Genomic DNA, 144,179 nt, shown 5'->3' on the forward strand with positions numbered 1-144,179 from the left:
TTTTTTTATTATTTTTATTTTTAAAAAGAAAGACAAACATTCCCGGGTTACGAATAACCTGAAGATACCACATTAAGCTGAAAATGTTGCTTGTGTTGTGATGGAGGACTTAGCCAGCCGAGGAACATCGCGTTATATTAAATTATTAAGTTATATTAAATTATTAACTTAACTTAACTCAAAATATTAAATTATTAACTCTGTCTTTGATGATTTAGAAAGGTAATAAAATACTTTCATAATTGTGTGCATTTTTACAAAAAGATTTCAATACAATTAATAATATTAATGTATTGAAAATATGAAGCAGATCCCCTTGCTTTCATATAAATGCCTATTTAGTTTTTAGTGCACCATACAAAAGTTTTTACTGTAATATGGAAATTTATTTTTATTTCGATCGCTGGATCACAGTGCAATATTATGGTGTCTATTATATCTAGTGGTCATGTCGTCAAACATGAGTGGCCTTATTTCTATACTCGCTTGTTCTGATGCAACTAGATACCGTTTTGCGTCAGTCATTATCTATTATTATGTAAAATTAATCCCACTTTCAACGAAATCTTGAAACGGGTCACATGAACAGAACATGCGTTTTAGAAGTAACGGGATCACTTGATCACAACTACTCCTTATGATTAAGGGTGACCGGATAAATCATCACAATGATAATTCATCACATCTTTTAAAAGTTATATAAAGTCATGGAAAGTGATGAAACAACAACTTTATTAACTGGGTTAAGTAGGTTAGGTTAAATTTGTCATCGTTTCTGATGACTTTATATCACTTTTTAATTGTGTGTTGAGTTATCATGGAACCATGATTAAGTACGTACATTGGTATTTGTGTTTTTTCTATCCGTTAGCTGGCTAATATAATATTTATATCGTCTTCGTAGACATATTATTTATTTACTAACGCCCTTTTTAGGGACTTTTACGCAGGAGTAGTAAAAATTATTCATTATTAGGTATATACTACCTCATTAACAATCTTTTGTATTTATTTATTGATATATTGAAGATATTCACTGACCTGGATTAATTATTTCCCTCCATTAGTATTCTGGGCAAAGAGGAATACATATAATAGTTAGTCCCAGAATTTCTGCACTGAAATATATTCCTACTTCTATTTTTACGTAGTGGAATCCGAAAACTTATCAATGCAAGCAATTCTGGACAACAAATTGTATCATTTAGAATGAATTTTAGTGCATCATTACGTCTATAGTTGCAAACCAGAAGATATCAAAGGTAATATTTCGATTCTTTTTCGGATTTTTAAAATTAATTCGAAATAGTATCTAGATCCTAATAAAGTGGCTAGTTGCCGTTCAAACAAAAAAGATGGAGTATAGTACCTACCTAGTAATAACAAAAATTGTTTCTTGTGTTCTTCCAGTATAATTCGCGTTTGTTTTTGAAGTACATAAAAAGCTATTGCATCGATAGGTTGGTTTTGGTTGTCTTTTTGCAGGGCAAAGTTTTCCCTGGTGAGTGATGACATCAAACCCCCGTTAGCCGAAGGCACCAGAAACAGACAAGAGGAATAAATTGTCCACCACAAATTTTTCAAAATCTAACTATGAAATTACCAGTATTTTTTTACAGTAGCTTTGCACAGGAGGCCCTGTGAAATAAAATTTCCCTCAGGGCCCATGTTATCTTTGGGGATGCTGTGTGGAAGGTTTTTTCAAGGAAAGGAAGGGAAGCAAGTTCAAGAAAAGAAAAAAGGGTATGAAAGGCGGGTAGGAATCTGGGTGTCAGTATGTCCAGGAGTGACGGGTAATGAATCCATCCCTCCCAGTGCGGTGCACGGCGATTGGGTCGAGAGAATCTTGCTGGAGAGGTTAAATGGTTTTCCTCAACCAGTCTCTCCCGATCCGTCCCGCCACGCAGAAAGTGGGCAGATGTATCCGCCGCTAGTATCAAGAAAAATCTCAACCCATGAACCCGGGCACCTAGCGATCCATTAGGGGTGACCTCTCGCAGAGCCGTTAGTTATCAAATGTTTACCGGGGCGGCGATTATCACACCTGCCTCCCAAATTAAGAAAAAAATTCAAAATTAAAGCAAACATCAAAATTTGGTAGATACCTACACAAAATTTTACGATTGACCATTCACACAAATGTCGATCGTCGGTACAATATAAATCTACGTTCCTACTCAATGGGTACAATCAAAATTAAGTCATTCTTTAAATAGTAGAACAATTAAAGTGATTGATTCATCGATCACTACTTTCATAGCCTAAAAGTTACCCTTGCTCTAAAACGAGTTTGTTTACTATTTATCAAACTCAGATCTTTGTTTATTCAATATATTTTATGATCACCTTGCACTACTTATTACTCTTTATATTTTTGATACAATCTACAAATTGGTGTTACTGTTGTTTTTTGCTTTTATTTACACTAGCGCCACCTCGCGGCTAACCTAAATCTAAGTTAGCACAAATATACATAAGTATCAACATGTGCCAGCAGATATGGATGAGGGTTTTCAAAAAGAGACATAAATACGTTTTTTTTCGAGAGGCTGTTTTTTATGACAATCTTTAAATGCAAATTCAATTAACTGTTAGACACTATGACAAATAAGAAAAGACAATTCAATCGTGAAAAGCCACCTTAATTTAAAACGAAGACAAAAAAATCTGAAATCCGTCAAAAATAAATATCTACGTACTAGACAAAAAAAAAGTTTTACAAAGTGAAATATCAATAAATTTTAATTTTAAATTAAAATTATTGTTTTTAATATAAATAATTTTTACATTTGCTTTATCTTAAATGGTACCTACTTACACCTAAAAATAAGTATTAAATATATAAATATTTAAAATAAAACGCCTACCTGATTTATGATAACGCATACCTGATTGATGCTTTACATAAAAAAATACGAAAGGCAAAAATTTAGAAATAAAGTGTATTTTTTATTTAACTGGGGACCTATTCAGAAACATTGAAATAAGATAATAATGGCTCATTTACATTACATAAATTCATAGTTATTTCTCTTATATATAAATGATGGTAAGTAGATGTTTCACTTTGTGAAAATGTATCATTTTCTATTTTAATAAATCTGGTAAATGTATTGATTTTTGAAAATATGAATAAAGTTATTCTTGCAGACATTTTTAGTGTGGGTATTTCTCTCTGTGAAAACGCTCCTCAATTGATAATTTCGCAGTATATCTAAAATATTGTATTCGATTGGTGTCGCAGTTCGAAGAAGAGGTCAATTGGATATGATACAGGAGAGAATATGATATTTTAAAAATATGAATACCGTGTACTCCTTTACATTATCAATACTCCTCTACATTCATAAATACAAAACACAAGAAATAACAACTAACACACATATTAGAAATACTAGATTTCAGGGTTAAAAACATATCGCACTAGCAACAAGGATTACAAAATTTGGGCAAAAAGCTTCCTATATTATGGTACTAAACTCTACATAAAATCCCACTCTCATTCAAAAACACAACAATATTTTAAAATTTTAATCTCAAATAAAAAGCTGGATTCAAAACACCAAATACAAACTGAAACCTCTGATGTAAATTTTTTATAATTATACCAGAAAAAAACACTATTTAATAAATTTATACTATCCATACTACTAAATTTTAATAATATGTAAATGAAATCCTCAGCACGGGAGATCCCAGTGAGGATATCATCATATCTATATTTTTAAAGATAATAAAAGACTTATTATTAATATTAATACACGTGTCATGTCACTAAACATAGCTAAAGCCATTTAAAGCTTAGGTAATGTATCAAGATTTAAAAAAAGATAAAATCCAGATATCTTCTTACATAGGTGAGAACTTACAACTGAAATGAGAAAAACTAAATTCCATAATTTTGATTATCTATGCCGGGAATCGAATCCTAGATAATATAATCGGTCTCAAACCTGATTTTTTCTTAATCTTCAATCATCCTTCGTGTTGTACCCGCACAATATTACGCGTTCCTTGCCATTAATAATTAAATAGGTATCCATGTAATTACCCCCATACGTATATTGTAATGGACCAGGGAAGGTGTTCCGATGATCTGCAAATTTGAAAGGTGAATGACCGTGGGATAAGCAAGATCAAAAACGTTTGTACTTCAAGGAAATTTGTGTTAATAATGTTTCCGTGCATTTAATCTTGAAACTATCAATTATTTTCATTTGCACGACGTTCCGATATGTTATAATTATCATAAATATATATTCTTCTAACATTTTGCAAAATTATAACCAGTCATACTTGACGTGGAAAAGAAATATTTTTCGAAACAAGCTGCCTCTTGTTGAAGTAGCTATGTCAAAATATAATTAAGAATTAAAAAAAATAGATTTGTTAAAAAAAACCGCTGACCATCACAATAATACATCGATTAATTAAATTTCTTTAAAATTAAAAGAAAAATTATTTGCTGCTACTTAGAGCTTTTGTACTTTTTTAGATTTAATATTTTTTGTCCTTTTTATACTTTTTTAGGTATTTAATAGTTAATTCTTTTTCATTTTTTACTTGTTACTTTTTAGTTATGACTCTTTATTCTTTACACTTTACTCACCCCTCTTCACTATTTACCGTTTACTTTAAAGTTTTAACTTTAAACTTTTTACTTTTAACCCTAACTTTTAAGTTTTAACTTTAACTTTAAACTTCATATTTTTAACTTTAACTATAAACTTTTAACCTTAACTCTTAACTTTTACTTTTTATCTTTTGTCTTTTAACTTTTATCTTTCATCTTTTATCTTTCATAATTCATCTTTTAACTTTTCATATATATATTTTTTAATTTACCTTTATACTTGTTACTTTCTTTATGTTGCTGTATTATTCATAGGTATTTATCTTGATAGTACAATTTGTGCCGTAAAAACATGAAATCAAATAAATAAATAAAATATACTGGGAATTAAAAATGTATTTCGATTATTTTTCTTGAATATTTACAGAAAATAATTTTACTATACTGATTATTTCAAAATAAATGTTATACCTACATATTAAAATTTTTGTAAAACTTGCCTTTGAGCAATATGCAATTCCAAGTCCGAAAACTCGAAGTTATAGAAGAAATAGATTTAAAATTTCTTTGAATTGAGCTAAAAACCACAAATTAATTTAAAATACAACGGCAATACCTGGAGATTTTTTGACGAGGTATTGATGTTGCAGTTCTATTCTAACAAGAAAATATGTAATGATTACCCGTATAATTTATTCATTCGTTATTAAGCTTCTTCATCGTTATACAAAAAACAATTAAAATAAGCACACAACAGCGATTTACGCGCGTCCAGTGATGCTTCGATCCTTATTATCCACAATTATTTTCTTCATTCCACATAAAGTTCAAGATCTTTGCAAAACAAGTTGAATCACCGACCACGCCAAGACTCACCTATACAGGACACGTACGAAAAAGGCAAGTTAGAAACCAAACTCTAAATTGGTCTCCACGTTCAATCCAGACACAACCGATAAGATTTTCGATATTGTTCGTGGGATTTTTGGAGAATGCTGTGTTGTGGTTTTCCTCAGACTGGTAATGTTTCATACAAGGCCATTATACCTTATATAATTGATCTGGTATTGAAATAGATCAAAGAGAATTTACACAATAAATAATAAATTGCATGGTCATTTTACCAAGGAAGTTTCCCAATAATTTTGATTTCTTTGATTAAGTTTTCGGTTAAAGATGAAAACTAAAATATGCAATAATAATCATTAAATAAGATAACAGAATTATAATTGACAATATATAATATAATAATAATAAAATTGACGTAAAACAAACTTTGTCAGTTCAATAAAAGTTACGATGTTGAATTGTGCGTCATCATTTGTGTTGATTTGATACACAGTGGCTTTGAACTTGATTCAAAGGCAAAACATACATTAAACGTTGTAAATTTTCAAGTTTAAGTGTTAAACCCGGCAATAAAACAGTTTTTTATCATTTGCTACAAAAACACAAAAACTAACATATAATAGATTGAATTTGATCTAACAATACATTTTATACCTACTTAGATAAGATAGGCAATAATATTATTTGTTGGTGTTCTGTGACAGCATTCCTCGGACAAAATTATAGAAGCTTTGCAATGTGGCAGCAAGGAGAGAAAACCTGTATTGATACAATGACTGCAAGAAATACGAGTATCTCGGACTGTTCCCGATGAAAGGATTATTTTCATTCCGTATCCTGTTTGGCATTTCAGCATTTCTTGTCGTACCACCGTGCGAAGGCTAATGCGAAATATGTCAGCAATTACTTGCAAATTGGTAAATTACACCGAATGTAACCAAATACAATTTTATCATAATCTGAAGGGCGTGGTTGAGTACAATAATCCAGTTGGAGGTAAATATTATGAAAACTGTGAGTTTTGTGAAGGTAAACATGTAATTTACGTAAAAAATGTTACCCCCTTAAAGATATTTGTCACCTTTGAAGTCGCTGAAAAATTCGATCAGAGTGAGAACAATTTTTATTTACTTATTTATTTTATATATATAAATTACAAACCATACATAACAAAATGAACCATTGTCTGTCCAACTGGGAAGGATTCCCGTTTCAGGACAGCCAAATTGTGTATTTAGTAATATTCTTACAATGGAATGGCGATGCTGGCAAAACAAATTTTGGGAACATTGTCGATTGCATTCGAAGTGACAGGATGGTTTCTTTATCCTTGAAAGAATCGCAAAGATGTAATTTATTACCAGGGTCAATTTGGATACATTAGTAATTGCATTCAGAATAGATGATTGTTTTCTTTCGGGACATCACAAGTCTGAGATTCTTTCCAGGGCATTTTGGAGAACATTTACCACTGTAAACTAATTAAAACATGTTATGTTCATTGCCATTTATTTGCTGTACAATTTGAAGATAATAAATAATATTTCAACAATAAAAGACATTAACAATAAGCAACGTAACCTTTAACAAGACCTTAATTATGTATTTAATTTGTTATGGTTTACTGGTTTATACAATATTTTTAAAAATGCTCCAGTAACGATTCACAGCTAGGAATCAAACGCAGGATCTCTCGTCTTATCGGGGGCATTACAGGATTAATAAATAGATTCCAATATTAGTTAAGACGCCTGTTCCGGTAAGACAAGAGATCCTGGGTTCTATTCCTAGTTGTGACCGTTATCTTTTTTTTTATTTGTTTTATGCACTGTTTAATGTTTCGTTTAGATTTATCATTTTCTTTAACAATTATATTAAATTGATGGGAATAACTCTAAAAATAAGTTAAATTAAAAAGTTCTCCTAAATAATGTAATATTAGGTACTGTTATATTTTTTATGCAAATAATCAAGAGATTTTCATTTAACTTCAAGAAGTCAATACCAAAGACATATACTGTTCTTCCTTCATGTCGATAGTGGATGATAGTGCATGGTTAAAAATACTGGTTTTCTGACTTAGCCCTTCCCCGCCCCTGTGGGGCTTATCTTCACGTTCCTTGGAGTCAATCTCCAGTAATAACAACTTGCAAGCTATTTCTACGGGGCAAGTGATCTTTCGAACATGGTGCTTTTATTTCTTTAAGAACAGGGTGCTGCACCACTTTGCCCTTTGAATACCAAACGGCTTATTAACTGCATGAAAATAACTTGCATTTTATTACTTGTCCATGGTATTACATGCAAAAATATTTAATATTTTTAATGGTGTTTATGAAGATAAAGCCTTGAAAATTACACCACCGTATTGATCGTGTGAAGTAGCTTCTGATATATGATTGTGATGAAGACGGTAAAAATATACAAAATAAAGCATTTTTGCTGGCCTAGAAAGGTAAGTGATCTGAGATAAGATCACTGCACCTTCAGCGTCTCAAAGAAAAATATAGAAGGAAAGAAATGAAGAGATTGTTAAAATAAGATGATGTAGACCAAAACGTAGAAGTATAAATCATTCCTTTAACACATGGGCTAATTCGAGCTTCGTTGCAGAGCGATCTGTTGTCAACCATGGTGCATTCAAATTCTGCTGACATGTCAATAACACTTTTGAGTATATTATACCCTGGAGCGTTCTGGCTGTCTCTAGGAACCGCTTTCACTCCTGCAAGTTTCCTGATGTCTCCCTCTAGTTCCTTAAGCCTAAGGATACGGTGTTCGTCTCCACGTCTCCCAGCCTCATTGTCCTACAAGCGAGCAGACCTATTTGGTGGTCAGATATCTACAATGATCAAAACATGTCCTGCCCAGCGGATGTATTTCAGATACACGATTAACATGATGTATTAAAAAAAAATTGATTTGGAACTTAATAAACCTTACATCAATCTTACGAGAAAACAGTGTCTACAGAGTAGACACTTACTTACAATGACTTTTGCTATGTTTAACAATAGACTATGAATGGCATTTTTTCCACAATTCAAACACCTTTTCTTCTTTCCATTTCTAATTGACTGGCTAAAACAAGACTTCAAGTAATAATCATGTAGGAATATCAGTAATATTTTCACTGTACCGAAAATGTTAATGTGTGAAGGAATTTTATTTTTTTAATTTTTTTATGTGACACCTCACAAGAGCGTCCCTGCCTGTGCAGTGTACAGACAGGGGAACTATGTCACCACCCGGTTGGGCGGCGTTGTGAGGCGGAATAAGGTAGGGGCTGTAGGAAGGGATTTGTTAGTGCGGGCCTTGAAGAGGCTCGGATTATAGCAGGGAGGAAAAACAGATGCCGGTAGCTCGTTCCACATACGAGCCGACTTACACAAAAACGAGTCGTAAAAACGGCCCGTTCTCATGAAGCCAACGTCAACCGTGAACGGGTGTTCAGTTCGTGTCCGTCGAGCTTCGCGCACGTGCACCGGTGCATCAGGAATAAATGCTGCTAGCTCCTTGGAGCATGCTCCATTGAAATACCTGTAGAACAGACACAGCATGTCTACATTGGTAGTTTAATTAGTAATTAGTTTAATTTATTTAATTAGCCTAATTAGTCTATGCATTAAAGAAGGCAATCGGTCTGTTAACAACGGATTGTCAATCAGACGGATCGCTCTCCTTTGCACAGATTCAAGCAGGTTTATTAAGTATTTTGGGGCACCAGCCCAAAGGTGGCTCCCAAATTCAATAGTTGGGTGGATTTGAGACTTGTACAGGGTCAGCAGCTGGTCACTGTTGAAGAATCTCCTAGCCCTGTACAAGACGCCCAACTTTTTGGAGGCCTGATTATCCTCCTATATATTATCATGGAGACTGATGAAGACTGTTCGGATTTCACCTTGCTACGAACATCCTCAGACCTTCAGTACAAAAAATTTAAAGCGATTTTAATATTTATTTAATTAACCCTTATGTAACTAAATATGTACTTTTACTATTTTCGAAATGCATTTTCTTAGTCATATATAGTAATTTCAATTTATTTCTTAGTGAAAGGTAATTTAACAGATAATAAATCTAACAACCATCACAAAAAACCTACTAGTTAGTGTCCGGATACCTTTAAAGGTCATGACAGCCATTATTGGAAATGATTACTGACTTAATTGACACTTGTATGTATAACATTTAATATTATACATTTATAAAAGAAATTACTGAATTACGCATTAAATGCAATGTGACTAGGGTTGCCTATTTTTATTATTCATTACAAAAAAAAACTGATTTCCACCTTTACTTAGTCGATATTTATTTTGTTTCATTGCCGAAACGACCACCATCTTTAAGCGGAACCGGAACGTATCAAACAAATTTACGGAAAGAAGAAATGCAAAACGCTTGATTACTCCGAAATACTAAATAAAATCTTATTATTAACGGTAGATAACTTTCTCTAAAATCCAGGACACCTTGACGATCGATGTCATCTTGGACATGGACTTGATTTGATTCTGTAACGGTACTCGCCAATCCGGGACCGGTGGAAACCCTAACATGTTAAAATAATAAAATAATCAATCCGGAGGGCAATAATAAATTTACATTCATATAAAAAATAGCTAATTGAATACTAATAAATGAACGCGTGGAACTTTTTATTATTTTAAATTCTTTGGATGACAAAAAAAAAACTTGCTAAACAAAAAAAAAAAAATACCAATCAGGCTTTAAAATATTCAAATCTCACACATTTTAAAATGATAATTATGCCTGTGAGATTTTGGGATACCATCGTATTTATTATGACTTGCTTGTAATAAAAATCGTCCATTCGATGGAAATGTTACATAGATATCTGAACCTTTTAAATTTTGTTTTATGTGAATGCTGCACAAGAATCCCAACTGCTTCAAACCGTCTGGAGCCAGTGAGACTATGGTATCCCCATTCGGAGAATGATGTAAGGCTAAAGATAGTGGAAAGGGGAAGGAGAAAGGGAAGAAGAAGGTTGGGGGATGCCTGCCTATTCAGATCTGATCACCAAACACGGCTAAAGCCATTTCAAGAAACATTTCAATTCTGAATGGTTGTCTTACACAAGGACGATACATAGAATTTCTTGAACTCTGAAACCTTTCGATTTCCATTTCATTTCATTTTCGTTATTTGTACTTTACACACTTACAAAAAGATGGAAAAGAAAATTTTACTTAGCTTTTAAAATTTCCTAAAACTTTAGACAATTATCGTCAATTGTTGCCAAGATATCATGATTGTTATAGTTTCATAAATATGAAAAAGGTAATTAATAACGTCTATTAATCACCAACAAGAGAACATCTTGTTTCTTCAGGAGATCTATTATAAACCCCTAACCAAACACACATCATATCGTCACCCAAACAGTTTGGAATTATCGATTATCTGGTACAAAGAACAGTACTTTTGTAAGAGTCAAATAGTAATAATGTGTTTATTAAATATTTAAAAATCGAACACATTATGATAACAAGTGCGGTAGACAGTGTAGACACTTAACTCTCAGTGTAACCACCATTTGAAATTAAATCGTTGATTGAAACGGCTTGATATGAATACATAACTTTTTCCCCACCTTCCTCTTTTCATCTCCTTCTATTTTTAATTTCCTTCAGCCTTAAAACAAACCCTACTGGCTCCGGAAAAAAGTTAGTAGTTAAGACTCTTGTACGATATTCAAACGAAAAAAAATAATATAATAATATAATGAGAATTGTACAGAAGAAAAATAGATACCCGAAAATCAAGAAAATGTTGAAGAAGTTAAATATGTGTCACGAATTATTTACTTCAATGCTATATTTTTAATTTGTAAACTAATTAATGGCCACACATCAATTTCAATTTTCAGAAAAAAAACCCAAGGTCAAAAGTCCATGATGTACGGAGAAAATATTTGACAAATTACCAAAGGAAATAAAATTAGGAGAAAATATAAACAAATTAAAACTGAATTGCGTAAATATGTGATGATTCATACTAAAAAATGTTTTTAAAATAAAATATCTATATGGATTGTAATTACGACATATATAACTATTTAAAAACCATTAATACCTAATGAATACTTATGTAACGTATCCAATATTGACGATGGGTTGTTACACAAAATTTGAACAATTCATCAAATTTCAAAGTTATTATTCAAGTTCTGTGAAATTTCTATTCAAGTTCTGTTATTATATCAGTACTGGTCAGTTGTTTCAAAAAACTGAAATAATAACAGAACTTGAATAAAACCTTCATTGAACTTAAAAATCAACAATGCAATTTGATGAATTGTTCAAATTCTGTGAAACAAACCGTCCTTATGTATTATTTATGAATGAATAGTCTTATTCTTATTACACGATTAAGATAAATATAATGATATTTATCATATCCTAATAATAATTATTATCATTATCCATGAGGTCAGTGATTGTAATAATCAGTAAACCGCAAGCGCCTTCACAAAGAACAGGAGATCACTTCAATGAAATGGATTTATGTGTGATTGTTGTGCTGTCATCAACTACTCCATTGCTCTATTTACATTACTATACAGAAGTTGAATATTGTAATCAAACTGTTATGATACTAAATCACTTAAATGTAAATTCATCTGCGTTTAACCCGATTGGAGCTTTGCTACCATTATAACAAATTGTGGGTTTATGTTTTTATGATGAAATTTTGAGCGATTTTAAAAGTTGCACTAATATTGTACTAGTCTTATCACGAATACCTAAAAAAATCGCAAATAGGCAAACAAGAATATAAAGATTTAAAGCGAAAAATAATGTTGGCGTTCTGCTTACTTTCCACCCCGATCAAAATAATATTAATCGTTTTAAAAACTAATTTATGTTTCCCGATTTTTGCACTTCGTCGAATACAATGCAAATTTCATATAATTGAAACTTGGAAAATTCCCATTTTCGGTTCGTAATCGAACAATACTTGCTTTTTAACTTTTTAATTCTTAAGTTTTTGATTTTTTTATCATTTTTAAACAATTTTAAGCCTGAAATACAAAATTTAAAAAAAATCTTCCGAGAAAAAATACATGCCGCCGACGGGAATTGAACCTACATCTTTCTGATTACCAATCCAGTGTGGGGAAAGAGAGTCGCTCTGTCGACATATTTAATTTTAATAACATTGCTTCCTTTGAAAAGTAAATACACATGCAGATATGCAATTATCCTTAACCGTGTCAGTCTGTAATTATGTTATTATTATTATGATAGTAAGAGCATGAACACTGTATTGTATTAAGTTGTCTATAATTTTTTTGTCTATGTATGAAAAATCCCAATGAGCGTTCAGATAAAAAAAAATACTAATAAACAAATATATAAATAAAATGTAAATTGTCAGAAGGGTGAAATCCAGATAGATTATGGAGTAAAATCCACTATGTTTGTATGTAAGAATGCACTAATAAGTGGAAAACAATATTTTTAAGCAAATGACTTCATTCAATGTATTCCTATGACCTGTTGTTGAAGCTTTAAAAGATAGTATTATGCTTAAGGCGATGCCATACGTAGTAATGCAAAATCATGTATTTTTGGTTTGAAAATTTGGTCGCCTAGAAATGTTTCAGATGCTTTAATTAAATACTGCGAGTAAAATACATCTTGGCCTTTAAAATAATCGAGTATTTTTTAAAGGTAAATATTAAATAAAGATAAAGTCTTTTTATAAGCCCAGAAAAAAATAATGTAAAGGCCTATGAAAACTGCTTTAAAGTTCAAAATCTCCTACTTACGAACCCATTTTCATTTATGATTTTATTGTATAATGTGGAAAATTAAGTTATTTATAAAATGATCGCAAAAAAATTAAATATTTATGCCTGAACCCACAAAATAAAGTAAAAGACACTTTTTGGCAATGTTTTCTTCTTGCATAAATCAAAACAGGCGGATAGTGGTGGGAATTTAAACCTTATCGCCATCTACATAAGGGTTGTTATTGATAGCGGCTCAATTTAAAATATTACACGACGTAGTGCATCGTCTTAATCGATAAGAACAGGGCACGGGAAGGAAAATTGATCTACAATGGAGCCGGTAAGTTTTTCGTGTAGACGATCCTATTTGTAAGATCACAGATAAGATGTCGGAAGATAGGGAATATAAACTATCAAGTATATGCTATTAAAAAAACATCCGGGGGCGTGCATCAGGCACAAAGGATCGATACAGGGAGATGTTGGCGGGTAGGTCCGAGAGTTTGATGCTTGCTTACAGTTTTTTTTCATTAATTTTCTACCATGATTGTGTGTGCTAATATTTAAAGAAAATAATACCTGCTGTTTTCAATTACAATGAGGGGGAAGATGCACGTTCATATTTTTTTAATAAAATTAAACATATTTTTAAAACCAATTATTTCTTTCAGAATTTTATTACAAAGACGGCCTGGTACATACACAGATATTTCTGTGTGCATGATTTTTTCCGCGCTGACAATCTAATATTTTTTTAATTTCTCGTCCCTTGTCTGTGTATCTTGTCACTGTCATTTATTTTTCTTTCGAGGTACCATCGTATTAATTTAAAATATTTATACAAATTCAAACATACTTCACCATCATAAAATTCCTCTTGAGTATTGCCATAAGCGTAATGAATATGATTAAGAAGGGAAAACTTGATGATTTGGAGAAGTTGGAGAGTTTGGGAGCAAGGAGAATACATTATGAAGTGAAAGTGAATAGTAGAAGAAGTCGGTGATGCCTGAAGAAGACATGCCAAGTGAATCAAATACTAAGTAGGCCATGTAAATTTTTGAGGATAACACAAGAGTAGGTATGAGAATAGTTATGAATGTGAATGAAGCAAAGAATGTGACCCAAGACAGAATTGTGTGGCAACCCATCCTCTTTGCCTGCCCCTGCACTAGTAAGATAGACAAGTATCAAAGTGCAACCTGCAAGTGATATTGAAGAATTATATTATGTTTAAAAAAGTTTTAAATAAAAAATAGATACATATTAATATCATGATTTAATAATTTGTTTTTTCTTCTTATCGAATTTTTCGCCATTGTCTTATTTCCGCGTTTATGTTTTGATCCTTGAAAAAATACCACATTCACTCTTTGTTTAAAACGAGTGTGCACTTTATTATGTAGGCGTTTCAGGCAAAACGAACTTGTTTCTGTTCATTTTTTCACGTCCTTTTTTTAAAAATTAACTATTAGCTATGTTGAAAGCTCTTATTTACCTTTTGATACCGACAAATTTAATGTTATAGTAATCTACCTCTTGGTGATTTTTTTATGATTATACAATATAATAGGATTTATAAGACCGCCATTTTTGGAAATGTTTTAGGAGAAAACAAAAGCGTGAGAGGAAGGAGAAGGGTTTGGAAAAAACTAGATTTTGCCGCGATTTTGGCCTATTTTTTCAAAATGGCGGCGCGAGCACAGGTGCGCCAAGGTCGGAAACTCAGATTTTACATCAGGGGATCAGTTTATAAAACATATAAAAAAATTGGGACTACCGGAATAATTACGATCGCGACCCACTTTTTGGCGCTACTTGCACTGGACTAATAGTTCAAAGCTCGATAGCAAATAGTATCTAAACTTTATCTAGATATTCTATGATGAAAAATGTGAGCAAACTTACAGAAGCTACTCGTAGAGCCCATAATTCATTACATAGTTTTTGTTTCTTGGAACACACAGATATTCACATGTAAAGTAAAAATTATACTTATATATTTGTGTCTAATCGAGAAGGTAGGTGATCGCGCGCTGTACTCACGGTTGGTAAAAAAATGTCCTTGATTTTAGAAAAATTACATCTTTCAAATAAAATGTTTATCGACGTGAAAATGGTCACATAGAATCGTGTTGATATTTAATCTCATAGAATTAGTATTAATTTACTTCCCTTCATATTTTTTTTCAATCTTTTTGCGCCTGATAATATTTTCATGTTTTATTATTTATTCCATATTTCGTATTAAATTCATTGTTCGTGTTTTAATTTTTGCCTAGCACCTAACATAAAAATAGCGTAGAACATTAATTTAAACTTGTTGTATCAAATATAAGAAAATTATGTCTGAAATTATTCAACCTAATAAATAACGTTGATGGTTTCTTGGTGACTTTTATTGAAAGTTACTAACGTGGTATAAACGAAACTTTGGACGGGATATTTATTTATTTTGCAGAAATCCGATGGCTGCAAACGGGTTCGGTATGATTATTATTCTTGTAGGGACCACAGCTAAATGCTGCTACAACGGAGGCCTACTTTATAATAAACACGCATACAACGAATGGTTGGTTAAAACGAAGAATTTTATTCGAGATTCTGATCTAAAATAGTTTTCCTCAAAAAACGTTTCATATATATTCTTTATTCCATCAGTGTAGATATAAGACAAGATTCACTTGATTTAAAGCAATGTTTTAAGTTTAGAGTCGTCTTCTTTTTCTTATGCCTTTTCTTATCGAAGGTTGGCTATTTTCACGGCAGTTTACACTGCAGATAAGTCATACGAAAGGGCATCTTTTTCTATTTCAGATTATCAGTTAAGTTATTTTGTATCTGTCGCTTCTTTTGTTGTGACCGAGACATAGATCATATTATAGATTTTTGAATCGATGAAGAGCCTCTATAATTTAAGTAGATATAAATAACAGCTTTGAACGGCGATCTTCTTGCAATTTTTGCCATTTCAAGAACAAAGAAGTAAAAAAATCTTTTTTGGTTTCTTCGTTATAACGAGGTTCTGTTGACTCCACCCAACAAGGATGTGCAATTTGCGCGCTGTGCCTTTACTGTCTGCTTTTCTATGAAAAAATGCACCTTGCTGGTGCATCGGTCGCATCTAGAACCTTCGATGCAGTTAGACCGGCTTACCAGCGAAGCCTTTGCCCAGAAGGGTGGACTATAAAAGCTAGAGGAAGTACTTCCTAGGCAGCAGTTGCAGAGGAGACTTTGTAGTGACTTATCAAGTTAGACAAGCAAAACACAGACCAAAATGTTCAAACTGGTGAGTAAATGTTCCATACATACTATTCAATTTCCATAAAATATAAATCAACCAAAAATCATAATAAGTACTTCAAATCCTATTCTCTTTTATATTCACCTTTATACATATAAGTCTTGTATATGTGTCACTAAATTATTTTATTTTTATCGAAGGAAGCAAACACTTTGTGGCTTGACATTATTACATAAATAAAAGAATATCTTTGTTTTAAACCACTTTATGACTTGACACCTATTAATAAAGTGGTTTAAAACAAAGATATTCTTTCATTTGTGTATTTTATTTTTCTACAAAGGTTTGTGTATCCAGATTTTGTCGTTGATTTTAGTTAAGACTATAATTCTTAGTACGATTCCAAAATTTCAGTCCGTTCGGCGCCATAGATACTGAGAAAACGACTTGTAAAATTCAAACCCAAGTCTTGTGTTTATGCCCGTAAAAAATTGTTTTTCTTCAAATGTTTTTTTGGGCAGATTTTGTCATAGATTCCAGTTAAGACTGTAGGCTATAAACTTCGAAAAGAAAATTAAAGATTCTAGAAATTATTTTCGTTTTAAAATAAAGATTCAAAATGCTCACTGATCGAACGACCGAACGGATAAATTAAAATTATTGTAGCTGACTTTCTTATGTTATCACCATGAAAACACATCTTAAAGTAGAAATAAACACACACAATTGGTGAGTAAATTTCTCTAAAAGGCGATCAGTTCCCTAATATTTCAAAAAGTAATCTTTTTTTTAAGAAGCATACCTCCTGATTATTTATATCCTTTGGTATTCGTTGGCTCCCTAGAGCTATTTTAGCTTTGTTAGCAATAAAATGACACAACAGCAAAATCTGAGTTTTAAAGCTTAGACATACCTTTCACATCCCACGTTAAACTATTCTTACATTGAACTTGAAATCGACGACAAGTTATTTATTAACCTGCCAATCCGCCATGTAAATTGTGTCTCTCTATAATCGGAAACCAGTTAGCGTCCATTTTACATCTGCGTAAATAGTACCGACCACATAATATTATCCATCTACGGTCCCAACGCAACTTCTTTACCTATAAATCTTATGGTCGACATTCATGTAAAATATCCAAACACGTTTAGATATTGAATCCGTTCTTTAGATATAAGCATGAATGGTTTGAGAAGTTATCAATTCACTGTCAAGTCTTTCGCATTGCTAATATATTATTTACATAGGCTCTCAGGCACCCGAGATACATAATAATAAAAGATATTATTGGCAGATTTTAAAGAACCTTCGAACGTGTTGTGGAAAAATACATTTTATGGCCTTGGTAGTCTTTCGCATGTGCAAAAATAATTGATGTTGCGTACGTTGTGTACTTGCACACGGACTTTATTTGTAGAATAGGTAACTAGATCGTATGGTGGATTCAATGGTGTACTTACAATGATTTAGAGGAGTTATTTACGAATAAATTCCTGGTTAGTGTTATCGATTCTCCATAATTTCTAAGAAATTCGATTTAATTTAAAAAGCAACTATTAAAATTTTCTTGATTAAGTTTGATGAATTAAATATTTTTCCGTAATCTTGATATTAGCTTCGTTTGATGAAAACCTGATAAATCATGTAGCTAATTTCATGCAAAATTAAATACGAGATACCCCAGGACCACAACTATACAGAGCAGTATTATAAACGTGGAGTGTAAATGGATTAAAAAGGGATGTTTAGATGGTTTGAACTTATAGAATGGATGGACGAAGGAAAGGCAAGTGAATGGAAGTTGACGCCTAAAAGCGCCAGCAGGACATGGTACAACCGATTAAAACAAATACTTGAGACGAGTCCGTGCTACGAGCCACTATAACAAATAGCTTAACTATTTTATAACCACATAATTTAAGCAAGAAGTGTAAATAATAATTTAATTACATTGAACGGGATATCGATCCTCGAGGAACACTGTCAATGTGTTTCAAGATATAGTTGTTTGAAGCGTTCGAATCTTTGGTTTATGGTTTATTTATCTTATTTTTATGGTTGGAGTTTGATGGTTGCTACAAACGTATCCTGACGTCCTTCAGTTCCATGGGATCCGGCGTTATATCTTGCAGCATGAGAGAACTTGGTGTTTTTGTAAATAGTAAATGCTTTTCTTGTTCCAGGTGGTATTATCAGCCCTCCTGGCCATTACTCTGGCCGCCCCCGCCCCCGAGCCCGTCCCGGCGCCCGCCCCCAAGCCCGACGCCATCCTGGCCTACGCCGCTGCCCCCTCGGTGGCCGTGTTCCACTCGGCCCCACTGATCCACGCCCCCCTCGTGGCCCACGCCCCCGCTGCCATCTCCTCCCAATACACCGCGGTTTACCACGGAGCTAAGGCCGTCCCCGTAGTTCATGAAGCCCATATCGCCGCTGTTCCCCTGGCTCATCCAGGACTTGTCATCTCCCCCTATGCCGTGCACGCCTGGTAGATATGAACTAATTCAGAGATGAAATCAACGATTCGGCAATCTCCAAGATTGTTAAAATTGTAATGGTTTTGTTTTTGAATCGTTTATACAATCCGTCTGCACTGGCTTGGAGGATAATTCAATGGAATGAAATGAATTTTAAAAATAAATATTTTAAAAAATTAATTGTTTTTTTTAACATCTTGTTATTTTTGATCGAAATGAATAAATTCATAATAGGTGCGTACTTGATTCTAAGATACTTTTCTTTGTTATGTAATGGTCAAATGAACATGAAGTAGCACTCAAGGAGACCCACCGCATTCCCGCCCTATGTTATAAATAAAAGATGGTTATTTCTTCAAAGCTCTCTATTTAAAAAAAAATAAGCGTATTTATATTTTAAAAATATAGATCCTCGAGGGTCCTGCATTTCACGAATTAGAAACACAATATGAAAGATGGATTAGTATTTGTACATATTTGAGTAATGATTAAAAATAAAGGTATGGCGTAATTGATGATAACTGAAAACATTAATTTAGCAAAGTACAGCACAAATCCGTAATTCATCTATTGTAAAGTACAGAGATAGATAAAACAGAATCAGATATTGTATTAAAGTAACTGCAAGTGGTGTAGGGTTGAGGAACTTGCCACCCCCGGATGGGGGAGGTTATGGCCCAAAATATGTAAGTTCATAATAAACCGCCGCATGTAAAACAAAAATGTAAAACCAACAATGTAAACACAAAACATAAATTAAAATGAAACGCTAATTACGGCGTAGTGTTACCCCATACGTTGGGATAATTATCCTTTGCCGATTGAATATTATAATTCACCAAGCGCAGTTGAATATTGAATATTGTATTTTATAATGTTCACCGCATTCGTGATGTTGCACAAGAATCCTGCTAAAAACTGCAGGAGCCAATGGAACTACGGCCTGTTGAAGTACATATGTAGATGAATGGGAGGGGAATAGTAAATAATGGGAACTAGCTAATCAGACCTGGTCACTAAACCCAGATAAAGCCATTATAGCCACGTATCGATTCTGAGTGTTGAATGAAGTGAGAGAGTATCTTCCAAATAGGAACGAAAGGATCATAAACACAGTAAAAAGATTGAATCTGAAATATTGTAACCTATATAAATATGTAACTTCTATAAATATGTAACCTCTATAAACAATAAAATGTTATTTTTCCACGTCAGATTTTGAACCCGTGATGGGTCCGGAGTCATGCCTAAAGGACGTAATTATTTTATTGAATGGAAAAAGCCAGCTAATATTTTATCAGAATTTAATTTTTACATGCGTACATTAGTATCTCAATACATTATTACCTACTACTTATTTTTAGTACATGACATATGAATACACGCCATTTGAATCCCCCGTGGGTATTTATCACAAGAAAATAAAAGTGATATGTAGGAAGTTAAATTGAACCTACATAAATATAAATATTTCAATATTAAAATATTTTATAAATGGTGTTCATTTCCCAATGGTGCCATTTCTTTAGTATAGAATAAAGGGAAATAAAAACACACAATATATTGTTACAAGATTTCCTCATTTTTTTGCATTATAATAAATTATTGTATTCGGTGTTTAGTTATAGTTAGTTTGTTAATAATACAAAAATATCAATAGAAAGCACAACAAATTATACCATACTGATTGTAGATAGAAATATCAATAGAAAGAACAAAAAAATTATACCATAATGATTGAGTGTAGAAATGCAAAATGATAATATTAAAACTGTTATTATTTTTTAAAATTTATGATAAATGGATAATATCTGCATTATAATTAACAATTATTTTCGGCATCTTGGTACAATATAAATATATACATATTTGTTATAACGGTTATTATTGTTACTAAGTTGAATTGTATTGTGTGATGAAAAATGAGGGCTATAAAATCATTTAATAAAATATATTTTGGCTTTGACCACTTTAAAATGATTATTTTGGTTCTACGGTAAATCATGACACAGAATTCAACACACTTTTGAAAAGAAGGTGATGAAAGGCCTATAAACCTAACCTAACGTAACCAAGTTTATTTTGATCTCTTTTCATGACTTTATATCACTTTTCACGAGTGTGTTGAATTGCCACCCCCCTGATTTGCCCGTTTACCGATTAGTTGATAGTAAATTAGAACTTTTGATATCTAAGTTGTAAGATTCCAAAGATGGCTATGTAGGAACTGTGAATGAAATTATTTAACATGTTCACACATAATTTATGAAATTGGTGTTTATTGCTGCCCATGAAACTATATTCATCATATTAAACTTTTTAAAATAAAATAAATGTTAAGATTTTGTGTACATTTTTGGTGCGCTTTCACCCACCATGCTAGAGATTTCCCTGTGTTATGGTGGACGTATCGATTCGATGGAAATCATCACATTAAATCAGGGCTTACCAATCTGTAAACGAAAAATCTATGGGAGCGGATATTACGTCACCATAATCGACTATTATGTCCTCAGATTCATACGTGTAGGTGATAGGAGCTCCTAGGGATGCATAAGCTGAGTTAGAAATAGGGGCCGAATACTGCAGCAGATCTGATCTCTCGATATTAGCCGCGTGGAGAATAGGAGATGGAGGAGCTCCATATGGTGCTAAGTGCCTTTGGATTGGGACGATTCTTGCGGTTTCTGGATCCAGAGCTCCAACATCGGGGTGAACTATTGGCGCGAGGACGATTTCTTCTGGTACGGGATCGAAGAGTCCTCCACGGTAGATGGAATCCTCGACTGTTGTGGGTCCTTCGATCGCCACAAGGGAGGGATCCATGTCCTCAAACACGGAATTGTAGGTGGAAAAGAGTGTAGGGATTTCCACGACACTTCCGATAGACATTATCAGTGTGGGTTTGCCTGCAACGAAGACCTGAAAGAAAACTAATAAAATCACTAACATTTTTTAGTGAAATAATATGCAAAGATATTATCTCAACAACATTCTAAGAAATATCGACATATTTTCTTATTATTCCCAAAAAATAAAACAGATTAACATTTTTTCATAATTATTTTACAATGTATAATTAAATTTTTCCCCTTGAAGCAGAAATCTGCTTATAAGATACAGTAAAAACTGTAACAGTGAACAACTGCATTATACACTTTGCTAAACTTTCCTGTTTGGAATTTCAAGATTCATCTAGGTGCTTTAATTGAACTATCAACAGCTAGCAATGTTATTGAAATGAGTAAATCTATAGCTGTTAAATATTAGACAGTCACTCTATTATTTATATTATATTATTTAAGTTCAATGCAATTCACTGATTATAATATTTTACTAGCTGAAAGAAATTGTTCGCATTAGATTTTTAAGAAATATAATAAATATTTATTTTATGTTTAAAGCTATTGTGTTATGAATCTCTTATTTCGTATAGATTAAAAGTAAAAATATTTTTTTATAGATTGTTATGAAATGTTTATGTTGTTTAGATTTTATATTATATTTATTTCTTATTTAATGAATATATATAAATAGTTAAACGTATGAAAACAAGGTATCCATCAAAATACAAATAATATCTTCAACGGAATTCGATGAATAAGATCTGGAAACAGTAGACTTTACATCGGATATTCGGTACAAGATTCTGCGGAATTTGTCCTCCCATCGAATATAAGATTTATCATTTTCTAACTTTAAAGTGGTTTATCAAGAAAAGTTATTAAATGGGATATTGAGATTCAATTAAATCTCAAATATTTTCATAAAAAATTCTGGGTATTTTGCTATCGAAACAAAATTGTCTAGAACTTGCGGAATTCGATATTATGTATACTAAAATTAATTTTTAAAACACCAAGTAAAGCTTAATATATTCATAAAAAATAGTACCGTTTTCGAAAAAGATCCAAAATAACAAATAAACATCACCAGAATCATTTCAAACATATTCATTGTTATTATTGTTGAGAAAACTTCGACTTCAATGTGCACCGGAACCGAAAAACATACTGAAGTGTTCTCGTTACCTTAGTGCTTAAATACTAGGAATATTTTACACGCTGATTAGACTCTTAAGTATGGTGATTACAAAAATAAATATTTACAATGACTTAACATGTGAACAGTTGAAGACAGATTTTCAAATATTGAGGTCTTTTGACGACATTTAATTTAAGCCAAGATTCAGGATCATGGTTATTCCAAAGCTTATACATTGTTTAAATACTTGAGTTAATTATTTAAAAAGAGTAAAAAAATATATTTTTGTCTACGAGTTGACTAACTTTCGATTCAAAATATACTAAAATGGATCTTTAATCATTAGACGCTGTGTGATCTGTACGAGACGCTGTATGTATGTGAATTCATACAGCGATGTGAATTGAAGTGAAGAAGTGTTCATGAATGTGCAAGACCGCGCTGTAAGTTTTGATGCACTCCATCTCGTCTCCCTACCACAAGTAAGTTCACAAAATGTACAAGGAAGTTCACAAATTGTACAAGTAAGTTCACAAAATGTACAAGTAAGTTCACAAAATGTACAAGTAAATTAAAAAAAATGTACAATTAAGTTCTCAACATGTGCAAGTAAATTCACAAAATGTAGAAGTAATCACTTCCCATATACTTTTTTTTATTCATGAGAATTAGGCATTAACTTAATGTGATTGGAAAGCTGGAGGTACCTACCTACTATTTATTTATAATTTTTGCAAATAATATTATCGAGTGCAGTAATTTTCATGTGAATAAATAAAAGTGGTAAACGCAGCCCAAACTAAACGCTGTTTGTATTCAAATACACAATATCTACAAGGACACCACGAAATTTCGCAGTAGGTGTCGTTCAGTAAACATTGTAAGGCAGGCAAGTACTAAATTCATTATAATATTCACTTTGACAAAATATTTGTTATTTCTTTTGGCCGATCGTATTAATCATGCACAACGCTTCCGTAAAAGCCAACCGGAACCCGTTAGGCGCGGATTCAATGTAACTCGATAACAGGGGCGTGCATTGCTCTGTGACCGAAGGTAGAAGGTTGACGGCCTCCGTGGTCGAGGAGTAAGGCGCATTTGAATTTTATTTGTGTTATTTTTCACAAATCTTAAACGTTGTACTTTAAACATTGCTTGAAATGGCCTTGGTCGTGTTTGGTGACCAGGTCTGAATAGCCAGGTACTTCCCCACTTTCCTCTTCCCCATCTCTTTCCCCTCCTCACTACCTTCAGCCTCGCAACATACCCCAATAAGGAATTTGAGTCCATTTAAAAAAAATATATATTATCAATGTCCACATTCAAACATACCTCTTTTTAAGTTCGTTTTTCATACTTAAATTAATACTCCAAATTAGAATTTTCTTTAGCCCCCCAAAACGATCAAAACCGTAACATAAGCGATAAGAGGTAGATGGGTGCGTGACGTCATTTGTGCTCTGTATGTCTACCGTGGGTCTAGGTAAGCATTTTGTCTGGAGATTTTCTTTATTCTTCATTAAGGAATTCCAGTAATTTTTTTTATCACTGTTAACTGTCTAAATAACTTCAGGGTGTGTTTTTATATCAAAATTTCATACTAAAATTAATTTTTAACATAATGCTTTGTGATCAAAACATCGCGGTACATTGGGGCTCACACGGTATTAAACTTATAACATAACTTATACGTTGCTTATAGGCTAAACCGTTGATAGGATAGATAGGAGGATAGATAGAGGAGAGAGGATAGAGGAGGAGAGAGTTTTTTGTGGTTTGTGACACAACCACAGAAGCGTTTTTGTCTGGCTTGTGCACTCAGCCAGGCCCCGCTACTTTTGCCGGCCGGAGGAATCCCGCCGGCCCACTGAACAGGCGCTCGCGCCCACCCAACTGCCTTTATCAAGGCAATCTTTCACGCAAAACACTCAACTTACGAAGATCCACGCTGGCCCCCACAAACCGCCCGCAAGCACCCGAGACGTGCTCCCTTTTTAAGAGGAGTCACCGTTCATCACAGATGACCATGTTCCCGACCCGGATGCTCCCCATTGACCACGAGGACTCCCCGGTCGTGGTACCGCCCGGCGCTCGCCAAATTGCGCATCGCACCAAGACCGGGACCGTGCGCTATACGGTCCCCGCACCACAGCCCCGCCCCGAGGACCCAAGGACCCGGAGACCATCCACCACCACGACTGCCACCACGCCCGATGAAACGGAGATGACGGAGCCCGCAGCAGGCCCCTCTTGGGCAGCAGGACCCAGTCCTGCCCCCACGCGCCCCCCGATAGGCCCAGCGTCGGCCTACGTGGCGCCCCCGAGACCGCAGCAGCCGATGGAGACGGCTGCCCCCCAGGATGGAGGCTGGACGAGGCCGTCCAACCCCGTGAAGAGGCCCATGTCCCCACGGAGACCACAACCGCTCCAGTGTGGCAACCGATTTGAAGAGTTGCCCGAGGTAAGCGAAGGCGCCGGCGCGCCGCGTATGAAGCGTGCCAACACTAATTTATCTTTCTCTCCCGCAGGTACCGGCAGGAGAGACCGCGTTCCCCCGGTTGTGATGACCCTGGGGAATATGACACACGCGCAGATCACAGCTGCGGTGCAAGGACATCTGGGGCCTGGTAAGCTGTTTACTTTCAGGTATAACAGGGGCGGCACGGCCAACATCTTCGTGCGCACGATGGAGGACCATCGCGCCCTCACCAATGGACTGCGGGCGGAGGCTCGCGGCTTCCACACATTCACGGCCGAAGCAGAAAAGATGAAAAAGGCCGTCATCAAGGGCCTGCCGCTCGTAGAAGTGGAAGATATCAAGGCAGACCTGGAATCGCAGGGATTCCCAGCAGTGAAGGTGGTCAAGATGACCGCCTCAATTGAGTATCCCTTATACTTAGCGCACTTCAATAAGGAAGTCAACATGGGACAGCTGCGCGCGGCCGTCAAATACCTGTGCCACTGTCGAATTCGCCTCCAGAAGCACAGGAGCAACCACTTACAGCACGGCACCCAGTGCTACAGGTGCCAAGACTTCGGGCATGGGTCCCGTAACTGCTCGCACACAGCAAGGTGCGTAAAATGCTTACTGGAGCATGCTTCGGCAGAATGCCCCAAGAAGACAAGAGATGAGCCCGCCGCATGCTGCAACTGCTCAGGCCCGCATCCCGCCAACTACAGAGGCTGCCCCAAGCGGGTAGCGTACGTCGCCTCCATACAGCAGAGACCTGCCAGAAGGGCCCAACGCCCGCCGGCAGAACAGAACCCGAGCAGGCCACCTCCTCAGCCGAGGACGGATGGACGCACATGGGCCAACGTAGCCGGAGGCACCGCCCCCGCCCAAGAGCAGCGCGAGACCGCGCCGCCCCCACAGCCACGCCCACAGCAGGAGCCCGTGCGCGCGTCCACCTCTTCAGAAGACAACCTGGACCTGATGGCCCTGCTCCAAGGCCTCCTGAGGATGCGATCACAGCTCGCCCGCTGCGCAACAAGAGCAGACAAGCTCGTCATCCTGATTGAGCTCCTAGACACCCTCGATGCCTAATACCGAGACGGTGAAAGTCCTCGTATGGAACGCATTTAGCGTGCGCAAAAAGACAGACGAACTGCTCGCTTTGGCAAACGAATTACACACCGACATTATTCTCCTATCAGAATCTCACTTGAATCCAAGCGTACCGCTGAGAGTGCAAGGTTTCGAGATTTATCGTGACGACCGACAAGGAAGATCAGGCGGAGGAACCGCAATATTCGTTCGGCAATCTATGACGTCCACAAGAATACCTACTCCAAAGTTGAAGCACGCTGAAGCCACGATTATCGAAGTCACCATAGAGGGTAGAGCGCATACCATCATCTCCGTATACTGCACCCAAAGTAACCTAGTGAGAGAAGATCTCAATAAATTGCTCAATCTGGGACCAATTATTGTGATGGGAGGCGATTTGAACGCCAAACACAACTACTGGAATAACTACAGAGGTAATGCGAACGGAAATACGCTCTTTACACACATGCAGACAAATACCTATTCGATAATGGCGCCCGACAGACCTACGTACTACTCGCGACTATCTAGATATCCGAGTACATTGGATATAGTACTCGAGAAAAATGTTAAGACAATATCTCCACTGCGCACATTAGACGAACTGTCTTCGGACCACCTGCCCGTGAGCTTTACTATAGGCGGCACAACTTCAAGGACCCCCAGAAAACAGCGCAATTACAAGGATGCGAACTGGGAAGGATTCAAAAAAGAAGTCAACGAACGAATTCATCTCACTTCGGGAACTCTGCGCTCGCCACAAGAAATCGACGCAGCTACAAGCGCTCTCACAGAGATTCTTCAAACAGCACAAGATACACACATTCCTCTCAAAGAAATACACGATCAAGCTTCCCGAGTACGTTCTATCGCTCATCAAGGAGAAAAATCGCCTGCGACGCATGTTTCACCGCACACGCGACGAATATTTCAAGACAGCGTACAACTGCATGCAGAGGGAAATCAAGACCGAAATCGCAGAACTCAAGCGCGAACTTTGGGACAAAAAAGTCGCATCACTCACGCCGAAGGATAATTCCCTATGGAAAATGGCAAGCGCGCTGCGACATAAAGACTTCACAATCCCCCCGCTACAGAAATTGAACGGCCCCGGGACGGCGCTTTCGCTACAAGAAAAAGCTGAAACACTCGCCGACGGGTTCGAGAGAGCCTACGCCGCTACAGACGGCCTTTCCGACCTGGCTACAGACCGGATCGTAGCTGACTCTCTACGAGACTTGAGGGAAGCGGAGCAGACAAACGCTGAAGATATTCACTTTGCTACGCCAAGCGAGATTGCTGTCACAATCAGGCGATTGAGAACAAACAAGGCGCCGGGAAGCGATCAAATTCATAACATTTTACTCAAACATCTCCCTCAAAAAGCCATCATCTACACAACAAAATTGTTCAATGCCTGCCTCATGACCGGGCATTTCCCCCAGATTTGGAAATCGGCGACCGTGCTGCCTTTCGCAAAGCCGAATAAAGATAGAACGCAGCCGACAAGTTACCGGCCGATTAGCCTATTATCTACGCTGAGCAAGGTATTTGAACAAATTATACTCAACAGGCTTGTACCACACCACGACGACAACAAAACGTTGCCAGACGAGCAGTTCGGCTTCAGAAAGAGGCACTCCACGACCCATCAACTCACCAGAGTAGCGGAATACATCGCAAGAAAATTTAACGAACATCGCTTCACAGCCGCTGCGCTCATCGACCTAGAGAAGGCATTCGACACCGTATGGATAGACGGGCTCGTGCATAAGCTGCACCGCACCAACACGCCCAGATACCTAACGAGACTGATACAGAATTACCTAAAGAATAGATCGTTCAGAGTGTTCATAAGGAACGTGCTATCTTCAATGCGTGAGATTCCAAAAGGCGTGCCGCAAGGAAGTTTACTTGGACCATTTCTCTTCATTCTGTTCACCTTCGACATCCCCCGAGACGAGAGATGCAATCTATCTATTTACGCAGATGACGTCAAACTATACGTTTCCTCGCTGAAAGCGAATATGGCCGCTATTTACCTACAGAGGGCGCTCGACGCGCTCGTAGAATACTACAAAAAATGGCGCCTGAAACTGAACGAGGCGAAAACTGAAGCCATCATGTTCACGAGAAAACGTGTAAACAGAACACCTGACTTTAACATTGAAATGGGAGGACACAGCATTGAATGGAAAGATGAAGTGACATATCTGGGCCTGACCATGGACTCCCGCCTCAACTGGAAATCTCACCAAGCGAAGATGCACACGCGCACGCGACAAGCGATCGGCATGATGAAGCCAATTTTCAATAGACGGAGTCCGCTACTTCCCAAAACCAAACTCCTCGTCTACTACTCGCTCATCCGTCCAGTACTCTCTTATGCGATTCCCGTATGGAGCAGCATCTCACACACAGACCACAAGAATCTACAGACACTTCAAAATCTCTGCATTAAAATCACATACAACACGAGACTCAGAACAAACTTGAAGATAGTTGCCAATAAAAATGTGCGGTGGAAAAAAATGAAGTGAATGTTGGTAGTTCTTATTCGAAGTATGATACAGTTAAAAGTGACCGAGTAGGATAGGGTCCCATTAGCGCAGTTGGTAGAGCATTGTCTCGGAAAGACAAGGGTCCTGGGTTCGAGTCCCAGATGTGACCGTTTCCTTTTCTGATTTTTCTGTTTCAGATTTTCGTTTAAAAATCACTAATATTGTCTTCAATATTTAAATATTACAATTTGAGGTTTAACTCAATAAAGTTATTCCGAAAAACTTAATATTCATTCTAGACTTGCAGAAAAGTCAACAGATGTCGCACATTAAAAATAAAAAATAAGATAGGTTTATCTAAAAGACGCTGTCTGGATTGCATTTAGTTCGGGTTGAATCTTGCGATCATACATAAAGATAGTTGCCAATAAAAATGTGCGGTGGAAAAAAATGAAGAGAATGTTGGTAGTTCTTATTCGAAGTATGATACAGTTAAAAGTGACCGAGTAGGATAGGGTCCCATTAGCGCAGTTGGTAGAGCATTGTCCCGGAAAGACAAGGGTCCTGGGTTCGAGTCCCAGATGTGACCGTTTCCTTTTCTGATTTTTCTGTTTCAGATTTTCGTTTAAAAATCACTAATATTGTCTTCAATATTTAAATAATATAAATTGTTATTTTTGTTCGTAATACTTGATTTTTATTGTTGTTATTATTTATATTTAAATTTACGAATCTTTTGCGCGGTTTTATTTCGATTACTGTATAATAATGACTAGCCATTTAATAAATAAAGATTCGAAATTTTAAAATTGGAAATTCATATGTCATACGGCATATATTCTGGTCTAGTAATGTGTAATTTCTATCACCTAAGAAATTCTAAAAAAAAGTACTATGGGATTCATATGCCTTATACTGATTTATAAATGTGGAAACTCTAACTATACAATTGTAAATGTTCTCCAAAATGCCCTGGAAAGAATCTCAGACTTGTGATGTCTTGAAAGAAACCATTCATCTGTACTGAATGCAATTACTAATGTTATCCAAATTGACCCTGGTAATAAATTACATCTTCGCGATTCTTTCAAGGATAAAGAAACCATCCTGTCACTTCGAATGCAATCAACAATGTTCTCAAAATTTGTTTTGCCAGCATCGCCATTCCATTGTAAGAATATTATGTAATAAATAGCGCCCCTGAGGTGATATCTCAAAAAGCGGCGATATAAAACTTGTCCAATAAATAAATAAATAAATACACAATTTGGCTGTCCTGAAACGGGAATCCTTCCCAGTTGGACCGACAAAGGTTCATTTTGTTTTGCATTGTTTGTAATTTATAAATATAAAATAAATAAGTAAGCAAGCAATTCTTTGGATAGACAATCACTTGAAAAAATTAAAGATAAAAGGAATAGAAAACGCATTCAATTCAAATTTTATTTTAAATTGAATGCGTTTTGATTGCAATGCAAAATAGCCTTTTAAATGATTTGAAACATAGCCGTAGTGTTAGAAACAAAAAAACGTACAATTTATAGAAAGTTTAAAACCCTTATTCGTTGGATAACATGCGACTTTATTATGCGTATAAACGTTTTCACTATGCAAAAATTAATAGCATTGCGGGCAGTAAGTTTAACAGCCTCGGTCACTCGCAGTATGCAGATGCCCGGCTTTACGTTATGTATCCCGCTAAGAACTAGAAAGGTAGGTTCCAACTTAAACAACAACAAAAAACACACAACTTCGTCAAATTAAGAAAATTTGTTGATGGAGAGCCTTCGGAAAACAATTGTAAAAAAGAAATGAATTTTTATTATCGTTTAAATAAAATAAAAATAACCTACTCGGTCTGGACCACTATTTTTGATAAAAAAATATCAACATATTTCAAAACCAAAAGTTTCTTCATCGAGATATAAAGTTTACAACACAATTTTATCTTAGATTTATATTTCTGATTCATTTTTCTTAGGACACAATTCTTTCCAGTCATTATGGACTGCACGTCCCTGGTCAATAGAAGCACAGCATCGTATGTGAACGTATAGAACTATCTACTATTCAATATCCGTACCGGCTATCCTTTGCCAGTGGGTGGAACCCGATCATCTGGTTATGGACTATTTAAGGCGGCCTCTTGCGGGAAGATCTATCAGTCCTCTCAGAGACACATTGTAGTGACTTACTCAGTCAGACAATAGCAATACAGACCAAAATGTTCAAACTGGTTAGTAAATCATCCGTATTCATAAGAGTGGACACAGCATTATCTATTTTTGGTAGCTCTCTCAGTGTCGCTAACTTCATTTGTACATTCAAACATAGTGTTACGTGAAAGAATATACAATTGTCATAGCTTAAAAATAGAACAATATCTTTCATAAATTTACTATTTTTGTTCGTGAAATTTAAATTTGTTTTAACAACCTTTTCTTGCTATTCTTTTTTTTGTGAGATTTCTAATAATATAATATATTTTTTATTTGATTTTAGGTGGTATTGTCTGCCTTGGTGGCTGTCTCGATGGCTGCTCCAAGCCACCTGCTTGCCCCCGTGGCTTACTCAGTAGGCTCCATCCCCACCTCTATCTCCAGCCAGTCCAGCAGCGTGGTGCATGATGCCAGGCCCGTGCTGGCCGCCTCCGCCTACCTGCAGTCCCCCATCGTAGAGGTCAAGTCCGTGCCCACCTACGTACAGTCCCCCGTCGTCGAGGTCAAGGCCGCTCCCGCTATTGTCGGATCAGTACCCACATCAGTCTCAAGCTACTCCAGCGCAATCGTGCACGACGCTAAGGCTGTCGTAGCTGCCCCCGCTCCTGTACAGATCATCGAGTCAGCCCCCGTTGTTGAAGTAAAGTCTGCCGCAGTGTACCAGTCTGCTCCCCTTGTGTCTCAGGCTTCCGTCATCTCCGTGCCTACCTCCATCTCTAGCCAGTCCAGCAGCGTTGTGCACGACGCTAGGGCCGTAATTGCCGCTCCTCAAGTTCAGTATGTTCAGCAATACGCAGCTGGTCCTATTGCCAAGTACGCGGCTGCTCCCATCGCACACTACTCTGCTCCTGTCGCCCACTACGCTGCTGGCCCCGTGCAGTACGCTGGTCCCGTTGCCACCCAGTATGCCGCTCACCCTATCGCCCAGTACGCCAATGGACCCATCGCTTACTCCAGCTACCCATCTCACGCTGGTCTGATCGCTGGACCCGTTGCCAACGTTTGGTAATCAATATCACAAAACTAGATACAATAATTAACACTGCCAAAATGAAAACGTAAAAAATAAACCGAAACGAAAATCAATTGTGTTTTTTTAATGTTTTTTTTCTTAAAAACCTATTGTGTACGCCTGTCCCCAATGAAGTACTGGTACCTATACTGATGTATGGCAGTGAGCATAGAACTGGCAGAGGAAGGATGGAAGTAGACTGAATGCTTTAGAAATTAGATCCCTGAGGCTTATGTGTGGTAAAACCATGTATGATCGTGTGAGAAATGCGGAGATCCGCAAAAGGCTGATCTAAGCGTATTCAGTAAGATGGGACGCTTAGATGGTTAGGGCATGTAGAGCGAATGAGCAAAGAAAGGAGTGTAGGGAGAATATATGACGCAAATGTGAATGGTAGCAGAATTCGGGGACGCCCGAGGAAGACATGGCACGATCAAGTGAATCGGATACTTAACTCTGCCCATGTGAGGAGTCAGAATAATAGAAGAGTATGTCTGAGACGATGTATGAATGTGAATGAGGCAATGAGTGTGTGTCAAGACCGAGTTGTTTGGCGGTCCGTCCTCTCTTCAAAATAAATATTTAAAACAAAATGCTGTCTGTTTTTCGAGCTGTTTAAGGCTCTGATTAATAAAAAACATCGATAAAAAATGTGGGAATTGAAATATAGCTGACCGCAGCGTTCTTCACAAAGCCCTTGAACTTGGGATTGTTTTGAATTGTGACTCATGCATAGTAAAACACGGAGCACTGTTGTACCGTTTTCGATAGACGTTTTTATTACTTACATTATTTAAACACCTACAAACTAATTTATGCTTTCGTTATTATTCCATGTTATGTTATCTTGATTCGATGAAAAACTCACGAACGATGCAGTCAAAGATATTTTTTTATAACTGAACGACCTGTTAAAAATTCCATCCTGAACTTTATAATAATCCTTCGAAGTTTCACCGAAAGAAGGTATTATTAATATTCAATTCATGAAAGCTTGTAAACTGTCACGTACGAAATATATATTTATGAACAAAGATAGTTTTTAATATATTTACGTTCCGAACAACAACAATTTTTTGTTGTACATTTTGAAGCGATTGCTCCAGTCAATGTTTTGATATTGTTTTGGTAATTACTGCATGTATGTGTGTTTTATCGTTAAAAACAACAACAACAACAAAAATGAAAACATAAAAAAATTGTCATTGTCATTAATTTGAATAAATAATAATTTATTTACCAGTATTTGAATTTTCTGACATTCGATCACAAGGATAGTAGAAGTCGGAGTCTGAGTTTTTTTAAATTAACTATACAGGAAGCCCTGAGGAAAGAAATCCCTTAGGGAATAAGTCATCTTTGGAAATGCTGTGTGGAGGGTCTTTTTATGGAAAGGAGGGAGATGAAGTTCTGGTAAGGAAAAATGTATGAGGGGTGGGTAAGAATCTGGGGTCAAAGTATCCAGAAATGGTGGAAGTATGAATCCATACCTCCAACTGCAGTGCAAGGCGATGGGTCGAGAGAGAGTCTGGCTGGAGAGGTCAAAAGGTCTCCCTCAAGTAGGCTCTCCCGATCCGGCCCGCCACGTAGTAGGTGGGCAAAGAAATCTGCCGACAAACCTTACCCCATGAACCCGGGCACCCCTGCTAAGTTACTTCTATTATTGTCGTAGTAATGTTCCAAAGGAATAGAACAAAAGATCTTAATTGCTGGAAGATGAAAATAAGTAACAAGGAAATAAGAAACAGTTTGTATTATGAAGCTGAATGGTGATCTTTCAGCAGGGTGATACCGAAAGTACATTCCACTATGCGACATACCGCAAATATACTTTATATTATTTTAAGTGAATTAATTATAAAAAAATAACCAAACTTCAATATTAGATAACAATACATAAATCTATAATAATTATATTTTAATAAAACATAACACTGCAAGGCTGCTGAAACGTTGAATAAATGAGAAAAAAACGCTACATGGCATAATACCCCAAAATTCAATGGCGATTATTAGATATTGTAGATCAAGAATCAAGAGTTATGAAACTAGATACGTTTTTTATGGTGAATTTATGAGATCCAACTAAACAATAACGCGGAGACATAACATCGTTATGGCAGACGAAACAACAACAAAAATTATCATTTTAGGATGCGAAAGACATTTTCCCTAACCGTATTTATAATCACTCTCGTAATAAGTTTTTTTTAAGCAGAAGGAAAATACCTACCTGTTTACGAAAATTTTAAAGGGAACATGAGATTGTTTACAATATTTCTTCCTTGTTATTTCTTTTGTGGAAATGTTTGTTTTGATTACATTTTACGTTTTAATATCGATTTTCCAAGAAGAACCAACCCATCCATAAAAATATTTCCAAAATAATTCCATTTCATCTTAAAAATATTTTTTTTGTACTTTCCGTCAAGTATCATATTTATTACTTTTCGCAAAAATTTGGTACACCCGTAAAGCAGCAAATATATATTATTCTATAGGAAGTTCACGGAATTTTAAAGGAAATCAATCTACCATAAAAATTTTAATCACAAAATCAGAGTAAAAAAGTTTGAAACGTTGTAAAATTTTCTAGAAATCAGCAAACAAAAAGAAGCTTTTCTTGCTCATTCTAAGTGATTCACTTAGAATGAGCAAATATTAACGAAATTTTTACTACTCGTGTATTATATCAGAACATGCAGGTTTAACTAGCAAAATGTTTTCACTTGTCGACAACAGATGGCAGTGATGAAACGTGTACGTATTTTATTGTAACTACTAAGTATCAAAGCTTCGGACGTTTTCCGCAATTGGTAACAAAATTAATGTATTTTTTTATAAATTACAGAAAACTTTGTTTTATTCACTTTATTGAAATAAATAAATGGGCGAATGAACTAACGAACGAACGAACGGACTTGACTTTAGTTAATTTTGTTTTATTCACACAATCTACATTAGCGGATCCACCGTCTGCAAAACTAACCGTTTCGAGAGTCGGTTGTTGTGTTTTGGTGTTAGAACGTAACATTATATATTAACCACTCTGGTTGATAATCGTTTAACAAGTGCTCGACAGGAAAAGGTTGTAAAGTAAAGACAATCATGTAGAAGCAGCCATAGACAATATTATAGAGTTATTACAATAGATAACCGGACAACTCAGGACGGTGAGAAATCAACACATTTTTGAAAAGTGTTACGTTCAAGTTCTGCGAAAGATTTTTTCATGTTCTGTTTTATTGCAGTTCTGTCAAGCTACTAGCCTATAATGATAAAATCACAGAACTTGAATAGAACTTTCACAGAACCCGAAAATGAACGTTGAAATTTGATTAATTGTTCAAATTCTCCGGAACAATCCGTTCTAAATCTATCGATTTATAATGACAGGTCAATGTTTGAGTTCATTTTCAACATTTTCCACTTACTGTGATGATAGTAGGAGATTTTCAAATGTTGTCAGGTTATTCTTAACCCGTGAATGTTTGACTTTCTTAAAAAAAAGGTTTTATAAACAGGATGAGATGGATGTCACTGTCAAAATGCCATCCTTAGTTCAATGTCCGATTTCCTTTATAAGAGGACTATTCCTACGGTCCCTTGAACCATCAAGAGTTTCAATTCAAACTTACGACCTTGGACATCCTTTAACAACTTCTACTTTAATTTGACACATGTTTTTCAGACAACTTCCAAACCCCTTTGTCAAAATATCAGCTTTTCATTTTATTTTTCGTATTCTTTAACTCCTCAGGCCTCTGCCATATTTTAACCAAAGGTCGGAAGATTATTCGGTTCGGTATTGTGAGTTGAGTATTAGCAATAAAATCCAAATAAATATGATATTTGTCAACAATCCGAAAACCAAAAACTGTTTTTGAAAGGTAATTAGTTTAGGTTAATAAACACTTCGTTTATGATATTTTAAATTTTTTTATACGAGCGTAAAAAAAAGAAAATGGCTAAAACGAAACTAAAACGAAAAAATATATGAAAACCCACGCATTTTATTAGACAAATGTATTACAAATGTTACTTTTATCTATTTTTGTTTTTGTTTCATAGTAAAAAAATAATACAAAATAAAATAAATTGCTAAAATAAAGTTCACTTTTTAATTCTTCTGTGGTTAACTTCTAGATTTAATCATAAAACGTGGCGTTTTGTGTTTCTAACAGCGTTTATTACACACCATGACAGTAAGGGAGATACAATGATTTCCATGAGACCAAATGAAAAGCGAACAGATTATCCTGAAGGGTTAAATCGTATTACTTTTTGTCGAAGTTGACTGATTGTTACCAGTAAATTTACATCTAAGTAAATGTCACATTAAAAGACTTGCAGGGGATGTTTAATATTTGTTGAACTATTTCTATAATGCAACACAACAAATAAGAATTTAATATATATAAATATAAATACATTACAAGCACCCGCTAACTGTCAAAGCAGCATGTCACCGGGTCAATATCAAAATATTAATTATATAAATAAAGCATAAAAATAGAAGCTATAATAAGGAAAATAGATAAACCATCATAAAATTTCAAGTGACTACAATAAAATTTATTAGTTTTGGATTTAAGACATTTTCGGTACTTGTTAAGATTTTAAAACTCGATCCCTTTGATTGCTAGACGAGCATTCTACACGCCGGACTACACAATATTTATGTGAACATTGATATAGAACTTATTGTTGTTTTATGTGATGTTATTGAGGTAGGTTAAACCTTGTCAAACAATTTTGATCTTTGAAGATTATTATTATTCCATAAAATGGAGTTTAAAACAAATTTGACTTTAAAATCACTACTACTTATTGTTCCAAAAGATTTTGGTTGTTTTTAATATATTCTATTATTGTAATTTTTTTATTAATTATAAATAATTCTTCGGAACTTTTTTTAAAAACTATTTCACTTCATATGCCGCGAAGTATATGTTTTCAACGAAGATATTTATCAATTAAAAAACATTAATCATATACTAAAGAAAATGTTTCCTAGATGTTAAAGTTAATTGTTTTTTTTTATTTATTTATTGTTGGAAGATGAAAATATATTTCTGAATATTTCTAAAAATTGGGCTTCCTAATCCACTACGGTTAACCAAGTGTCGAATGCCGAGTTGATTTTAAGAAAAACGACTGCATAGCCCCGTAATGAAAAACGGGGGCTCTTCACACAAAAAACCTTTTCTACAAAAAAAAGTATTGGAAATCACTTAGAGGTTCTTTACCTTTTGCAGTTATGTAATATTGAGTGCTTGTGGGTGCTGTATTGAATAACTCCTTACTGACAACTAACAACAAACCTGTAACAGGTGAATATCCTTCAACTATATAATATATAACATTTTAATAGTCACACCGAATAATAGGCAGTTCGAAAAACATATTACCTGCTTTTATAATTTATTACAGATTCTCAAGATAGTTCTGGAACAACAAATGTGGATGCCTACCTTTCTTAGCCTTTTTCTGTGCTCCACCGTGAATCAAATTGTTAATTACGTACCCTCTCCCCCTGCTGTGTTTAAGATATCAAAGATAACTCAGCTATTTTCATAAAGGTGTGTAAGATATCGAAAATATCTCAGTCATTTTTATTACGGCGTTTTCCTGTTTATTTATGTTTTTAACATGAATTTTGCGTAGAAACTTCACTGGTTAATGCAACATGTAAAATGTAATTATTTACATAAAAATCTAAAACTGTTTGTTTCCCCAATAAACAAAAACAAAAAATAAAAGTAAATAAAGATATGCTAGTACGAACTTAGTTCAGTCCTTTCGTATTTTCGTTTCCACCAATAACGTGTATGAAGTTATGAAGAAGACTCGAATAAACTATGCTGAGAAATGACTTTAAGCAAAAATTATTAGCCTGGAACATGCCGCCCACGGCATTTTATTATATTTTTTCCCGGAAGATTTTTCAATTTATATTTGTGTTTCAGGCTAATAATTATTGCTTAAAATAATTTGTTATCCTTTGTGCTTTGCATAAAACCTTGTTTACCTTTAATAAATAATAGTTATACTAAGTTTTGAGAAGTAATTCCGTAATCAATTCTACAATTTTTGGATGATCAGATCTACTTTATTAATTAAAATGCAACATCTTAAGAAAAATATTTAAATGTATACTGGACGTGATAATGAAATAATTTCATCCTTAATTATAATTCAAGTAGGTACCTACGGAGCACGCATTTAATGGAATTAGACTGTGACACTGTTTATTCTATACTTTCATGAATTCTCACGCTGTAAACTGGTTTGAAAGTATTTCTGACATTCTCTCGAATGCAATGGTATCGAGTATCAAGAGCTTTTATATTTTCAGCTCGTTAATTTTTCCAATAATAGGAAAGCCATAAAAATATACGACTTTTCGCTTTTGGTTTCCTGGTTTGGTGTAAGAAACAGCTTTTTTAACAAATTAATATTTTTTCTTATAAAAATTGTAAAACAAAGAAACAAATTAATAATAGGTTACAAAACATTCTAAATTATCTAAATGCTTCGTTAATGCCAGGCATTGCGTGGATTTTACCCATCTTTGTTTACGGTTAATATTAATAAGAATTTAATGTTTTGATGGATTTTCGATATGTACCTAACAACAAATATCGTAAGTAATACATGGTTTTAAGAGACATACTGACTTGTTTTAACCAGTTATTAACTATACAATATCTCCACCATTTTTATATATTAGTTGAAAAAAAAAATTAAAAAGTCAATTGAAACCAAAATGACATCTACATTTTTACTCAAAATTATTTCAGGAATCAATTAAGCAAGTTTCTAAACACACCGTACAATCACAAAGATAACCATACTGTGGCCGTAGGTAATAATAAAATTTACCGTCAAAATAGTTGTGATTCATAATATTATTACGATTCGCCTATTTACATAGGGAAAACGTAAACAAAGGATTGGAATAATACAGTGAAAGGTTTCATTTAGTTGTATGAGTATTTATTCTTTGTATAAACTTATAATATTTTCGTATGTAGGTTTGTCAATATTTACAAATTAAGGTACACGCCAGTAAAGTTCACGCTACATTGTAATATATGTCATGTAAGTCCAAAATCGTAGATCGTTTCAAATTTGGAAACGTCTCCATCCGCTCTTAGATGGTCTTGAAAAATTGTTTACCAATGGTGGAGGGGGGCGGAGTGTGGGGCCCACAAGGGAAGGGCAGGGCCATAATGAAGGGGCGCAGAGGCGTAATGCAGGGGTGCAGCGCTGTAATGCAGGGGGTACTGGTACGATACCACAGGGGTGGAGTGTATGTCCACACGGGACTGGTGGGACACTGCTGAGGGAGCTAGAGCGTAGGCCAGATGGTAGGCAGCAGACCGCTTGTGGATGTAGTGATGAGGCAGTCCATGTGGCGTCAGCACTGAAGCAGGGGTGTAAGGACCCAGCGCCAAAGCAGAAGACCATGCAGAGTGCAGCGGGCTGGAGTACAGAGCATGAGCAGGGGAATATGCTTTCAGAAGTGGAGCGGAGTAGGTCAAGACGGGAGAAGAGTGAACATCAATCCTAGACTGGTGAGACACAGCTGTTGGAAGTGAATACACTGCGGGGGCGGCGTACACTGCAGGAGCCACCAGCGCGGAGTAGTGGGAAGGTTTGGCACAGGCTACTGCAAAGAGAGCGGACAACACCACCAGCTTGAACATTGTGGTCTGTGTTGATTTAGCTACTTGTTACACGACTAAAGACACTGAATTAACTGATACAATTCCTTCATTGTAATTTCTATTTATACAAAATCCTTGCACTACAAACGGTGGTACATGGCGGATGCAGGCTAACCGACCGACACATTTACTTTACGTGGTTGCCCTTACTCCTTTTGTCGTAATAATTATTTAGTAGAGTAGATATTCCGCTTCGATTGTTGACAGTCGTGGAAAACTATTGAAAACTATTTCTGGAAAATTCACCAAGTGAAATATATTGCATACAATGTTACTATCCACTCTATGATACTCTTGCTTTAAAAAGATGCGCTTTTCAAAAACATCGATATTTTTCTGTCCATTTTTGTCCATGTTTGTGAAGGCTAATGCTTTTGAAAGCAAATATGAACATTAATTACGAGTTATTAATTTCTGGATTATCTGCTGGTGAAGGGTCTTCCCAAGAATATTATACCTATTAATAAATAGGGGTAAGTACACTACGTCGCTGTGACAATTAAAACGTCCATACGAAAAGCCCATACCAATTTATGATACATAGAGTGGTTGCCTCATTGGTTTTGCACCCAGCAATCCGGGACCAAATCCCGATGAGGACAAATATAGTTTATTTGGATGGAGGTAAAAATATGAATAAATAATACAGTACGTTTCCACGTTTAGTGACTAGACCTGAATGATCAGGTAGATTCTAAAGTTTATCTTGCCCGTATACTCTCACTATTTCCACTTTTTTTCACAGGTATTTAAATAATAAACGTTTGTTTGTCCGATGCCCTATTATTTATCAATAAAAACACAAGATTTCAATTAATATAATAACAGATTAGTTAATTTGTAATTCCATTTAACGGCTGCTACCGTACCTCTGATCCGAAGGCGATTGGTTCAACAACGGTAATAATTAACTAGCAAGTACTTTATACCCACGAGTCAAAGTTGTTACTGTTCATAAACTCAACCTATGTCCGGCAACAAGAACCACCAGACCCGCGGGCTGATCTGTTTTTGCTGAATAAATAACTATTATATCTTATAATATGGACAAAATGTAGATTTCTTTTCTTTAATTTTTAATTAAATAGTATAAAACAAAGACGCTATCCGCGTCTGTCTGTTTGTACGTTTAGTTCTTCTAAAATACGGAAACGGATATTGATGAGCTTTTCATTTTCATTTAGAAAATTTCTTCTGAAATGTTTGTATATAAAATTTATGCATATTATATTTATAAAAAGTAAAGAAAAGTCTATATTTTATAATCAAGTCGTAAAAAAATAAATTCGTGCGCTTGAATTGCTAACGCTGGCTAAACCTTATTAGATCCATCAAAATAATGTACTACGTAATTCTATATGTTAAAAAGGCCCACATAAAAGTCCGCGATTGTATTTGCCTATATCCTAAGGATAACTCACAGTAACGCCGGGTACACGTCAGCTAGTAGATGAATAATATATAAATAAAACAGGTATTTGTATGAACTTCGACTAGCATAATTTAGGTATGTGCATGTCCTTAGATTAGTGATGAGGGAAGTCCGTTTGATAACCTACCTACTTAATATAAGTGTGTATAAGCATTGAATTAAAAAAAAAATATTCACAAATTACACAAAACTAGCCGAATTCCTGAAGAGATTACACACTGTCTGTTTGCGATGTTATGAAATTTTAACTAGCACATTTTTTATTGTTATAGCTATGAAGATTATTGTTTGTTGCACATTTTTCAATTTATTGAAACAAAAACGATAAGAGAACGTTAAAAACACAAGGTCCCTATACATATATAGGTAAATTTATTAATTTTTCGTTTGTTATGAGAATAAATAATGTAGGTGTTTTGTGGGTTTAAAAAAATATATGAGAATAAATTGTAGCAATCGCATAAACAATTCAATTCTCTGGGGAATATGTTCCATAAAAACGATGAAGGAATGCATCAATAGCATTAGTCATCGATATACTATGGAGGTGTAATTCATTCTTCGAATTTCATACTCTAGTGAATACCTTGGGGTACCCGGATCTGCCAACGTTTGTTTTCAGTATTATCGCATCCTTCAATACTTCATCGGCAGTGTATTTGCTGATTTTTTCATCCGAATAGGGAAATATATTTTAGATATTTAAAATTGACAATAAATTCCTGTGACATCGCAATTATCGATGGTTCTATTTGGTAACCGGACGTTTATCAATTCTTGATATGACGTGTCTTACAAATTGAGTCGAATAATTCGACCCATAGATGGGTAAATGAAGGTAGATGAGCAAAACTCCCCATTTGATTCTGTCGCTTCGCTTTGAAAGCATAATATCTTGAGAGTTAAATTTGATTCTTGCAGACCAAAAAAAGTAAAACGCAATGCTTCTTTAGATTTTTTGACTGCAAAATAATGCACTTTATGTATGATAAATACTATCGTTAATCAATTTTTGGAACAATTTTGGACCATGTTTTGTTACCGCCATTGTTCAAAATTGTCCAAAGAAGCGAAGCTAGTAGTCCACAATGGAATGCCGGTATTTACCCCGATGTATGGAAGTGAGGCATGGAACTGGCAGAGAAAGGATGAAAGAACACTGAATGCTGTAGAAATGAGATCCCTGAGGCATATGTGTGATAAAACCATGTATGATCATGTTAGAAATGTGGAGCACCGCAAAGAGTGCAAGGCTGATGTAAGCGTAATAAGTAAGATCAAGAAAGGGACGCTTAGATGGTTTGGGCATGTAGAGCGAATGAGCGAAGAAAGGAGTGTAAGGAGAATATATTATGCAAATGTGAATGGTAGCAAAAGTCGGGGATGCCCGAGGAAGAAATGGCACGACCAAAGTGAATCAGAGACTTTAGTCGAGCCATGTCAAGAGTCAGAATAATAGATGAGTATGTATGAATGTGAATGAGGCAAGGAGTGTGTGTCAAGGCCGAGTTGTTTGGCGGTCCGTCCTCAAGACCAAGACCGAGATGTTTGGTTTCGCTGTCATTTTTAACATTCACACGCCCTACCTAGACTTTGTTGGTCGATGTTTTTTTTTCATCATTTACTTTTCAAAAGTGTTTTGAATTGCCACTCTTTTGAGTTCTGAAGGTTAATTTTTCAAGGCAAACTACAGCAAATCGTTACTCGAGATGGAAATGAGAATGTTAGCGGAAAATAGTTGCGTTCACCTAAAAACATGAAGTAGAGCGATTTGAAAAAATCCTCTTTCATTTCTAGCTCGGCTTTTAAGCGATGAAATAAAAATTTCAAAAATTTAGAATTACATTATGGATTTATTTCAAATTTAATACGCGTGTTATAATTTACTTTGTCAACGGTCAAGGCGTTGAAGCTCATTGTAGATTCAGCTGTTGTGTCATGAAATGTTACAAAATATAACTTATTTAACTTCATCTTTTACTACTTTTTAAAAAAGAATTTTAAAAATGCAAATAAAAACCCCACCATAAACATTTCACCATTAAAAGTATAATATAGATGGTGTTAAGGGATGTGCTTGACTTACTTTAAAAAGTGATTCCTAGTAGTGTTTGGAGTAAAAACTTAAATTTGGATATCGTGTAGCTTTTTATCCGTAGCTTTTTTCACTTAAGGCTATATAGTAAGCATTCAGAAAGAAGATGAAGATGGTTACGAATGTTAGGTGGAGCACTAATATAAAAAAGAATTATAATCAATAGGCGTAAACGAAAATATTTAATAAAGCATCACTAATTTAAGTAGTGGAAAAATCTTTCAACAAATGTCTTAAGTAGCATTTAAAGAAACACTGTGAAATTTTTTTATGCATATAACATGTTAAATAACAGAATTAGATATGTTTTTTGTAATTTTCGGAGCATACTTTGCGATTTTTTCCATCTATGAAATTTCATATATCACTTTTTCGGCTCGGCAAATGTTTAGAAATTACTCGTATTATCAAAAACGCTTTTTTCAGAGCTTGAAAACTCTTTGTTCTAAGAAAATATAATATTATAAAACGGTAGAAATTTGGAAAGCGGGGACTCAAAACATTAAACAAAATCAGTAGGTATTGGACAGTTAGGTTAGGTTAGGTTAGGTTATGTTGTATGGATTTGTAGTATCTGCCGTGGGTACCTTGCTTGTTACACACAAGGTTTCTCCTAATTCTTTTTTATAAATATTCCTTATCCTTCACAGGATTTTCTTTAATTTCCATCTATTTCATTTATTTCTTTAATTCTTTTGTTGATTTTTTCTAAGTACGCTATGTATATTTCACTTGTTTTTTTCCGTTTCCATATGTCGGTCCTATTCTCTTCAGTGATTCCAAGGTTTTCTAATTTGTAATTTAATTTTAATCTGTCTACATCAAAAATTGTACATTTTTCTAAAAGATGGGTACTGTCCTGAATAGAAGTTTTATCACACGGGCATTTGTCATCGTCTATTATCTTGAAGGTTAGGTTAGGTTAGGTTAGGTTAGGTTAGGTTAGGTTAGGTTAGGTTAGGTTAGGTTAGGTTAGGTTAGGTTAGGTTAGGTTAGGTTAGGTTAGGTTAGGTTAGATTAGGTTCGGTTAGGTTAGGTTAGGTGAAGCGTGAGGGGGTGACAGTTACTCGACTGAGTGACCAGGTAAGACATGTGGAAGAATTTTTGTTGTTGTTTGGATTAAAAAATATTAAAAACTAGGTGGATTCAATTTTACTCCACATAATGTCAGGAATCATTTGTTGAAAAAAAAATCAAGTTCAAGCACGTCCCTTAACACCGTGTATATATATAATAGTTTACACGTGAAATAACACGGATTTTGTGTGTCTTGACTTGCCAAAAGATTTATAAAATTATACATCAGAGTCAAATATTAAATAAAAATTAATAATTTCGGGTAAAATATATAATTAGTAGACACCTACTTCATCGCTTGTCTAGAATTGAAAATATTCTTTTAATAAATTGATAATTTTCACAACAAATACATCAGTTTCAATTTTGAAAACGTCACGCACGTAGATACAAATGTATTAAATTGTTTAATTTAGCAAACGTTCGGCACAATAAGAATTCCCTTAGCTTTAAAAGCCGATTAGCATTTTGTTCAATGGAAATGGCTAATAATAGATTCTCTTTGTCCAATGTGAGAGTAAAATAATCTTTCATAATGAACTAAATTCTACCTTTCATTTCCAACCCTTTAGCTAATTGCGTTGACCTTTGTACTGAATTGCCGTGAATAAGATATATAATAGAACAGTTAACTACCTATCTCAGGTCAGATGATAATGGAAGAATTCAAAGAGATTAAATAAATTCGCCATTGAATAGATACACAATAAATGAAGGTTAGTACCAGTTACAAAGATTCATTTAGTCGGCTTGAATTGTTGATAAAATCAAACAATGTAATTAAACACCCACCTAAGGGCGTTCTCGGATAGAAGGCCATAAAAAAATAAACCTGTAAAAAATATTTTTTTTACATTAAAAAAAAAATACCATAAACGCTCCCGAAATTTTTTAAATAATTCTATGAAATATCAAAAAGAATTCGCAACTTATTTGTCAAAGTTTGTAATTTTTGAAATAATTTTTTTAATTCAATTTTTATAAGAATAACTTTTCATTTAATAACTTTTGAAGATTATGCCCATCAATGTAATATAAGATAGAGGCGTTGTACTGATACTTGGATACTATTTACTTGGGTATTTTTTTGAAAGCAATTTAAAGTGAAATCAACATATAACCACTACAGCAAACAAACTTAGAAAATTCATTTACTTTAGACAAACTCGCAACTTTCTCAAACTAAACCAGCTCAAAACAATCTACTATGCACTTTGTCAATCTTTAATAGAGTTTGGTATCATAGCATGGGGAGGAGCAAACGATGCCGCCATTGATCCAATCTCCTAAGCTCAGAAACATATAATAAAGATTATCCTCAAACTACCGATCACAAGCAGCTCGGATGAAATCTTAAGGAAAATCTGTGTTATGGACATTAGGCAACTTTATGCCAAAAACATACTAGCATACCTCTTCAAACACAAAACTGCTGTTGACAATGTCCAAACTGCTCGTTATACTAGAACCAAAGGACATAATCTCTTACGCTAAAACAATTTTTACCAGAGAAATTTTAGATATTTTGCAACAAAGCTATATAATAATAATAATAATAATAATAATAAAAACGTTTATTTGACAATAATTTTTTACATGTTTGCATATAGTTTGTACACATACATTTAGATGATTATATTGTCAAAAGGGCAACTGCTCAGCTGTACATTAAATAATATAATGTAATATAATGCTCTCCCACTAGCCATTAGACTGAACACAATTTTTTTGAAATATAAAACGGACACCAAGTCTTGGATCATCAGCCAAGACAGATCCAAGATCAAAAATTTTGTAAAAACCCTTTTATAAATATATACTCCAACGAAATGCTGATTAACCAATTTATCATTTACTATTATTATTTATTATTTTTATCATTTTCACATGTCATTTAATGTAATGAAATATTATATGTAGCAATTAAGATGTAAACACTAATCTAAGTATCCAATACGTCTGTCTCGACACAGGTATATCCTAGTGAGACAGACATCGAAAAAAACACCTGTAAAAAAACTTTATATTGATAATAAAAAAATAAAAATAAAATACCAAGAACCGGGGTTCGATTCCCAGTTGAGACCGTTACATTTTATTTTTCTGCGTCTTAAATTAAAAGTTCCATTTCATGTTTTGTTTAGATTAATTGGTATTACTTTTATTCAATATATTTATTATATCTTCAATTATAAATTATATTGATAGGCATAACCTGCAAAGTTATTTAAAAAGTTATTCCAATAAAAAAATGAGTATTCATTTAGACGTTTAGAAAAAGTAAATAGGTGTCCCATTTAAATTCAAATCGGTTATTTTTATCCGAAACACTATCTAGATTACAAACCAAATCCTTAGAACTTTGCAATTATTCAAAAAGATAACTGCCAAGAACGTGGTAAAAATTAGTTGCAATATAACTAACTAATAACTAACCATCACGCCATTTTATCCGCAGGGATAGGCAGAGAGGACGGACCGCCAAACAACTCGGTCTTGGCACACACTCCTTGCCTCATTCACATTCATACATCGTCTCATATATACTCTTCTATTATTCTGACTCTTGACATGGCCCGACTCAAGTATCTGATTCACTTGATCGTGCCATGTCTTTCTCGGGCGTCCCCGACTTCAGCTACCATTCGCATTCGCATCATATTTTCTGAATATATAATAAATATATTGCATGTAGCAAGATAATATTGTTAATTCTGAATTTGAAATATGAGATCGAAAAATATGACGTATAATAATTCAGTCAGATGACTGAGTGGTTAGAGGCGTTGTCCCGGTAATACAGATAGATATCTTGAGTTCAATTCTCTTTATTTTTCTATGTCTGGTTCTGTTTTATATTTTGTTTAGCTTTATTAGTATTATTTTCTTCTCCAATAATAATATATAATAAAGCACGTCGAAAAGTGAGAATAACTTTGATAGTACCATTGTCTCATTAACTATGGTTTTTAGTTACGTCTAAAATTGTAATTACAGTTTACACGCTAAAAAGCACCATTAAAAGACTTACGGGTCTTTCATCTGCTATCAAGAACAGTATTTTATTTTGAAATACGTTCAAAAACAATGAATTTATCTGTTGTCGATAATGTAAAGCGAAAATATTTTCCGCGTAATCTGTATTGGGCGTAAAACAAACAATGTAAAACTGGATTTCCTTGAGTGCTTATCGTGAATTGTATTATGTTTATTCTTGATTATAAGAAAACAATAGAAACATTTAATTGCCTTATTCTAATAAGAAGCGTTTGTAATAATATATTGAGCAATAACACATTTTTATTATTGCTCATTTATTTTGATAGCGCCGTACTTATGAAATATTATTACAAGGTCATTCTAAAATACAAAAAAAATACCTTAAAATTATTAGCTTGTCCAAATCTCTTTTCTGGTGCCACGTGGCCCTCTTCTTCTTTCCTGCGATAAAGACAGAAGATGCAAAGATGTTGTAGCGATATGAATTAAACGCAATTAATTTTTGATTGAAAATTTAAAGAACACCCGTTGCATCAAATTGGAGTAACCATTTTTAAAAGAATCTTCTCAATTTTATTGTATGAACTGTCGCAAGTCACAACAATACTTAGTCAAGATTATAACTTTTTAAAATTAGTAATTTTTTGTCAATATGTAATATATTATACAAAATCATGATGGGGAGAATTCTTGCATTTGAAAAATAATTTTACGCAGAGCGATGACAGTGAGTAACTAATACCAAATTGTAATGGATGCTATTAGACTAACGAGTCTCATGGTTGTTGTGTCCCGTTGTGTTTGTTTTGCAACGACTGCAATGATATATTTTATGATATTTATTTATTCAAACCTTGAAGGCTTTTACATGCATACACTGTTAAAGGTAAGTTGTTCAGGAGTACAATAATAAGTGTACATTACATAACATAATAAGCCAACTATGAACAATATAAGCAGCTACAATATTAGTTATCATAGATTGTTTCTGCTATCGTGGTACGAGAACACGCCGTCAGATGGAATGCAGGAAAACACTTCTTCTTCTTGACATATAAATTTATTAATTCACAATATAATTGCAGAGGATCTTATTTTCCTCTGCTAAAACTTAAACTGAAAGAAATAAAGGTCTAGTTTCCTCTATTCTTCAGTTTTACCTAGGTTTACATAAACCTAGTGATTATCTCACGACTGACAGCGTAGGTACGTCTGTACCTACCCGTTATAGCAACACTGCAATACTGTCCTTTTTCTGGGAGGTATCTGTATTTAAACTAAATTCTGAAGGACATTTTACCAAAATAAAGATGTTCCACCCGCTCGTTGGCAAACAACATTCTTAACATAAAATAAAATGCATTTAACTATTCTTAATGATACAAACGTGACTTAAACAATAGAAATATTTTAAAGGAATTATTTTGAGGGAGATGAAACTTTATTTGGGGTTTTTATTACTATGGGACAGGGGTGGGAAAGGTATTGGCAAATATTTTTAGGCATAATGGTTTAACTAGGGTCATCATAAAATAGAAAGCGAACAGCTCTAGTTGAAAACTGCCGCTGCTTGCAGTAAAATGTCACTAATTCTTAAATCATAAATGATACAAACAAGGCAATATGTTTATAAAAATACCAGGCCAAAGAATTGTTTTATTGTAGGGTCGAATCTGCAAATGTGGGAAGCTACATTAACTTTGAAAATACGAACTATGGGAACGGGCCTCCTGAAGGCTAAATTTTATTGAGCAATATGTAATTGTCGCATTCTGGAAGATCCATAGATAGTTTTGCTGCACAAAGGAGTTCAACAATTATATATAATAACAAGAGTGCAAGATAAGTACTTAAGGTACTATGAAAGTAGTTACAGAGCAATATGTAGTAACTTGTTGATATTGGTAAAAATAAACATGAAATATTTGTTGTAGAGCATGTTTGTATTTAGCAAACCTTTATTACGCCAAAACTTTAATTATTTATTTTATTTTACGCCCAGGGGCTTTTACATATATACATAATGGCAGTACAATTTAACGTGAGAAAGAAATATACATACATACATAAATGAATTAAAAATAAATTCAATAAAAATTTAAATTTAAAGTGCAGTGAAAAATAAAAACCAAAATTTAAAGTAACGTGATCAGAGAATCACAACATTATTGTTACGGTATTGGTTCGGCATTGGTTTCGCATAGTACGAAACCGCTGTACCGGGGAACATAGCTATAGTTTAATAGCTGTGTTATAGGTTTTTTTACTTTAACCCTACACAGGAAACCTTGAAAAAACTAATTTCCCTCAGAGCCTACGTCATCTTTGGGGATGCTGTGAGGGGGTCTTTTTTAAGGAAACTAAGGAGAAGTTCTGGAAAGGAATAAGGTATGAGGGGTAGGTAGGAATCTAGGGGTCAATGGGTCCAGGAGTATGCAGATATCTCTCCCGCTGCGGCGCAAGGCGATGGGTCGAGATACCAGTGGGAGAGGTCAAAGGGTCGTCCCAAACTAGCCTCTCCCGATCTGGCGTGCCACGTAGCTAGTGGTTATGCCCATCCTGAACACACCTCACTCAGTGAACCCGGGCACCCATACTAAATCACCGAACGTAGCGAACCACTTGCGGTGACCTATGGTAGAGATTGTTACCGGGGCGGCGGTACCCAAAACCGCCTCCCAAATTGTAGTATAAACACATAGTTAAAGTACATTTGCAACATAATTGTAAAAATAAACCTGATAAGTTGGTTGTGAAGCACATTTGTAATTAACAAACATTTATTATGCCCGATTGTTTGTTTAAAAAATAGAAAAATTAATGTAAAGATAAAGTGTAAATGAAAAAAAAATTAGGTCTGTTAAAAAATTCTAATAGGATTACCTAGTCTGTGTGGCTTCTGAATATTCGAACTACTACTTTTACCATAGAAACCTATGTTGCAAATTTGGAGGAGAAGAGATAATTCACAGTCTTCAAGATAAAGCACCACAGCTAAATAAAATTGTGTTTTAATGTTAAATAATATTTGTTTTGCATGTACGGTATTCAAGGAATCTGATAATTATGAATCTGATATATCAGTAGGAATATATCCGATATCAGACTGCATTAAAACAATGGCCTCTTGCCCGTTGTCTGGGAAAATACATCTTGCTGCTTTCGATTAATATTACATCAATTTTTTTATGACCTTGAAATGATATTTTCAAGTTCGATTATGTTAATTTATTTATTAACATACCATGTCCGATTACAACATACTACATATTATTTTAGTTAATACAAGGAGAAGTTTTACAATATACGGTAATACAAAAAATTACAGCTATGACAAAATAGGGCACAAAAATAATACAGATAATGTCAAGTCAAGACACGAACAAGGTTTTGATAGAATTCACGACTTTTGCCACATTAAAACAATATAATAATGTTAAGGTTGACAATCGTTTTAATTTGTAATGTTATTCTGATGTGGTGGTTGTGTTTTATTAAATTCTGATGAGAATGAATGACCCTGCTTATTGTTGATAGGATTTTCACATCATTTAGCTATCGAAGATTTAATTTTAACAGTTATACTGCAAAATACACGCGATTAGGAAATAGTATCACCATGAGATTGTAATCTTTGATTATTTCAATTTAAGAACACCACTCTATATTTACGAATGATTGTAACAATTCAAAGGCAAACTAAGATATATTTTGGTTTAAACAATTAGTTATTGTAAAAGCATTAATTTTATGTAAACTTTAACCCTTTTAAAGCTTTGTTGTCCATATTATTGCAACATTGTTTAATTTTGCTTACTTCTTCTTGTAACACGTTTCAGTCATCTGTAGAGTCAATAAGTTTATATAATTTCATGTCATCTGCATAAAATAGAAAAGAAGAATGACTAATAACAAGTTTTATGGCGTTTATATATAATGTAAACAAGAGAGGCCCTACATTGGAACTTTGCGGTAGGTACCCCTGAGGGAATAGTGTAGTGTTTGGTGTTTGCGCTCGTTTAGCTTCGGGTTCTACCGAAGATAACCGAACGCTACTACAGGCCTTGTATGACATCGTCGGCTGGCGCGAAGTCATTCTCTCGCTAGACGGCCGTTAGGCTACTTGTTACTTGTATTGTCAGTATATTATATTACGATTAAAACAACCTCCGTATATCAGAATCTACGACTTTTAATAGAGATAATACCAGATCCCTATCCTCGATAGAATACTGGAGATTGAGGGCCCAGTATTCTATAACCTGTTAACATCAATACGTTACAGTGGCGCAGCTTAAAAAGGAGTATACGGAAACAGTTTTTCGGATTGCCGGCAAGTCGGATTATTTCACACCAGTGACTTGCGAAAAAAAATCTCCGGGATTTTATTGTCAAGGTGACAATAAATGGAGATAAACTGGGCATAATAAGGACAATTGGAAGTAAATAACGTGCCTCTGGGTAACAAAGACCAGACGAAGAATCCAGCGAAGAATCAATAATTTCGTGGTTCTGGGTAACAAAGACCAGACGAAGAATCCAGCGAAGAATAAATAACCACGTGGTCCTGGGTAACAAAGACCAGATCGGTGGTCCTGGGTAACAAAGACCAGATCGGTGGCCCTGGGTAACAAAGACCAGACAAGTTTTACAGAAGAAGAAGATTTCGAATTCCGGGAAGCGGCTGGGCGCTGGACTGCATCGGCGCCGGTTCCTGGAGTCAGGTTGTCTTGTTTCTTGTTTGTTTCTGGAAGGTGTTATTGTTGCCGGGTGGGTTTTTTTTTTTTTTGGTTGTTGTCGTTGCAATCATGGAATCGGGCGGAATTTCCAGGTTCTCCCACGTTAATGGAGATTGGAGTCTATTCCGCTTGAGGTTAGAACAGTTCCTTCTAATTCGTGATGACATTAAAACGACCAAGTTAGATGCTTCACAGAAACGCGCTTATTTGCTGAATCTTCTGGAAGCGGAGACATTAACTCTTTTGATCAACTTATGTTTCCCTGCTAAAGTTACAGACGTGGCATTCGATCAGTTAATAGAATTAATTGAGAAACATTGTTCCAGACCGCGATCGGTATTCAAGGAACGAGAAAAATTTTATCAAGCCAAGCAATCGCATGGGGAATCGGTTAGAGATTTCGCGGTCCGTCTAAGGGGTTTATCTTCTTTTTGCGAATTTGGAACGCGCTTGCCAGAAAGCTTAGCGGATGCCTTTGCAATCGGTATTTTACCAGGCCGGGCTAAGGAGAAAATTTTTCTAGAGGGAACTAAATTAACATTTAACGAGATGGAAGAGTTAGCAATAACGGTTTCAGCGTTAGACAATCTGGTTCCGGAAATTAAATCTGAATTTTCCGCAGAGAATTCGGATGTGAACGCCATTTCGAATCGTTCAAATTCGCCCGGGAGACATTCGTCGCGTTTGGGAGAAACTCAAGGTTTTTCAAGGTTATCTCGTTCAAAGAGCCCCGAACCGAGGAATAAAAAATGTACGATTTGCGGTGAATATCATGTAGAAAAATATTGTAAATTCAAGAACGCAAAATGTTTTAATTGTCACAAGGTAGGGCATTTGAAGAAATTTTGTAGGAATAACAAGGTTAATCCGATTTTTGAACAATCCCAGAATAATAGTATTTCATACATTAATCCGTTTAGGGCTAATGTGGTAATTAACGAAGTGAAATGTGCTGCTATGATTGATTCAGGGGCAAGCATGTCGGTCATGCCGGATTTTATTTTCAATCGTTATTTTAGAAATGTAACATTGTCACCAGATAAGCGTACTTTATCAGGATACGATGGCAAACCACTTAATATTGTAGGTAGTGCCTGTTTTACCGTAGAATAAAATAATCTTAAAAATAATTTATTATTTACTGTTGTGGTTAATGGCACGGAATTGATAGTGGGTAGGGATTTTATGGAGATTTTTAATCTGAAGATAGTTCCTGTGATGAATAATTCGGTTTCATCAATCAAGGACAAAATCTGTTTTATTGAAAATTGTGAGCATGTAAATTTTCAAGCAGTTGTGGTAGCCACCGCAGCGGACAGCGAATTACAGCTGGTATTTAGGTATTTGCGGCAGGGCTGGCCCAAACGAGTAAATCGTGATAGCAGTATATGGAAATATTGGCTAAAAAGGAACGAACTTTCTATCGTAGGAGATTGTTTGTTTTTGCAACACAGAATAGTTATACCTTTTTCTCTCCAAAAGCAAGTGTTAGATTCATTACACAGGTCACATTTTGGTATTGTTAAAATGAAGGGAATAGCTAGAGCATATTTTTGGTGGACAGCTCTGAACAAAGACTTGGAGGAAGTCGTTCAATCATGTTCAGATTGTGCGTTGTCAAAACAGTCAGCACCAAAAAGTCAATGGGCGGTTTGGCCAAATCCAGGTAAAGCTTGGAGTAGGGTACACGTAGATTTCTGTGGGCCTTTAGCGGGGAAGATGTTCCTCGTGGTTTGTGACTCATTCTCCAAATGGTTGGACTGTATTGAAGTACAGAAGGCAGATTCAACTCATACGATTTTAGAATTGAGGAAATTTTTTTCTAATTTTGGCAACCCTGACTTAATTGTGTCTGACAATGGCTCAGTTTTTACAAGTGAGGAATTTAGAGGGTTCTTAAAGGAGAACAATATTAAACTTATGACTTCTCCTGTGAAACACCCCCAGTCAAACGGATTGGCGGAAAACGCTGTTAAAACTTCGAAAACGTTCCTCAAGAAACTGTTAGTAAACGGTAAATTCCCACTAAATTTTAATGTCAAGTTATTAAATTTTTTAATGGACTATAGAAATTCTTTGCATTGCTCGACAGGTATTGAACCAGCGGTATTGTTATTAGGAAGGAGGCTGCGTTCTAGTTTCGACAATTTAATTCCAGTGAAAAATGGTGATGAGTTTTCGGAAAAAGTCAAGCAAGCAAACGTTAACATTTCTAAAGCTCAATCTGATCAGGTTAAGTTTTACAAAGGGGTTAAAACCAGGGTTTTTAAAGTTGGACAAAAGTGTTTAACAAAAGATTATCGTCAGGATAATAAAGTAGTTTGGGCTAAGGGAGTAGTCTCTAGGAAGCTAGGTAAAAAAGTTTATATTATTAAGATAGGGAACACAGATGTGACATGGAAGAGACATGTTGATCAAATGAGGGAAGTGTCAGAGAGCCGGAAGGAAGATGGCAATAGTGCACAGCATCCCGCGTCTGAAATTTCGAGGAATGAGCCTCATGAGTTAGAGACTTCAACCTTATTGCGTGGATTCACTGGTTTTCCTCCTGATTTCAGGTTGGCGGCAGAGGAGGTGGTGTCGGAGCAGACACAGGCCCGGCAACAGAGACCATGGTCGGGGAGATTGCGGCCAAGACGCGAGACACCCACATCTTCCAGAGGAAACGGGGCAACTTGACCCAGGCACCGCGGTTATTAGTCTTAGGATTATTTGTTAGCAAATGTAATAACTTCAATTGATGATTTAATCGTGTTTGGTGCTTAATATTTTAAATTTCTAAGTTGTCTATCTTTAAGAATCATTGTTAAAACCAAATGTAATATAAAATGAATATCTATGTTGTGATTTATATATATGTGAAATATTTATGTTGGTTTGTAAGTAGCTTCAGAATTGAAGGAGGGAAGGTGTAGTGTTTGGTGTTTGCGCTCGTTTAGCTTCGGGTTCTACCGAAGATAACCGAACGCTACTACAGGCCTTGTATGACATCGTCGGCTGGCGCGAAGTCATTCTCTCGCTAGACGGCCGTTAGGCTACTTGTTACTTGTATTGTCAGTATATTATATTACGATTAAAACAACCTCCGTATATCAGAATCTACGACTTTTAATAGAGATAATACCAGATCCCTATCCTCGATAGAATACTGGAGATTGAGGGCCCAGTATTCTATAACCTGTTAACATCAATACGTTACAAATAGTTATAATTTGTGACATGTAACCTTTTAAGGCAACAGCTTGACTTCTATTTTTAACAGAAATTTCCACATACACCGATTTTCAAGAGCTTATTTAATAGTATGTCGTGATTTACTTTGTCAAATGCCCTTGAAAAATCTGTGTAAATGGAATCAACCTGTTTTACACTATCCATTGAGTTGAGAAAAAATCAGTAAACTGTCTTAGGTTGGATTCAACAGATCTGCCTTGAAAAAAAACATGTTGGTGGGGGATAGCAATAGTATTTTGCATAAGTTAAAAACTTGGTCATATTCGATTTTCTCCATGATTTTACTTTAGATACCTACATAGTTTAGAGATAGGTCTATAACATTCAATATTAGGTTCATTCCCTTTTTAAAAATAGGTGTTACAAATACTTTTTTCTAAATTGTTGAATCATCATATCTGTTTTAAACGAAGTGAATTTGTTTTAAACGAAGTGTTCATTGATAAAAAGAGTTCCAACTGATTTGATTCAACTAACCGTAAATAACTGGGGTTTTGTCTCAAAGAAATTGATAGCTGACCTGCAGGTGGTTCAAAACCGAGCTCTCAGAAATGTGTTTGAACCCTCCATGGAATACTCATGTTAGGGACATCTATTCAGTTTCTGGTATCCTTCTAATTTCAATCCTTCCTAAATATGAAATCACAAGCACCATCCTACAAATTACCCAAAAATCAACTCACACCAACATCAAGCCACTTTACAATCAAGACATTCACAGCCACAATACTCGAAATAACAATAAAATCCGCATTCCTCAAACAAACACTACAAAATATGGGTTAAAATCACTGAACTTTATTGCCTATACACTATATAATTCGCTTCCAGATATGTACAAACACATCCACCATAATAAAAAATTGCAAAGCAATGCTTATTAAGAATATTTTTTAACTACATTTAAAAATGAAAATATGTAACTGTGTTGTCATTTCTTGTTGTATCTTATCCATGTTTTTTTTCTTCTTTCTGTAATTGTTTTCTATTGTTGTTTGTTCTACTTAACGTGTCATTATTTTAATTTTTAATTTTTATGCTGTATTGAATGTGAAACTTATTATTTGATATCAAAATACCGTTGTAAAATTGTACCTACTACCTCCTACCTATGAATTGTAAGTTCCTTCTGTCCTAAAATGAGTTTTGTAACTCATCGGGATTGCTCTAGCAAGAAATAAACACAATAAAAAACTCTCCATTAAATGTTTAAGTGGCATCACACAAGATCTACAGGAAATGCATGCCCACTGATAGCTTCTTCCACTAAGAGTGAATGAGGAAAACCGAAATAATGATTTGTATTGAACAATACACCAAAAGGAATGAATAATAGTTGGGTTGACCACTTAGGACGAGTTGTTTCGGAGAATTTGAACAATTCATCAAATTTCAACGTTCATTTTCGGGTTCTGTGAAAGTCCTATTCAAGTTCTGTTACTATATCATTGTAGGCTAGTTGCTTGACAAAACTGAAATAAAAACAGAACTTGAAAAAATCTTTCACAGAGCTTGAAAATGAACGTTGAAATTTGATGAATTGTTCAAATTCTCCGAAACAACCCGTCCTTAGTGTAGATGAAGAGATAACGGTGAAAATAATGTGACACACAAGTGGAAGGAGTATCAATTAGAACTAGCAGTTAAAAACCCGCTCCGCGGGTTTGTTTCTGATAGGCCCTGCGAGCGGCACTTGATTTGGCTTCGCCCAGTTTAAGTGATACTAACAACAGTTACATTTAATAGGTAGATACTAGGTCATTCACAGAGAGAGGGTGAGTAGGTATATATTGTTAAACACGGAACAGGAAGGAGTTTAGGTATATAATAAGAATGACAGTTGTTCGCGTAAAACTTTAATGATTGGATTATTTATATAGCGCCGTTTTCGTGAGAAAATCACCTCAAGGGCGCTTTCCCGAATAATTGCCTAAATGGATAAAGGTAAATTAATATAGGTAAATATTCGGAATTGCTGGATACGGAAAAAACGAAATATTTTTAAATAAAACCTTCTGATTTACCTTAAATAATATAAAAAGAATCGAACAGCATTTGGGAAATTTTTAAATTTAGCATTTAAATTTTTGATTACGTAAAATGAAAATTCGTTTTCGTTGTATGGGATGATAGCCGGAATAATTTCTGTTGTTGACATTTTATTTTGTCGGTATTCCTGATATGAGCGGCTAGAGACAATTGAACAATGTAAATTAAAAAAAATAATGCAATACAATATTCCGGCAAAATTGTGCCTACTTAAAAAGCATAAATTATTTATTTGGCTATTATTATCGTTATTATTTTATTTAACCTAACCTATAATAACCCAACCTTACCTAACCTATAATAATCCAACCTAACCTAACCTAACCTAACCTAACCTATATCCTAACCTAACCTATAATAATCCAACCTAACCTAACCTAACCTATATCCTATCCTAACCTATAATAATCCAACCTGACCTAACCTAACCTCACATATAATAATCCAACCTAACCTAACCTAACCTATAATAACCCAACCTATCCTAACCTAACCTATCCTAACCTAACCTATCCTAACCTAACCTAAACTATAATAATCCAACATAACCTAACCTATAATGACCCAACCTGACCTAACCTATAATAACCCAAACCTAACCTATATACTAACCTAACATATATATTAAACCAACCTAAACTAACCTAGCATAACCCAACCTAACCTATCCTAACCTATAATAACCCAACCTAACCTATAATAACATTTTTTAAATATTTATTTATTTATAAAACAAACCTTAAGGGCCATCTCAAAACATTTTTCGAAACTTTACGCCGATAGATGGTGTTATTTTCAATATCGTCTAATAAAACACTTTTAACACGTTATGCTTTATAATATTGAGATGAATTATTGGTTTGCGAACGTATATAAGTAATATTAATCTGTATAAATTTTTATGGTACCTATAATTACATAATCGTAGAAAACGGCTGAAAAATACACAATTTCATTGCAAAAAATACGTCCAAAAGACATTTCACGCAGCTCCGCGCGCGTTGGTACAGGAAATTTTTATTTACCCAACCAAAACCATTTGCGAAAAAGACTCCATTTCAAAAAATTTACGATGTTTCGCATGAGTATGAAAGAGACACGAGATAGAGGTTTGTTCAATTCACTAAACTAAATCAATGCCTGGGAAGATTAAATAATTTATAAAAGGAGCCGGCTAGGAACAACGGTATGTGTGCCGGGAGCTGGCGTTAACTGGACCTTTTTTTTAAAGGCCGCTTTTGCTAAATGGACATAATCATACCAAGCGATGTAGGTATATACCTACATAGTAACCATGTATTCGCGCGGATGCTTGCTCACAAATATTTCGCGAATAAGTCAAAAGGTTACACATTTTCTTACATTTCTATGGGGCGCATTCATCAAACCAACGAAGTGGTTAGAATTGCCAGACGGAGAAACAAATTTGTCATATGCATAAGTCAGAAAGGGCTCTCGACGTAACATCAAGCATCTAAATAATATAGGCATTGTTTTGAAATCAGCTCGCCACGTGCGTCGTAATATATGAGTGTCCACAAAGACGATGCCTACAGTGTGCATATGAAGTCGCCTTTTCACATTAAAAAACTTTTTGTATTTTGTAAATGGGTATATTTTATTTTCACAAATGACAAACATGTCATGTTAATAATAGTAAATCCTCTATAGGGCAGAAAGGTGATTGAAAAAAAAAACTTTTTGTACAAATATCTTATACACGGTGTCCATAAACTAGTTGTAAAACTGCCATCACAGTAAGCGGAAAGCGTTGCCTGGGTCGTGATGGAGGAATTAGCCAGCTGTGGAATTGAACTCACGATGCCTGGCGGGAACGACGATAGTAAAAGATTTTTTATTTACTTATTTATTTATTTTTTATTCTTTTCACATATTCTGTCCATATTTCTTTTTTTTGTAAGATCCTTTTTCTTTCAATGTTTGTTTTAATATTTTGTCCGATAGCTTGAATTGGTCTACTTTGTCCAATTAATTCATCATCTTTCTCACAGAGAAGCAGTCCTGGATTTCTCCACAAAAATTAATTTTAGGGGTCTCGTCATTCGAACACTTGTTTTCTTTATTTCCGCGCCAGTGTTTGTGGGAACTAAAAGATATAATATAAAGGCATTAAAGGAGTATAATTTTTGAGCAACATTAAATATGAATCACCCTATACCAAACGAGCGACATGGGTCATAAAATAACAAGCGTGATGGTTAGTTAGTTAGGTAGGTACCGAGAAAATATTTAAAAAATAATAAAATATTTTGAAATAATTTCATAATACTTACCTGTATTCCGATTCGCCGTGCTGACGTTTCATCCCTCACTCTTTTCCCGGAATACTGATGATTCTTATAAAGGGCACGCCTCATTTTTATGGAATAACAATGCTGTACAAAATCGAAAAAAGTCACTTCAAACCGCGGCAGACAATGACTGTTGTAGCCCAGCTACACTACTCGCGAAGTTGATCGAAGTTGACCGAATACGATAGTGTGGGCACGAACTTCGCTTCGCTTCGGTCATCTTCGCTTCGCTTCGCCCGACTTCCGATTGTTGTCGGTAAATGCGCCCGAGTCAAAGGACTCGAAGTTCGAACACGAAGTGTCTGCCCACACTACTCGGTTCACTTCAGTTCGCTTCGAGACGTCGTGTTTGGTGGTTGTGCGTGCGCAGAGTCATAGTGACTATACGTAATAAAATATGGCTTCTACACTGTGGTCACAGGACCTAATTTTTTTGTTCCTAGAAACACTCCAATCCGAGGCGGTTATTTGGGACCCAATTGAAAGGGACCATAAAGATAACTAACTAACTAACTAACCTTGAATAAACTTGACGGCCGGCATAGTCCAGTGGTAACGCATTGGACTGCCATTCCGAAGGTCGCGGGTTCGAACCCGGCGTGCGCAAATAAATTTTATTTGATTGATTTGTGTTATTTCACAATTAATTAATTAAAATAATATATAGTATATTTGCGGCACGTTCCAGAGTGGAAGATACTACCAGTATCGCCCTGGTGTAAGACCACCATTCAGAATTGAAACGTTGCTCCAAATGGCTTAAGCCGTGTTTAGTGACTAGATCTGAATAGCCAGGTACTTCCCCACCTTCCTCTTTCCCTTCCCCACTTACCTTCAGCCTCACAACATCCCCCAATTGGGGATGCCATAGTCTCACTGGCTCCAGACGGGAGCAGTTGGGACTCTTGTGAGGTATTCACTATAAAAAAATAAAAATAAAAAAAATAACCATCACGCCGTTTCCCCGCAGGGGTAGGCAGAGAGGACGGACCGCCAAACAGCTCGGTCTTGGCACACACTCCTTGCCTCATTCACATTCATACATCGTCTCATACATACTCTTCTATTATTCTGACTCTTGACATGGCCCGACTCGAGTATCTGATTCACTTGATCGTGCCATGTCTTCCTCGGGCGTCCCCGACTTCTGCTACCATTCACATTTGCATCATATATCCTCCTTACACTCCTATCTTCGCTCATTCGCTCTACATGCCCAAACCATCTAAGCGTCCCTTTCTTAATCTTACTCATTACGCTTACATCAGCCTTGCCCTCTTTGCGGATCTCCACATTCCTCACACGATCAAACATGGTTTTACCACACATACGCCCTTGAGGTGATTTTTCACAAAAACGGCGCTTTACAAATTATCCAATTATTATTATTATTATTATTATACGCCTCAGGGATCTCATTTCAACAGCATTTAATCTACTTTCATCCTTTATTTGCCATTTATTTTGTGTAGCGGCCGCTTTGAATGAATGAATGAGAGAATGTGAATTGGCGGGCGTCTAGCTAGTGATAGTTACAGATTTAAGAAAGTTCTAAATAATTACAACCGCTCTCACTATAATTATTATACAGTTAATTTTGCCTTTTTTACTGCGTGCCAAAACCGCAAATGTTCCTTGCGACGAGTAATACTGGAACATTCGTAGAAAAGCAAAACGAACATTCTATCAGAATAACAAATCAAGCCGCGCAAATTGACATTTTTACTACAAATTTACTGACCACTTTAACACCGTAGGAATGGGCTAATAGCGTGCACGTGAAACATATGGCTCGCACATATGTTTGTCTCCTTCTAACACGGATTCGGACATTTCGGCTGGCGGTGCCCGCATAAAATAATTACTTTTGTTAATTTAATTACTTGGTTATTATAAGTGATAGAACAGTGAAATTTTCGTTCGCGATAAACTCATTACGAGTATTATTTTTCGGTACTAAAATAAATAAAATATTATCTGTAGTTTTCAAATGTGGCTGAAAAATAGATTGTATGGGAATTGTCACATCTGTTTCACCTTAATACCTTTATTTTATTTTTCGAGCTCGGCTTAAATAGTAAAAATTCTAGCCACTCATAACAGAAATACCAACAAAAGAAAATGTCATCAATATAAATTATTCCGGCTGTCATCCCATACAACGAAAGCGAATTTTCATTTTACGAAAAAATTAAAATGCTAAAATTAAAAATTTTCCAAATGCATTCAGATTCCTTATATATTAAAAATATTTCATATTAACCTTGTTCAGCGATTCCAAATAATTACCTTAATATATATTATATAAATATATATACCTGGCAAAATGATTGTTTTACTTTACATATAAGTACATGTCAGATTAGAGATTTGTTGGCTAATTTTACAATCAACGAAGCGTTTCTATCTTCCGATTGTCTTTCAAGTTATTTTATTGGGTTGGCAGTGCCTATAATTCCTACAAATATACGCGTATTATGCGTTAACTTCATATTTGTGTTCTGTCAAAATAGTGCAAGATTATTATTTACGTTAATAATATTAAATATCAATATTTTTCAACATTGTACATGCAAAGAGTTGTTGTTTATTGACATTAAGTTGAATCAAATGTTTGTTTTATTTGTAAATGCGCATTAAAACAGTAGTTGTACGTAAATAATTACCGTTGTTTGAATAAATGAAATTGTACGTATTTGTATATCGCTCTTATCTGCTCTGTCGGCCAATAGGGAAACTACTCCAGCGGCCGGTAAAGGAGGGATTTACATTTTTAAGGCAACTTAGAATGTTTGACAGACGTCAAATATATAAAACGTAAATGTGGATATTTTTTACTATAATGTAATTAATCCAATGGATTTAACTTCCCAAAACATATTTTCTTCGATATTATCCAAAAATTATATGAGCAGAAACGATGCTTTTGAAGAAATCTCGTATTAATTTTCAAGTTAGCGGAATTTACCCGAAACACACAATTTGAATTTAACCAATCAGAGGGCCTACATCGTCCAGACGCTAGGGTAATAATACTATCAGATTAATATTACTGGAAATTGAAAATTCACTGGATTATAGTTAGATAGTTATATTGAGCACGTAGACACGTCTTAGAGGAGGAACAAGAAGTGGAATTTTGTATTGAATTACGAAATTATGAAGGGAAATTGCTGGATTATTATGTAATCACTTGTATAACAACTTGTTTACTAAGCGGAACTGTCAATAACCCATTCAAGGTCAAGACATTGAACTTCATAATGTCGGCTTCTATTGATTTCAATACCAGTTTAATCTATGATGAGCTCATAAGTATGTTGTTTACCTACCCTCAAATTATAATACTTTGAATGTCTCAGATTTTGCACTATGTAGGAACATTGACTCAGTGCCTTTGTTTGATATCTTCCCACCTTCCTATTCCTCATCGTCTCCATTTCCCCACTACCCTCAGCCTCAAAACATACCCCAATTGGGGATGCCAGTCTCACTGGCTCCAGACGGTTGGTAGCAGTTGGGACTCTTGTGCGGCATTCACATAAAAAGTAGAAATAATATAAATATATCGTCTATAAGCGGCCTAACTACTGATTGATAATGCCTTACACAACATAACTTGTTAAATTTATTAAAAAGTATTGAAAACAAAAAAGACCTAAATTTAAAATGGAGTTCTACAAACTAAACTTGATATTGATAAATAAATGTAAAGTGATTCGCTAAAGTAAAACCTCAGGCCGTTATTATTTTTACTGTTATTCTGAAGCTCTTATAGTTCATGTTGGAAATGTCTTTCAAGGCTGAAGATTTTTGCGTTCAATTACAATAATCCCATGCAGGAAAAAGCAGGCAGAACCGCATGAGGCGGATTGCGACAATAACATTTGGCTGTCATTAGTTGTTTTGTTTTGCTCTATCTAAAATTAATTTTTTACCATTCTTTTTTGTTTTCTGGCAAAAAAAAAGTGTAGTGTGTTGTGCCTTGAGGTTTCTTCTCCCTCCTGATCTTCCAGGAGTCACTTTTCGCTGCTGATTTCCAGATATTTATAACCTTTTTTTACTTCTGTCATTTTCCATACTATTATTGTAGTTGTTTACTGTTGTGAATAATGGAGGAAGATTTCCCTCCTGGACCCCCTACAAAGCCCCCAGATCCCTCTCCAGACCCCCCAGACGGGGAAAATGGAGAAATTTCTGACAGTGATTCTGTCATTTTGACTTCTACCAAAAAAGGGAAATTTACTCCTTCCCCAATAAAACTTGACTCTCCTTCGACTTCACAATCCCCACCAGCACTTTCTCAACTTCCTCCAACAAACTTTTATTCTCCTCATTCCCGTGGCCCATTCATAGTATACGCCCAAAAAACTGAGCAAGGAAAAACCATCCACCCTCTTGAATTTGGCAAATTCCTATCAAATAGCAAGAACCTTTCAATCAAGCCTGGAGGTGTAAAAGCCGAGGGTCGCTTCCGAATCTCCGTCGAATTCCTCTCAGGGTCAGCTGCCAACAGTTTCATCAAAAATATCTTTATTTCATCTAATTCAAAGTTCAAGGCATATATCCCTACTTTCAATGTCACTCGCATGGGCCTGGTCAGAGGTATCTCGACCGATCTGTCCATCGAAGAAATTCTGTCTTCACTTTCAACCCCCCAACACATTGGCAATCCCATTAAAGCCAGGAGGCTAAATTACAAGGACTCCTCTGAAGGTATAATTTCCTGGAAGCCCTCCCAATCTGTAGTTATCACCTTTGAAGGTCAATCTCTTCCCTCCCATATATATTTATTCTTCAACTCATTACCAGTTGAAATGTATACTTATCCCACCACTCAATGTTTCAATTGCTGCCGTTTTGGTCATACCAAAGCTGCATGCAGATCTCAACCCAGATGTTTTAAATGTGGAGAAAACCACGCAGCTGACCAATGTCCTTCTTCCTCCTCACCCAAATGTTTTAACTGCTCAGGCTCACATACAGCTATCAACACTTCTTGCCCAGAACAATCTCGCCAAAAAAATATAAAAATTTCTATGGCCTCTCAGAACTTGTCTTTTCTGCAGGCTTCTAAATTATTCCCGCCTGTCAAAAAATCATTTGCTGAGGCTTTATCCAGCAACTCCTCATCCAACCCTCTTCCCTCTTCTACAACAACTTCTTCTCGTTCAACTAAATTCACATACAAAAACGATATCTCTAAACCGGCTCCTGGATACGATCAGCAACAACACAACTCACTGCTCTTAAATCCCAATGGTTCACCTCTTTCAAATGCCACAAATGGGTGTGCAAATAATTATAATCCGTCCTCAATGAACTCTCTAAAACTTTCTGAAAAACTCTCCCAAGACAATTCTTCATTTATCCAAACTCTCATTATGCTTCTAATTGACCTTATTTCTTCTCAAACTAATCTACCGTCCAACGCTGCTACTATTATTTCCACATTAAAATCATTTATTCAAAATGACTCTTCAAGATTTCAAAATACTTCAGTGGAATAGCCGAAGTGCTATTTCTAACAAATCTGATCTCCTTAACCTATTAAATTCCAACTTTATTTCTTTGGCTGCTATCTCGGAGACTTGGTTTACTCCATCCACCCACTTTAATGTGGGAGGGTATTCCTGTCTCCGCGACGACCGCCCGGAAGGTTCGGGCGGCGGTGCTGCCCTTTTTATTAAGAAATCCATATCATTTTCCCCAATAAATAATATCAAACCCCCCAATGCTGACTTCCAAATGGTTGCAGCTAAAATAAAGGACACATACTTTATTTCAGTCTATCTTCCCCCAACAGCCCACTTCAATAAACAAATTTGGTTGCAAATTGTAAGTCAACTGTATCAGACGCAAGTCCTCTACATTGACTGTAAATAAGGGGTGCTGAATCTTCTAGTCGGTGAGCTGCTTTATGTTCAGGGCCTTTTCCGGTTGCTGTGATGTCGTGTATCCAAGGAAAGAGCAGTAGGTAGTCCAAGGAAGCGAGAGGTCAGAAGTCAAAGGCGGTTGTAGTAGTTCCAGCGGGAGAAGCAGTCCAGAGTGAAGCGGTCAGAGTAGATGTCGGAAGAGAGAGACTTGAGATCGCTTTACGCGCAGTATATATAGGACTAGCGGGGGCGTGCACACATCGGTGTGCGCGCGTCTAAAATGCCCCGCGTAAACGAGGTGCATTTTTGTGCAGCTTCGTGTGTTTTCATATGACTTTAATAGTCAATATTAAAATTATTTATTCAATAGTACTCTTTACGCCGCTTCATCTCATGAAAACTGTTTTTCCCTAGCATTTTTAATGTTTTTGTAATAAATTGTACAATATGAATCAGTGGGTCCTCAGACCGATATTGGTGTGAGGAAATCCTTATAACTACTTAATATTAATGTTTACATATTTCAATATTACTTTACAACATAGACGTGAGTCCAGCCTTTCAACCTGTATACTTTTATTTAGCATTGTTGCGGCGAGACTCACGCAAATCTAACATTAATTTGCGCAATTATATATGAAAAGAGAAATATTTCTAGGTTTTTCGTGGCTTTACGCTGATTGGCTGACCGTTGCCGCTCACTGTTTGGCCTAGCTTCGCCTGGGAAAAGGAGAGGGGATGCTACGTAAATACTGGGTCCATGGCTTGCGATGTGCCCAGTGCTCTCGAGCCGGGGAGGGGATACTACGTAAATACTGTGTCCTGGCGCGCGTTGTGCTCAGTACTCGCCGGCCGGGTAAATACAGCTTTCTTATCCTCACATGGTCAGACATCTGCTTTGCGGCCTTTGGGTAGCATTGCGTAATGCGTTCGATACATCCTCCCCCCGGTGCAGTATCGGCTGCGCCTAGCAAATTCGAACGTGACGGGATGCTTTTGTCCGGCGGCGATCCATTCGGCCGGTTCCTTTTTGGCGGCGTGGGGGGGCCTCTTGTGATTTAGGGCCCGTGTTTGGTGTCGTCATGAGTACGGCAATTTTGACCGCTGGGCGCACGTACACTCCGGTGTTGGTTTGGACCCGAACGGTCCTTACATGCCCATCAGCGGCGGGCATTGTTTCAATGATTCGCCCGCGGGGCCAACTATTGCGGGGCAAAGCGGGATCCACGATTAGCACAAGATCACCCGTTTTGATAGGGGTACCTGGCTGGTGCCATTTTTGACGTGCGGCTATAGTGGGCAAGTATTCCTTCATCCATCGCCGCCAAAACATATCTGCTAATTGCTGGCTGATTCGCCATTGTTTTCTTAGGCAGACCTCTTCTTCTTTTGCCGCATACAGTGACAGGTGTGGCCGCTTTCCTGCTGATCCCAGCAAAAAATGGTTAGGGGTTAGCGGCTCCTCATCTCTCGGGTCGACAGAGACATGAGTCAGCGGGCGATTGTTCACTATGTACTCTGCTTCTGCCAGGGCCGTGAGGAGAGTTTCTTCTTTCGGTGAGCGCTCTTTCATAGTTGACTTGAGGGCTCTCTTTATAGAGCGCACGAGGCGCTCCCAAGCTCCCCCCATGTGGGGAGACAGTGGGGGGATAAATTTCCACGATGTTTTTTGTGTTGCAATGTAGTTTTGTACTCTGGGGTCTCGACTGATTGATTCCAGCGCGTCTCGGATTTCTTTATCAGCGCCATGGAAATTAGTCCCGTTATCGGAGTATATACATTCGGGCTGGCCGCGTCTAGCTGACATTCGCTGCATTGCCATTATAGCTGAATCGGCACTTAGTGAGGCCGCTAGCTCGAGATGTACAGCCCTGGTTGACAGGCAGGTGAATAATGCCCCGTACCGTTTCTCTCGACGCCTACCGATTGTCACTTCCATAGGGCCAAAATAGTCTAGGCCGCAATGCGTGAAGGGGCTCACGTGATGTGTAAGCCTGGCAGCCGGTAATGGTCCCATCAGTGGTGGCAGTGGTTGAGCTCTCCTAATGCGGCATACTAGGCATTCATGCGCTATTCGGCGAAGGTTGGTGCGCAATTTCAATATAAAAAAGCTGCCTCTGATTTCCGCCATGGTTTTTTCGGTGCTTGAATGGTCCGCCATTTGATGATAGTGGCGGATCAGGAGCCGAGTGTATACCTCGTCACCATCCAGGATGACTGGTGTCCGTACTCCGCTGGCAACTCCTTTCAGGGCTTGTAACCGTGAGCCCATTCGTATAATGCCATCTGGGCCAAGGAAAGGCGTTAACGTTCGCAAGCGACTGTCGGCGGGTAGTGTATCGCCTTTTCGGGTAGCGCAAATTTCGGCCGCGAAATAGTCTGCTTGAGATTTCTTTACCCATAATGTTTCTGCTCCTCGAGTCTCTTCGGCACTCAGAGGACCTTCTGATGATTTGTTGGGGTTCGGCCGACATCTCCTTATGAAGCGGAGAACCCATCCAGTGGTGCGTATTAGCCGATGCCACGATGAAAATCGCTCAATAAGAGGTAATCCGCCTCCTTTTATTATTGTGAGCCCGACATATTGAGGCCTCACCTCCAAAACTTGGTTATCAGGTCGGATGACTGGCTCCTTTTCACGGGGCCATGTAGCTTCTGGGTGGGTAATAAAGGCAGGACCGCAAAACCACCTGCTAGTGGGCGAGAGGTCAGGCGGCTCGATGTCTCTTGTACCGATATCGGCCGGGTTTAATTTAGTAGGTACCCATCTCCAATTAATTATTTCACTTAAATCATCAATCTCTCCTAGCCGGTTGGCCACGAATGCGGAGTAAGTCCTCGGGTCTGTCCTTAACCAACACAAGACGGTCGTTGAGTCCGTCCAATATGTTATTTTTCTTATGTGAATTTGGCTTTCCCTTTTGATTGTAGCCGCCAATCGTGCGGCCATTAGGGCTGCTTGTAGCTCAAGGCGCGGTATAGAAAGGGTTTTCAATGGTGCCACTTTACATTTACTGGCCAGGAAAGTTGAGTGTGTGCCTTCCTGGGAGTTTTCGGTTAAATAAGCAATAGCGCAACACGCCGACTCCGATGCATCGCAGAACAGGTGGAGTGCAAAATCGCCGTTTTTATTAATGAGGCATCTTCGTGGTATAGAAACGCTACTCTGGCTGAGAAGTAGTAGCCATTCCGACCATTTATTCGCGTGCTCGGGTTTTATTGGTTCATCCCAACCTATATTCGATCTCCACACTGCTTGTAGAAGTATTTTTGAGCGTATTGTTAAGCATGATACGAAACCAATAGGGTCAAAAATCTTCATGACAATACTTAGTAATTGTCTCTTCGTTGGGTGTGGGATCATCTCGGCTGAGGCTGCCTCCCTGAAGCTGTAGAGAAAGTGATCACCTATGGGGTCCCATACGAGGCCTAGTATGCGCTCGTTTTCGTGGTCCCCGCCGCTAATGGGTATTGCCGATTTCGCCCGTTTTTCAAAGGGTACTTCTGCAATGGCGGCAGGGTCATTTGAAGCCCAATTAGTGAGCAGGAAACCCCCACTTGCAAGGATTGCGCTCACCTCCCGTACCAACTTGGCGGCTTCGTCCGATGTGTCCACGGCGTCGAGATAATCATCCATATAAAATTTTTCCTGTATGGCTGTTGCCGCGGCGGTATATTGCATTTTGTGTTGCTCAGCTACCTTGTTTCGCACGAATTGCGCGCTGCTTGGGGAACAAGTTGCCCCGAACATCATCGAGGTGAGCATGTAAGTGCTCGGCTCTTCATTTGGCGTTGCTCTCCACATAAATAGTTGAGATGGTTGGTCCTCACTTTTTATTTTTATCTGTAAGAACATTTCTGCAATATCTGCCGCGAGCGCAATTTTTCCTTCGCGGAAGCGCAAAATGTTACCCAATAGCGAGGAGAGCAGATCGGGCCCTGTTAACAGCTGATCATTTAATGATACACCTCGACAGCGGCTTGCTGCGTCGAAAACCACTCTTAGCTTTCCCGGTTTATTGGGATTAACTACCGCGAAATGCGGTAGGTACCATTTTCGAGGGCTTGGAATGGCCGCCTCCTGAATATTTAATTTGCGCGCGTATCCACGTTCGATCAGAGAATTAATTTTCATTTTATATGCTGCTTCTAATGTATTATTTTTCGCTAGCTTTCTCTCTAATGCGTATAATCGTTTTAGCGCGCACTGTTTGTTGTCAGGCAGGTGCGTATTATCTTCTTTCCACAGTAGGCCCGTTTCCCACCGGTCGGTGTCATATGGCCGAGTGGTGTTTTCCATGAGGGCCTCTGCTCGCTGAATAGTCGCATTTACGCGTGTCGCTGACGTCACTCCAAGTGAATCGATCGCAAAGTTTTGTTTTATTAGCTCTGAGAGCTGTTGGTCTCCACTCTCGGCTTCACCGATAATGCTCAGCGTTATATTTTCTACGGGATGAATGCCTCCATGCGCGATCCAACCGAGTGCAGTACGGGACAGCATTCTTTTCTCGGTATCTTCGCGCACCTCTCTTGACACGATGAGATGCACGTTGTCCTGTCCCAATAATATTTTTGGTTTCACTTGGCATCGACCGGCTATGTTTTGTTGCGGTAGGTCCAGGTTTCGCACTGTATTCGCCGTAATAACATATTCGTCACCGTCTCCGCGCACTGATAGTTTAACTCGCCGGGATGTACTATCTGACGAACACATACCACTCGCCCCGTGAATACGGAGCCCGCGGGTCGGCCCGTTCGCTCCCACTTTGTCCGCTGTTTCATTGTCTAGAAGGGTCACAGTTGACCCCTCGTCTAGTAGGGCATAAATTGACACTTGCCCGTTTGGGCCACATATGGTTACCGGTATCACTTTCAACAGCACTGATTCATGTCCATACGACGTGGTACTGGTTACAGTTTGGTTTTCACTATCGCGCGAGGTACCGGCAGATGATTTCACACGCGACGGGTCGTGAAGTAGTTTATGATGAGGAAGCCGACAAGAACCCACTCCACACCACACACGGTATTTGCACGCTCTCGTATGGTGTCTTGCGTCTAGACATTTATGGCAAAGTCGGGAATTTTTTACTTTTTCCCATCGTCCGGGGATATTTTTCCCCAAAAACACGGGGCACTCGTGAATTTTGTGCGAATTTAAACACTGTGAACACTTTTCGCTCTCCGTATCAGTTTGAGAATTTTGCGCATATACTTGTTCCCGTCGTGGTCGTATTGGAACCCGAGCATTGTCAACTAAGCCCGAGCGCGGGATCGCGTTTGTGAGCCGCTTTAGAAATGCGGCTAATTGTTGAATTGTCGCACTTATCACTTGATCGGCTATTTTATCCAACCACGCCACTCTTAGGACGAGAGGCATTTTCGACGCAATTTCACTTAGTAGCGCGGGGTTAGATAAATAATCACACTTAAGACTGCCGAGTGAGGCCACCACATTTTGAACTGTACCCGAAAACTCAATAAGTGCGTCGTTTGATGCATCTTCGGGAAGCCGCGGCAACTTTTTTATTTTTTCAAACATCAGTGATGCAATTGTGTGAGCACCACCAAACCTATGTTCTAACACGTCCATTATTTCCGGTACTTGCGTGGGGTCCAATAGGAGTGGACTTACCGCTTCACGAGCCTTGCCTTTCAATGCTCTCTGAAGGCGCATTAGGTTTTCTGATTGCGTCATCCCACACGTAGACGTTGATTGATAAAATTGAGCGCGCCATGCTGGCCACTCTACGGCGTCTCCGTAGTATGGTGGGAGGTCCTTAGCGCTTGATTGGCGTGCGATAAGGGACGCCATGCGGTTTTCTTCTTCGGGCTGCTGCCGCGGAGTACCGCCATTTTGCGAGGCGCGGAAAGCCTCCGTCATAAAGGCCGCAAACTGTTGGAACGGATTTGCTGGCGCCGTTTGTTCCGTTCTATTATTGACCCAGTCTTGGGTTTGTCGCGCCGTGTCATCCTGCGTGGGATGGCCCGGGAATGTCGCGTATGTGTTGTTTGCAGGCGGTGTCTGGCCAAACTGCGTGTGTGGTGAGCCCGGCTGTTATTCCGGATTGTAGGATGCTGCGGGGATCTGTGAGGCCCCTTGAGCTGTAGTTTGTGTCGGCTGTTGTCCGGATATTGCGGCCGGATACTCCGTGTTGATGATAGCAGGCTGCAGAGGGGTTGTTTGGCTTCGCATCGTGGTGTTGGATGCTGAAGACCGGTACTCTGCGCTGTTTTGTTGTGCGGCACCTTGCATGGAGCCTTGTAAGGCACCCTGCATGGCACCTTGTTGATGTGTGGTTGCCTGCTCTGTATGTGTGTCAGGTTCCACTAAAGGCGCTTGTTTTTTCGTAGGAGCCGCTATTGAAGCGATGAGGGCCTCCTGTAATTTCCGATTTCGTCGCCTTTCTGCTCTCAATTCTCGCTGCAGTTGTTTGAATGAATCTGCATTTGACGCCTCGCTGTCTGATGATGAGTCATGGATGGGTATCTGTACCGGAGAATGGTCCGATATCGCCATTCCAGTGGCTTGTGAGGGACCGGCGGGGTGCGGGGTACTGCCAGCGGCTTGTGACTCATCTTTTCCGGTTCCCTCCAATGTATTCTTCCCGGAGCGTAGAGATGGTGTCATCTTGGCAGCTGGAGACTAGAAAATGCGGCTGCGAAGGACCACACAATGTATCAGACGCAAGTCCTCTACATTGACTGTAAATAAGGGGTGCTGAATCTTCTAGTCGGTGAGCTGCTTTATGTTCAGGGCCTTTTCCGGTTGCTGTGATGTCGTGTATCCAAGGAAAGAGCAGTAGGTAGTCCAAGGAAGCGAGAGGTCAGAAGTCAAAGGCGGTTGTAGTAGTTCCAGCGGGAGAAGCAGTCCAGAGTGAAGCGGTCAGAGTAGATGTCGGAAGAGAGAGACTTGAGATCGTTTTACGCGCAGTATATATAGGACTAGCGGGGGCGTGCACACATCGGTGTGCGCGCGTCTAAAATGCCCCGCGTAAACGAGGTGCATTTTTGTGCAGCTTCGTGTGTTTTCATATGACTTTAATAGTCAATATTAAAATTATTTATTCAATAGTACTCTTTACGCCGCTTCATCTCATGAAAACTGTTTTTCCCTAGCATTTTTAATGTTTTTGTAATAAATTGTACAATATGAATCAGTGGGTCCTCAGACCGATATTGGTGTGAGGAAATCCTTATAACTACTTAATATTAATGTTTACATATTTCAATATTACTTTACAACATAGACGTGAGTCCAGCCTTTCAACCTGTATACTTTTATTTAGCATTGTTGCGGCGAGACTCACGCAAATCTAACATTAATTTGCGCAATTATATATGAAAAGAGAAATATTTCTAGGTTTATCGTGGCTTTACGCTGATTGGCTGACCGTTGCCGCTCACTGTTTGGCCTAGCTTCGCCTGGGAAAAGGAGAGGGGATGCTACGTAAATACTGGGTCCATGGCTTGCGATGTGCCCAGTGCTCTCGAGCCGGGGAGGGGATACTACGTAAATACTGTGTCCTGGCGCGCGTTGTGCTCAGTACTCGCCGGCCGGGTAAATACAGCTTTCTTATCCTCACATGGTCAGACATCTGCTTTGCGGCCTTTGGGTAGCATTGCGTAATGCGTTCGATACATCAACTAAGCCCTCTTTTCTTTATATTAGGCGATTTTAATGCCCATTCCCCCGTCTGGGGTTCTGCTTTCTCCGACCGAGATGGTCGAAGTGTGATGGATTTCCTAGATCAATCCAACCTTTTCCTTTTGAATGACGGATCTCCTACTAGGATCTCTCGCCCCAGCACAAACCCCAGTGCAGTGGATCTCTCGATATGTTCTTCTAGTCTGGGTTCTCTCTCCTCTTGGGTGGTGTCCCCCGACCCTTGCTCCAGTGATCATTTCCCGATCACCATTACTTATCAAACTTCTTTCCAATCGGACAAGTCTCATATTTCGACAAAGATTAAAACGAAACACACCAAATGGGATGAATTTAACTCTCATATGGACAAGTTCCTACTAAATTTACCCGACACCAATATATTTTCCGTCAAAGATGACTATAATAACTTCAAATCAATGCTCATAACTGCAATAAATAAATCAAATCCTCCCCCTAAAACTAAATCTCTTTTAAAAAAACTCCCTCCAACTCCCTGGTGGGATGAGGAATGTTCCAAAGTAGTAAGAATTCGGAAAGCTAAATCTCTTTCCTATCGTTACAATATGACTATGGAGAACTATCTTATATACAAAAACGCTGAATCCAATGCCAAAAGGGTATTGAGGTCAAAAAAAAGATCTGGGTGGTACAACTTCTGCAGTTCAGTATCTCCGAACACTCCAATTTCGGAAGTTTGGTCTATGATCCGAAAATTTCGATCCTCCTTCAGTTCACCATCTCCTCGAGCGTCTCATTCTAAATGGATAGATGAATTCTTGGACAAAATTGCCCCCCCTTCTGTACCTAACTTAGATGAAATAACGCCTATCTATAATACTCCTATGTCTAATCATTGGCTAGACTCTCCATTCACCTTAATTGAGCTAAAAAATTGTTTATCAATAGTCAAGGACTCATCTCCAGGCAGAGATGGTATACCTTACAGCATAATCAAAAATAGTAATGATAATGTTCTAAACCACTTCTTAAGCATCTAAAACAAAATCTTCCAGACTGGTATAATGCCTGATGACTGGAGTTGTCAAATAATCATCCCTATTTTAAAAACAAACAAATCACCAAATTCTGGATCCAACTACAGGCCGATCGCTCTTTCATCCACCCTCAGTAAACTTTATGAAAAATTAATTAAAAACCGATTAGAATTTTTTGTCGAGAGTAAACAGCTTCTCTCTCCATCTCAATTTGGATTTAGGAAAAAAAAATCCACTCAAGATAACCTTGCCATCATCAGCACTGATATTAATTTATCAATTTCTAAACAGGAAGTTTGTCTTGCCGTCTTTATAGATATAGAAGGCGCTTTTGACAATGTTTCCATCCCAATCCTGAAAAAAAAACTTCTAGGCCTTGGCCTTCCCCCCATGTTTGTCCAATCTATTATTAATCTATTTCTAGATAGAAAAAATTTCATTGAACTTCCAGATATTTCTCCTCAAAGTAGGTCTGTATGGAAGGGTTTACCACAAGGCGATGTATTGTCCCCCTTACTGTATAATATATACACATATGATATGCATGTCACTATTCCCCCACAAGTAAAAGTTATTGAGTTCGCAGATGACATAGCTTTCTTCTTATCATCCAAAATCATCCCTCTCGCCGTCAAATATCTTAACGAAGCCATGAATGCCCTTTGCACATGGCTCACCTTAAATGGTTTTGAACTTTCAATCCAAAAGACTCAGTGTGTCACCTTCTCAAACCGCCATAAAAATCCCCCCGTTCAAATTTTATTTAAAAATCCCCAACGCTTCTGAAGTAAAATTTTTGGGAGTAACATTTGATAGGAAACTTAAATGGTCTTCCCATATTAATAATTTAGTTACTAAATGCGAAAAAAATTTAAATATCATCATATCCTTATCTGGCGTTTGGTGGGGAGCTCACCCTACTTGCATTAAGTTGCTTTACAACGCACTTATTCGAAGCCATCTTGACTATGCCTGCCCACTTTTTAGTACTGCCTCAAAAAATGTACTTGATAAATTAGACAAAATTCAATCTAAATCTTTGCGAATTATAACTGGAGCGATGCAATCGTCACCCATCAATTCCCTTCAAGTAGAATGTTCTGATCCTCCTCTTTATTTAAGGCGTCAACTATTTGCTGACAAATTTGTTCTTAAATGTTTAAATTCTAAATGTTATCAGGTTATCCCCAGCGTCTCGTTGTTCATTGACTCAACCCATTCATCTACAATCAGAGCTTCAACTAAACCTCTTCCTGACATCTGTAAAAATTTTAAGTCTCTCTCAGAGCTTCACATCATCCAAAATGATCTACTTCCCTTATACAAATTAAAATATAGTCACGTCACCCTATCCCCAACAATATTTGAAGGGATCGGAATCCTTAAAAGTCATTCCAATCTCCCGGCCCGAACTGTCAATAATATTTTCAATGACATTATTTCATCTAAATGGCCCAACTTTTCTCTTTTATTTACTGATGGATCCAAATCTCCCGACTCTCCTAACTGTGGTATAGGTATTAACGTTTACCACAATAATTCTAATGACAGAATATTTCATTCAATTTCAAATCAATTTTCAATATTTTCAGCCGAGTGCATTGCAATAATAGAATCTCTCAAATATATAATCAAAAATAATTTCGAACATTCCCTCGTTCTCTCTGACTCTCTCAGTTCCCTCCAAAAACTTAAATCCAGTCCTCTTCTTCATCCTGATGATCACTTTGTATGCCTTATTCGAGAGATGATAGCCTCCATTCAAAGCTCTGGTAAAACTGTAACTCTGATTTGGATTCCTGGACATGTTGGTATCATGAGTAATGATATTGCGGATGCCTTGGCAAAACAAGGAGCGTCCAACCCTGTTGTTACCCTCGTAAACCACATTCCCCTATCTGACATTTTTTCCATCATCAAAGATAGATCCCGCAATGTTTGGGCAGAGTATTGGCACATTGCTAGTCAATCCAAGAGAGCCTGCTATGCCTCAATACAAAGAACTATTCCATCAAAACCGTGGTTTCAGCAATTCCCTCATTTTTCCAAAAAAGAAATTTCTTCACTCATTCGAATGAGGATCGGACATTGTTCCGTTCCTTCCCATCTTTTTAAAATTCACGTTGTTGATTCCCCAGATTGTACATTCTGTGGTCTAGAAGTGGGAACTTTAGATCACATATTTTTTGGTTGTCCCTCTCTAAACAAATATCCTCTCTTCTATCAAGCCTTATCTAAAATTGCCTCCCCTCCATTCAACATCTCATCTCTTCTAAGTCTGAACTCGACTCCAATTTTCATTATAATTTTGAAATTTGCCCATTTAAATAAAATTAATATTTAAATTCACCTTTCATTTCTCAATAATTTTAAATGATGGCTAAGAACACCCTTGAAGGGTGAAAGCCAGAAATAATGTTAAAAAAAAAAAACCGCATGAGGCATCACGGAATGCTATGGTAGGAACCAAAGATATTAGAAGAACGAGATGTGCTATGAGCCGTTCATACTGTGCGGAATTGTTTTGGCCAGTGTCGCCGGTTTTGTTCACCAATACTACTGCACACCTTCGCTTACGCTAAGGTATCCGCACTAATACATAGAACAGATTTCTGTGCGTACACGTCCCGATAGTATTCAAAGTACCCTAATTAGGTAGTACTCCGCCTACGGTCCGGCGGCCAACATAGCATATCTCGTTCTTCTAATATCTTTGGTAGGAACCCACCGTTTAGTTTTCACTCAGTTTTTAAACCACAGGTTTCCGGCTTTACATTATGGTTAAGTATATAAGTAGATTTTTATGATAAACTTCTGCATTTGTAAGTAAGAATCTTTAATGATAGAACGTCCAAACCCTTGTCCTGCCGGAAGGAGCTTCCGGAAGGACAATTCGACGAGTGTGCGTCCTGCCAGCAGTACGCAATTTTTTGCGGTTTTTGTATGAATATAAGAGGCTGTCCTTCTAGCAGTACTCGACTTTTATGCATGTTAAAAATAGGCAGAGGTGACAAACTTTCTGTATTTTATTTAATAAAATTAGATATGGGCGCTTATTAACATAACAGGGTAGAAAATAAACAAGAAAATGAAAAAAAAAACGAAAGTGAAAATTGTATTTATTTTGAGAAAATTAAAAAAAGGTATAATAAAATAAGACATGGGCGCTTATTAATATAACAGGGTAGAAAATAAACAAGAAAATGAAGAAAAAAAAACGTAAGTGAAAATTGTATTTACTTTGAGAAAATTAAAAAAAGGATTATGCTGGAATTCCATTCGCGATATGGTAGGTGAAGCAGTTTCTTCCTGTCTGTGGAGAGCATAAAACACATCGCGGACCACATGTCTTGCAAAAAAAGCTCGCCTTCTGCTGTTTTTTGTTGACTCTGGAGCAAACTATACATTTGCGTTGAACTCTCTTTCTGTCATCTGATTTTGACAGGGCCTCAAGAATGTGTTCTCCGCTGTGAGCGATGTTCTCGTGTGGTGGCGGCTCATTCTCTTGTAGGTTATCATCGTCATTAATAGTTAGAGCTAATACCAGGTTGGTAGTAAACCACCTGTGAGACACCTGATCATGTTCGGAGCGAAAGAAATTATTAAAAACCAAATACGCATTCGTTTCTATAATGCCCAGAACTGAGGCATATATTCTATGTTCCCATTTTTGTGTGCCCCAAGCTTTCTCCAATGCCAATCCATCCTGCCTAATGTGATTGTGAATATCGATAGCCGCAGCCCCGTCAAAATATTGCTGGACTAATTTAGGCCGATCGACTTCTCGGTAAAATAAATTTCCTTCATCGTCCCACCTTCTTTTGCGTGATGGCAGGCCAGGCAGTGTCGTTTCGCAAGTGGCTACAAATGTATGAATCTTTTTGTCTCTCCAGGCACAGGCAGTGAGCTGCACAGAGTCTTTTTCTGCTGTACTCACAACAGATGCCCCCTTATGCGTAGGACACTGAGCTGCCATCTCAGACACAGGATAGAAACTATGTGCTGTCTTTACCAGTCCAATAAAATACAATCCAACTTTGAATAACTCCACAGCTGTTTTGACTGAAGCAAACCAAGAGTCACCAACTATAACTCTGCCAGAACCATACCATGGCTCTGTCAATCTCAAAGTAGTTGCAGTTCCTGCGCCAAATTCTCTTTGCCATTTCTTCGTACTCATTGCTTCTTTGCCCTCATTAATTTCCATTCTGATCATAATGTTTGTGTCACTATCACACGCTGTTTTTACTTCACAACCGACTCCTTTTGGTTTTCTTTTAATCTTCATAACTGCTGGCATTCCGTTTTTGAAGTACGCACCCCTTCCATACCAGGCGAACATGGATTCATCTACAGTTATTTTTGACCCAGGATGGATGGTATCTTTTAGTTTATCATTCACCATCGTTACTAATGTTCTAGTGTTACGCCATTTATCAGAAAAATCAAGGTCTGAGGATTGTGTGAAGCGCAATGCCATGAGAATGATCTCAAATCTTTGGCGGCTCATACCAAATCTTTGTCCAAAATTTGCAGGGGGATATATTCCATCAGAGGTGGTATTCCAATAGGATCGTCGATCTGGAAGTTCTTGAAGAGTCATAGCATATAATATGCCAAAAACAGTTAATAATTCCTTCTCGTTCAACAGTTTTTGTCTTGCTGGAAACGAATAGTTGGTGCAATGGACTATGTAACTAAGCTTCTCTCTCGGAAATATCATGAAAAATGCATCCTTGATACTTCGTGCGGGCCCCAATGGTACTAGCAAGGTAGCTTTGAAATAGCCTTGTTGTCGTTGATCGACACGTATTGCTTCATGAAAAGTCCAGGTAACACCCTTTGCAACTGTTGTATTTCGAGCAGAATTTACGTTGCTTGTACTTGAATTCGGATGTACTGAAATACTTGTCTCGTCATCTTCGCTCGAAGAAGAAGAACCCGATTCAGACGATGCTGAAAAAAAATCCATTATTAGTGATCAACAGACGCAAAGGGGTGTAGGTACTCAATATATTTAAACTTAAAATTATTTTCCAAATAAATATAAGCAATAATTATTAGCCAGAAACACCCATACAAATTGAAAAAATCTTCCGAGAAGAAATAATAACCGCCGACGCGTCGCGACGGTACTCACACCCTCCTGATTTCCGGTCAGGTGATCGATCCATTGAGCTACGCCGGCCTATCTCCTGTCCCGTCAAATTATTCAATATGTATTAGAAATATTTCGTTCAACAACTATTGCTTATTTTATTATTTCACCTAAGAACAACATACTTTATTATAGTAGGGAAGGCAATTTTACTTGCTAAATTCCCCACTAGATAGCGTCGCGACAAATTATGTCTACATTTTATTGGTGAATACTTAGAATTGTCAAATATTATTATTTTTCGTCGTCGGCAGTTATTATATCTTCTCGGAAGATTTTTTCAATTTGTATGGGTGTTTCTGGCTAATAATTATTGCTTATAATAATTTGTAATCCTTTGTGATATGCATAAAAACCTTGTCTTATAAACATTAATAAAGTTTATCAGTTAAAAAATAATAAAAATATTTTTAATACACACACACCCAGGCACAGACACACAGGCAAGCACGCGCCCACACACACAGACACGCAAATACATACGCATACATACCCATACAAGTCAAACTTAGCAAAGTTAATTTATGTTGTGCCTGTCAAAAAAAAATTGTCAATCACGTAAATAATGGAAACGAACAAGCAACCTCCAAGTACTATTTTTTCTATGGGAATATACTAGGCTTACTATAAACGTAAGCCTATGAATAAAATAAGAAAGTTTGTACTTACAATGTTCTTCATTTGTATTTGCTTCCACTAAATTGTCATTTTCGGTTTCAGCAATTAGAACTCCAACGGGCACGGTTGATATTTTTTTGTCAATTTCCCAATATACCCTTGCATAATTGTTTTCTAACTTTTTTACAGTGCCCCAACAATAACTAATGTCGTAATTATCACCAAAATGTTTGCGACTCCATGTGTTTAGGCCATCATTTTCGTCGAAATACGTGGCTTTGACGCGAACGCGGACCCCACGTCTTATACTCGCCGCCATTTTGGCCAGACTGATCGCAGAAATACGATTCAAAAACTCGCTGAATCAGAAAGAGACGCACTATGCAATGCAGTTAACGGCATCCTGCTAGCAGGCCTACAAAGCCGCATATAAACAAAAAACTTACGTCCTACCGGTAGTACGTAAAGTCCTGCTGGCAGGACGCTGGACGTTCTATCATTAAATTTTTGAATATTATGAAACGACGTCATTCTAATAATTGGACTATTACTTGGGGCTGCAAGTCAGTTCTAATTCAAACACACATTAAAATGATTATTTTCTCTAGTATAATTGTGTCATACTTAAATCGTCAAATAGTTCCCCATATGATAATTTTTATTTTTGCGAGTGCGTTGAACCTAAGGGAATATTTCTCCAAATCAAAATTGCCTCTTTTATTTTTCACTATGCTGATGTCGTTAGAGGAATGAACTTGTTAACGAAATAGATATCATTGAACTCTATTTTATGTTCATAATAGAGTAATCTAAATGAGGATAAAAAAGTCTTTCAAAGTTAATTTTAATCACTGTTGGTAAGAGGAGTAGATAAAAAGATTGCGTACCTATCAAAAGATTTAGTTACCTACATTTTCCTGTACATAGATTTGGTGACTACGTTGTATTTGTATATATTTTTAATAAAAAAACAGGAACTCACATGTGAAATGTAGATGATTAAAAACACCAATGTGACAATTAATGACTTCATTTCGAGGAACTTTTCACTACAGTATAAATGAGTTAAATTAATTTGTAAGGTACCGCTGCAATAGAGATCTCAATATGTACTGGAATTTCTTGTATATTTTGACACGTATTTTATCCGGAATCTTTTAGCTGTATTATTTAATTAACATCTGGTCATTATACACAGTGTTTTGTTTGTGAGCATTTTGCACATTGGGTAATGTTTATCCACTTGTATGATTTTGTTTACACAACTGGCATGATTTCTTATTCTAGTAAATTGAACAAATTTATGAAGAACACAGAATATCCGTGCTCTGAACAAATAATTAAAATTATATTTTTGATGAAACAGCTATGCTAATTATTCAACAAAATTTGATATCTTTTATTCGGTGACGAATTTTAAGAATTTTATAAAATAATAATTATTTTAGTTGAAAGTAACTAAATAAATGTTCGGACGTTACGTTTTTTCGTAGCAACATTTATTCAAGCGAGGACAAAAATAAGTAAGGGATTCAGGAAAAATATTATTTAAAATATATTAATATTTTGCTGATAATATTATTTATTACATAAATACGATTACAGTTTAATACACTCTTCGTAATAATAATAATAAATAAAATACATGATAGAATACAAATAAATAGGAACAAATTAATGTATTATATGCTTTAAATATTTTGTCAAGGAAGTTGAAACAATTGGAATCGATTCAGCTCATAAAATATCGAAATTTTGGAAATAAATTATAATTTGATTTGTAACGGATAATTCTGAAAACATCGTGATTTTGGTGTAACGGTGATTTTGGTTCTTTCTTTGTTAAGTGCTGGTAGTGATGTTGTAGCTTAGTGAAGGTAAGCTCCGGCCAGTCCAGCTGAGTAGGCCAGGGGGGCGTGATAAGCGGGGGCGGCCAGGACGGGCGCGTGGTAGGCGGGGGCTGCGTAGGCTACAGGGGCGGAAGCGACCTGCAACAAAACAATTCGTTAGCGTGTGCAGATACTGATAAAACGTAAATAACCATCACATCGACTTGCGAATGCAAGTTGCGTCCGAATAACGTATATTTATTAACGACTCCAGAGCTAAATAGCGAAGATTAAGATTTTTATGAGTCGGATCGTTCTTTTACTGACCTAGAAGTGTGCACTATATACGTAACAAAACCCAAATAGCCTGGAAAATGAAAGCGTAAAGTGGGTATGTCAAATCACATTGGCTGATCTAGTATATATTATAGGTTTATTCAAAAATAAAATTAAAAACATCATTAAAGCACCTGGGGTTACAAGCGTTTTTGAGGTTATAAGGAGTAAATTTGTCACATTTATTGTTTTTGAGAAAAAAATTGTTATATTTAAAAATAACAATCTATGCGATATCTGGTACAAAACCAATGATTGATCGAAAAAGAACTCTTGGAAATTACCTACCTACACGAAGAGAGCCGTCGTTTTCTGTATGCTTTATTTCAAAAATATTAAACTAAAGAAAGCATAGTTGCATTATATTTTTGAAGCTTGTTATTTATTTGCGACTGAATAATGCCGAAGCTAAAAAAAACATCTGGTAGCCTACCGAATTTTACTATTTAATGCTGGTTTTCTTACACCGAGCGACACGAAAGATACACTAGACTATATATAACTTGATATAGTATATATGACATGATCATCGCCGTTTTGATTGATTGATTGATTTTGTCGCCGCCAAAGAAGTATGTGATTTTCTTTTCTCATTCAACGCTTTTTCCGCTAAATCCTTTCTTACATTTTCCAATAAATTTATAGTTATACAAACATGGATATTTTCCCACCTCCAGAACAAATCTTTACATTCAAATCATGTTCGGACGTCATTTCTGTCAAACGAGTAGGTAGTTGATACTAAAGTAGATGCGTAGCGTCTTGTACAAACACTAGCAAAATAGTATGACGGGTACTCCGAGAGACGCGTACGTTTCGCGCACGAATCGAAGTCGAATCAATTGCAAGTATCTCCATGTACGAATGGCCTTAACCTCTCGACAGGGAGTCGAATGAGTAGACCTATAGGGGAAAAAAGGGTGGACCACTGTGTAAAAGAAGTTTTAATTAAACTTTTTATTTACAGCAGACTGAAATAGACGGAAAATATAAAGAAAAAAATTAAACATTGTACAATTGATCTATAATTTTTAGAATCCAGTATAACTTTTTACATGCCGTGCGTTAAGAACTAATCTTGTCTTTTTATTTTATATATTTTAAATGATTACAATTTTGGTGTTTTTCTCAACTACCGTACTAGGGACTACCATACTACTACTTAGTCTTACTAGTACACGATTTACGTAAGAATAACAAAATAATATTTCAAAGAGCAATAATTAAACATAAGGGTAAAAGAAATTGTTATGGTAAAACAAAAATTTAAAAAAATGCATGTTGATATAGAAAAAAACCTATTTAAAATATAGATGACCAGTAATTAGGTCTGTGAACAGTAGACCTCGTGTCCAAAAACACGTGTTTCTAATTTTTCAATGTTCGAAAATCAAATGTTTTCAGCGTAAATTTTGGTTTGATTATTTATTTATTTATTTATTTATTATTTTATTTACGCCCTAATGGGCTTTTACATGAAAATATACATTTACATTGATTACAATAATTGAACATAAGAAGATAAATGGAGTTAATTGTAAGAAAGCAACACATATAATAAAATTTTGTGCAAATTAGCAAAACACTAATAAGATGGATTCAATATAAAATATACCCAAGCATGAAATAGTAAGTAAAAGAAAGTTCAACATAAAAAGTAAGTAAGTGGGTGTGTTTAAACCCAGTATTAATTGTGTGTTTAACAAATCGATAAACCAATATAAATTAGAGTGTAACTTACTCGTGAGGTAAAGAACATTATAACAGAGATTTAAAAAAAAATAACAAAATAAGAGTTGCACCTGTAAAAAGCAAAAACTAATAGAATTTAGCAATATCGACATGAATAAGAAATAATAAGATCTGAGATGGAACATAGTGTTATGTATAAAAAGTAGTTAGTAGGTATATGCATACAATTATAAGTGTATAGTAGAGCAAATAAAAAACAAACAAATATGGATATAATTTACTTGAAAGGTTTCGAATGGGAGAAGATGTAATAAAATTATTAAAGCTATAAAAGTATTAAAGCTATAAAAGTTAATTATTAGCCGATAGAATCGAAATAAGTTGCCTTTTAAAGCTCACAAAATTGTCAAAACCAAATATATCTATAAGTTCACAGTATTTATTCGCAAGGTTGTGAATTCTAGGAATTGGTGAAAAAATAGAATAATTAGTGTTGAGGTTCTTGTAAAATTTAAAAGTATCTTTACTGCGAGTTTGCCTAGCAGGAACATTAATGCAAATAAGTTCCAACAAATTAGGGCTGTCAATTAAAGATTTAATAATTTTGAATAAAAATAGCAAATCAATTAACACTCTTCTATCAGATAATTTAAGAAGTTTAGTTTCAGCAAGCAAGTTATTGTAATTTATAAATTCGATTGGAATTTTCATTTTAAAATTAATGTACCGAAGGAATTTATTTTGTACCTTTTCTAATGATTGAGAATGGACCTTGTAGTACGGTGACCATACGGTGGAATTGTATTCTAATTTGCTTCGTACTAACGAGCAATACAGATGTTTTAATGTTGACATACTTTTAAAATTTGCTCCCATTCTCAAAATAAAACCTAGTATTCTCATCGCATCGCTTGTTATTTCATCGATGTGTTCGTTAAACTGTAGACTCTCGTGGAATATAACACCAAGATCACGAATCTGTGATACACGAAGAAGATTAGCACCATTCATAAAATAGGAAAAATTAAGTGGATTTTTGCCTTTGTAAAAACTGATAATCTGGCATTTACCTAAATTTAGTTGCAAATCATTGACAGAACACCACGCACATAGTTTATTAAGGTTCAACTGCAAAATTGCGCGATCGTCATCGTCTTTGATTATTCTGTATATCTTCAGATCGTCGGCAAATAACAGGACTTTAACATTAGTAAAAATATTAACAATATCATTGATAAACAAACAAAATAATATTGGGCCCAAGTGAGATCCCTGTGGTACTCCGCTCGAGGCAGCAAATGTATAAGAAGTAAACGAATCTATCTTGACTGCTAAGTACCTTCCTAATAGATAACTCTTAAACCATTCCAACATACTCCCTCTTATTCCCAACAATTTTAGTTTACGTAATAATATTTTGTGGTTTACTTTATCAAATGCCTTACTGAAGTCAGTATATATGGAATCAGTTTGATGTGATGCATTAAGGGCATTAACAATATCATTCGTGTACAATATCAAATTGGTAAGAGTAGATCTACCTTTAATGAATCCATGTTGAAGGGGAGAGATGGTTCGATTGATTCGGGATAACAACTTATCTAGTACTAGGCTTTCAAAAAGTTTGGGTAAAGTAGACATTATACATATTGGCCTATAATTTGTTACTTCGCTCTTATTACCTTTTTTGAAAATGGGCGTTAAAAGACTAAACTTCCAAAGGTCCGGGAATACACCTGATGAGAGTGACTTTGTAAATAACTTATGAATAGGATATGACAATGTATGCATACAATTTACTAAAAACCTGGGCGGAACATTATCAGGTCCTGCGGATTTTCGGGAATCAAGACTCTTCAGCTTAGATATAATATCGTCTATGGTTACATTACAGACAGATATATCAAGAGTTTCAACCAAATCAAAGCACGAAATATTGCTGTCTTCACTTGCATTAATGTAAACGCCGCTAAAAAAATCAGCAAAAAGATTAACAGTTTCCTGAAGATTTTGGGATAATTTAGAATCGAATGACACACTACTAGGTATGTAAGTACCATTTTCTTTTTGGGATTTAACATATTTCCAAAAGAAATTTGAGTCGTCCATGATAGAGCCTTCGACATCACTAATGTGATTTTTGTAACATTTTGCGGAGAGCTTATTGCACTCTGCCCTCAATTTTTGAAACGCAGTATAATCGATGGCCAGGCGACTTTGTTTGAATCTCTTATGAGATAATTTTTTAAGGTAAATTAAGTCTATCAGGTCTTTTGAGAACCATTTTGGGTATAGAGTTTCTCTGTAAGTCGTTAAAGGAACAAATTGTTCAATTGCAGAATTAACGATGAAGTAAAATTTTTTAAGGTGTACATTAATATCATCGTCGCTATCAAAGAATGACCAGTCAATCTGTTTAAGGAAATTTGAAATTTTAACATAGTCAGCTTTTTTGAAATTTCGAGTTTCTACTACCTTTTTTACGATAGGAATTGGTTTAAGATTAGACATGCATATTTCTAGTGGTGGATGGTAAACATCGACAGGTAATAGAATTTCGGTACTTCTCACAACACAGATGTCAGACACATTTGACAGTGCCAAATCCAACGTACGACCTCCTATATTATGAACATTATTACACTGTGTTAGACCTAAGAACAGTGCCATATCTCTAATAACACGAATATTAACATTAGAACAAGAATTGACAGAATTCATATTACACCAATCATAATGTGGCAGATTGTAATCACCAACTAGAAGTAGTTTAGTATTAGGATATTTAGCACAAATTGATTCAACCTCGTCGCAGTGATTGCTGTAGCTTTGGACATCAGAATTCGGAGGTAAGTATGCACATCCCACTATTATTTTACCTCTAGAAGTGTTCACATTGACAAATAGTTGCTCGACGGATGTGTTTTTTGTGGATATTTTTGAAGAACTGAGATTTTTTGAGATAGCAATGGCTACACCACCTCCTCTCGTTTTGGCACTTGTTTTAGAATTCCTATCCATACGGTAGATGTTGAAATTAGGGAAGCCTAATTCGGCAGAATTGATTCCTGAGTCGAGCCATGTTTCGGTTAAAATGAAGATATCACTGCTGATAGTTGCCGCCGAAGTCAGCAACATGGGAAGTTTAGTGCGGATCCCTCTCACATTTTGGTAGTAGCATTTTATTTTTTGTTGTTTCAGTTTTTTGGCGCACATTCAATAATTTTAGGTACAGAGTTCACATATTTGATAGTTATATTGGTTTCACCGTTGTTCTTCCTCGTCTCGAGTTGTTGGCGTAAATCTAGAAGTTGAGTCCTCTGCAATGGTGTTTGGTCGTTACTGGCCTTTATACCGTTTTTCAGTTTTGCGTTCCTGGTCAAAACCTCACGAGCCGAGACAGAGTCATTGAATTCGACCTTAATCGGTCTAATTTTGTTGGACTTTTTTACACCAAGTCTGTACGACTTAACCACACTCGGTATTAATTCATTATTTATATCACTAATCGCTGAAACTACTTTATCGCTGTCCATTTTAATAATTGTTGTTGTTGATTCTGAAATACTTTCGGGAACATTAAATAAAATAATGTTCTTTGACCGGGTTTTTCTTTCCTCGGCCTCTGCGAGCAAATCATTTATTGAAGATGAAGTATTTGTCGGGTTAGTAACAATAGACTGAGTATCCGTTACACTTTTTAATGTTGACAATTCTCCTTCCAACATTCCCATACGAACAGCCATCAATCCTGTGGTTCCTAACAGATCCGTTGTTATCGGGGTAATTTTACCCATTTGCTCCTTCGTAAATTTGTTGCCGGGGTCATTAATAATTTTTATCAGCGAACAGAGTAGATCCTTGGCCTTGGTCATATAGTTAAGAGAGTTCTCGTTTAAATCCATATTAAAATTTATTTAAAAAGAGTTAAAAATATGTTAACTTTATTCGTAATTAGTTTATACACAAACGCCTGTTTCCCGCAAACTGTTTAGCACTATTCAAAAGTGACGACACTTTCGACCAATGGCGATAGTAATGACGGACTGATAATGCGCCTGCGCGTTTGGTATGTTTACCAGTTGAAAATTGTTATTTTAATATTTTTAAAACACAGCACTGCACAGCACACAGGATAATTTAAAAATCTAACTGATTGAATATTTCGAAGATGAAGTGATTTAACTACTACGACACTTTATGTTGTGTTTACTTGCAATTTTCTAATGTTTTGGAAGTTTTAATGTGGAGCGTATTCACTATCTGTGTAATCAATGACGGTAGGTTACGATGAATTATAAAAAATTCCCCTAAAAACCTATGATCTGTAACTAGGTACTTTAATACCTACGTACTTAATTATGATCAATATATATTATGTAACATTTTTTTAATTTCAAATAAAGAATTATGCGATTTGTCTGAAGAATTATTATTATTTCAATAACAATTCTTTTTTCAAATTCACTTCAAGTAGATAGGTACCATAATATTTAAAAAAATTAAGGAAAGTCCTTCATATTAAAAGTAATTTATATTTGAAAAATTAATCTTTAAAAAAACATTAAAATGGACATCATCTTGAAACGGAACACATATTTACACAGACGGACGAAATGTCAATCGGTTGAGTTCAAACAGGACTTCGCTACTAAAATATAAAGATTTATCAAAACTATCACTTGCGAACACTAACTTTAAAAAATGATGTTTCGAATTTAAAATTAACGATTTTACGAACTGTCAACGCACCCTTGAAACCCGACAAGTTTAGTCGTTAAAAATTTGAAGTTCATCGTGTGCGATTATTTGGCGTCAAAGCCTAGATTGATGGAGGGTACGAGGGTACGAAAACGTGATCTCTTGAACCCGTGAAACCTTAACCGAACCTGAGAAAGTGATACTCTTTAGATTAATCGTTTAATAAATTGACATTACAAACGAAAAAACTTTTAAAATTTTGTGGAATAATTTCGGTTGTGTGTCTCTGTAAAACTCCGGTTCAATAACCTCTAGAACTGATATTTGCGTTGATTTTCATTATTGGAACTGATATTACTGAAACCAGCGGTAAAGTAGGTGGCACAATCATTTAGTATTTCTAAATTTGAAATCATCATTAAATTTTTGACCAATTATTGTCGCAATTTTTCAAGTTTACTTACGATGTTCATTCGATCGATGAATTTCTGTTGAAAGGCAATGATCCCAAGGCAAATACTTTAAAAATCCTACAAAATTACAATATTCTGTGATTTTTCACGGGTTAATATAATCATTGTGAAAAAGAAAGAAAAAACCGTTTTTCACTTTTTTTAAAACTTCGAGTAGTATTATATTTTATATTGAATTTGAGTTGAACAAACTGAATATTTTAGGAGGATATTATTTAGCAGTATTCAGATTTGAATTTAAAGTAGGGAAGTTAAAATTTAGTACATTGGCTGTAACTATGTAAATTTTTTATTATAATATGTGTTTAACATAAGTTTTGAATTATTGGAACTTTGAATGTTGACTAGTGAGTTCGTGTGAGTATTTATTATGTATAACGTAAATCGTATTTACGCAAATTATTTTATGAAAATATATTTGAAAAAGCCAAGTCAATACACACTGTGACAAGCATAGCAACAATACAACTTAAAATTTTGTATGTATCAAGATACAATGGCCAATTTCAAACGGGACCATGGAAAAAGTAGGACGAATAAATGGATAACCACAGGATTATAAATATTCTCTCACATGGAAGGGAAAAACAATTAAATTAGATGGGCTAAAGAATTTTTTGTGAGTACCGCACAAAAGTCCCAACAGCCAATGGTTTAAAATCCCAAATGGGGTATGTTGTGAGGGGAATCTGAGGAACGGAAGACGACGGGAATCCCAGAACCCCTGCTAATTCACCAAACGTAGCGAACCACTTGGGGTGACCTACTCGTACGTCGGAGGTGTTTTGCCAAACGCGTACACGCCTCCCAAATCTATCGATCTTAAGAGGGTAAGTAAGATCCACCATCAATCAGCAAATCTAAAGATATTTTTGAGTGAGGCATACTTCCATGACTGATCACCAAAAGGCTTTATCAAGAATAAATCATTTTTTATTGGTTCTTCGTTTCTAGTGGGTACTTAGTTTAGACCCTAAGCGAATGGACATGTTGACCTCTACCAAAAAATCTCTGAAGAACAAGGACTTACTTTGTATGTGTTAGCGTAAGAGGTGGCTACTGGCACGGCAGCCTTGACGATGGGTGCGCTGTAGGCCACGGGGGCATGGTAAGCCAGAGGAGCAGCATAGGCGGCAGGAGCATGGTAAGCCAGCGGGGAGGCATAGGCGGCAGGGGCAAAGGCGGCGGCACCATAGGGAGATGCGAGGAGTCCAGGCTTGGCGGCAGCTACGGCCAGCAGGGCGGAGACGACGATCTGCTCATAATGTATCGAGTTAAATATGATCGGGTAAAAAAACCCACGTCCTTTCAGAACAGGATACTGATTCAAGTCGACCATTTATTTCTATAAGATCCGACATAATGAGGCTCATAAATAACATAACGAGGTAAGAATAATTGAATACAAAGATTACAAAATACATTATTTCGAAATGGAAGAAGAAACTCACAAAACGTGCTTAGAAATCGTAAGAAAGTATTGTATAACCGTGCCAAATGGGATTTTAGTACCAAAAGAAGTAAGCATATCTGCAAAGAGATTAAAAGCGTAGCTAAAGCTGTAGACAAAACTGATTAACTCTTATTTACTTACAATTTTAAAAAAAACTATGTTATAAGTAAGTACAGAATTATCTTGGATCGGTCTTTTGAAGTGAAACCCGAGTGGCATAAAAAATGATGTAAATAAAAAAAAACTGTTATTTTTTTTATAATGTCACATAAAATGGTAACGTAATACATGTATGGCTATGTAAGAAAATATATAATTAAATATTACTTATACATACACACATTATAAAATAAATAAAAAAAAACTACAGTATAAAACAAATAAAAGATTTGAAAATTTAAGCATAAAATACAATATACTTGTTAAGTTATTATCACACTTTAAAAAACCCTTGATATTTTTCGTGACATCATAATGACAATTAAACACACCTTTGAAAAGGAATAAAAAAACTTGGTTAAATACCTTACGTAGGAAAGTTAACATGTTAGTTTTTTTCATTGCTTTTAATGACTTTATATAATTTTATAAATGTGTTTTGAATTTTTATTTTGATGAGTTATCATGGAACTGAAATATATTTACTGAAAAACCGAAATAAGAGTAATAAAAAAATATATAAATTGTGAATACTTGTTATTTACATTAACTAGAAATTGCTGAACTAATTTGGTTTTGAATGTGTCAAACGGTAAATCGAAAATATCAGCAACATTTATTAGTTACAATGCCCAGTCTACGTATGAATAAATTATCATGATTTTAATATCGATAGAAACATTTTTGTGGAAAATTAGTAGAATAATTTTTTTTAACCTTAAACCTTTGTTTACCGATGAGAAAATATTGAAAGTGATTGGTAGTCGCAAAACATAATTAATGAGCACAATACAAAAAAAATATGTTTTGTAAAAAACTTTAAAATGTATTAATAACTGTAGTAGGTATTTGACTATTAGTCACTCACCAGCTTGAACATTTTGGATTGGTTGATACTGCTCTGACTTGTCACAAGTGAGAATGTTGACTTGCTTACTCTGCCCTGAGTTTATATACTGTTGGATCTGATAGCCCTTAGACTTAGCCCCTTCTCTTCCTCAACCATCGGGTAAAAGCGACCAATCAATTCCCGAGGTTTTCCGAGACAGCCCGCAGCTGTTGCCAGGCGGTCTAGTGGCGGTGACTGTACTCGGTCAAACGCTTGCGGGTGTAAACTGTATCAAATTCGTAATATATTATTTGTGTGTAAAACGCTGTTTTCGTATTTGTCGTTTTAATTTTTTATGTCTGAATTCACTTTTTGCACGATGAATTGACAATAATTATTATTATAGTATCTGAAGTTGAATGCGTCAATGTTAATGTAAAAAAAAACGTCAAGGCTTATCTCCAGCAACAACATTACCAAAAACACTGAAAGAAATGTTTGTGCAAACATTAAATATTGGGGCATGGCCACAATTTTTTTGTTTTCTGTAGAGGATGGAAAGCAAAAAAAGTTGTGGTCCCAATCTGACGATTAAAAACAATATTCGGCGCGGAGCCCGGCGTAATGGACTGGCTGATTAATTATTTCTGATGAACGTATTACTAAAATCACAAATGTTTCTAGAGAGATCAATCGGTAAGTTACTAATTCATCGTCTAAAAAATAAAATCTGGTTTTTACCGCTAATTTTATGGTTGAAAAATGTCTCATAATTAAACATGTCACATATGGTTGTAAAATGTCTCATAATAAAATTTTCAACATAAAATATTTGAATAGTAAGGTCCTGTTTTTCTTAATCTTAAATATAAATAACGTACATCCGTAGAGATCCCTCTAGAAACTTTTGAGGTTTTAGCAATACTTTACTTTAGAAATAGTTAAAATATGAGCGCTGAGTAAACCCCCGTTATTAAAGTCTTACGTCCCCTTAAGTGATTTTTCGAATTGACTTGGAAATTGGTAATCTCCTATATTCGGCCCCTTAATGATAGGATTTGAAACCTACTGTGGGCAAATTAATAATTAAAAGATATTAGCTTAACACCATTTTAAACGTATGCACCCCTATCTATAATATTATACTAGTTTACGTTGCTCCCATCTTTCATCGGGAAAGTATAACTGCCTACTCGACTATTCACCATACTAAATATGTAAATAATATTATGTGCTATTTCAATTAAAATTACAATTACGAATAAAAGATTCTTTTTGCCATTCGTTCTTGAGATGAAAATACTTTCTTAAGGTATCTCCAGTGCTCGGTATGACCATCAGATTCTAGAAATTAGGATGGCTCGAAGTGGCACATACTATACGTGTATGAATAACAAGGTACCTACTCGCTAACCATCCACAACATTCGCTAATGTTTGGTCTTCCATATTACCACTGGCAGATGATAATATGTTGTCGGGTAAAACAGTAAAAAAAATACATCATTGCATTTTAGCACTAAATGCCAATACTTTCGAGCACAATTATGTGTTCTTCAGGGATAGCTAAGGTCAGTAAATCTAGATGTTACTAAGAGTGTAATCGAATTTTCTAGGTCAAATCGTGCTCTTTTCCATGATCGCTCTTTTGTGAAATTGACTCGCTCATTTAAATGAGCTTTAAAAACAACAAACTAATTTTCACTGTTATTGGTGATTATTTTTTCTCTTATTGCTTTTAATATACTGTATTTTTTTTTAAATGTCATGTTATTTGAGCTATATTATGTAAGGAGCACTGTAAGAGTAATTTTGAGAATATTTCCACTGAATACGAAAATATATATTTTTAAGTTTATTTATAGTGAAGAGCACTTGAAGTGAAATAGCACAAAACTGTTACAAATTATTGCAAATGGAATAACACATTTCATAATGTTGGAATAATATCATTGGCGTATAGTAAGTATATAATAACTAATTCAATTAAAAGCTAATAAAACCAAGTGTAAGCATATAAAACCTCAAGGAAATAAATCAAAGAAAGTCTAATAGAATTTTAGTTTTCAAGAAGTCGCAATAAATAAAATGGTTTTAATGAAAGACATCTCGTACTAACTTTCTTGGTAATTTACTCCTAAAAAGCATTTTATTGTACGATAGTCAGTCACGAACTTTATGTAGTTTGTCCTTTCTCTGTTAGGGTCGGACACAAAACTATTGTTGAAGCAAAATTCTGAGTTTATTTATTTTTTGCTATTTGTACCTACCAGGTGGGGCGTAAGTTATTACATTACAGTCTAAAGATGTTCTCATTTTTGCAATAGGCGTCTTATGTCATCACGATTTTGATGTAGATGTAAGATGAAGTAAACAGATGCAAAATACACGGATCGCTAAAATATTCTTCAAGGAATTGAATAATTGTGTTTTTAAGAAATAATCGGTCGATGATTTTGATTCATTGTGAATTACGTCGCGTCGTCGATTCCCTGGTCGCTTAGCACCAACTGGCAAACACTGCTGCATTTTGCTGCTGGCCTCTAGGAGATGGGCTCAATATGGAACAGTAGCAGACTTGGCCAGCCCCGGAGCAGCCGATCTTTTGAGAGTATCGCTGCTGTGGCTGCAGATGTCCAAGAGGACCCTCAAACGTCGACCAGACGATGGGCAACGCAATTGAACATGAATAGGCGGCCTTTGTATCGATTTTTTTGTGAAAAACTTGAAGATTTTCCCGTAGGAAGTGCAAAGAGTGTATCAGCTATTTGCCTGCAGACCACCAACTGCCTGTAAATTACAGCCACGCCTAAACCTCGACCGTGATAATTCTGATTTTACATTAATTTATTTGATTTAGATGATTTTTCGAGGACGGTGTTGGTAACACTGCTACTGTGACAAATGAGCACTACAGAACCAAAATCAACAACTTCTTGCTTCCACAAATTGGGTTTGGAGAACATGTGATTCCATCAGAACGGCGCAACCTTACACACAGCTCGAGCGGACATTATTTTTTTTATAGGAAAAAAGGCTCGTAATTCTTTTTTAAGTTGAGTAAATTGTCAATAGCTGGCGGTGTGAACAAATCTATTGACATATGTATTACGCAAATAGCGAAAATACCGCACTCATTGCTGATTAAACATTTCCCTGAAAATGCAAGGATGTTTTAGTGTGGTATTTTCACTATACATATGCGCAATACAAATGTCAATACATTGAAGGCTTTCTGTGGCAGGATAACATCTGCCCACTAACATATTATATACTTAAAATTTACTGAATTTCAAATTGTCCATTTCATAAAATTGTTTTAAAAATGACCAAATTCCTCCACAGTACAGGTGAACTCACCACAAAATTCCTTGCACGAAGGACAATATAAACACAATATTTGTAAATAAATAATATGGACAGATGAAAAATTATTATAAAAAAAATATTTTAGGTATACATTGTTATGAAGATCCGTAGTTCGCGAATTAAAAACAGTTGCGTTGTTATAGGATTTTTATTAAAAAATTCTGTCCAAATTTCATGACGCCAGAGCTCACCACCCGATAAAATAATGTTTAAATGTTTAAAAAACTGTAGGAATATGTTGTTTCGATTTAACAAGAAAGTTATGAAGAAGATAAACTTGTATTTCTGCACTTTACAGTCGTTATTTCATATTTGATGTAGGTACCTACTAAACTTGTATTAAATACAAAATTATTTCAATAATGCCTTAGACACCTAGATATCAATAAAAATAATTCACTTAGGACGGGTTGTTTCACAGAATATGAACAATTCATCAAATTTCGAAGTTAATTTTCAACAACTATGAAAGTTCCATTCAAGTTCTGTTGTTATTTCAGTTCTGTGAAGCAACTTGACCACATTTATATAAATAACATAACTTGAATAGAACTTTCACAGAACTTGAAATTAATTTCTATATTTTATGAATTGTTAAAATTCTGTAAAACAACTGGCCCTAAGTCTTGCCTATAGTCGTGTTCTAAATATGAGTAATTTCGTATGGTCTTATTTCTATATTATTATCACTATAGGTACTGCAGGTGCTTTATATGCAAATGAGTTTTGAGAACTGCAACACTGCAATTGGTTATGTTATAAGTTATTATACTTATTACAGTTAAACACACTTGCATGATAACCATTATCCTTTATTTAAAAAAATAAATAACACTCGTATTATGTTAATAGTGTCATGCAATGACACATAATGGCCAAGTTGTTACCTGATGGTGGTCGTACTGGGAAGTGCATTAGGTTAAATATCTTACTCTGGGGATATTTCATCTGCTTGATAGCTCTTCCGTAGGTAAAGTGCATTAATAAATAAACAAAATAAAAACTCGCAAATGGTTGAAAACTCGGCTAATTTATACGATATAGTATAGCCAGGTAACCTACACACGACCTTACTGCTGGTTTTGCTCAAACAAAATTAAAGCAATTAACTCTGTCTTTTAAGGTTTAGAAACGTAATAAAATAATTATTTTTTCGACTTTATGTCCTGGTTAAATCTTCTCCACAGGAAAAACTAAACCCTTCCACACACTTTTCAACAAATGGTCATCTAGTCAATGCACATTATGCTAGTGCATTATACTCGTATAAGCATAATAAATACAAAACAATACAAGAACAACACGTCAACTTACCAGAGATCAAATGGGAAAATAATTCACCGACTCCTAACTGGAACGATAAATCCTACTGATCCCTCAATATAAATATTTAAAAAATCTTTCGTAATCCTACATGTATTTAAAATGATTGATTTTTGCATTTTTATATATAAATTCTTTTAAAGATGTAATACACCTAAATTTTGAATGAGAGAGCTAGGTATAATGCCAGTAGCCGATATAACAAATGGTAATATTTTTATAGTCTGGGAATGCCAAATCTTTTAATTTCATTTCCTAAATATATGTTTTTTCTTATTTTTTCAGAAACAGATTTTTGAATATTACAGGAATTTGGAATAGCGACATCAATGATGTAAGTTTTTTTTTAAATTTATATTTTGTCATGTAAAACTATATCGGGTCTATTGTGATAATCTTTCGGACTGTTAGTATAGTTTAATCGTAATATATTTTACAAAATTCATTTTCTAAAAATGAATTTGGTTCGTATTCATAATATGGTACTATATTACGGCAGTCAATCAAGTTACGTTCTATAGTTTCCGGAAAGCCAAACATTTTCTACATAAATCATCAATTTGATTTGTATCTTTGATAATATGCTTCCTATCTAATGGCAAGCATAAATCCTTCTATTTCTGCGCTAAATTTTCTAATATTCAACCATTTGTTTGACGAAAGTTTGTCAACATACGTTTGGTTGAGATAATTGAAGTGTTTTGCGTGAATAATTTTATTTGACCAGGAATCTGATAATTCCTGGCTGGGATTTATAAAAATGTTGGCATTCTCGTCTTATAAATTTAAAAGTCTAATGTTTCTATCTGCCTTGCAAATTATTTTGTGCATTTCTGAACTATTAGCTTTCCTATGGAAAAAAGTTCTTAGCATTTCTACCTGATGTATCATGTTTCAAAAAAGTTATTTTGTCTATACCTCTACCTTAATTTATAGGTAAATTATTTCGTTCTATAGCTGAATTTGGATGATGGCAATTAAAATTAGTAAGTGTAGTTGTAATTAATCGTTCTATGTTATCGAAATCTGTATTGGACCATTTAACTATGCCAAATGAGTACGTTAGTAGAGGTATTGCCCAAGTATTTATTATTTTACTAAATTTTTAGCAGATAGGTTGCATTTTAAAATTTTTCTAATAATAGTTTGAAATGTAATCCTAATATCAATTTTAATACTAGTATGGTTTAATCTATGTGATTGTGGGTATCCTAAATATTTATGAACCTCATACCTTTTCATGCTAGTAATTTATAAATATGCTCTCGTCCCCATCTACAATTTCGCCTTTCTTATTATTTCTATTTGTGTAAGCTATAATTAGGATTAATTAATATTGTAGGGTATTTATTATAACTAATTAATTGTTCAATTCATATAATTACCCCGTTTTTTCGCCATCTGAAAAACGACTTGGAGTGTTTTAGTCGTTTGTAATTTTTTGATCGAAATATAAATTAGGAAGTTTAAAACATCGCCAAAAAGAGAGTTTAACATAAATTCAATTTGCCGCCATTAAAAGAAATATCAACGTCAATATGCTACACACACAAGCACTTCTAGCAACTAGAGACTACAGCTATAATTACTATTATAGGATATTTGATTGGAGTAACGAATATAAATCTCGACTTTGGTAAATAAATAAAAAGGTAAAGAGTGAATCAAACATATACATTACACAAAAAAAGTACTCCCCGCATCCAATTGTTATTGCTATGTTTTTCTCATTTTGATCAGCTCGATTAGAATTAGGGGGTATTTCACCATCCTATTGATAGCTTATTATAATAATAATATTAGACAATTTGTATTGGCGCTTTACAGTTCATGCAAATATTACAAAAAATATAAGTATTACAAAAATAAAGTTAAGTTAAGTAAAATGAAGAACAGGAACAGGTGACACGAATATATAAGATGGAGACTCTGCAGCAAGAATCCTAGGTGGTAAAGAAACTGGACCAGCTGCTGCAGCGAGAGATTCTACCGCGTCCACCAACAGTACCAGCACGAGGTTTATCATCCGTCCAGGTGCGTGTCTGCTGCTAATAAAGCGCTAACACAATATCCTCACATAGATAACAGACTTTGGCAGTACCGCTGTGACGTTCAACAAAGATAGAAGATGGAGACTTTGCAGTAAGAATCCTAGGTGATGAAGAAACTGGACCAGCTGCTTATCTACAGAATAACGTATAAATTATTAATATAAATAAACGCATTACTCGCAATATATACTCGAAATACCTAGAAAAATCGGTAAACTTATCCGATAAATTACCACTATTTATAAGTTCGATTACCGAATAGTAAACTCGGACTTTATAAATAATTTAATCAAAAATATACGTTATCCTATGGATAAGATATTAAGAGGATGGTGAAATACTCCCTTAGTCAGGGAAGTCTCTATACTAAATTTATTGCTCCGTTTTCAGCATTTTCCTGGAGAAAACTTACTGACGTAAAATATTACTTATTTATTAAGAATCTCTTCAAATTATTAGTAATCTGGTTGTAAGCGGGATTGCAGGCCTATAACGAATGAATTGATGGGTTTCATAATAAACTTTCAATAAAACACTTGTTTGTTATCGCGATGTCGGAATATGTGTTCTTAAAGTTTTTTTATATTTTCGCATTTCGTCATTGTATCTTGTGTATGTTATCTGGAAAAATGCAGGTACATGAACACATGTTCCGATATATTACGAAGGTACTAAAAGTTTAACATACACAAGCTAATTTTTCTCCGTGTACTTTTAGAATGAACCAATGGTTTGTAATATTTGTATCTTTGAGATTAAATTTTCTTTAAATTCATATTTATAAAATAATTAATAAATAAAATAAAAAATAAAAACGCAGCTAAATAACTTAGTTGTTAAAATAATATGATAAGTTAGTAGGTGTGTAAAGATATATTTATTATACCTACATATTTTTTAACTTTCGTTCATACTAAGAAACGAGAAAAGCCAAATTTTATTCCTTTGTTTATAACTTCATTGTTGTGAAATTCTATCAACAAAACTAGAGAATATTTTATATATTGAATTAAATGAATTATTTTATAAAACTTCATTAGTAGGTAAGGTATATTAAATGCTGGGCTGGCCAAACTAATTCGTTCGTGAGTAATGAAATAACAATTGAATCCAAGGAATGATTATTATACTGGGTTTTCCAATAAGAGGTGTTATTTTGATATTCAAAGAAACTTTTCCCGTAAAAGATCAATGGTTTCGTTGCTTGTGTGGCACGTAGCGTCGTTTTGTTGAAAGCAAACGCTGTCCAAATCAATATCATCCAATTCCGGCCATGAAAAATCATTAATCATCTCTCGATAGCGCAATCCATTCACCGTAACTGTTGCTCCAGACTCATTTTCGAAAAAGTAAGGTCCAATGACTCCGCCGGACAATAAACTGCACCAAACAGTCACACGTTAAGAATAAAGAGGCTTTTTACCAATAACTCTTTGATTTTCCGAGCCCCAGATGCGACAGTTTTGCTTGTTGACGAAGCAACCGAGGTGGAAATGGGCCTCATCACTCAAGATGATTTTACGATGGAATTCTAATAATTAATAATAGTGAATTTTAATAATTTCAATGCGGTGTTGAAGCGTGTATCGTTCCATTTTTATTAATAACGTAGTTTTTACTTGTCAAATGTCGAAAAATGACAACATCAAAAGTAACATCTACCGAAATAGCGGGCTATTCAAAATAACACCTCTTATTGGAAAACCCTGTATTTACGTATTCAATGTATTTATTATATTGTATTTAAGATTGTAATGATTGTTTGAATGCAACTAGGGCGTTTACTTCCTGGTTTTACCATAGTAATGGTTTGAGATATGATAATAACATAATGATAACAGATTTCGTAAGCATGTTTCATGTTTTGCCAAGAGTGTATTAATATTTTCATTATTTACGTATTATCGCTATTACATATTATTGAAACTGTGTTTAAATTTCGTGATAAATATAATAATACTAGCTGCCTTATACCCGGCTATAGCCGGGTATAAGGCAGTATATAACGTATACGTTTGGAGAAATGTTTTGAGGTTGTGACTTGTGCGCAAGTAATTTCAAATTTTTAAAATTTTTTTTATTTCAAAATTAATTAATTAAAAATAATATATAGTATACTTGCGGCAAGTTTCAGAGTGGAAGATTTCTCGAGTATCGCCCTGGTGTAAGATTACCATTCAGAATTGAAACTTTACCGAATAAATGGTTCCCGGGGCGTGGTACCTAAACCCGCCCAAATTGTAATTTAATAAATAGTTTCAAAACAAAGGTTTCGATGTTTTTGGACCTCTAGGCTTAACGTCACTATCATTTTATAGGTATAAAATGGTACAATAAACTATTATCTAATAACAAGCTTAATCTAAATGAATTATTTTATTATAAAAAATTGAATTATGAACATTTATCATAAGGGTTTTTTCAGGTATTTAGGGGCTCCGGACCAAAGATGGCTGCCAAATTCGACAGTAGGGCGCACTTGCGATTTGTACAGGGTCAGCAGTTGTGTATTATTAAAGTATCTGCGGGCCCTGTACAGTACGCCCAGCTTCTGAGAGGCCAGCTTTACTCTGGCTTCGATAGAGCCCCCATACCTGAGCTGGTCACTTATAGTTACACCAAGCATATCAATAGAAGGCCTGTTCGGAAGATTGCTTCCGTTGAAGGAGACTAGATTATCATTTAGATCCCTTTTAGACGTAATCAGACAGGATTGGGTCTTTGAAACATTAAATTCGACGAGATTATTTTTACCCCAAGAGGAAATACTCTCGAGATAACCGTCCATTCTCTGCTTCAAAGCCCTCCGAGCCGTTGGAGTTTGTGTGCCCTTTGGGGGCTTGTCAAACAAAAAGCTATCATGAACTGTACTGTCATCCGCGTAACAATGTATCGGTGCAAATGTCAAAAGGTCATTGATGTGCAACAAAAACAAAGTCGGAGACAGAACCGATCCCTGTGGGACGCCAGCATTTATAGAGTGTGAAGATGAGGTGAAACCGTCAGCAACTGCCTGAATCGACGTATCCCTTAAAAAGTCAGCAATCCACGTACACAGGGATGCGGGAAGTCCGTAAGAAGGCAATTTGTTGACAAGTCCTCGGTGCCAGACCCGGTCAAAGGCCTTGGATATGTCTAGTGCGACCGTTTGGGTCTCACCGTGACGTTCCAGGCACCGCCCCCAAACATGCGACACATACGCGAGAAGATCACCGCACGAGCGGTTCCGCCGGAATCCGTATTGACGGTCGTTGATCATTTTGTTCTTCTCGAGGTATGTGAGCAGTTTGTCGTTGATCACACGTTCCATCACTTTGGACAGAACTGATGTGATCGCTATGGGGCGGTAGTTGGCCGGGTTGGAGCGGTCACCTTTCTTGGGAATAGGGTGAATGACCGCTTTTTTTCAACCAGAGGGCACAGTGCCACACTTCAGGGACATTTTGAAGAGCTTTGTCAAAACTGGAACTATTTCCGCAGCACACCTCTGCAATACCAGGGCAGGTATTCCATCAGGTCCACTAGCTTTGTTAACATCAAGCCCCCGTATAACGTGGAGTACATCCCGATGCCGGATCCTCAGCTTTTTCATATAGAAGCCGCAGTGAGGAACCGACGGCGGAACAGCACCTCCGTCATCGAGGGTCGAGTTTTCCGCAAACATTTTCCCTAATAAGTTAGCCTTTTCGGTGGCGGTGTTTGCTAGTGAGCCGTCAGGTCTGGTAAGAGGTGGCAAACTGGGTTTGCAAAAATTCCGACCTATTGAGCCCGCAAGGGACCAGAATGCTCTGCTGCCATGCGGGCAGGCAGCCAGCTTTTTGCTGATCTGCAGGTCGTGTTCGAATTTTGACCTATTAATGATTCTCTTGCATTCCTTTGCCGATTTCGGCTGGCCGACAGGACTCCGCCTGTCGGCCAGCCGAGTCCGTTGGGCCAGAGAACTTCAACCATGGTTCGTTATGAACATTGAAGTCCCCCAGAACAATAAACGCGGCCGAAGGGTAGCGGGGCAAGAGATCATCAATAGTATCTCTCAAATGTTTGAAGAGCTCGGAAGTGTCTGATTCGCTATGGTTCGGTGAGCGGTATAGACATGCGTAGAATCTTGCCGTACTGGAAAGATTGACGCGCACCCACATTACGTCGAATCTGGAGTTTTCCAGACTCAATAGTCGTACACAGTTGACGTCAGCTCGACTATAGAGGCAGACTCCTCCTTTGAGTCGGAACTTGCTTGCAAGGGTAAAGCCCGGGCAGTCCAGATAGGAGGAGTCTGGCGGCTCGGCTATCTCAGTTTCGGATAGGAAAAGAAGGTTGGGACGTTGGGACAAAAGATGGTGATGAACTGAATTTAAATTAGTGTGCAGACCGCGAATGTTGGCGAAATTTACCAACAGTTTTGGCCCGCACCGGGGACGCCTGCTACTCGCCGCTGTAATGATGTAATGTATGTTTTTATGTATATTCTTGATTTTAACTTTTCTTTTTTTTTTTTTTTTTAAGGGTATGAAATTAATCCTTAATCCCGCCTTGCACTTAGCATAAGATACATCCCATGTATCATATTCCATGTATCATATCCCATGGATCACATCACCCATGTATCACCAGCAAATACATTTTAAAATTTTATAAATAAAATTGGACCTAGAACACAATCTTATTTCAATGTATCTGAGTAAACCCCAGTTATATTAAAAATATATATTTATGATCCCCTACCATTTTTTATCATTTTTTACATTAGCTCCTCACAGGAGGTCTCAGGCCAAAGGTCTCACGGGAGGACATGAGAAAAAAAAATCCCTCAGGGCCTATATCATTTTCGGGAATGCTGCGGGGAGGCAAGGCATGAGGGGTGGGTAGAAATCTGGGGGTCAATGTGTCCAGGATTGATGGACGCATTAATCCATGCCTCATACTGTGGTGCAAGGCGATGGGTCCAGAAAATTGAGCTGGAAAGTTCAAAAGGTCTCCCTCAATCAGTTTCTCCCGAATCGGCCCGCCACGCAGTACGTGGGCAAACGCATCCGCCCCCAAGACGTAAACAAAACTCACCCCACGACCGCGGGCGCCCCTGCTAACGAAACGTAGTAGGCCACATGGGGTGACCTTTGGCAGGGGTGTTGGTTATCCAATAAATGGTACCCGGGGCGGCATAGCTCATACCGACACCCAAATTTAAGGCACTACTTCCATGCGATCCATTTTCTTATGGACATCAACGATAAATATTATATTTTAAAAAAAATTAGCTAATAATTTTTTTAGGTGCAGGGTTGGAACTTATCAACATGTATTTATTTTATTTTTATGAAAAAGAATAAAAGGAGAGAAAAAAATGTTACGGATATTTCGCTTTGTAAAAACTTTTTTTTAAATGTAAATATTTCCCTTTCGCGCAGTTTTCGATTTCAATAAAGATGAGATTGAGTTTTATTAATTATTTTTTTTAATTGCCGGCAACCCGGGCGTTTATTGCAATAACTTCACCATGTTCATTATTCACCATGTTTAAATTTTTTCATTATTATCAAAAAATTTTGACCTCGAGTGATTATGCACTTCAAATAGTCCCACGAAATAAAAGGTTTGTAGATATTCCTCTTTGGGAAAAAGCTATATCATATCATAAATATTTGAAAGCACTACAACATAGTATTAAATTGACTGACCCCGAATTTGAAAAGTCAACTAACAATGAAAATTGCAGCAAACACTTTTTGCCATGGGGCATTTACGAGACAAGAAGAAGGACGCATCTAACTGGGCTCGAGCAGGAACTAACGTGCCAATCGCAATAGCTAGGTACATATGACATTAAAGCGAATGGTTACACTTTGTCTTGCATAAAATCGTATTATTATAGTAGCGACTTGTCTTTTAGGCGACCTACTTGGTTATTTTTTTTTTAAATGATTTGTATGTTAAACTAATGTTTATAAGACAAGGTTTTATGCATAGCATAAAGGATAACAAATAATTATAATCATGTTTATAATTGTTTGTTGTCCTTTATGCTATGCATAAAACCTTGTCTTATAAACATTAGTTTAACATACAAAAAGTAATAATATTTGACAAAATATAAGAAGCCAAAATATTTCACCAGCAAATGTAGATTTAATATGTCTCGAGGCCATCTAGTGGGAAATTTAGCGCTAACAAAGCCTTTCCTACAAAAATAAAATTGGTTGTGTACAGGTGAAATAAAATAATAAGCAGTAATTGTTGATTGAGGTACTAGTACATATTGAATTGTTTGGCGGGTTGGAAATAAGCCGACATAGCTCAGTGGTTTATATCACCTGACCGGACATCAGAGGGTTCGGGTTCAATTCCCGTTGGCGGCATTTATTTTTACTCGGGAGATATTTTCAATTTGTATTGATATTTCAGGCGGCTAAAGTATTGTTTATAATTATTTGACCTACTTGGTATTTTTGGGTTCAAATCCCGGCATGCGCAAGTAAATTTTATTTGATTAATTTGTGTTATTTCAAAAATTACTCATTTAAAATATTTGTATAGTATATTTGCGGCACATTCTAGAAAGGAATATACTCTTAGTATCGCCCTGGTTTAATACGACCAGATCTGAATAGTCGGGTACTTCCCCACCATCCTCTTTCTCATCTTTACCCTTCAGCCTTACAACATACCCCCTAATTAGGGATGCCATGGTCTTATTGGCTCCAGACGGTTGGGGATAGTTGAGACTCTTGTGCGACTTCAAATAAAAAAGTAAGACTTCGTTCTGGACCCCACGCATCATAAAAGATTCGGTTTGAGAAAAATTGTACATTTGCCCCGTTGATGAACATTTCAAGACTTTCCGAAACTTTAGATGAAGATATTTTTTTGATTTTTTGATATAGTGGCATAAAGAGCTCTGGGCCAAAAAGGGCCCTTTCTCTTTCATCATGAGTTAAATTATGGTTGTTGGAAAATAAGATTTATTTTTTTGTGAAAATTTATTTGCAATGGTACATGTCTGTAGTAAGGGATGTTGAAGATCTGGCAAACGTTACACGGCTCAGTACTCTGGAAGCGAAAAATAGTACCTAAAACACACATTTTTGAAAAGATTTTCACTCAATACTGAAAATCTTTGAAAAAAATGTAAAATATTAAAATGTATAATAGTTTTATATGCCTACCGAAAATTGCACCACGAAGTTTTGCTTAAACGAGAAGCTTTTGCTTAAAAATTGATAAAAAAATCGTATAATAATGTCAATAGATGTCTCTTTAATTTATCAATAGAATAATAATAGTAGATTCCTCGTTTATAATGGTAACTGGTTTCCTTTATTTGTCCCCGGCCAACATTAGTAGATTCCTCTTTTACCATAGTAAAAATTATTCTTTGTATTTTCGATGCATTATTTTTTTTAAATTTTCGTACTCTACAATTAACACCGGTTGTGACAGAAGCGTCCTTGTGTTTTAAATGGAAAGGAATGGAAAATAAATGAGTGCGGCTATTTAACAATCTATTCCAAACGGTAACCGGATAAATCATCACAATGATAATTCATCACATCTTTAAAAAGTTATATAAAGTCATGGAAAGTGATGAAACAAAAACTTTATTAACTGGGTTATGTAGGTTAGGTTAAAAAAAAAAAATTTTCATCGTTTCTAATGACTTTATATCACTTTTTAAAAGTGTGTTGAATTGTCACTGTGTTGAGTTATCATGGAACCATTCCAAACATTTCTCAAATTGTACCAATTCTTTTGTCAAATTTTAAAAAAAAGATTTGTAATCTCAAGAAAATAATGATAAAATCATTCCTCACTGTGCAAATCTCTCCAAACGGTATCTATTTTTAGATACTTGTTTTGTATTTTTGCAACCCGATACTGCGTTCTGTTCTTTCAAGTTTCTTTAAAATGAGCTTTTAAAAATATGATTACAGTAGCTGTAACTTGAAATGGTCGCACAAACGTGATTTTCAGAAAAGAAAAAGAATAGACAGAAAACAGATGTTAAATAATCACAATGTGACAATGATATTTGCTTGAAATAGCAATTTCGTCGCTTTAGTGCTATTTGTCTAAATCTAAACGATCAATTGCCAAATTATTCAATCTCCATTTTAAACCCAAAAATAAAGTACCCAAAACGATAAATTATTCATTAATATGTCAAACCACAAAGTGACTACTTTCTACTAAACAAAAAAAGATAATTTTACTTAAATTAATAAATTAATGTAACCTTTACCTTTATGATTTCTTGTTTGTTTTAAGTTTCTTTATTCATTGAATTGTTTGTTACATGCATTGAGAATTTTTCGGCCACCATGCTAGGCACATGCCTGTCTTATGGTGGTCATATATAGCTTCATTTTAAACACCTATTATAATGTATCATTGAATTAAAGAAAAAACCTCCTCTCCTGCAAAATTTGCTAATTGGTCGTTTGGACAATTAAGCACTAAGACGATGATTTGACTACATATTTTTCTAAAATCGTGATAATAAGTCGCATAAACAAGTTTATTATGTATTAAAAAAATTAGAAAATTTATCATAATTGTAAGTAAAGATCTTCTAGGTTTTTCCTAGTCAAAACCAGTTTCAAAAAAGTGTTGCCGCTCTTAGACATCACCGAGAAAGTATTTTTCATTGGCTGGAAAAAAACGAACGGAGCATTTTCCACATCAGCAGAGTATATTAAAAGGTTCTTTTAACCCTGTGCTGCTCTACCTTTTTTTAGCCATTCAAATTTTCTCTCCCGATATTGATAAATGTTGGTACCAACACAGGTTTCATATTGCTCACAACTTGAGATTTTGATCTTCGACAGCAAAGCGGTTGCGATGAACCTGATTTTATCTCAAATGATAGACCCTTCACCATAAAAGCAAATCTTAGCAATAAAGGTCACCTTGTTCACCTCTTCAATATCATGTTATCCGGAGACTAATAAATTACTCGTTGCTCCTGTCACCTCGCCGTCTAATCTGTTTTCAATATCGGCTCGCGCATTTTGCAGCTGCTGTAATATGTAATCGTGTTGGAAATGATACATATATTCTAGCTGCGTAATCGTCGTATTCTGCCTCCGCACAAAGGCGACATTTGATCCACTTTCCAAGGTGCGTTCACTCAATAAGATATGTAAGTAGGGGCAAAAATACTGCCGGTCGATAAATGCACCATATTGTATCACCCTCGCGCATTCGATATTGTAAGCAGGCGTCGAGAGGCTTCGGCCCAAGTGAATGGAAAAATTCTAACTTTATGAGTCCTAGTGTCCGGGCAATTGATGGTAGGTATTGGTATTGGATAAACTCCCCAAATATTTGGGAAGTTTTGGGAGTGCGGAAGAAATATGTGGAAAAAAAGAAAGAAGTAAGTACATTTGTTAAAGAGTGTATTTATTATTGACGCTTTATAGAACTTAATGTATTTATGTGTATTTTTTGTCGTTTTCACGATTTCTATGGAATTGGTGTTTCGATCGGAAAAAAATCTGTTGCTTCATAAATTCTAGACACAAGGAAATCATCGTTAGAGAACTTGTTCTGTTTTAAATAGATTATCTGATTTACAGATAAGATGTGCTACATGTAATGTAAGGCTTTTGCAAGCCCTTTAGGTACCCTCTTTAGTTTCCGGAAAGAGAAATGCAGTATCATTATTATCGACTCCAATTCCCCCATTGTTGTGAATTATACATTTTAGGTGTATTCTTTTTTGTATTTTAATACTCATCTAATAATTAATTGTACTCTGATAACATTTAAAAAGGTTAATAAAATTTTGTTATTGTTCTAAAACCCTGCCGTAAGTACAATATAATTTTCATTACGGTCGGATCCGTCATTGATCTTACATAAATCTGTGCGTCCAAATATGTCAGTAGTGACCCAAGGCCGGGGCCTAGAAGTGACTCGTAACCAGCCAATCGCTTACTTAGTCTAGTCTTGTATTGTACCTAGTATGTGTCTTGCTCTAGCTCTTTCAGTTTCAGTTCAAACAATAAATTAGTACATTTTATGCGAAATTTATTTTGTAAATTTTTGTAATAATTTTTGAAATAAAATATTTATTGAAATAATAAAAAAATATATATTTAGAAATTTACGGAATAGTGGATATTAGCGCGAGGAAGATTTGAAGACAAATCTCTGAATTCATGTGATAATTATATTGTCTTGAGGATACGATACAGCCATACAAAACCATGAGTTATATTAGTTGCTTGTAAGACAATCAAGAACTAGATTTTCGAAAGTTTAATAATTACGCTTTTAGCAAAACATTCACCAAGGAAGGAAGATCATGTCAACCACAAAAAAAGTCTCTACTATTAGTAAGCTAGCAGGACAAATGAGCGTCTGAAGATAAAATTATGTAAACCGTGTAAATAAAATAATATAACCATGTAGAATCTTCCGTCTTGGTCACAATCAAAATCAATATCAATCACCGTCTACTAAGAAACCCCGAAAATTTCGATATTCCTTTCCATCAACCGATTTAACTTTCTCCCGACCCATTATGCAAATGTGTCGGCCGTATAAAATCCGCTGTAGTGGCAAGTTTCATATATATATTTAGCTATAGCCCTCAGAAATTTACAAAATTTCTTGTTTTCACATAACTTCACTTGACCTAAACATACTTATAGACCCTTGTTTTTCGTTGCTTTTTTTACATAGCTACTTTTGTTATTCTTACATATTGTTGTACGCTTCTGTTGGACTGTTGGTATTTATTCTTTATTATTTCTTTGCAATTTTATTAATGTCAATCCTTTGTCTATTAGGTACATCATAAATAAAATAAATTAACTTGACGGAGCCAGCAGGTGACCGATAGGATTGAAGGCGTTTTCTCGAAACCTTCTGAGAATTGAAGTGCCGTTGATGTTGACCTTTAAACAATAGTATTGTTAAGCCGTTCCAGGAAAACACAAATTTAATTAAACGGAACACTACAAGAAGCAACATGAACACGTGGGAACATTTCATGGCGTGATTGTGGTATTTCTTCACGTGCTTACCACGTGCAATTTCCATGCAGTATGGAGTTGATTAATTGAAATTCCTCTGAAACATGATTTCAGAACAATATTTTTACTCCAAATTTTTAAAATTATTGAATTTGAACATGAGAATTTGTAATAAATATTAATTTTGTGAACAGTTGACCTCGCGCCCAAAAAAGTATGTTCCTATTTTTTTTATTTATTTAATTTCGTCTGAGTCAAAATATTTATAAGTAGGTACTTAAATATCCTCCTAATTAATTGTAAACAATACACTTTACGTAATTTTTTTTTTATTTCAAGTTTGAAATTATAAAATTTGTACAAAGAAACGTCACTACAATGATAATTCTTTTTCAAACATTCTTAGGCAAGTAGGTACCATAATATTGAATCAATATAATGCGAATACGAAAGCCCAACTTAACACGAGGATCATTTTTGAAAAAATAATATTTTCTGAACCATTTAAACGACCACCATCTTGAAACGGAAACGGAACCTACAAACAGGTGAAATCCTAAATGACCGAGTTAAAACAGGAATTCGCTATGCTCAGTCAATAAATAAAATATGTAAAGGATTGAAATTACGAAGTTTCACGAAAATTTAATTCAACTTTTCTTTCTTCTCTTCATTTGATACTTTTAAGTTTATCCCTTTGGTCTCATTAAACGTTAAAAAACAGCTAGGCGCGTTGGTTTATTTTTTGACAATTACTTATTTATTATCTTCAACCCCATAAATGGATTTCTATGTCTTATCGAGCTTAAATACCGTAATTTTGATCTTGAAACCTTAGGCAGAAAAATGCATAGTAATAATAATGATCTACCGTAATTATTCTACCTTAGGAACACAGAGATGATACTCTTAGTATCGCTCTGTTGTAAGATCACCACTCAGAATTGAAACGTTGATTGAAATGACTTTGTACTTCCAGCTACTTCCACACCTTCCTTTTCCCCATATCCTTCCCACTAACTTCAGCCTCACACATTTGAAGCGCCCAATTAGAGATGCTATAATCTCACTGGCTCCAGACGGTTGAAAGTTGGGATTATTGTGCGGTTTCACATAAAAAATTATGTTTACAATTAAAGTTAAAATATAAAAAAAACCGCATAACGATTTGTTGTCAACGTTTTTTTTTTAAATACGAAAATAAAGAATGCTTTAACCATAAAACAATGGAAAAATACTTTGAATTTTTAATGGATCAAAATGAACAATTCGTTATGCAACATTAAAATGCGCCGTAATGGGTCTGCGGTTAACCTTTACGTTACATAACGTATCCGAACCTGGCTACTGTTCGGAGTTATCAAATCACCGCCACCGCACAGTCACCGGTCTCTTGTTGTACGTAGATCACAATTTCACAACTAATTCATATTCGAAGGACGGCGTGACCCAAAAAAACGGAACTCTCTTAATTATTTCTACGTGTAACACACTTCTTTAAGGAAATGCATTCAGAATGGTATTTTTTCAACGATTTTTGAATACAGGTATTGTACGAACGTGTTTCTCGAAGTTTCTGTGAAATACACTACATGTGATCTGTGTATAAAAAAATAAACTAATATTTATTGATTTCTGTCATTTACTTTTCGGCACCAGATTGTTGTAAGTATTTAATCTCACCATTAACGTCGGCGTCGTATGGAAATTATTGAATAGAGAACGAAAAATATGAAATCTGACAGAGCAAATGTAGAGGAATATGGCGAATTTGGTAGATATATAAAGCCGCTTTTGTATTGTTAGTAGTACGGCTCAAATTGTTTTTGCATCCCCCCGATGACTTTAACTGATAAGATTCCATATTTTTTAGCCAAAAATGTACTCCAAAAAAATGTTAATTATTAGATGTTTATAGCATAGACATCAATATACTTATATTAAATTACCATCACACATCGACAAGTGCGGACCTTTTCACTGGGTCATTTAATTGGCCACTTCATGCAAAACAACATTTTTGATACGTAGTTTTTTTTCACCTGTAAGACCAATCTTGTGCGTTTCGCATCGATGCACATGCTGAATAATTCATTGTAGATCCTGACTTATCAATCAGGATTCAATTTCGTTTACACATTTCCGCAATCCTTGAAACACGTTCGTTTGAAATCGATACGATTCATATTTGTCAAGTTAATTAAATTAATAATGCATGCACACATGCGCACACTTGGAAAAGGAAACATCGAGCGGGAAAAGAACTTGGGATATTAGTGTTAACAGTTTTTTTTAGATTTTACTTAAATGAAACATTTTTTTTAAAATTACTTATTGAGATGGTTTATATTACATGCGTACATAAACCAATATGTACAAGGTTATATTTCAATGACTACAAAAATATAATTTTTCTCTTACTAAGCGTAACAATTTAGTTTTAAATACTTTACATGATTTCAAGGAATTTGAACACAATTTTTTTGTCCTTTATACATAAAGCTTTTCCATGACTGGTTTCATAATTATATATATGTTTTTTAAAAACAATTTGATCCTTAAAGCTTTTTTGCATTTGCTCTTCATAATTTTATGTATAAAATTTATACAGTCTATTTCCCATTGGAATCCAATTAACCAAACCGGGACTATTCATCGATATGAAAATCTTCAAAGTTTTAAAACGACGAAATGTTTGTAAAATATTTTATTTACCCTCATTAATACGGTATTAAAATTTGTAAGATTTGGTCTTGTAATATCTAATGTAGTATCAATGTCGTTACAACAAACGACAAATGGGAAAGGGAGAGAAGCAACCGCAGGCGGAATTTCGCGCTGTTTGCTCCCTTCATTTTTTCTTGTGTTTATACGCAGCATTATATAACGCCCTTGAAGTTTTTACTAGCACATTGAACCTGCTCAGGTATGGAACCAACGCTACGCAGTAAAAATAGAATTTAAAGCGTCCAAAATAGATTTTTAAGGTAAGACAACTTCAGCTCTTTTCGTTCTCATGCTAGCAATGAAGACTCTGCAAAGTTCTTGAATATACAGCAATTAACTTGCCAAAAAAATATAGTGGATTCGGTAATGTTATTTCAAATCGCACATAACTTTCTTTATGTTTTTATGTGACATCTCACAGGATCGCCCTTGTCTGTACACTGCAAAGGCAGGGGAGCTATGTCGCCACCTGGTTGGGCAGAGCTGTGAGGCGGGTTAGGGTAGGTGCCGTAGGTGGAGATTTGTTAATGCGGATCTTGAAGAAGCCCGGATTAAATGAAGGAGGAAATGCGAGCACATACGAGCCACCGACAAAAACGAGTTGAAGAAGCGGCCCGTTCTCATGAAGCCAACATCAACTGTGGTTCGTGTGTTCCGGGTGTTCCTCTCGTGTATGTCGAGTTTCACGCACGTACACCGGTACACCGGGGATCAATGGTGCTAGCTTTTTCGAGCAGGCTCCATTACAGTACCCGTAGAACAGATTTAGCATGCCCACAATGCGTCTGTGCATTAGAGATGGCAATCGATCTAATAGATCGATCGATGGAATCAAGTAGGTTTTTCAAGTATTGTGGGGCTCCATACCCAGAGGTGTCTCCTAAATTCAATTATTGGGTGTACTTGAGACTTGTATAGGGTTAGCAGCTGGTAACTATTGAATCTGCTAACCTTAAACAAGACACTGATGATATTATTATTAATTATAGTGCGTAAATGAATAAATGGGTATATGTTATTCAGTGCCAAGATTACTTAGATCATTACTAGTATGCATGAAAATTATATATTTGATCTCACAAAGTACTAATTGCATATGGGTATTTAGATAAATAATGGTTATTTACGGAACAACTCTCCTTCGTTAGCCTAATTGTGATTATTATAGTTATCATGAATTAATACAATAAGCTAGTAAATAAAATCTATACTTGGCTTTAATTAGCGGCTGACTAGTCGAGTCATTGCTCATGCAATAATCTATTTTCGTTCAGATTAATTATTTTATCATAATCCCGATTAGCCACGTTATCATTGATGATTGTTTCACAAATTCAGGTATCTACTATCGAATAATATAGAATATTTTTTAATTTTATTATTATGATCTAGTAATATTTTACAGGTGTGGTAAGTGAAAAATCAGAAATTACAAGTCAAAGTAAACAATTTTTTTTAAATATTAAAAAAATATAAAAATATTATTTCGTTCAGAAATCGTAAGGCTCAGACACATCTGCCCGGATTATGGACACTGTAATACTGTCCGAAACGTTGGGTAAAGAAGGACTTAGTGCAGCAATGGATAATATCTCAAAAATAAATTACTTATAATATAACATTATCTGTAATTTCGTTAATTTCGAAAGCTTAAAATCATAAAATAAATTCTTCAAATTGAGCTTGACAACAATAAAAAGCCATTATTATATCTGGTCTTCTGGAAGCTGAATTCAAGATTTTAATTTTAAAAAGAATCAATGCTTTCAATTTTCTACTTATATCTTTTAAATGTCGTATAGTTGGTTCCTACTTACAATATTCCAATATTCCTTTAAAAAATATCGTTGAATTGCAAATGTTTGCGGCCTTGAAAACAGCGTTAATTTAAATGACTGAATGTTTCAGGAAGTAAATACACCTTTCAGATTCCAATGAGCTAAAACTATTCGATGCAAAATTGTTTTCAGGAGTTTCGCGGTCAACTTAATTGTTATATTACGTGTCAATTGATGTCCTAATTCGTAAGTGAACCAAATAAACTTCGATTCAATAAACTCCGATATGGCGCCATATGACACTTTCTTTGGGCCGCGGTGTTACTAAATCGCTAGTATATAATGTTTGACTAGCAGTTTAGAATTATCAGCGACTCGTGATTCTTCGTAGGAGCAACAACAGGACACCATTCAAAATGATTTCCCAATTCGTGGTTAGTACAAACAATGAAAAATCTATCTCATTTCAAATCATAAAACTGTCAAATAAGAGCATTTCATCTTATCTTGTTCAGTTCGAGATCTTACACTAATAGTTTTACTAAAAATAATTTACCGTTCTGTTTCCAGGTATTCTCCGTTCTGGTGTCGATGGTTGCAGCATCAGTTGGTGTGGTCCCCCTGGATTCTTATGCGATCGCTCCGGTAGCTAGCTCATACAATGCCCATACAGTTCACCATTCCGTTGCCACTCCAGTGGTTGCCCATGCTCCAGTTGTGGCAGCACCTCTTCCCCTAGTTGCCAGAGCACCAATATTCGCTCCTGCACCGTTTGCGCCGGCACCATTTGTTGGTCCATCACCTTTGTTGGCTCCGAGGGCTCCACTTTTGGCAGGACCTGCGCCGCTATTAGCTCCGAGAGGTTTTATTGGTGGACCAGCACCATACTTTGGTGGACCAGCTCCTTTGATTGGTGGACCCGCTCCATATATTGGTGGACCAGCTCCTTTAATTGGTGGACCCACTCCATATATTGGTGGACCAGCTCCTTTGATCGGTGCACCCGCTCCATACATCGGTGCACCAGCCCCATTGATCGGCGGACCCGCTGCTTACATCGGAGGACCTGCTCCATTGATCGGCGGACCCAATCCATACATCGGAGGACCCGCTCCATTTATCGGCGGCCCAGCTCCATATATTGGAGGTCCCGCTCCATTGATCGGTGCACCAGCTCCTTATATCGGAGGCCCTGCTCCACTGATCGGTGGACCCGCTCCGTATATCGGAGGCCCTGCTCCACTAATCGGTGGACCCTCTCCATACATCGGAGGCCCTGCTCCACTGATCGGTGGACCCTCTCCATACATCGGAGGTCCCGCTCCATTGATCGGTGGACCAGCACCACTATTGGCAAGGGCTTCAGTAGTTTCAGCACCCTCTCCGTATTCTTATCCTTTCTTCGGAAAGAAGTAAAAATATAATTGTAATTAGAACAAATTTGTTAAATTTTCTGTTATGTAAATACCCTAATAGGTATATTGTTGTAGAATAATATGTTTGTTAAAATGACTGATCTCTTGAATAAACATTTTGTATTAAAAATACTCCTTCTTAATATTTTATTTCCAATCAATATGCACATAATACGTTCTTATATTTTAGTTACTCTAACTTGATTATCGTAAAAAATCAAAAAGCAGATCATTTGAGAGTTTTCAGTTGTAAAGTATATTTTTCCAATATTGACATAGTTGTAAAGAAAGATAAAAGAATTTTAAAGTAACTTGAAAAAAGCTCTCTCTTAATATTCATAATTCTGTACTTGACAACAGCTTTCAAGGCGGCGTTTTCTTAAGGGAATAATTTTCATAAATACTTTGATAATCGCCTGTAGGTTTTTATCGGAGAATTTCTTATAGATCTTGCAATTTTATTTTGTAAGAATGTGTTAATCAAATAATTCTCTTAGAAATCAAAAGTTATCGATTATTAATTTGGATGACATGTTAGAACAATACATTCAAAAACTTACTTGATCATCGTGCTGTATCTCTGCCGGGGTTGGTAAAGTAGATGAAATACCTCTCACCCTTATCTCTGCCTATTCTTTTTTTGGAGGGATTTTAAAATTCCATAACTCTTGACCCTCGACAGTTGGCCCCACAACACTCCCCTCCACGGTTGTTCCTCGGACAGTTGACCCCCCGGACCCGCCGTCAACCGTCCAAGAAATTAATCGTCGAGGGGTAAGTATCGGGGGCCAACTGTCCAGAGAACAAAAATCGGGTCACCGGATTATTCTTATATGGGGATAATTATTTACTCAAGATTGTGATGATAATGTTTTAAATTTCAATAGTTTTAATTACATCGGCTTTTTGGGTAACAACATATTTAATTCTACTATACATAGTTTGAGCAATCACCCCCAAAAGGGTTAAAATAATTTGTTAGTTCATAATGATGAAAATTTCGATAAGAAAATACATTGACGTAGTATCTAAAAATAAGATAATATGATTAGGAAATCTTCGATATAATTTTTTCCAAAGAATCAACATAAAATCATTTCTTGGAACGAATAATTCCCTGAAAGGGTAGAATTTGTATGACCACGGGGTATTTCCAATGAAGGTTTCACAATAACTGGCATTTCATGTGAAACTTAGCAAATTATATATCGTGAAGATCTATAAATATGTTCAAAAGCTGTTTAACATATTTTGTATGAGAAGCAAACAAACACCTTTGCATCTTTAATTTTTTTTTATTGGATGTGAAATAGAAAAAAAAACATTTTTTTTATATCAGGGTAGCTCAAATTCACTTTGTGGCGTAATTTTAATTTAAAAAACTTTAACCCCACTATTTTATCAAAATAAACTACATGTTTCAAAACCAATGGGTTGGGTTTTTCGTCAAGATAAATGTTTATATTTAAAAATAGACTAACAAGATTAGACAAATAATTATTCACAGACAAAAATACAATTGCCAATGTGAAGAAGAACAGAAAAATGGTATTTTAATTGGTTATTTTTTAATTTTTATTTGGTAATTATCGTACATCAAATTTACTGATTAAAATAATATCAGTTAGTAAATGTATTATAACAATGTTATTTTAAATATCAAAAATGAGGATGATATTTACAAATCGGGGTCCATTACCAACCATAATATTTACCCATCCCTCATATATTATTTTTTCCCAGAACCTGCTCTCCTTATTTCCTTAAAACACCCCCCACAGAGCATCCCAAAGATTTTTGTTTCGCCTTCAGAGGGCAAAACAGCTGTACATAATTACACACCAGAAGTTGTTTATAAATAAACTGTTTTTTTTTGTATACTTTTGTAATATTGAATATATAAAAGAAAAACCAAAAGTTAAAATGAAGTTCTACAAATTAAACGTGACGACAATAAAAAAATCCCCAAAGATGACATAGGCCCCGAGAGAAATAATTTTCCTCAGGGCCTTCTGTTTGGAGCTAAAGTAAGAAAAACTTTCAATTTCATGAGAAATAATACGTTGAAACAAGAGTAAAGATTAAAATTTAGTAACAAGAGTAAATATTACTATTTAAAAGTAAAGAAAAAAATTAAAATCAAATTACATTAGTAAAATATACTCGAAATAAAAATATATTGACCAATTACGTTTACAGAAAAATACCAGACAGTTTAAGAATAGCGTATATAATAAATATTTTGCGTGATTCAGAAATTTCATCAAATTAACATGTCAATTTCACCTAGGCCCTTGAGGTGATTTTGCACAAAAACGACGCTATACAAATCATCCAAATGTTATTATTACTAAGAATTTTTTTCCCATGGTTTTTTGGAAAACGCAGTTTCTGTATTTTTGTGTGCAGTCTGCCTATCTCCATTACTTTTTCCAAACCGATTATGACATCTGGTGATATTTTAAGTTGAGTTTGAGGAGTACCTATATTTCATAGAATCATCAGAAGATACAAAACCAAGACACGAGGAACTTAATGCAGATTGAAAAAGTATCAAATCACAGTAAATTAACTCATAAAAGTATTTACGTAACTGAATTCTTAATGTTACTGTGAAAGGCATTAAGATATTACTTCTTTTTAAATTTGAAAAATAAATATAGTTTTTAAAAAATCCTGGATATACTCTAGCAACACTGCCGCACCATGGCCGCACCTCTCTGTGAATTGACATTCCCAAACATCCGACGGCTACGTAAAATTTAAAATATATACATAAATCGATAATATTGAATTGAAATAATAACTTTAATATTCATTGACAGTCCGCATATACTTTTTGACACTAAAAAAGGAGTTAATTAGTTCATGAGGTCATATTAGTCATAAGTTTTATTAGTCAAAACTTTTGTTTCTCCAAGCTGGAACGGAATCAATTAATAGCGTCTTAAGTGAATTAATTAAGTTTATGGATCCTGTATACGATTTCTTTCAGTTATAAGAGCTTAGTTTCATTAATAAGCCAGTTATTTTGAACAATGAACATCTATATGGAAAAAAGGCGTACATATTAACTGCTTATTCGACACCCTAGAGGCCGCGCCAAAAATTATCACAGTGCAATATTTCGTCAATATTGTATTGTATAGGGCTTTATCGATCGTCCATGCTAAACCTCCAGGACGTAAATAACGGTAATAAGTGACTTCAAAGATCTTAACCATCAAATGATTATTTAAATGCTAAAATTTCATTGCACCAAGTGTATACGCATACCAATCACCTGAAGCAACGAAGTAACATTTACATTATTTGGACATCCGACCTCTCGCGGCTTCGTATAAAAAGCAATCGCGCTGTTCAGTAACATCATCAATCTGATTTGCTCCTTCCCACAGCAAGCCAAGACAAAACAAACTCTCCAAAATGATGGCCAAGTGTGTTGTAAGTAGAAACAAATAAACACATGGTTACAGTACTCTAAAAAAATTGCAAAGAAAAAAAATATTAAAATCAGCGAATTAATCTACTTAATTATGTCATGTATTAATGTTGTTTGTTATTGTTGTTGTAGTTCCTGATCGTGTCCGCCTTCCTGGTGTCCTCCTCATCAGCTGGACTCCTTCCGCTAGCTTCATACGCTGTGGCTCCGGTGGCCACTTCGTACTCCGCCCACACCATAAACCATGCCATCGCCACCCCCTTGGTAGCGGCCGCCCCCGCCCGACTCGTGCACTCCGCCCCCCTACTGCACTCTGCCCCCCTGGTGCAATCTGCTCCCCTGGTCGCCGCCGCCTCGCCACTGGCCTACTCCGCCTACCCTTACTCTGCCTACCCTTACTCTGCCTACCCTTACTCTGCCGCATACTTGGGATAGATAACCAACGAACTACCAACCGCCTGCCTATCAAGGATCAATCGATCGAGACTGAAGGACATCATTAGTTTTATACAACAGCTCACTGATGTACCAATAAAAAAATAATTACTTACCTAAATCATTGTACTAATTATTCGCAATATCCACATAGTTATTAATCAAGTACTCCGTTTACTGAATACCAAAGAAGTAGTGCGATGTGGCATGACAGGACGTGTCATCATGTCATGTAACTGTTTTAATAAAATTTGAACAGAGATTCTCATAAACTTTAAATTAACACCCAACATTACGGGGTCCATTTTGGGTGAGTGCCATAAAAATAAACAAAATCACTGAAACGAAAACAAAATGTTGTTGCAATACTTTAAAAAATCATTTAAAAATGCAATCTTGATGCACCCACATAATACACAATAATAAATAATATATTAAACTCAATCAAAAGTATACAATAAAATTACACACGGAAAATTAACTGATTATTAAACTTCCTCAATATTTAAAAGAGTTAAAATTACGGCTTTTCGATACAGCAGTTGAAACTTTTTTTATTTAATTTGTATTAATTTATGTTTCTCATAAAATATTCAAAATATATTACACTAAACACTTATAACTTCACTATACACTATTGTAAACACTTTTTATACAAAACCGCTTAGACAAAATGTAATCTTGTTTTTGTTTTATATGCCCACAGTTTATTTATTTCTAGGTACAATAGTATAATAACTTAAATATGTTACCCACGCACAGGCTGCGCCTTAGTGGGTTCCCATTATTCGTATTGATTTATATAATATTGTTTGTAATTAACAAAAATTTGGGAAAAATAAAGAAATAAAAAAAAAAACTTAAAAAACGTCACAATTCTTATTTATTTTTTTATTTATTTATTTATTCGAGACACAAACAGGATATTTATAAAAACATTAATAATGGTTTACAAAATAAAAAAGTACAATTATAAATATCCCTAGACTAATGTGTCTGCAGCAATCACATTTCCACATTCACATAAGCAAACATGTAAAACAATAACAGTATTTATTATACAATACATAAAACTTAATTACAAAGATTGAAGCACATAATAAGTAGAAAAATTTAAAGAGTACATATTAAAAAAAATTCTAAACCACTAAACAAGTTTTTTATTTATTTATTTTTCTTTTTTTTTTTTAAGTACAGTAATCGTGGAGATATTTCTTGAAACACGTTATATTATTTGCAAAAATATCTATGACAGTGTGTATTTTAGCAAGATCATTGTATGATCGAGACATTCTAGACATAGGATTAAAATATCCAGTGTTATTGGCAAAAATTTCGGTCCAAAATATGTTCATATTTCTAGTATATTTGGGCCTGGCGTAAAAAGTGATTTGATTGACTAAGTTACTATTAACACGATTATTCACAATTTTGTAAAGCATTAAGAGGTCATTAATATTTCGTCTTTTAACTAAACTCTCTAATTTGAAATATGTAAGTCTTTGTTCATACCCATTTAGAAGATGGTAGACACCTGATCGATAAGACAAAATCCGTGTAAATTTTCTTTGGACAGATTCAAGTCGGGGTATCTGTGTCGTGTAATGTGGATTCCAGACTGTTGACCCGTACTCAAGAACACTACGGATTAACGAATTGAATAGAATTATTAGGCTATTAGAGTTCTTGAACAGTTTAGTTGATCTTACAATAAAACCTAGTACTTTATTTGATTTATTTACAATGTATTCTATGTGTTAGTTGAACGTTAGTTTGCTGTCGAATATAATTCCTAAATCTTTGATCGATTCAGCTGTTTCCAGATTGTGACCACATATGCCATATGAGTATAGAGTTTTGTTGGTGTTCTTGGTGAAATTTATAACTTTGCACTTAGCTATATTCAATTCCATTTCATTGTCAATATACCAGGCAGATAATGTGTTGAGGTCTTGTTGTAAGAGTTCAATCTTCCAAAGATTTAATTGCTTTATATATCTTGAGGTCGTCAGCGTATAGAGAAAAATTACAGTGGAGTTTACATGTAAGGTCGTTGATGAAGATTAAGAAAAGCAAGGGTCCAAGGTGTGATCCTTGTGGAACGCCTGACGTAACTAATATTGGGGAAGAGTTAAAACCGTTAACAGTAACTAATTGACTTCTATTTGATAAATATGATTCTAACCAACGAAGCAGATTTCCGTGTATGCCGATTTTATCCAGTTTATTCATTAAGATAGGGTGACTAACTTTGTCGAAAGCCTTACTGAAATCGGTGTATACGGCATCTGCTTGTGTTTTTTTATTCATTGATTTACACAGAAAGTCCATATACTCGATTAAATTAGTGTTTGTGGATCGTTTAGCTACAAAGCCATGTTAGAAAGGGCTAAGTATGTGTGTTACGTGATTAAATATGTCTTTTTATACAATGGACTCAAATATTTTGCCAAAACAAGATAAAAGGCTGATAGGACGGTAGTTCTTTACATCGTTTATACTGCCAGATTTAAGGGATCGGAATGACGTGGGCAACTTTCCACATATCTGGAAATACCCCTTCGTTCAGACTTTTGACGAATAATTTGTGTAAAGGTGCTCCAAGTCGATCTGCACAATTTCGAATGAATAGTGGAGGAATACCATCTGGACCGGAACCCTTATTGATATCGAGAGTGTTCAACTTCACCTTGACCTCGTCTAGGGTTATTTTGATATGAGATAGTGGATAATTATAGAGTGGGAAAGAAAGTTTAGAGTCACTTTTAGAATTAGATGGTGAGCTAAATACAGAAGAGAAGTAAGTAGAAAAGAGTTCGCATGTTTCTTTGCCATTTGTTGCTGAATTTTCGTGGCGATGCATGATTTTTGGGAGAGAATTAGAAACTCTTTTCGATTTAATGAGGGTTGACAGATTTTTGATACTGTTAGGGAGAGAATTTTCTGACTTTATTTATTATACTGTTATACTTAATAAATAAAAAAATATGAATTTTCTATTGAATCTACATAGGCTTTAAGGCAGGTACGTATGGATAATTTTACTCTAGCCCTCAAGATGGAAAAACTGTCATAGTCACATTGATTTTTGTATTTTTTCCACTTCTTTCTAAACTTTTCTTTTTCTCTAAGTTGGTGGATCAAAGCACTGCTGAACCAAATTGGAAACCTTTTGTTGCTGTTTCTTAAGCGCGGAGTGTGTTTTTCAATTGATAGCCATAATAAGTTGTAAAAATGTAGTAGGGAATCATTACAATTCAGAGTATTAAGATCATTCCAGTTATTTAGTGATAGCATTTCATTGCATTTAGTGTGGTCCGTTTTTTTGAAGTTATATTTGATGTGATCTGGGTTGGTGGGTAAGGGTCTGTATTTAGACATTAGGAAATCGAACTCAATGGGAGAATGATAGGAGTCAACTTTAGATAGCACATGTGAAGCAATTTGAATTTCCAGGTGATGGTTGGAAAACACTAAATCTAAAATTCGATCTATATTATTAGAGACATGATTGAACTGATTAAGTCCAGTGAAATTTTGAAAGTCTAGTAGGGATTTTGATTTTTGGCTATTATATATGACTGGTCTGGTGTGAATTTCGTTGACATTTAGTGGGCATTGAATAGATGGTACATTAAAATCACCCATTATTATTGTTACATCCTCTGATGATAAATTATTATATGTTGTTTGACACTTTTCGAAAAAATCTGTGAGATTTTCGATTGGTATATCTGGAGGCAAATACGCCAAACATAAGTTGATGGTTTGCCTAGATGTTTCATGCAATTTAAATTTAATCCATAAATCTTCTGTAAATTTTGAGCTGTGTGTTGGGACTGTGATAGATGTCATTTCTTTCTTTATGGCTATTAGAACTCCACCACCTGATTTTTTAAAAGAACTCGATGTGTCCCTATCTCGTCTGCAAATATTATATCGATCATCTACTATTTCATGGTCATAGATTGAGGAGTCTAACCACGTTTCAGTAAGACAAATTAAATCATAATTGCAACTGAGCACTTCGCAGTGCAAATCATTTAATTTGCTTTTCAAACCACGAGCATTTTGATAGTAAAATGTTATTGCCGTTTTGCTTGAATGCATTTTGAAAGTATATATTAAGCATTATTAAATATGTCTTTTTGTAAAATTGAAATAAATGCTTTGAAAAGGGGCAATTTTGAACATGAGAATTTTTTGTTTGTTTGTGGTAAATGATTTTGTCTATGGTATCAGATTTTGACAGAACTAGGTAATTGAAATGTTGGTATTGAAAAATGTATAATAGTATTAAAAAAATTAAAAATTCTAAAGGGATCCTAAGTTTAGAAATCCAAAACATTACATTTTCGTGTTTACAATAATAATACACATTTGTAGCGATTGCAATAGACTGATACAAAGATAAAAAACCGGTTAAGTATTTGCTATAAACTAAAAGATCTGTCAGTATACTAAGAGTGAGAAAAATAAGAGTAATCACAATCTTTTCTAAATACTCGTACATATTGTCAAAAAAATTATTTCATGGATAAATTCCTTTAGCCAAGTTTCGCATATAAGATAAATATCAAAATTGTTCAAAAGGACCTGATTTAAGAAGTTATGAGTTTTTGTGGGAAGACCTCGCACATTTTTAAAATATATGTTAAGCATTTTATATATTATGTTTGTGAAATTGGCTGGAAAATATTTAATAAATATAAAATAATTGTTTTGTGACTGGGGGTAATTTTGAACATCCGAATTATGTGTTTGTTTCTGGTAAATTATATTGTCTATGATTCCAAGAGGCTTTAGTTTTGACAGATTGATAGGTATATCTATGGACATATTCACATGATTAATGAATTGTAAACAAGCCCTAAAAATAATAATATTACCATGCTTTAACATTATTTCATGAGTATTTGGTAGTATTTTGTACTTAACAAATGGTGATAATTCGTGTGTTGCAACGAATGACAAATTGTGTACAATATTCAGATATTTCCATCCTTGCCAGAGATTATATTTGACATGTAAGGTTAATTTTCTAAAGGGGCCGGCGTTTGTGAGGCAGGTTGAAGTGTCTTCAATTTGGAGAGTCTGTTGACATCATCTTGATCAAAAATTAAAATTATAGGGGTTGAATCACTTACACGAACGAATATTTTGGAGTTTTTTTACCCAGCAGTAGCGATTTTTTTTTCCATTTTTATATCTCGACATTGTTTTAGAAGATGTTGGTTTTTAGAGGTTAAGTGGTCATTAATGTAAATTCTACTGACTCCAGGAAGCTGCAATTCTGAAACAAACATCCCTTTTCTCTTCCTTATTGCAGCTAATAGTTCATCTTTAAGATATCTGCGCGTGAATTTTACAACAATGTTCCTCGGTTTTCCATTTGTTACGGTACGACTTATTCTGGGGGAAATCAATTATCATCAGATATTCATTATTTTTCAATATTTTGAGACAAAATTTTAATATTAACGGCAGTGTTGTTATGTGATATTGCTAAATAATAGCCTGATTTCTAAAAAGTGATCATCACATCTCGAAATCGATTATCCGTAGAAATTATTTAAGAGGATCGCCAACTGCTAGAATTTTTTATGCTAAATATTTTAACGAAAATTGATCGTTTGAATATAAGTCCATCAAAATGATTTTTTTATCCTCTCTTTGTTTAATATTTTAACCGTTAACACATTGGTTTGAAGGACAAAACTAATTTTTATTGATTATTTTCAACTCGCAAGTAATTTCCAACGTTGTTCCTAAAATCATTGAAAATCGAGTTTTTTAATACATAAGCACACATGTATATTATAAATTAAAACAGAAACATATAAACTAGGTCACATGTTACATCCGCACTAGATTTTCTTTGTGCTCTTTGATTTAAAAATAAAATGTTCAGTTTGATTGAGGAAATTGGCCTCAATGTGGTGAATGTTACATTGCGTTGTAGCTTTGCCTTTACTGAATCATTTTTCCAACTTTATATTTATAATACTAGCTGACACGCACCCAGCGTCGCCCGGGGACTTGAAGTAAAGTTTTGACATTGTGAATTCTAGTGTTCATTTCAACTGGGTGTATTTTAAAAGTGGAAATAGTATTATTGTATAGTTTATTTATTTATTTTTAATTTTAATGTAAATCAAATTTAATAATATTATTATATCGAACTGTTTGTGTTTGAAAATGTCCTTGATAGCCGAAACAGCTGTAACAATAACAAAAAATGCCTGCAGAATTTAATAATAATATAAATAAATTTGATTTACGTTAAATTTAAAATAAAACTAAATGGCGTTCTGCGACATAAACACAAAAAACAAAACAAAAAAATGTATTGTTTATAATCTCTCGCCAAATATTTTAAGTCGCGTTTAAAAAATACTGTAATTTTTTTCATACCTGCAACATAAATAACAGAACCAGATGGTACATTAAAATCACCCATTATTATTGTTACATCCTCTGATGATAAATTATTATATGTTGTTTGACACTTTTCGAAAAAATCTGTGAGATTTTCGATTGGTATATCTGGAGGCAAATACGCCAAACATAAGTTGATGGTTTGCCTAGATGTTTCATGCAATTTAAATTTAATCCATAAATCTTCTGTAAATTTACGTTAAATTTAAAATAAAACTAAATGGCGTTCTGCGACATAAACACAAAAAACAAAACAAAAAAATGTATTGTTTATAATCTCTCGCCAAATATTTTAAGTCGCGTTTAAAAAATACTGTAATTTTTTTCATACCTGCAACATAAATAACAGAACCAGATGTGATTTAAATAATTTTATAATTTTCAGTTTAAATACTATTTACGTGATTTTTTTTCCATGGAGGTAATTTCATATAATTAATTTTTCGACTCGGCAAACGTAGAGGGATTATTTAAAAAAATAACATTTTGTTTGATTATTAATTCAATTCAATGGAGTTTTATGAGTTATGTGATCGAAATTCACCTGGAAAATAATTATTACATTATTGTTAACATTGGTGCTGTAATTATCACGTAAGATGTGAAAAATGAGTAAATAAACATCAGAACTTTGTGAGAACTTAGAATAAAAAAAATAATAGTGAGTACATTGTTAACTTCAGTTCTTCAACATCTTAAGTTTCACGGTCTTAAAGTAATATTATTAATATACGTCTTGTTACTCGACTTCAATCGCAAGAAAATGTTTTCATAGAAAGAAAATATTTTTCAAAGTTTTGCATTCAAAGTATATTTAAATTTTTTTATTCAATATTTTAAATAGTAGTTTTTCAATGAGCGTGTGAGGATATCTTATATCCTACTTTTTGATAATATTCAGTCGATGGAAGATTAAAGAAATAATTACTTCAATGATTTCGGTAAAGAATAATTTATTTATTGGCATATCAGTAAGATGTTGGATAATTCTAATGTTGTGTTTCAGTCTTGATCGATTGATCAGTGCTAGGTAGGTGGTTTGTAGTTCATTTTTTATCTAACCCAAGTAGGCTGCAGAATAAGGGTAGGCAGAGTAAGGGTAGGCAGAATAAGGGTAGGCGGAGTAGGCCAGTGGAGAGGCGGCGGCGACCAGGGGAGCAGATTGCACCAGAGGGGCGGAGTGCAGTAGGGGGGCGGAGTGCACCAGTCGGGCGGGAGCGGCCGCTACCAAGGGGGTGGCGATGGCATGATTGACAGTGTGGGCGGAGTACGAGGTGGCTACCGGAGCCACGGCGTAGGAAGCCAACGGAAGGAGTCCGGCTGATGAGGAGGACACCAGGAATGCGGACACGATCAGGAACTATAAAAACATCAATACATGACATAGTTAAGCAGATTAGTTAATTGATTTTTAATTTACTTATTTTTCTATACAATTTGTTTGGAGTATAGTGAAAATGTATTTGTTTCTACTTACAATACACTTAGCCATCATTTTGGAGAGTTTGTTTTGGGTTGACTTGCTATGAGAAGGAGCAAATGAGATTGATACTACTACTGGGCACTGCGATTGCTTTTTATACAAAGCCGCGAGAGGTTAGGTGAACCAATAATGTAAATCCTTCTCATTGCTTCATGTCATTGGTATGCGAGCGGTTCGAGTCCAATGAAACGGAGGAACTGAAATAGTGAATGCAGGGTTAAGATGTTACATATGAATCATCACCTGATAAACGTTCTAACTTTTGACAGAAACGAGTCTTAGATATCTCGAGTTTTAAAAATGAATTTATAAGTACCCAACTAACCGTTTACATAGACATAGAGGACAGACTGCCAAACAACTCGGTCATGGCACACAATCTTTGCGTCTTTCACATTCATTCGTCGTCTCATGCATATTCTTCTGTTATTCTGACATTTGACATGGCCTGACTCAAGTATCTGGTTCTTGTGATCATGCCATCTCTTCTTCAGGTTTTAGACTTCAAATAAATGATTAAATTTAAAAAAAATTGACTGGCTCTCATAAAAAGAGAATAATTTTATCAATTATTTGGCAGCATTATTCAATTTTCTTGGTACTTATTACTGCAAATAAGTGATAAGGACATTTCTTACGACAGTAACGAGGTTCGATAATCAACATAATCTTCTAAACAATAAAATAGATATAGACCCGATTTTCTAACTGTCATTGGTATAAATTTTCCAATAAGGCGTACCAGGCATACTATGCTTTTTCATATTGAAGCCAACCTAATGCATCAACTCATAAATTACTCGCGCAACTACAACTTACATCCTCCACAAAAAAATGTTAACCTTAGACATTTTTTACGATTCTTTGCCAAAAAAAAACTAAATTAGTTTTTTTTTGGGGTGATAAATCATTTAAAAACTATTTACACTTCATTTTCCACTAAACCACTTTCCACTTGTATTAATAGTAGGCATATTACAAATCGTGAGATTCGTATACTTATTGATTTAAAAAAAACCTTCATTTCTCCACACACTTTCTTTCCTATTAGTATTCTGAGTTAATAATAATGATATCCTCACTGGGATCTCCCGTGGTGAGTTATTATTACTAATCTGATTAAGATCTATAATTTTCAGTTCTGACCTTCTTTCATGAAAAAATTATGAAAACAATTCTAATAGCGTAATCAAGCCCTTTCATCAGCCCTTTTGATGACACCGCTGTCACTATTTTATCCGTTTTTCACATCCCAGCTGCGTTTATAATAGAAATTATTTCCTGCGCTAGGCAATTGCTTGCACATTTGTAGTAAGTCAAAACGAATTCGCTGTAGGTCTCAGGCATTCCTTTGACCCTTTGTCACAAACGTGTGCAGCTGCTTTTGAAGAAATTGATGCTAGACCTTTTTGGTTCATTCTCTCCGGCTCTCGGCGAACATCAAAAAGTGGTGAATTTCTTCAAAAGGTTTCTTCAAAAGTGCAAAAGCTACATACATTTGCGGCAAAGGATCGATGGAATGTATGAATTGATTTATGACGAATAGAATATTCGTTTTGCTTTTTTTATAAATGCTCAAGTAATCTTGGCGCAGGAAATATATATTTTTTCTATTAACGCTGATGGTTTTTGAGCAGTTTGGATTTTTGTGCGGTATTCACATAAAAAAAATAAAAAATGGATTTGTTGACTAGCGCTGATATATTTAGCTTACCAATCTTCTTTGTTTTTGATAAATTTTTCCTCGTATAATATTTATTATCAATATCAGCAAATTTGTCTGAATTATCGTCTGAATTGTCATCTGTATTTTTATCGAAATTATCAACTTTATTATCATAATAATCGAATGAATAATTAATTATAATCGTTTTTTCAACAGAATCTATGTTATCATTTATATTATTATCTGTATTATCATCTTTAATATCATCGGTGTTAACATCAGTATTATATCATCATTTGAATCGTCATCTGTTTTATCATTTTTATTATCTTTGAACTTATTTGTCTACAACATTTTATTGTTATAATTATCAGTGTGCCTAGTATTCATTATTTGTCAAAACCCTCGAACAAAGATAATGAATTAATGAATATATTTTTTTTAAGGCGGGTAGCAACTAGTAACCTTACAAAATCTGTTGATTGTAGACAAATTTTAAACGGTCCATGTCAAAAAATTTGCTAAGCCAATATTAAAAACTAAATAGGTAATTTCTTTACCCTAGAACCTCTGGTAAAGATTGGACGAACGAGAACGAAAATATAGATATGTTTGTTTTATGGTGATGAAAGAATGTTTAGATAAATAATTATTTATTTATTGGCATATAAGTACAATTTTCTGATGAATAGTTCCAGTCTTGTTATATCGATCAATTGTTTTTGGTTGGTTATCTAACCAAGGTAGGCGGCAGAGTAGGGGTAGGCAGAGTAGGGGTAGGCGGAGTAGGCTAGCGGAGAGGCTGCGGCGACAAGGGGAGCAGAGTGCACCAGGGGAGCGGAGTGCAGGAGGGGGGCGGAGTGCACTAGTCGGGCGGGGGCGGCCGCTACCAAGGGGGTGGTGATGGCATGGTTGACGGTGTGAGCGGAGTACGAAGTGGCCACGGGAGCCACGGCGTAGGAAGCCAACGGAAGGAGTCCGGCTGATGAGGAGGACACCAGGAAGGCGGACACGACCAGGAACTATAACAACCAAAACAACATTAATACAAGACATAATCGAGAAGGTTTATTTTAATTGTTCTGTAATATTATTTTGGAGTATTGTGACTATTTATTTGTTTCTACTTACAACACACTTGGCCATCATTTTGGAGAGTTGGTTTTTGGTTGACTACTGTGAGAAGGAACAAATGAGATTGATGATGTTACTGAACATTACGATTGCTTTTTATACGAAGCCGCGAAAGGTCGGATGAACAAATAATGTAAATCCCACCTTGTTTGCTTCAGGTCATTGGTATGCGTATATTACATATGCTGCGGTGAAATTTCCTTATTGAAATAATCATTGCGGGGTTAACATATAAGTTTTATTCATTACCATTTTATGTTAAATGAATGTCTTCTTCAGATCCGTGTTTATCGCAGACGCAAAAAACTGCTCTGTACAAAAAATGGCAATGGAATTTCATGAAATAATAAAGTAACGGTATTCTACAAAAAGATTTTTTACAGTTAGTAAACGAATATCAGTTAAGTAGTAAACTTGAGTAATTCATCAAAACGAAGGACATGCTTCAGTTTGAATTATTTAATATATGTTTACTTTTGTAAAAAGTGTAAAGTTTCTGCAATACTTAGTAATAAAAAACAAAATCAACTCTTCAAATAAGTTCAGAAAGATCTTTAATATGTTAATTTTCAAAAATTACTGATAACACAATTTTAACATGTATATCGACAGCTCGATTTTTGGCCTTAACATATTTACATTGAAACAATTTGGATTCTCGTAGGTAGGTACTCGTGCCCCATGAACATTTTTGAATGCCAATCTAGAATAAATTCTAGAACATTTGGTGGAAATAACAGCAACAGTTATGATACTTTTCCCAATTATTGTGTTTTAGCGTTAATTGAATTATATTGCTGTACTACGCTTTTTGCAAGTTATGCTTTATTTTAAGACGAAATGTTTTTGCGCCCGTAAGTATGTAATACAAATATATAGTTTTATAAAGAACAATGGAAAGGCTTCGGGTGCAATATAACAACGCTTACCGATTGATGTTCGGACTCCCCAGGCACTGCAGTGCCTCCTCAATGTTTGCAGAAGGGCGAGTTCCAGGATTTACAGCTCTGTTAAGAACCAGGATTGCAGGACTGAGGGAAAGGATAAACCATTCCAGAAACATTATTATCATAGAATCCCGTCTGACTTCAGGATCGAGCATTGAAGACCATTGGAGAAAGATACTTGCTCCCACAATCTCAGATCCGATGGATTCCCGTGCTTCTCTGCTTTAACCTAATTTCATTTTCTATTTAATTTTTTAATTTATTAATCTCTTTTTATTTATTTTACTATATGTAAATATTATTTGTACTTATATCCTCTATGGGATGTGTGGGATTGCACTAACCTCCCCACATCCTTGAATAAAGAATTTATTATTATTATTATTTATTCCGTATAAAAGCTTGAATCTTTAAAAAAGGCATACGAATACAATATTGGAGTAAATTATCGATTGATTATTTTATTTGTAAGCCTTTCTTAAAATAATTAAGATTTTATACGGACAAATGTATTTATTTATATTTGTATCACGTACGTACGGGCGCAAACAATTAATTCGTCCCAATATTGTTCAGCATAACTCGCAAAAAGCGTATTTTAATAAAATGATTTAATTAACACCAACCTTAATTAGCCTTAATGTACACGGTGTAAAATCTAAAATAAAATAAATATCAGCTCTCCCAGGAAACGCCAACATCTTAGAAAACATATTTATTCTAAAAAACGTGACTTAGTATAATGGAATAGCCAAATTTCGACCGAAGCTTCTTTTTTGTAAATTGAAAAGTTTTCAGGTATTTGTACCCGAATCTCGGAAGAAGCATTAAACATTTTTTTTGCAATAAAATCTCGCATTTTTTCTAGCAGGTATTTTGAATAATTACAATGCAAGTTATGGCGAATAGATCAACTATAACAAATATTTTTAATGTACTTACTACAATTTATAAAAGCTTATAGTTATATTCATTGGAGGATTTGCTGCAGATTAACATAATTAAATGTTTAACGAAGCTTTTAATTTATTTTCAAACCAACATAAACGATTACATATTGAAACCGAGAACCATTTAATAAACTTTCTAAAAAACACTTCGTATCCCTTATTTACCCTGGTGCGTAATTTTATTTTGATGTTCGAGCGTCGCCGGAGCTTGAAAAACATTCACATGTTTGGGATTCATATAACATTATTATGTAGGTACTTTGTTGACAGTTTTCATCCTAGAACGAGCTTATTTGGTATGACAAATTGAAATTAGTATTGTAAACCTTTCTTGAAATAACAACGATCTTCTGTCAAGTTCATTGAAACATTCGTTTAAAACTAGGCGAGAGTAAATTCTTTTGATTTCATGCATTTCATTTTTTTTATATATTTTTTTTTAATATTTACTCCACACAGGATGCCCTGAAGAAAATAATTTCCCTCAGGGCCTATGTCATCTTTGGGTATGCTGTGTGGAGGGTCTTTTTGTGAAGAGGAAGGAGTGAACATGGGTCTTGAAGAGTCCCATGTTGTAGGAGGGAGGAAACACAGAGGCTGGCAGTTCGTTCCACAGCCGAGCTGTTGAACCTAAGAACGAATCGTAGAAGCGACCCGTTATCATGTGACAAATGTCAACCGTGTACAAATATTGGGCGCGCGTTTGGCGTGTATCCCGACTACGCACCGGTGCCGAAGGGATCAATGACGCTAGTTCCTCAGAGCATGTAATGTTTTCGCCTTTTCACCATTTTCTTTTACTTGTTTAAAACAATATAAAAGTTTCTTCTCTCTTGGCTATGACCGATATTTAATTTTTTCTCTAAGGCTTTGCATATGTGTTCGCAGGGATGGAAAATTCCTCCCCTACAACACATAAGCCTCCATGAAAATTGGACCCTTTTCTTTGATATCTACAGAAAGCTACTTAAAGCTCTCTTGTACTATATATCTTTATAGACATATGTACTTAACTAATTAATACGTTATTTACGAACTTGAACGCAAATATTTCCGTATTTATATTGTAATTAAATTCCATCAAACGTTGTGTAATTTTTTTGATTTATGATATAGGATTTTAATTACCTTCATTTTTGTGGTAACCCCCTTGGTTCTGATCGAGGTGTTGAGTTTCACAATTTAATTGGTCTTTCCATTGCAAACCTAGACTTAAATGAATTCCCTGAATGAGCTAACTTTCCTAATGTAATTATTCTGATTCCCTGCACCCTAACAAAGTCGTAGTTAAACGCTGATAAAAGATATTATACATGTTTATTTGGACAAGTAATTTAATATAACTCAAATGGTTAATTGTTAGTAAATTTGATTTTGGTGAACTTTTGTGTCTGTGTGGCACCACTCCTTTATGATTCTGCTGCTATAAGGTACATGTAAAGATTGATTTAGTAGGTTAATGTAATTAGTTAATTGCATATTTGACGAACTCGGAATAGCCCATTTGCTGGCATAATTTGGCTCCAATCCTCCATCAAGTAAACGAGATGATCGGGAGTGGACTAGAAATTTGCACAATCCTTTGACACGGCTCCTTGATTGATACCTAAGTTATCGTGTCCCAAGAAGCCTTCCACGTCATCATGTACTGCATTCAAGTTTCCCCCCGGGTCCCGATACCCCCAAATTCCGACACCTCCTTGGACTACAATTTACTTAGGGCGAACCGGTTTCGTCCTATATACAATCATATACTCACGGTTGGTGTGGACTTACGGGTCGTGAATCCTCATTCCACGTTTAAGAGAAGATGCGATAGTGGTCTATTAGACCTAAAATGCAAGCTGTATGCAGGTCCGCATCCTCCAGTAAACAGTACATACGAATAAATATATGTATACATACAGTTTGGGAAAGGCTTATAACTCGCAATACGAGGCTATCTACCTCGCATCCCGAGCTCGGATCTCGCGCCAAGAACTCTGCGAAGCTCTAGGTCTGGTAACCGAATATATACGTACTAATAAGGTGATACTAATAAATACTAGTAGAATAAGGTCATATTTGATAGTTTGTTTTGGAGAGCTATCGAACTCCAGGCTTTTGTTTGTTTGGTTTTGACGTTTTTATTTAAGAGAATCGCCATCTCTATTGGATTTGGTTAATGGTCTTGTTATAGGAGCGACCACTGCCTCCTATTGATGAACTGTATTTGTTTTAAATTTTACCTCCAGGGTTCAACATTAATTTTGTTCATCCTATCCCGTGATTTTCCAATTGTTTCAAGTAGTTGATTGCCACATTAGAGAGTACTCGACCCTCAAATATCTCAGGCAACTGATGGGGTTTTGTATGAGCACCCAATCAATAATATTCAAATGTTTCGTATTATTATTCGATATAAATCTTCCTAACCCGTGATTTTTCAATTGTCGTTTGTGATTGATAGGTATTTGAGCGCACGCAGCTTCCAGCTGGTTCAGATAACTAATAAAAATCTATGCGACTATCTAATCAATGATATTTAAATGTTTCATGTAATATTTCGATATAAATCTGGCTAACCCGTGATTTTTCAATTGTCGTTTGTGATTGATAAGTATTTGAGAACACGCATCTTCCAGCTGTTTCGGGTAATTAATAAAATCCTTTGTGACTAACTAATTATGGCCAAGGTCGTTTCCAAACTATGCGGTTGACCCAATTCTCCAGTGAGCTCTTTATTTGTAAACAAATAATATAAACATCTCCTGACACACTAACCTAAATGTGAGATTTGTTTATTTTAAAATTCCTTAGAAGTCATTTGTGCCTCTTTACTTTTATTGCGCACTATTTATTAAAATATTTTTAAATCCTTTATAGAAGTTAAACTATTTATTTCATTTCCCGAATTTAGTAAATTTACTAGGTTTAATTGAAGAATAAATATACATATATAAGTACACATATCTCGATTATCAAAATATGTTAACTAAGAGTACATATATTAATAAATAAATATAAAATATATGATTCTACATAGTCTGGAATATTAATAAATACATATTTTCCTTTTCAATAATATAGATATATCCTTGGGTAGGTATTAAAAATCGCTACCATTTCGATGCTTCGATTAATAAATAAAATACATATATATAATTACATTACTCATATATATATTCTTTATATACAATATTTTACTTTACTTTTATATAGATAAATATATATACAAATATACAATATACATATATTAATGTGTAATTCTTTGTTTTGTTGTTTTAATTTAATATTCAATTGATATACTTCCACTTCACAGCCCTTCTGTGTCTCCTGGGACCTGAAAATTATTTATAAAAGGAAAACTCACCCACGTCAAGGTATTTCCGGTCGGGTAGTACACAACAACCTTGATGAAGAAATCCTACCTAATTAATTGTATTTTTCAACTAATTTCAAAATAAATCTTTTCGACTATTTATTCCTATTTAATATTTTATTCTCGCTTGAATCGTATAAATTAGCTGATATTTAATTTTTCTTCCGAACGAAATCCTAATTCAGAAAACCCGTTGATTTAATAACACTTTTCTAGTTTAGGCTTTTGAATGATAGCTGTTTCAAATTCTTTTTCGAAATGATAGACTGATGATTAAAATTCCGGTTAAAACGACAAACACTTTTAACACTGTCGCTATACGCACGATGGATTTTAATTGAACAATTTATTAATTCTAAATTTCTTTTTATATAAATTGATAAGAAAATTTATTCCAAATTGTGCAAACTTTTAATTTACTCGACTATTAATAAATTAAATTTTTTTCTAACTGTTAATTTTAGAACAAAGATTTAAACGTTTATTATTATCGAATCCTTTTTTTTTTGTTTTTGTGTTTCTTTTAACCTAAGATGGAGTATTTATTACTATTATTATTATTTTTTAACCAAATTGACGTTAAATTATAATCTATTTTTAAATATCAATACGCGATCACGTTCACTTTAGATTAACGATAACAAACTCTTAAATTTAATTTGAATGTTTTCACTTTGAATGAAATAATTATTTTTTAATTTTTAATTAATTCACAATTCACTTTTTGCACTTCACTTAACACTTTTAAGCACTGAGTTTAAATTATATTTATTTTCACTGTTTAACCAAATTAAACTGATTTAACAAAACTTCACTGGTGGGGTTTTCAGAATTTAGAAACTGAATTTAAGACTTTTTACAAAACTTTCCAAGTCCAGGAACTTGTTCAGAATTTAACACTTAGATTATTTCACTAGAATTTTACCAATAGACGTAGTACTGCCATGTAACAACTTTTCAAACCCTCGGCGCGACTGCCTCCTGACTGATGAGTTCCATCTTTTATACCCCTCTCAGGTTCCAAAAGACGTATCTGAATTTCCTTTGATAATCAATTCTATCTTTTACCAACTCGCAAATCCGAACATCCCTCCCATCAATATCGATTGTGGTTCCATAAGATGTTCTGCTTTCCGGCTCAAGGCGGTGTTCAGTTTCCATCTCACAAATCTAAGTCGATAGGGTCCGAATCAGGTAAGTCTGTGTTAATCGCCCAAGCTCCCTTTGTCCTCTGTTCATACAAAAATGTAGTTAGAATCTCATGATTTTGCGTTCCTTTTTTTTCTCAATTCGCGATAGGTCCGTCCTCAATAACATATATACAGATCTCAATTTTATGCATCTCGTGCGAAAATTGTTTAAATCCATGTCGAAATCTTTACTACGCATTTTTGAATTTCGATTTGTTTAAATTCTACTTAATTTTATTGTTACTTATATGAGCTTTTCCATTTCCACTCGTACTTTCTATCTCCATGACGCAGATTTGAGTTTTTCCTTTATCTTTGAATTTTATTTTTATCCGCGACGTTTTCTTGCACAAATTCTTCTTGATTCTTATGTCATTTCTCATAACTCTTATAATTACTCATTTTCCAAGTCGTATTTATTAATTTCACGGATAAATTCGAATTGTATCACTTTTTTCCACTTGGATTATTCTTTATCTCCGTTCTTTACCCTTCCTTTTATCTTTTCTCCACTTTTCCCGATGTGTGTAGTCTGCTGGGAAATTTCATACTTCATTTATTATTAATTAATATATAGTTTTCCACACTTCCATGGGAGATATACCTAATTAGACTCTGGGATATCTGTCATTTTTATTGCCTGACCCAATCTCCGCCCAATTTTCTATCTTTCTCATACCAGGATTCACATAAAACATATGCATTGACATCTGTTTATGTTTAAAATTTTGGTACTAGACTCGTAAATTTAGTTTAATTTCAAACCTATTAATTTTAATCTCTTTTGTCTAATCTAAATACTTCCATAAGGTCCACGTTAAAGTTAATCGCTTTTCTAATCGTTTATTACCTTAACGTAAATAAAAATCATGTTCGGATTTTGATTGTTTATCCTTCAAAATATACATGAGACCGCCAACCTTTTATCTTGTTTCGATCCCTCCGTAATATTGGGTAACTCTAATATATATCTAACCTAATAATTATGTAAAATGTCTACTTTTCCTGAATCTAATCTATCGCTATTATGTTTAGTTTTACTGTCTTCTTCTGCTACTCGATTTTCACGTCCCTAGGACCTTCGTAGCAGTCCAAAATATCTGTATTAACCTTCCATTCGATCGCCGCACTTTTCTAAAATGTGTATTTTTTTTGCGAGATTTTCATTCAAAATTGATTTACCAATATGTCCGTTTCATCTTAAATTGATAACGATTAATTTCCATTGTTTCCAAAACTCTCACCTCTCTTTAGTACGATTTTTATCGAACATGACACCCTCCTTCTATCATAAATAATTGTACTACAGTTGAAAATTCTGCCAGTGATTTTCCTTCGCTTTTCCCGTCCTTTTTTTATACTATCACGTTTATAATTTTTTTCATTGCATTTTTGTGTGTGCGCTTTACAACTTGTAAGACTTCCAAGCACCCGATTTCAATGGTTCGATACCCCATAAACGTCTCAGTTATTGTAAACATTTCCAGGAGTTTGTCACCTTGAAAGTCGATGTTGACCCTAAAGTGCGTTCACCTCTAGTTTCTGTGGGAAAGAAGAAGCCATTAATTATCTTTTTTAATGTCGGGTCCAAGGTTCAATCCTTTGTCTTTCGTAGACACACCCCCCTTCGTTCACTGATTGGTTACTCAAAATTTTATAGCTCTTTGTTCAGATCTATTGGTTGACAAAATTCAATTTTTATTTATAGGCCTAGGAAAGGGGAAGTACCAGTCGTCCTAGACGATTTTACGACCTCTCTGCTTTCGTCCCGGAACCTAGATTTAATTTCAACTATTACAGGTGTCTACTGCAAGCAAGCTGGATCAATTCTTTCTCCGCCAGATGTCGTTAGCATGTCCGTTTTCATAAATAATTTGCATATTTTTTTGCAGCTATGGTTTATCTGTTTTTTTTCACTGTGATTTAAAGCCTTTCATCACAAGCATCTTCCATTGTAATACCGATAGAACAAGGACAGCATACCTACCTGACGCCTGTGCTCTAAAGATTGCAGTCCGTTTGTTAAGATTGGGGAATCTATCAAACGGACCGCCCGTTTCTGCAGAGTCAAGGGTTTTTTTCAGGTATTTTGGGGCTCCGGACAAGGGATGGCTGCAAAATTCGACAGTAGGGCGCACTTGCGATTTGTACAGGGTCAGCAGTTGTGTACTATTAAAGTATCTGCGGGCCCTGTACACTACGCCCAGCTTCTGAGAGGCCAACTTTACTCTGGCTTAGATGGAGCCCCCGTACCTGAGCTGGTCACTTATAGTTACACCAAGCATATCAATGGAAGGCCTGTTCGGAAGATTGCTTCCGTTGAAGGAGACTAGATTATCATTTGGATCCCTTTTAGACATAATCAGACAGGATTGGGTCTTTGAAACATGGAGTTAAACTCCCCTTAATTCTGTTTTATCGCACAAAATAATTAGTTTATGCTGGAATAAATATTTTATAAATAACAAGACTTTATCTGCTAGACTTGCCATGTTTAAAAAAAAAATAACATCATGATTTTTTCATAAATAAAAATCACATTAAAAAACATGTATTTGGTCACCCAACACAAAATACTGATAACTTTACGAGTTACTTATAATAATTTAAAGACAAATAACACCCTTTAATCCATACAATTTTACATTACTTATTTGTATTTTTTACAATAAATACATAAAAAGAGATAAGGCTCTTGTGTTTGCTGAGAAAACACACAATATTCCAAATATTCAAAGGGCTTCAAAAATTAGTACCTCTATGGCTTGCTTCTAAGTAGGTCTATGTAGAATTTTCTCTTTTTAGAAAATATTAATTTAAAGACAAAACTGAAATGGGCCATTTTAAAAAGCAAGCTACAGATTTGTCTGTACACTTTTTCCACCAATATTATGGGCTTTGATTATCAATTCAACAAAATAATTGCTAAATTTCTTGACTGATGGCATTTTGAGAATATTCATTTTCTGATACATAAAGGATTTGTGACAAGGTGTGTGAATCCTTCTACTTAAATTATATCTAGGTTTTCGATGTGTGGCACATCCAGCATTTACTTATGAACCATTGTACATTGGTTAGATTGTCAACCATGAATTTTGTTGGGGCACCTGTTCAAGTGGCGATTCCTTGTTCAACAGCACAGAGCAGTGGGCATTACTTTTGGCTGATGACTGATGAATCCGCTCATTAACTAATTTAATAAACTGGAATCTTCATCCTGGAACGACGAGCAACGTTGAGTAATCAAAAAGCATCTTCCGATCCTGCGCTATCACGGGCTTTTGTCTCGGGGACAACATTGACAAGACCATTCTAGAACTGACAAGAAAATTATTTGTCCTGATGAGTTCCTGCCACAAGTTTCTTCAAACTGCAATCGGTATCACATTTTAGACTTAAGCAAGCCCATTTTTACCAGACAGTTTAATTTAGGATTCAATTTATGTTGAATTTAATTCTTAAATGCATTCCTCCCGCGTAAAAAACCCATCCGTTACAGAGTGTTAGTTGGTATTTTTTTTTCAATTCAATTTAATTAATTTTTGCTTTTTTACTTTTGCCACCCAAACCAACGGAAAAATATAAAGACTAGCTTTCGAGAGTTTTGAATTTGAGTTCGGAGGTATTGGTTCGATTCCCTCGCAATAAATCACATTAAAAGGTGGCCAGTCTGGGTGATGTTTGTTCCTAATTTGAGCCTTATGAAAATTGCCCAGCAATAATTATAGTAAAAAAAAATTATATAAACCCTTCAAGCCACGAAAGTACATTACTAGCCATAAACATCATATTCCATTAGAGGCTCAGAAGTACAGATCTGACCCGCGATATGGCCACATTATAAGTTTTTTTTATAATACTTAGATATGTGGTTTGTTCGTCATTGGAAAGTTAAATAATTATTACTTTCATTGTGTCTCAAATATTTTTACATATTATTTATTATTATTGCTTCTTTTTTACTTCATGCTATGTTCTATTATTATCCTTTGTTTTTATTGCATATAACTACTGCAGGACTGATAAGTCAGGAGGAGGTATTATATTGTATATAAGAAACAAATTTGAGTTTAGACTAAAAACATTAAAATCAATACATTTTGAAAATATAACAGGAAAGCTCATACTCCAGGACAAAACTAAAGTCAATATAATAGCTATCTATAGACCTCCTAATTTCAGTAAATCTTCATTTCTAACGGAATTATCATTTTATCTTGAGACAATTAATAGTAAGGAAAATGTTATCTTACTTGGAGATATAAATCTAAATTTGCTTGATGAACAAGATAATATTGTAACTTCATATGAAAACTTACTTACTAACCATTATTTAACTAAATGCATCAATGTAGTAACCAGAGAAGCTGTATTAAATGGACAAATTACTCGCACGTGTATTGACCATATATTTGCCAAATTTAGAGGCAAAAAAATAACTGCTTGCGTCTGTGAAAATAATATTGCCGATCATTTTATCAATGTTATTAATATAAAATCTCATAAACGTCAGGTATAATTTGCGAATAAGTATATTCAAATCATCTCACAAAAGGATATTGATAGATATATCAGAGATTATAACTGGAGTAAACTTATAGAGGAGAAGGATTGTATTTCATTATATGAAAAAATAAAATCTTTATTAAATAAATTTTACAAGAGTAGTTCTAAAACGATAGTGCAAAAACCGAAAACACGACCTTATGCAATAAATGAATGGGTAAGCAGTGAATTATTATGTCTAATAAATAAAAGGGATAAACAATATAAAAAAAATGGAAAAGTACACCAACAAACAAAACATATGAAACAGAATACAAAAAATCACGAAACCTTGTCAATAAATTTATGAATAAAGATAAAACTAACTACTATAATAATAAATTTCAAAACTGTTTTAATGATACAAAAAAAAACCTGGGATGAGATAAATAATATTTTAGGACGTAAACCCAAAAACGATTGCGATGAAACAATAACACGATATATGTTAAAAGATAGAACTGAGGATTCTGTGTCAAATGATTTTGTGAATTACTTTTCGGATAGCATCAGCAACATGTTACATAAATGCAATCACAAAGCTACTAATATTGTACTGGAAGAACTGCCTCACAGTTTATTTATACCAAGAGCTACTATAACTGATATTGAAAACATTGTTAAAAAAATGAAAAACTCTAAAAGCACAGGTATTGAAAATATAAGAATGTTTGATTTAAAAAGAAATATAAAAACTCCTGGGCCAATAATTACTCATTTAATCAATACGATAATAAAGCAAGCAAAAATTCCACAAGAATTTAAATGTAGCATTACTAGACCAATATTTAAAGGTGGAAAACACATTGAACTGGGAAATTATAGGCCTATTAGTATATTACCTGCTTTAGAAAAAATTCTCGAAAAATTTTTATCAAATAAATTAAATAATTACATTGAAAAATTCGCTATCATAGATCCAAATCAATATGGTTTTCAAAGAAAAAAAAATACTGAAAAATTACTGCAAGATTTTTCCAATTACATAAATAATCAATTAAATAATAAATTACATGTTATTGTGTTATTTATCGATAACTCTAAAGCTTTTGACACAATTAACTCTAAAAAACTGCTAGAAACCTTAGAAAAAATTGGAATAAGAGGAAATGTGTTAAATTTATTTAAAGATTATCTTAGAAATAGAAAAATATGTACAAAAATAAATAAAACTTTTAGTAAAACAAAGAATGTATCTGCAGGAGTTCCACAAGGTTCCATATTGGGACCTACACTATATATAATTTATGTAACTATAATGAAAAAACTTTTCTCTTTTGTTAAACATTTTGTATTCGCAGATGATACGGCATTGGTCATATCACATAAAGATCTAAAAATTGCAATTGAACTCATGCAAATTGACTTTAATCAACTTTGTAAATGGTCACATGATGCAGGATTATTAATAAATGCTAAAAAAACCAAAGTTATGCATATAAGATCACCTAATGCCAGATTTCAATTTAACCCTAATATTATTTCTCATAATTTTAATTGCATCCATAAAAATATCCCGACTAATTGTAAATGTGAAAGCTTAGAATTAGTTACGGAATATGTCTATCTTGGTGTTACAGTAGATTGCTTTTTCAAATGGGACAAACATATTAAAAAAACCTGTAAAAGACTCAGATCAATTGCTGGCAGAATGTACACATTAAATTTTCTCCTATCAATTGAAACACTTAAAATAATTTATATGTCAATGGCAGAATCTATTATAAGATATGGATTAACCATATGGGGAAATACTACTATAACCAATCTGAAACAAGTCCAAGTTGTACAAAACGCAATTGTAAAATTACTAGTCGTCCCTAATATTTTTAAACAGAGACATAATACACCGTTGCTGTTTCAGAGTGCCAAAATTTTACCTGTTAAGGCTATTCTATGGCAAAAAATCATAATTCAGTATATAGTTACCCCACAGCATAAAGAAAAATTAGAACATAAATACAGTACTAGATTCACGTACAATGACGGGTTAATAGTTCCGAAATTTAATAATAAATACGGACAGAGAACGTTTGAATACAACATACCGAAGATATTTAATTTATTACCTGACACTATAAAGCAATGTAAATCTATGAATAAGGTTAAATATATGGTGAAAAATTGGCTATCGGAAAAAAAATATTTACTTTGATATGTATGCAAAATTGTATGAAAAAATTGTTGATTCTGTAGATGTAAGATGTAAATTATAATTTATAAAAATGTATATATGTATCTAAACTTTAAGCACCTGTTGACAATCCAATTCAATTGGCTTAGCAGGACTTGTTTGTTGATATGTATTAACTATTTATTCAATAAAAAAAATTAAAATAAAAAAAAATTATATTTTCTTTAATGTTTATTTAAAATACAAACATTTCAAATATAATTTTATCTAGTTACTAAAATGTATAACTTTTTACGACAACTTCAAAAATAAGAAATATGAAGCACATTTTATAAATTTCACCGTGTCGTTTAGACTTAAATGTTTTGAAACCTGAAGGGTTAAATAGATAAATAAAATATAAATAAGTTTAAAGATATTTTTTAAAATGTAAATTACACGTCTGCCAAAATGGTCTTATGCCTAAGCATGTTTTGTAAATTTCTTATTTTGATTGGGGATATTTTTATTCATTTTCAATTTCCCAAAATTTATCCTGAAGGGTATTTTTATGAAGGATGGATAAGGAAATTAATAACAAGTAAAATTTAATTAAATAGTAAATTGTTTATTGGCATATCAGAAAGTTGTTGAACACAATACTCTGAGGTGATGTTCCAGTCTTGACGGATTGATCAGTGGTTGGTGGGATATGGTTGTTGATTGATTGTCTAACCAAGGTAGGCGGCAGAGTATGGGTAGGCAGAATAAGGGTAGGCGGAGTAGGCCAGTGGAGAGGCGGCGGCGACCAGGGGAGCAGAATGAACCAGGGGGGCGGAGTGCAGTAGGGGGGCGGAGGCCAGCAGGGGGGCGGAGTGCACAAGCGGGGCAGGGGCGGCCGCTACCAAGGGGGTGGCGATGGCATGGTTGACGGTGTGGGCGGAGTACGAGGTGGCCACGGGAGCCACGGCGTAGGAAGCCAGCGGCAGGAGTCCGGCTGATGAGGAGGTCACCAGGAAGGCGGACACAATCAGGAACTAGAAAAAAAAGAAAACAATGATGAACACAACACAGCTTTAATTACTAGCTAGTAGATGGTAAGTATGTATTAAAGTGATTTGTTTTTGGGGTATTATGCCGTATTGCGCTATCTCCTTCTTTAGCCAACGTTTCGGACAGCATTGCAGTGTCCATCATAAGTGCAGA

General features: G+C 35.3%; 7 protein-coding genes across 7 annotated transcripts in view; 3 read left to right on the forward strand and 4 right to left on the reverse strand.

The window, feature by feature from the left end:
* Positions 1-16,409: 16,409 nt before the first annotated feature.
* LOC149422546 (uncharacterized) lies at positions 16,410-19,030 on the forward strand. The gene is made up of 2 exons (XM_089633358.1): positions 16,410-16,476; positions 18,619-19,030. Exons 1-2 carry the CDS (start codon positions 16,465-16,467, stop codon positions 18,922-18,924), a joined length of 318 nt encoding a protein of 105 aa, XP_089489484.1. The 5' UTR covers positions 16,410-16,464; the 3' UTR covers positions 18,925-19,030.
* A 1,655-nt stretch (positions 19,031-20,685) lies between these two features.
* Positions 20,686-81,291, reverse strand: LOC149422547 (uncharacterized). The gene is made up of 2 exons (XM_089633357.1): positions 81,142-81,291; positions 20,686-21,831 (listed from the first exon to the last, which is right to left on the reverse strand). Exons 1-2 carry the CDS (start codon positions 81,190-81,192, stop codon positions 21,355-21,357), a joined length of 528 nt encoding a protein of 175 aa, XP_089489483.1. The 5' UTR covers positions 81,193-81,291; the 3' UTR covers positions 20,686-21,354.
* LOC149422548 (uncharacterized) lies at positions 31,030-32,246 on the forward strand. The gene is made up of 2 exons (XM_089633355.1): positions 31,030-31,177; positions 31,444-32,246. Exons 1-2 carry the CDS (start codon positions 31,166-31,168, stop codon positions 32,167-32,169), a joined length of 738 nt encoding a protein of 245 aa, XP_089489481.1. The 5' UTR covers positions 31,030-31,165; the 3' UTR covers positions 32,170-32,246.
* LOC149422549 (uncharacterized) lies at positions 38,174-40,241 on the reverse strand. Its single transcript, XM_089633356.1, has one exon. The coding sequence runs from the start codon at positions 39,882-39,884 to the stop codon at positions 39,351-39,353; it is 534 nt and encodes a 177-aa protein (XP_089489482.1). The 5' UTR covers positions 39,885-40,241; the 3' UTR covers positions 38,174-39,350.
* A 618-nt stretch (positions 81,292-81,909) lies between the features above and the next one.
* Positions 81,910-91,767, reverse strand: LOC149422550 (uncharacterized). The gene is made up of 3 exons (XM_089633855.1): positions 91,671-91,767; positions 90,221-90,445; positions 81,910-82,147 (listed from the first exon to the last, which is right to left on the reverse strand). The coding sequence occupies exons 1-3, from the start codon at positions 91,680-91,682 to the stop codon at positions 82,028-82,030; spliced, it is 357 nt and encodes a 118-aa protein (XP_089489981.1). The 5' UTR covers positions 91,683-91,767; the 3' UTR covers positions 81,910-82,027.
* A 26,892-nt stretch (positions 91,768-118,659) lies between these two features.
* On the forward strand, positions 118,660-119,143 carry LOC149422551 (uncharacterized). Its single transcript, XM_089633584.1, has 2 exons — positions 118,660-118,710; positions 118,841-119,143. The coding sequence occupies exons 1-2, from the start codon at positions 118,693-118,695 to the stop codon at positions 119,141-119,143; spliced, it is 321 nt and encodes a 106-aa protein (XP_089489710.1). The 5' UTR covers positions 118,660-118,692.
* A 24,561-nt stretch (positions 119,144-143,704) lies between these two features.
* LOC149422552 (uncharacterized) overlaps positions 143,705-144,179 on the reverse strand; it is a 580-nt gene continuing 105 nt past the window's right edge. Inside the window, exon 2 of the mRNA XM_089633585.1 lies at positions 143,705-144,010. Within this exon, the coding sequence (XP_089489711.1) occupies positions 143,705-144,010 (306 nt within the window). The remainder of the gene's footprint in view (positions 144,011-144,179) is intronic.

This window comes from Hesperophylax consimilis, chromosome 7 (assembly GCF_061612785.1).
Source record: "Hesperophylax consimilis isolate HC1 chromosome 7, BYU_Hcon_1.0, whole genome shotgun sequence".
NCBI classification, from domain to species: domain Eukaryota; kingdom Metazoa; phylum Arthropoda; class Insecta; order Trichoptera; family Limnephilidae; genus Hesperophylax; species Hesperophylax consimilis.

Bases quoted from the DNA above. Each gene is read 5' to 3' on its own strand.
- LOC149422547 (XM_089633357.1), bottom strand. From the start codon at position 81,192: ATGAAGTCATTAATTGTCACATTGGTGTTTTTAATCATCTACATTTCA. The intron at 21,832-81,141 runs GTGAGTTCCTGT...GTTTTCTTTCAG, and splicing joins TAATCATCTACATTTCACAT to GTCTTCGTTGCAGGCAAACC.
- LOC149422550 (XM_089633855.1), bottom strand. The intron at 82,148-90,220 runs GTAAGTCCTTGT...GTTTTGTTGCAG, and splicing joins CTTACGCTAACACATACAAA to GTCGCTTCCGCCCCTGTAGC.
- LOC149422549 (XM_089633356.1), bottom strand. From the start codon at position 39,884: ATGTTCAAGCTGGTGGTGTTGTCCGCTCTCTTTGCAGTAGCCTGTGCC.